The sequence below is a fragment of the Cnephaeus nilssonii genome, assembly GCF_951640355.1.
Source record: "Cnephaeus nilssonii genome assembly, chromosome: 4".
Taxonomy (NCBI): Eukaryota; Metazoa; Chordata; class Mammalia; order Chiroptera; family Vespertilionidae; genus Cnephaeus; species Cnephaeus nilssonii.
In genome coordinates, this window is record NC_137075.1 from 99276396 (window position 1) to 99419663 (window position 143268).

At 46.8% G+C, this 143268-nt stretch overlaps 3 protein-coding genes and 1 long non-coding RNA gene across 7 annotated transcripts; 2 read left to right on the forward strand and 2 right to left on the reverse strand.

Moving 5' to 3' along the window:
- Positions 1-921: 921 nt before the first annotated feature.
- PSMC1 (proteasome 26S subunit, ATPase 1) lies at positions 922-13278 on the forward strand. The gene is made up of 11 exons (XM_079769197.1): positions 922-972; positions 4444-4497; positions 5094-5190; positions 6738-6862; positions 7609-7794; positions 7954-8082; positions 8902-8998; positions 10635-10824; positions 11279-11430; positions 12025-12179; positions 13132-13278. Exons 1-11 carry the CDS (start codon positions 970-972, stop codon positions 13264-13266), a joined length of 1323 nt encoding a protein of 440 aa, XP_079625323.1. The 5' UTR covers positions 922-969; the 3' UTR covers positions 13267-13278.
- Positions 13279-14942: 1664 nt separating this feature from the next.
- On the reverse strand, positions 14943-52823 carry NRDE2 (NRDE-2, necessary for RNA interference, domain containing). 3 transcript variants are annotated; one of them, XR_013813436.1, is made up of 15 exons: positions 52685-52823; positions 42576-42684; positions 40922-41155; positions 37550-37693; positions 33574-34024; positions 32351-32756; positions 30464-30597; positions 26876-26996; positions 24600-24775; positions 22471-22857; positions 18491-19419; positions 17715-17853; positions 15544-15615; positions 15217-15288; positions 14951-15076 (listed from the first exon to the last, which is right to left on the reverse strand). XR_013813436.1 is itself a non-coding variant. In XM_079769185.1 (14 exons), exons 1-14 carry the CDS (start codon positions 52746-52748, stop codon positions 14951-14953), a joined length of 3492 nt encoding a protein of 1163 aa, XP_079625311.1. In that variant the 5' UTR covers positions 52749-52823; the 3' UTR covers positions 14943-14950. The 3 variants fall into 3 exon arrangements, 1 of the variants encoding a protein (XP_079625311.1); XM_079769185.1 differs by lacking the exon at positions 15217-15288 and having other exon boundaries at positions 14943-15076; XR_013813437.1 differs by lacking the exons at positions 14951-15076; positions 15217-15288 and having other exon boundaries at positions 15546-15615; positions 17715-17848.
- A 14550-nt stretch (positions 52824-67373) lies between these two features.
- Positions 67374-91356, reverse strand: LOC307097492. 2 transcript variants are annotated; one of them, XR_013813356.1, is made up of 3 exons: positions 91200-91356; positions 72461-72577; positions 67374-69396 (listed from the first exon to the last, which is right to left on the reverse strand). It is a non-coding gene; the product is annotated as an uncharacterized lncRNA (long non-coding RNA). The 2 variants fall into 2 exon arrangements; XR_013813357.1 differs by lacking the exon at positions 91200-91356 and adding an exon at positions 79292-79377.
- A 13388-nt stretch (positions 91357-104744) lies between these two features.
- Positions 104745-115796, forward strand: CALM1 (calmodulin 1). Its single transcript, XM_079769939.1, has 6 exons — positions 104745-104972; positions 107843-107873; positions 108807-108950; positions 111307-111413; positions 111848-111983; positions 112151-115796. The coding sequence occupies exons 1-6, from the start codon at positions 104970-104972 to the stop codon at positions 112177-112179; spliced, it is 450 nt and encodes a 149-aa protein (XP_079626065.1). The 5' UTR covers positions 104745-104969; the 3' UTR covers positions 112180-115796.
- The last annotated feature ends 27472 nt before the right edge of the window (positions 115797-143268 follow it).

A 143268-nucleotide genomic window follows, 5' to 3' on the forward strand; every position in this document is an offset into this window, starting at 1 on the left:
AGCCTGGGCAGGCGACAAAAGGTGGCCACAGAGATGCCAGCAAGTAGATTCCAGAAGCAATGCTTGAGGCTTTGAACCGGAAAGAGGCTTCCTGGGCAAAGGGCTCAAGGGCCACGGTGAGAAAGAGGATGGGTAACCCAGAGGTGGATGAGCAAGGAGTGTGAAAGCCATTTGGGAGCGAGGAGCAGGGAGGGACCAGCTCCACAGGAACTTCTAACAGGGCCACTGCACAGTATTTGGCTGTGGCTCCCTCTGCTGGTGAGTGCGTGAACTGCACGTGCCCGTCAGCCACCAGGAAAACTGGCCACCATTCATTCATTCATTCCTCCTTGATCTCCAAGCATAGGAGACACACGGACGGCCAAAGGGATGCTTGCCGTCTTTCCGAGGTCCTGGTGGGAATGCTAAATGACGAACTTAACCAGCGAGGTGCAAGATGAGGCCTTTATTGGCGTCATCGCAAGACACAAGTCATCAGAGAGGAAAAAAAAAGATTTAGGTTATTCACGAGACAAAAAAATATTCTCAGGTGAGCGGGTTAATGCCAGAGACCAAATAATAACTTAAATGTTGATGCAAAAGTATACGTCAACCTCGCAGTTCCGAATGCCAGTCCAGTTCTTGGAGCAATAAGGAAAAGTTCTTCCCGCTTATGGTTTTTGCACGATTTAAATAATTTATATTCTCACAATTATCTTCGTTCTCTGACAGTCGAGGCCATTCTCTTCCGTTGTTGAGACAGCCTACAAACTGCGATTTAGACTTTTTTTTTTTTCCCAAGAAAAATATAAGGTTCACGTGTTATAAGATACCGCTGCCCCAACCCTCCCGCGCGAAGCCTTGGCGCGCGACTGGATCCCGCGGGGTTTGGCTCCTACCGGCCGCCGTAGCGTCCCGGGTTACTTCCGTTTCTGACGCCAGCCGTGCGAGTGCACTTCCGGCGGCGGCGGCTTCTGCAGCCGAGGCAAGATGGTGAGTGACTAAGGCTTTTGGCCGGGGGTCGCGGTGTGACGGGGTCCGAGCGGCCCACCCGCTGCCCTGCCCGCCGGCCCGATCTCCTTGGGGGACGGAGGCTCCGGGCGACGGTGCTCGGGTGCGCCGCGGGCCGTGCCGACCTGCGGGCCTGGCTCGGGGAGCTGGGGCCGCGGCTCGGCGCGAAGGGTCCCCCAGGTCCGGGAGAACCAGTAGGACTGCGGGGCGGGTCCGGTCGCCCGGCTTGGGGGCTCTGCTGACCGGCCGGGGAGCCTCCTTAAGCACCTGGGATGAGGGATTTTGAGCCGCCCAGGTGGCGGGATGTTCGCCCGGCGGAAGGGAGGGCTTCGGTCCCGCCGAGCAGGGCAGAGTGGGGTCGTGGGAGGCCGCTCCGAGCGGGGCATTTGAAGGCGGCCTTGAAGGCTGACAGTTTTAGGACGGGTGGACGTCGGAGGGAAAGGCCCCGGGGTGCGTTCTTAACAAAACACACAGTTCGCTTTGCTATTTATTGAGCACCTGCACTTTTGGGGGCGCGGGGCAGGCAGGCTCTCTTCGAGGCACTTGGGATGTAGGGGTTGAGCATGATTGACCGTCTCTGCCTTCGTGGGGCTTACGTTCCAGGAAAGGCAGCCAAACTTGGAGAAAGAAAGATGTAAGGGGATGCCAGAGAGCAGGATAGAGAGGGTTCAGGGAGTGGCCATGGTTCTATGGCTGTTTTACAGGGCGGCCTGGGGTGGGAGGGACCTCTGGAGCTGAGGTTTGAGCTTAGCGCTAAATGAAGCGGGAGAGGAGCCTGTGCACAGAGGGAAGCGCGGTCCAGGCGCAGGGGCAGCAAGTGCAAAGGGCCTGCGGCGGGACGGTGCAGCCTGCGTCGTGAACAGCACGAAGGCGGCCCACAGAGCCTTGCAGGTCTTCTGGGACTTGGGGTGCTGTCGAAGCGTATGCCAGGTACTTTCCCAGCATTTTCTCCTGTTCCTCGCAACCGTCCCTTGAGGCAGTTCTTATCCTGACTTTACCAAGGAGGAAACAGACACCGTTAGGGGCTGTGCTAGAGCACAAACCCTGCCAGTCTTTCCTTGAGCCCCTTCTGTGCTGGACTAGTTGTCCATGTGGTGGAGACACACAGAGACTGGGGACCTGCGTGTGGTTCCCGGCTACGACTCTGACACACTTTGTCGCAATACGCGTTACTTCTCTGGGCCTCGGTTGTTTTGTGTGTAAATTCGAGGGAATGGTAGTACAAGCTCATGGTGTCTGTGAGAATTGAGGTGATACCCTGAGGCCGTTTAGCGCATGGTTTGGCATATAGTATGTCTGTTAACTGAGACTGAGACGCATGTAAAATGCCCCCGACATGAAGTGTGGGATCTGTTCAGGAAAGTGTCCTCCGGTGGGGCAGGACGGGCAGGGTCATGAGGAAGGTGGATGAACCTGGAAAGTTTATCTGAAAAGTAGAGGAACCTGCAGCCACGTTGTCAAGGGTCCGGCATGCTCAGCTGAAGAGTTGGATGTTACACTGCAAATGCTAGGGAGCAGCTGCAGGCGTTTAAGAATGAAAGGATCAGCTGATGGTTTTCGAAGGTTGTAGCTGGATAGGGGAGGGGAGGGGAGGAACTGGAGGCGGGAATCTCAGTGGAGAGGCTGAGTCCAAATAAGACACAGTGGCCTGGACAGAAACAGAGATAAGGGACAGACAAGAGAGAGTGAGCTGGAGCAGGTGGAGTTCAGTGTCCGGATTTGTGACCAGACCAACAATTAAAATGCTGACCCTGGCATTTCTGACTCACCAATACTGTATTGGTGAGTAGTTCCTGAGTAAATACTCAGTGGTTTATTATGTTACTTCATTTTCAGCAACAGTTAGGAGCTAGAGTCATCCAGGCTTTCCCGTTAAGGATCCCAAGGCTCTGGTAGGTGACCTGACTTACCTGAGGTCACTAGCCTATTGGTGATGGAGTCGGAATTCAAGCCTGGATGCATCTAATTCCATGTTCTTAGGCTTGTCGTAGTTCCTCATCTAGAAAGGGGGAATAATGAACCCTGCCTTGAAGGATTGTGTGGAATTAATGAGATAGTGAAGGAAAATGTCTGTACAGACCGGCACATAGTAAGCACCCCACACACGAGCTGCCCCAGCCAACAGCAGATTTCCTTATTATAAGTGATTGTTAAAGACCTATCATTTGGGCAGCCTGTTGCGGTATAGCTGTTTCCCAAAATTTCTCAGAGCCCTTAGTTACCTTCTTCGGAATAAAACATGGAGTTTTAAAAAGGCTGCACATGGGATATATATTTGACCTTAATTCCTTTGGGTAACCCATGATACGGTAGTTTTGTTTGGCAGTGTCTTTAGAGGTTCCGATGTAGAAGTGATTTGAGGGGATTGAGAGTGGGGGCGGGGGGGGGGGGGAGTTAAGTAAGTTCACTATTACTTGTTTAAAATGCAGTCTTTTCCGAGACATTGCTCTGTGTTATGCATTGTCCTGTAACTGAAGGATCTTTTAAAATCAGAAATCCCGCTGAAGCTTATTATTAATACACTTAAGTTCTTGATACCTTAAGGTGCTTCAGCTTTTCAGGCTTTAGGGATGGTAGGTGTGTAAGCTGCTGTTAAAAGGAAGCCTCCTGGATCTGGTGGGTTGTGTTTTTTTTTTTTTGGATCTGGTGTTATCTTAGTAAGGAGTAAATTATTAATACATCTACACTAATAAAAGAGAAATATGCAAATTGACCGTCACTTCACGACACCCACCAGCCATTCAGGAGTGAGCATGCAAATTAACCCAACAAAGATGGCGGCAGCCCCGCCTCCCCACCCCCCCACCCCCCAGCTGCTCAGGGCCTCTGGGCAGCATGCATGCAGGCTCAGAACGGCCAGGTGGGACGGGACGCTTGCTATGAGGGGGAGGGAGGGGGCGGGGGGAACTACAGGAGCGGTGCTCTGGCTGGAGCAAAGACAGAAGGCCTGGGTCCCAGGTGCCGGAGGAAAACCGGTGCCAGCAGCCAGAGGAAGGAAGGCCTATTGCATGAATCTTCGTGCAACGGGCTTCTAGTCATTGTTGAAAAGGAAAAATGATTTCGTTTTCATGGCCTAATTTCACAAAATACACTCTTGGTGGTAGTTCTATATTAAAGAATACTGTACCAAACTCTATACCTTCTCCTCAAGAAGGGTGTGTGTCTAGAATCTTAGCCTCATTATGATACATTAATTATGTCTGTCTGTTGATGGAATTGTCCTTGATTTATGCAATCAGTTACAAGGTGTACCACTGTGCTAACAGCTTTTCGGGAAAATAAATTGTGCCCTGACAAATGTGCTCATTGACTGCAAGTGCATCTCGAGTTCAGAAATGTTAAAATGCGGCGGGAAATGCTGCCAGTGTCTTAGAACTCCAGGAAAAAAAGAAGGGTGTTCTTTTGAAATGATCATATTCTGAATTTGTACCTCTTCCCACCCCTCACCCCCAGGGTCAAAGTCAGAGTGGTGGTCATGGTCCTGGAGGTGGCAAGAAGGATGACAAGGTAAATATGCAGCCAGATATGTTCGTGATGTGAACAACTAGTGGAAACTGTCATAGGTCTTAGCTGCGTTCTTTGGGGATTCATGAATCTTAAAACGCAAAATAAATAATCTTGTAGTTATTTAACCCAGCCTGGCCTACAGATACTGGACCCTTTACATGATTTCGGAAAGGTTATCAACCTGTCACATATGTATTTATGAATTAATGACTTTTAAATGTGTAAAAGTAACTTGCACATTAGAGGAGTGTTAAAATAAATTGCTTCTAATTTTAGTGTTTAATTTCCTGAGATGTGAAGAATTGTCTCAAGTTATATCAACTCAAACTTTTGGAATATAACTCTGAATTCTAACCTCTATTCCTTACTGAATAATCTATCATTGTGTGTTATAAAAAGAAAGACCAATTACATTCACATATTAAAACTGCAGAAATATAAAACCTAGTGTGTTATTTTAAAGAACAGTTTTTAGTAGTATCCTAAAAGATAAGGACAATTATATCACCTGGAAATAGACAATGATCCTACAAAAATGTTTGTGTTTTAATATGATTTGTGTGATTCTTTTCCCCCTGCTGTTCTGAAAACTCAAGGACAAGAAGAAGAAATATGAACCTCCCGTACCAACTAGAGTGGGGAAAAAGAAGAAGAAGACAAAGGGACCAGATGCTGCCAGCAAACTGCCACTGGGTAATGACCTGGTTCTTCCTTGCTGTCTTTCCCATCCCTAGGGGAATGGACTGTGCATGTAGCTTAGACAGGAAACGGGCGTGGTTGAAGCTCCAGCTCTGGGACTGTATTCTAACTCTTGTGTGCGGCATGCCTCTAGGTTGGAATAAAAGCTATATTTTGGGTTTAACAGTTATATGACTATCTCACTTTAGGAATCTTTAACCAGTTCCTCTAATCTATTAAAAGTAGCTTTAGAGTAGAAAGCTCAGGCTGAGCTTGAGTAACTGAGAAACACATTTACTTTATGAAGCAAAGGAATGCCCTGTGTTAGAATTCACATCCTATGGTGCCTGAACATAGAAGTTTTCCATGGCTTCCTATACAACATAGAAAAAAACTCAAACCAGGCGGCCCAGCCCATGTGTCCATTCTTAGCCCCATCACTCCCTTTGCTGGTGATTCATGGAGCCTTGTGCTCTTTGGCTCTTTTACACGCCAAGGCCTTGCCCTCTGCTTCAGAATGTTCTTCCCCAGGCCTTCCTCTGGCTGCCTGCTTCACCCCGTTAGGCCTGAGCTCAATACCTCCCCTGCCTCTATCTAAACCAGTCCCTTCCTGCTTAGATGAAAAAATTTTTAAAATATTGCTTGGTTAAGAAAGGAGTCAGACAGTAAAAAATGTGCCATCAGTCTGCTGTAATGAATCAATATGGTATTGATAAAGAATAGATCATCAGGTCACCAGAAAAGCATAGAAAGTCAGGTTACATGGATAATTAATATACGGTGAAAGTGACATTTTAGTTCTATGGAAAGATGCTGGGTTATTTATTGGCTATTGAGAAAAATAGATTTTTGCCAGATGGATTATAGATATACATATGAAAATAAGTAAATAAATGAAAATTCCAGGAATAAATTAATTAACCTTAGGGGAGGAGAGACCTTTTGAAGAAGTCAGGAAACCCGACACCACAAAATAAAAGGTTTGTTTATATAAATATTAAGAATTAGCGAAGCCAAGAGAAACAGCACAAAAGAGTGTGGGGAAAAAATGTTTAGCGCATGTTAATATCACTAGTATTTCACAACCCTGTAACGGGAGGGTGTGTCACATTAGTGTGCAACACGGTGGACGGACTGCACAGCATGTGCACCCGTTAGCACTGTGAGAAACAATAAGCCAAAGCAAACTTACCTTCTGCATCTGTGACTTTCTTATATACACACACAGTTCACTTAGTGATTTCATTATGTATTAGCTTGTTGGTCACAGTCCTCATCCCCATTTTTACCGGCTTGCCTATAACTGCCAAAATCCCTGTCCCCTTTGCATTTAGGCACCTGCTTAATTAGGGTCATCAAACTTAACTTTTCAGAGTCTGTCCAACTAAAGTAAACTTAGTCTTTTTTTCTCTCTCTCTCAATAAACTGAGGGGGGAAGGCTGGGTGGAGGTGGGCAAAGGTGGGGAATGAGGACATCTGTAATAGTGCCAACAATTTTAAAGAGTAAACAATTGCTAACTTCAAGCTTCAAGTATAATAAAACTTTATTTTTTTAATTACAGTGACACCTCACACTCAGTGCCGGTTAAAATTATTGAAGTTAGAAAGAATTAAAGACTATCTTCTCATGGAGGAAGAATTCATTAGAAATCAGGAACAAATGAAGCCTTTAGAAGAAAAGCAAGAGGTAAATTGAGAAATTACTGTAGCTTTCATTTTTACAAATTAAATTCTATTTAAACCCTAAAACTGTCCGTGGATAAATGAAATTCAAGTAGTTGAATCTTTTAGGCTTTTATGATGATTCATTATTAGCTGCCTTTTAAAAGCACCAACTGCACCCTGGCTGGTGTGGTTCAGTGGTTAGACTGTTGGCTCGTAGTTAAGGGCCTGTACCAATCGATGTGACTCTCATATTCATGTTTCTCCATCCTCCCTGCCTCCGCCCTCCCCACCACCCAATCAATGGGAAAAATATCCTTGAGTGAGGATTAAGAAAGTAATCTCTATATATAAAAGCCTAAATGACCGTCCAACTGGTAGCTATGATGCATAATAACCATCAGGGGGCAGACACTCCGAGCAGTAGAGGAGGGAGCCTGATTCCTCGTGGAATCGGCCATGGGTTAGGTTGCTGCTGGGACAGTGTCAGCCCCCAATCTGCTTTATCCGCACCCTGGACCCAGAGAGGAGGGAGGAGGGTCCCTCAGCCTGGCCTATGGGGATCGGGCCAAAACCAGCCTGGTACACAGATTCGTGTACTGGTGGGGTCCCTGGGCCTGGCCTGTGGGGATCAGGCCAAAACCAGCTCTCCGACATCCCCCGAGGGGTCCCATATTGCGAGAGGGCATGAATCCGTGCACTGGGCCTCTAGTAAATAAATCTGCTTTTTAGGCCTAATCTACTTTTCCTTCTTGGCATACTCTTCCATAGGAGGAAAGGTCAAAGGTGGATGACCTGAGGGGGACCCCAATGTCAGTGGGGACCTTGGAAGAGATCATTGATGATAATCACGCCATCGTGTCTACATCTGTGGGCTCAGAACACTACGTCAGCATTCTTTCCTTTGTGGACAAGGACCTGCTGGAACCAGGCTGCTCCGTCCTGCTCAACCACAAGGTGAGTTGAGTCTCAGAGAAAGCTTTCTCCTTCCTCTTAGATCTGCCCACCCATCCCATGTAAGTATGTCTTCCACAATCAAATTCTGTGATCAGCATTGCTTGGTTGTAATGAACGTATGAGCCTCACATCCTGTATTGAAGCGTACTGTTCCGTTAGGTGCATGCTGTGATAGGGGTGCTGATGGATGACACGGACCCCTTGGTCACGGTGATGAAGGTGGAAAAGGCCCCACAGGAGACCTATGCCGACATCGGGGGGTTGGACAACCAAATCCAGGAAATTAAGGTATGGCTAGGAGCCAGCGCTGCGTCTTTAGACTTCTGGTTTCTCGTTTAGGATACTTGGAGTTGTTTTGCATGTTTTGTTTTCTTTATTGATCAGACCAATAACTGACTCAGAGCTTACCAGCTGTGGTGTTTTGTACTTGTGAATACTGAGTTAGGTAATAGAAGTAACTAATTCTGTGATAGTTCTTGCAGCAGCTGCAGCTTAATACTTTTTACATGTAATGTTTAATGATTCTCTGTGTGAGTATATAATGGTCCCATTGTGTTGACTTCAGCCAGTGATGTGTGGGGTAGGGTGAGTGGCACACACTTACACAGTGGTGGGGTCTGGAACATATTCCCTGCCCTGGTCGTGGGGTTGGGGGAAGAGACCATCCGGGATGGCTGTGGGCCAGTCCTTTGCAGATTCTTTCATCTGTGGAGGAGTCCCTCAGAGCTGTCACAGATCTCACTGGTGACCTCTCGACAGCTGGTAACAGCAATCAGAAAGCCTTGCCCGTTGCTATCTGTGAATTTTAAGTTTCATTTGCTGAGGAAGTTTTAGATGTTATTCAAGGCTGACTTCTACAAAGAAGTGAAGGGGAAATCGGGTGCCATTAGGAAGAGAGGGGATGGGTGCTGGGAGCTCCAGTAGGACAGGTGTCTTCAGTGTGTCCTTGCTACTAGTGACGTCAAGCACGTGTCTCCAACAAGAGTAATTGAAATTTTAGCTTATTTTTTGTTGAAAGTGAGACATGCTCGTGATGCCAGTTCATGAATATCGTGGTGATTTCAGTAAGAAAGCTTTTCACTTTTACGTAGTATTTGTTTCCTATAGGAATCTGTGGAACTTCCTCTCACTCATCCTGAGTATTACGAAGAGATGGGTATAAAGCCCCCTAAGGGGGTCATTCTCTATGGGCCACCTGGCACAGGTATGTGTGCTGTGGGTTTGACACTTCCAGGCACTCAGCTCAACTTGAGCAGCAGCGTTTGTTGAGTGGGGATGCCATAGTCCTTAGTTTAAAGCAGGGTGTTCTAAGCAATATTTTGGAATTTTGGGATAAGCAGCTTCTATGGAAAAACACCTGTTACATAAGAAAGTGTATTTATCTGTATAATAGATGCACTAAGAAACGGAGGACTTGAAATTATAGTCTGCACAGAGTCAGTGTGTTAAAAAAGAAAAAATTGTAGGAACTGCAACAATAAACCAGTAGGCACTCCTTCCAAAAATACCTGCTCAGTGTGATGTATTTACAGTTCCCAAAAACTCCTACACTCAAACACACTAGATGTAGATGCTATAAAATGTAATGCCTTCAAATATTTATAAAAGTAACGTGAGTCTTTTGAAGCTAGGTTGTAAGGAAAGGTAAACAAAACGGTGCTTCACCTTGGCTGTGCATTGGAATCACCTTGGGAGCTTTCAAAACACTGGTTGTCCGGGCCCCTCCCTGAAGATTCCATTGTGTTGTCTGGAGTATGGTCATGCACCTGAGCCGTGGCGGAGAGTCATGATTTAAAACCTACCCTGTGCTGTTCAGATTAGGTTCATTCTCCTGCTCCACTGGCACTAAATATTCATATTGGGATGACTAAATGCATGAAGGTAAAAAAAAATCCTATATAATAAAAGCCTAATATGCTGTGTCCAACTGCAGTGTGCATGATGCACACTGACCACCAGGGGGCAGACGTTCTGACCAGTAGGTTAGCTTGCTACTGGGGTCCGGCCAATTGGGACGGGGCGAGGTGGGCCGGACCTGCCCTGGAGCCCTCCCCGGCCCGATCGTGCACTGGTGGGTTCCCTCGGCCTGGCCTGTGCCCTCTCACAATCCAGGACCCCTCAGGGTATGTCGGAGATCTGGTTTCAGCCCGATCCCAGCAGGCCAGGCCAAGGGACCCACCAGTGCACGGTTTGTACACTAGGCCTCTAGTCCCGTGGTCAGCAAACTGCGGCTCACGAGCCACATGCAGCTCTTTGGCCCCTTGAGTGTGGCTCTTCCACAAAATATCACGGCCTGAGCGAGTCTACTTTGAAGAAGTGGCGTTAGAAGTTTGTTTAAAAAATTTGGCTCTCAAAAGAAATTTCAATCCTTATACTGTTGATATTTGGCTCTATTGACTAATGAGTTTGCCAACCACTGCTCTAGTCTGTATATATAAAAGGCTAATATGCAAAGTGTCCCCTCGGGAGTTTGATCACTCGCTATGACGTGTGCTGACCACCAGGGGGCAGTGCAAAACAAAGGAAAGCCCCAGCCAGCAGCCAGAAGGCCCCAATCGGTCCTGATCGCCAGCCAGGCCTAGGGACCCTACCTGTGCAAGAATTTCGTGCACCAGGCATGTAGTATATATATGACTTGTGTAAGTTGTGCAGTCCAGGACTTAGCATTTCATTGCTATGTAAATTACAAAGGAAGAAGGTTGATTGACTTAAAACCACGTACCCAAGAGGGTGGCATGCCTTTCATCATAGGAATCTGTCCATATTTAATATCCACTTAAGTTGGTAATGACAGAGTTTCTGAGGATTTTTTTCCCTTTATCTTTTTCAATATAAAATAGGTAAAACCTTATTGGCTAAAGCAGTAGCAAACCAAACCTCAGCCACTTTCTTGAGAGTGGTTGGCTCTGAACTTATTCAGAAGTACCTAGGTGATGGGCCCAAGCTCGTTCGGGAATTGTTTCGAGTTGCTGAAGAACATGCACCATCCATCGTGTTTATTGATGAAATTGATGCCATTGGGACAAAAAGGTAGACTTTCTTTTACCTATTTTGTAAACTTCAGAGGGAAAAACCATGTAGCTCTTCTCTGAGTGATCATTGGGCACTCCCTGTGTGGCCTTGCAGTGTTTGCCACAGTTCCTACTCTGGCTTTCCCTGATGCTGTAGGCTCTGCTCTCTGGTTGTGAACCTGAAGATTGGTCAGTCAGTAACCACATCCGGAGCATCTGCTCTGAGCGAGGCTCCATCTAGACTCTGGGGACACAGCCATGAATACAAGTCTCTGGCTTCAAGGAGCACTCAGCAGGTTGGGGGACACCAAACTTGGGAGATAAAACTTTGGCAATGAAAACTGCTACAAAGAAAATAATGAGATATGTACACTGGCTGTTGGGTTGAGACAAGAGTGTTGAGGTGTTTTGCTGTAATTTCCCGTTAGCAGGAGATCAGTTGGGTCTTCATTCCTTCTCCTTCTTTTCCAAAGATATGACTCAAACTCCGGTGGTGAGAGAGAAATTCAGCGAACAATGTTGGAACTGTTGAACCAGTTGGATGGATTTGATTCAAGGGGAGACGTAAAAGTCATCATGGCCACAAACCGAATAGAAACTCTGGATCCGGCACTAATCAGACCAGGTCACATTTGCTTTGGCTTCATTATGGAGAATAGCTGTCTTTATGTGTATTTGTGTTTCTTAAGCGTAGTTTGGGGAGCTAATGAGATTATAAAATGATACATGGAAAGGCAACATTGCACTGAAATTTGAATAACCTTGAGGTTATAGATAAGAACATGATACAGTCTGTGCAGCGTGGCTCTTTATTCCCTTTTAAGCCTCAGGGACTTTTTTCCTAAAGAAATGAAGTAATTCATATAATAATTTTGGTTCAGTTTTTACATTCATTTAGCAGTAAAAGCAGTGGTAGCTAATTTGTTTATTCTCTTCGTAACTTTTTTAACTGGACTGATCTGTCCTTTTGCACTATATGTGCCATTCAGAAACCATTCCTTTGATTTGCTGCTGGAGGTAGCAGAGAAAATAAGTGAATTCAAACATAGAAACAGACTAGAATGCTGAGTGTTCACTTTTTAAGACTTATACACGGAAATTTAGAGGCAACAGACAGTGTATGACCATGTCCTCCTTCCAGAGGACACTGAAACTGCACAGGAGACAGGCGCGGCTCAGCCGGGCTACAGAGCTGCCCCTGAAGCCTCTGTACTTACAGGCCGCATCGACAGGAAGATCGAGTTCCCCCTGCCTGATGAAAAGACCAAGAAGCGCATCTTTCAGATCCACACAAGCAGAATGACGCTGGCTGATGACGTGACACTGGACGACTTGATCATGGCTAAGGATGACCTCTCTGGTGCTGACATCAAGGTGAGAACTGCGCTGGCTGGAACTCTTGGTTTTACCACATCCGTTTATGAGCTAGGATGGTTCTTCCCAGGTGACCAGAATTTAGAACAAGGCCTGGCAGCATTGAATATGCTACATCCTGCTTTTTATGGGAAGATCCGGTTTCTGTCAGATTTAGGGAGGGGTGGGATGGCAGACCTGGCCTTTTCATGCTGCTGCCTGCTCTGTGTATCCTTGGATCTATAGACATTAGTGTCTCAGTTGGAAAGTAAAATCTCTCTTAAAACAGAAATTTGATTTTGAACCAACTTTTTTACTTTGAGATATTTTAAGCCTTCATAACAGTTGCAACAATAGTAAACACCCATTACTTCGATTTACCAAATGTTGCCATTTTACCAGTTTGTTTTATCTTTCTATGCACACATTTTTTCTGCTGAACCATAACCAAATAGGAACTTCATTGCTAGGATTACTTATATCATTTCATTGTTTATACCTTGTTTTGTAACAGGTAATTCTTAAAAAACTAAATATACATAGTATTCACTCTACTAAATGTTCTCTCATGCCTATCGGTAAATGAAATGGTCATACGCTGTCTGTCGCCTCTAAATCTCTGTGTATATCATCTATTACTTAGAAATATTACTCCCTTTAAAGTGGGGCTGTGAGAACTTACTGACCTGCCAGGCCACGCAGCTGGTTAGCACTGAGCCAGTACTAGACCCGGAACCTTACTTCCAGGCCAGTCCTCGTCCTTAGTTACTGCAGTCTGAGCCTCCTCAGATCCTTTGAGAAAACAATTACAATGCTTAACGCATTTTAAAGAAGCTAATCTTTTCCCAAATAAACTTGAGTAATTTGTGTTTAAAACAAGTGTCTTCCACCTTACTTCAAAATAGCTCTCTGAATTGTTAGAATAAAAAATAAAAAGTATTTCACTTTCCCAACATACCGTTCTTTCTTTCAGGCAATCTGTACAGAAGCTGGTCTCATGGCCTTGAGAGAACGCAGAATGAAAGTAACAAATGAAGACTTCAAAAAATCGAAAGAAAATGTTCTGTATAAAAAACAAGAAGGCACCCCTGAGGGGCTCTATCTCTAGGGAACCTCAGTTGCCTTCAAGGAAGCGGTCAGGAGTGCCGACCCCGGGGAGGGAGGTGGTGGGAAGTTGCCCAGAGGAGCCCGTTCCAGTTGCTCTTCATTAGCAACCCATTCTGTGCGCTGTGTACCTGTCTGAGCACCACGTGTAGGAGCCCGACGTGCAGCTCCATTCCCAATAAAGCGAGCTCTTTCTCAAGCATGTCGTCCTGTTTCTGGAGCAGCCACACCCGCCGCTCAGCAGGTGGACTGGGTGTCAGGGAAGCTTCTGTTCTGGGCGATCACAGTGCAGCCTTTAATACCTGTGCCCTCATGTCACACCCCAGAGCGGGTGGTGGCTGCACCACAGCAGCCAGCGGGGAAGACGTGACCATAGCCACATGCCAGCATCGCTGAGGCTCCAGCAACAAAGGCTGTGTTCCTGTGGCTGTGGGTTTCCAGCACGGGGGGGGGGGGGGGGGGGGGGCAGGAAAGAAGCATTGGTGCTGATAAGGGAAGTCTGCAAAGGTCAAGGATGAAGAATCTCATACCAGACCTGCCTTCCTTGTCCCTGGGTTCAGAAACCTCGTCCTCAAGAGCATCTAAAAGTGTCAGAGCTTCCCCCCCATTTCTCCATGTAATTCCTGCACTTCTTTTCCTCGCAACCGTTCAGTCTGAAAGCCAGTAAGTGGGGCAGCAAGTGTCCGCCTGGCTGGCCAACATCCTCGTGGGCTCTGAGATGCTGCCCTCCCCTTTTCCCAACCTAATGTCCATCTGTTTGTAGCCAAAGTTCTAGTCCACATACTGGCTTTCCTGGATGAGTTGCCACAGAAATTTTTCTTGCGTGATTCTAGAGATTGTGACTTTAAAAAGCCAGAGCAGCTGGGCAGCCCTCACAGAGCACCCCCACCTCGGCGGCGCTGGTGCACAGGACGCGTACCTCCGCACGTCTCACGGGCAGGGGTGGGTCTGGTGGAAGGAGCTGGCAGATGGTGCAGCCCGGCTCCCCTCAGCAGGACTGTCTCCCCGGGCAGTGCTTGCCCCACTGCACATGAGTCCCCGGGGGTCCTGTCTGAGCAGATGCTGACTCAGCAGAGCTGGGGTGGGCCTGGGCCCACATCTCTAACAGGCTGGTCCATGCTGGAGGCATCATCAAGAAGGCTGAGGAAATAACAGACTTTCTAAATACACCTGATACAGGCTGGAACTCCCAAGTTTTAATGACTCCCTACTGCCCTGATCTGAAGATAGGGCAAAATCTGCTCTACTAACCAGTCCAGGGGGAGGAGGTGCTGGTGTTGAGTAACCAGACCTTTCTAATCACGACTGCGAAACCCAAAAGACTTGGCAAGGACCATCATGGGTGCCAACTGGGAGGTCATTCACCCGTGGCGCTGGCTAGGCAGAGGAGGAGCGGAACAACTCGCACACACCAACCACAGTCGGTTTGGTTACCACGGCCCTGTCCTTGTCTATGTACATGTAAACACAAGAGTCACATATATAATATGCAAAACGAGGGCTTCTGTGTCATTGGCACAGCCAAAAAAATGTCCAAGAGATGAGAGACTGATAACCAGACACAAATTCTCTAGAAAACTTTAAAAGGGTTTGCTGGCACGCATGCTCGCACACCTGATCCCACCTCGTGCTCCCCCTGGCTCCCCAGGGCAGGGACAGGCCCTGAGGCGTGGCCCATCCCCAGGTCTCTAGTCCTCCAGCAACAGCTCCAGCTCCTCCAGGGGCAGGCGCACTCGGAGCTCCTTCTCGGTCATCAGGTCCAGGATCTCCTGCATCTCATCGGGGAAGTACTCCACGGCGTCCATGTACAACGCCTAGGGCGGAGAGCCACCGCCCTGGTCACCAGCCACTCCCTGTCCCAGCAGGCCTGCCCCCCGGCCCCTCCACAGCCCACAAGCCCCTCGCTGTCCTGCCTCCTCGGCAGCACCTCGGCACACGTCCGGAGGACACTGACCTCAGGGCAGTGAAAGAGGCAACTCCAGGTGGGACCAGTTGGCAGGCAGGTTTCTCAGTGTCTGACTGGACTCTGCAGGGCAGACGGCCATAGATCCCAACGCCTGCAGCCTCTGGGCAGACGCCGGGAAACCCACAGCCACACCCCTGAACCCCAGCTCCATGCAGACAGGAAACGTGCCCACCGGCTCAGGCTGCACTGGGCAGTTCCCCCAGAGGGGCCTGGATGGGCCCCGTCTCCCTGACAGGGACAGGCAGGCGGACAAGGGGACTGACTGGGCAGGAAGGTCCTCGGGGGTCAGGAGGTACCGTGGCCTTTAGAACTTACCTTTGCCCAAGGACAACTCTGAAGTGCTTTGTAGAACACACCTTTGCTTCTGTCCTTATTTCCTAACGAAACCTGCGGGGGGAGGAGGGGACACAAAAATGATGAATTGAAGACCCACGCTGTGTCCTCAGCTGCAGCCAGCCGTGGAGACATCCGCACAGCGGCTACTGGGTGTCCGCGTACCAGGGGACGCTAGCTATCGGGGCCTCTGCTGTGTGGGTCCATTCCTCCAGCAACAGGCCCAGAGTGCTGACCGATCACACTTCTGGCTGGCCTTCATCTCCTGTGGCCCGCAGCCTTTCACTCCTAACACTGCCTGGGACCCCGAGGCCCTGTGTGTGTGGTGAGGCTGATGGCTTTACACAGAGAAGACCTCTGCTTTAACATGTGCCATTTTCTGGAAACTATCTCCGAGAAAAGAGAGCCAGGACTGCTGAATGGGTAACACTGAACGTAAACTTCAGGCAGGCATTTCAGTCCGAGAGGGTGCCAGGGGTCCTCAAACTTTTTAAACGGGGCCAGTTCACTGTCCCTCAGACCGTTGGAGGGCCGGACTATAGTTTAAAAAAAACTATGAACAAATTCCTATGCACACTGCACATATCTTATTTTGAAGTAAAAAAACAAAACGGCAAAAACACCCGCATGTGGCCCGCGGGCTGTAGTTTGAGGACGCCTGGCATTCGGCAGGTCTCTCCAATATAACACCCTTAGTCTCAATTCAGACGCCCTCCATGCCCACTGTGGGAGCCGGAGCTGCAGGTGGCACACAATCCCCCCCCCCCCCCCCGGGGCCTCTCCCAGATCCAGGAAGGGACCTGTTGCTTGGCGGCTCCTCCAGGCACTCAGCCCACCGGGCAGCTCCCCAGGCTGCCAGGTGTCTGCAGCTGTTAGTGGGCACAAGCCAAGCTCACGGAGCTGAAGTCTGTTTCTGGACTTTGCACCCACCCACCCACCTCCTCCAGACTCATTCCCAGAACCTTCTGGGGACACCAGGTCTCTGCCAGGTGGCTGGTGCTTGGCATCCGGCATGGCTCCAGTGAGGGCTGCTGACCAACCTCCCCGGAAACCCTGGCAATGGCATCTAAAGACTCCAATCTGTGCCTCGGGAGCTCTGCCCACCACGGCCAGCTCACTTCCTTTTCCATTTTTTCAGGTTAACGCCCACCATCACCAAGACTGTAACTCTGGGCTGTACCCAGCATCTGTGCTAAAAGGTTCAAGCCTCCCCATGTCCCCCCAACAGAGCCTCCCGGCTGAACACTCCTGCTTCCCTCCCTGGCGTGAGCCTCGGCCGCTCTGAGGCTAGACCTCTGCATGGCACCCCAGGAGCCAGTGTGAGCTGTCCCTCCTTCGCTCCACAAAGTACTTCAATGTCCTCTCCACAAATACTGACAAACTTGAGATGTCTTTCCCTCGTTTTGGGAAGAAGATTGCACTACTGCAAGTTCTCACCCACCGTGTCTGTGAGACTCAGGTCCTGGACCCGCAAGCCCAGGTGCTTCCATGAGCGGGCCAGCCTCAAAGGAGACCCTCTCTCTGCGACTATCAACCGGCCACCAGACACTTCCGCTGGACTGTCCAGAAGGGTCTCGGCCAGGGGAAAGCCTGTGAGACCACTGGTTTTCTCTGTTCGGAATTTCCTATTCTACGACGGCCCTGGATGTAACTGCTCCTTCTCACTACAGCGCCCACCTTCTAAATTCCCTCATCCTAAACCCCGCCCCTTGTACAGTTCCCAAGTAGGGCTGAAATCTAACCAGTGAGTGACGCCCATGCACCCTGTGACCCCGCGGGGCTGTGACGGGAAAGTGTGTCTCCTCGGGCACCTGGGAACGTCTCGGGCTCTAACCAGGACCAGGCACGGGACTGAAGTCACAGCTACCGAAGGGGCAGAGCTGCAGGTATGGTCTCCACGTAAACGCCTCCGAGGCCACCAACACAGTCCCAAAATACTGACTAAGCCTCACACCAAAACGCCCAGCAACTCCTCCTTCCTGTCATTCCACCAAACACCCCAAGTAAAACTGCTACATGCAACCCCGAGAGCCCTGACATTATCCCCGCCCAGGGGCGAGGGACAAGGCAGCGCCTCCCCGCTTTCCCGCACAGGGCCCCTGGACACCTGCACTTTCCGCATAAAAAACCAAAAACTCCAAGTATTTTCTTACCAAAAAACTCAAGTACATCCTCCACAGTAAGGGGCACTGGCTGCCGTGCTCACTCCGGATCGCGTTTTCAAACAGGGCTCTGATCCGGTGCGTCAAGCCGGTCTCAGGAATTGTGGCGTAGATCTCTCTGCCATCTACCCTGCAAGACAAAGGCTCGTGAAGCCCCGGGACAAGTTCTCACACTGACATCACAAGAGGCAGAGGTGCATGTGTTCGTGACAACGAACGTCAGCAGCAACTGGACCACAGCTGTCAGAGGCAGGGCTGTCCCTCAGGTCTGGGGGTGCTGGGGGTGTGGAGCACAGATGTGATGCGCTCCTCCAAAGCCAGAGGAAGGCAGTGTCCAGGGTTCTGTGGTTTCTCACACACCAAGTCCTTGCTACTCGGGAACCTGTCAGAGAGGCGAAGTGGCTTGTCCAAGGTCACACAGCTGGTAAATGGAAGAGCTGGGATGTGCCCCCAGAGTCCAACTCCAGGGCCCGGCTCTTACCCATATGCTTTCACCACAGCGTCTGCGATACTGAAGGCCTGACCATTCCCACCCACAAACCATAAGCAAGGTGCAGGATCCCAGAAGGCATGGCCTAGGCAGACGGCCACAAAAGCCTCTAATGCAAGATGCTGCTCTTTGCAAGTCTCTTCTGTAAACCCTACACACCCACACCAGTGTGCCAAGCGCTGGCCGTGTTCATTTCTGCACCCTGAGGCTCAGAGGCTGGGGGACACGCACACATTCCATCAAGGTGTGGACATATGAACAAGACGGACGTAATTACCTCTGGACGGTCTCCACCAGTCTTTTCCTCATTTTCTCAGCTTCAATGGCAAACAGCCAAGGCTCCAAGGGTCTCGCAGACCTGGTGACTGCATCGAAGAATCTCCTGGTCTTGCTGGCGCTGTGGGACTTGTTCTGAACCTGAACGTAGGACCTCCAAAGAACCTGGTTGCCTGGATACAACTTTAAAGCCTCTGAGAGCGCCTGCCGCAGAGGAGCCAGAGGGTAAACGCTGACTTTCATGTGGAACCTGAGCAGGCTCGTGTGCATCAGTGTGACCGCCTCGAGGACGCTGCTCACACTCGGGGGGCAGGCACTGGCCTCCAGGCCCGGGCCTTCTGGGGAAAGAGAGCCCTTCAGTTTTGCAAACACCTGCTCGTGTATCTGCACAGCGGCATCGATCCCTATGGTCAAATACTGGAAGAGCATAAAGCATTTAACCACGCTAACTAGGCGGTTAAGGGAGGCGGTGGCAGCTGGATCGGAGACACAGCTCTCACCCAAACAGTCCTGCAGTGCATGTTCGTAAGCCTTCCGAGCTTTCAAAATGTGAACGGCCAGGACTTGCCCAGTGTAGGGCCCATAGGGACCACTCTCAGCCAGCCTGGTTAGTATGTGAACAGCTCGGGCCGCGGTGGCCACTCTGGTGTCTGGCGCCAGCTCCAGCTCCAGCTCAGCATAGAGCAGACTGAGCTCACAGACCTCAGGGTCCTTCAGCTCCCCGCTCCCTGCCGAGCTGAGTGCTGTATCGAAAACTTTTCTGGCGTCCTCTGTGTTGCCAAGCAACCATTCCAGATGTGCATACTGCTTCCAGAGGCAAACATTGTTGCGGTTTTCTGGCTCCTTAAGGAGATTCTTGGCTAGTTTTTTGCAGTTCTTTCCTCGTGATTTTAACCTCTTCTTGTTTTTAGTGTGCAGACACCAAATGACCTAGAGGTAGAGAGGAAAGATGACTCCATGTGCTCTGGATGTTAAAGCAATCCCGGGGTATTGTCAGCTTGAGAAAGCCACATGAGGCGTCTACACTTTCTTCCTCCACCACATGCTTGGTAAACACTTAGGCTCTCTGAGCTGGGAAACAAATCAGGATTTCTTTTTCCTCTATTGATTTTTAGAGGGAGTGGAAGGGAAAAGAGGGTTGGGGGAGAAAGAGAGACATAGATGTGAGAGACGCACATCAATTGGTTGCCTACCGCACACGCCCTGACTGGGGCCGGGATCGAACCTGCAAACCAGGTACATGCTATTAACTGGAAATCAAACCCAAGACTTTTCGGAGCATGACCTGATGCTCTAACCACTGAGCACACTAGCCAGGCACAAATCAGGATTTTTTACCAAAGCCACAGAAACCCCAAAATGAAACATCCAGGTTTCCATCTGAAACCTCTACAAACAAGGCTGACATACTCTAAATGTTCTTCTCCAAAGAGACAGCCTCCCAATTTTATACTTTAACTAGTGTCCCAGTGCACGGGTTTGTGCACATTAAAAGGAAATTAATTAGAAGAAATACTTTAATATTGCTATTAGCCCTTTCTTTATAATAGAAGTGTCAACCAAATTCATGATCGACAATGACAGATCGAAACACATGCGTGAGATTGGTACCAGCGAGAGCTTTATATGTACCGTGTATGTGCAAGTCAACTTAGCCTTTTATCCTATACTAGAGGCCTGTTGCACGAAATTCATGCACTGGAGTGGGTGTCCCTCAGCCCAGCCTGCACCCTCTCCAATCTGCAACCCCTCGAGGGATGTCCGACTGCCGGCAGATGGGACATCCCTCTCACAATCCGGGACCACTGGCTCCCAACTGCTTGCCTGCCTGCCTGATTGCCCCTAACCACTTCTGCCTGCCAGCCTGATCACCCCCTAACCACTCCCCTGCCAGCCTGATCGATGCCTAACTGCTCCCCTGCCGGCCCGGTCGCCCCCAACTGCCCTCCCCTGCCGGCCCGGTCACCCCTAACTGCCCTCCCCTGCCAGCCCAGTTGCCTCTAACTGCCCTCCCCTGCCATCCTGGTCGCCCCCAACTGCCCTCCCCTGCCAGCCTGGTCGCCCACAACTGCCCTCCCCTGCAGGCCCAGTTGCCCCCAACTGCCCTCCCCTGCCAGCCGGGTCACCCACAACTGCCTTTCCCTGCCGGCCATCTTGTGACCACCTGGGGGCGGCCATCTTGTGCAAGAGTGTAACAGTCAATTTGCATATTACCTATTTATTATATAGGATAATAAAAGGGTAATGTGCAAATTGACCCTAACAGCGGAACTACTGGGAACGACTGGTCGCTATGACATGCATTGACCACCAGGGGCAGACCGCTCAACACAGGAGCTGCCCCCTGGTGATCAGTGCACTCCCACAGGGGGAGCTGTGCTCAGCCACAAGCTGGGCTGACAGCTGTGAGTGCAGCGGCAGTGGGGGAGCCTCTCCCGCCTCCTTGGCAGCGCTAAGGATGTCCTACTACAGCTTAGGCCCGCTTCCCCTGGGGAGCGGGCCTAAGACATCAGTTGGACATTCCCCGAGGGCTCCCGGGCTGCCAGAGGGATGTCTAACTGCCAGCTTAGGCCTGATCCCCCAGGGAGCGGGCCTATGCTGGCAGGTGGACATCCCTGAGGGCTCCAGGACTGCAAGAGGGTGCAGGCCAGGCTGAGGGGCCGAATTTTCGTGCACCAGGCCTCTAGTATATATAGAATAAACTTGCTTAATTAGACCTGCTTTCTGATTTAGCTAAACTTTTTCCAGCCCAGTGAAGCACCCCAAATTCTCTTTCAGGTAATTGTCAACAACACAGCAGTAAATATCAAAACAAAGCAGATTATTACTGTAGATCACGCAGGCAGAACAAAGGGTAAAATATTTAACTGCAGCAGTGTTTGACTATATTCTATGCAGTGAGAAAACCTGAAGTCATTTTCAGGTTCCACCATTCCTTACTTCTTTTCAGTCAGGTCAAGTTTCTAAGCTTTCTAAATCTGTTTTCCGGCTAATGAAAAGAAAATAGAATTCTACTGAGTCTCCTATCTATCTATTCCAGGACTTCTGTGAGGATCAAATGAGATGAGGCACGTGAAAAAGCTTCTCAGACATTTGGTTAAACTGTAAAATGTATGCAACTCACTATAAAGCAAGTCGGGTTCCTGGCTGCAGAAACTCCAAGGAGGCTAGTTGTTAGGGAGAAGAAGCTGGGTGTTGCTATGTAACATCATTACCCGGCGCCCACAGCGACCGTTTCTGGGCTGGGCTGGGCTGGGCTGTGGGCTGCATTTTGTGCCATGGGGTCTTGGCAGCGTTGGTTGTGATTTGGTGGGGTGTCGCTCCCGGGTGGTGACGGGGCCTGTGTCCCACTTGGGGGAAGCCAAGTGTTGCTTTGTGGGCACTAGGTCTGTGGTACCATTTATTTTTAAATGGCCAGTGTGTGTCATGGCAGCTACTGCGTTGAACATCTGCCCCCTGGTGGTCAGTACGCATCATAGCAACTGGCCGGCCAGACACTTAGCCTTTTATATATATATATAGAAGGTAATACAACCTGGTGTGTGCAATCTGTAGTTAAAATGTTAGAACTTTGGGGGTTAAGATTCTATACTAACTTTGGCCAGCAGAGGGCGGAAGAGTCTATTCTGGACAAATTTCTAGCAGATACATAGATAAAAGAGCAGGGTAAGTAGCTTATTTTATCTATTTTAATAAGCCCCTAAACCCTCTTACCCTGCTTAAGCTTAAGCTTGGTTCTTAACACTAAGAGCTCACATAATCACAGGCATCTGGTGATACAAGAATCAACACAGATAGCCCAGTCACTCCTGCATTCCTCTTGGCTGTGGCCCCTCTGAAAGGGCAGCCACACACCAGGTGCCTTTACGGTCCCCGAAGAACAAGGTGCTGTGGCCCAGGACCCTGAAGAACACCAAGAGCCTTTATAAATACGGACACAAAGGGAAGTCCCCACGCAGGGGTAGAGGGGGCCGGAGTTACCTTTGCGATCTCGTACCGTAGCCAGGAGGAGCAGAGCTGGGACCTCTCCGGGCCTGAAAACAAAGGCATCACCAGGTGGAAGATGTTGCGGATGAACTCCTCGCCCTCTCGGCTGTGACCCCTGGTCCAGCGCCGACAGCCCAACTGGTCCGTGCGACCGACACAGCTGACGCCAGAAAATGAAAGGTTGAGAGAAGTCAATGGCTGTTCGTCATAAAGTCCGTTATCGAAGATGCTGTTCTCATCCATGGCCAGGTAGAGGCAGGAGGCTGGAGGGCTGAAGCCAGCAGGCACCCCCAAGAACTGCAGAAAGGCCACAATCAGCTGGAACTGAAGAGCGTGGCTGGAAAGCCGGATTAGAGATTGTCCAATATCATCAAACAGCACCTGCAATAAAGACAAAGGGACCTGTTCAGGGGCTCGGTTTGTTTGTTTATTGTAATGAACAAACAAAAACCATCACAATTCTCCCACAATTCTCTTCACATGAATGTATAATGATTCAACTTTATACAATTTTGAACATTATACAATTTTTCTGCAAGATGCAAAAAAGCTAGAGGCCTCTCAAGACAACCCGGAGCGCTGCAGGATAAGTTCCCACACTCCTGGGATTCTCGGAAGGAGGGAGGCCCATGGGCAGGCTGGAGCCAAAAATTTTCAAAGTATCCTGCTGGATTCATAGAAAATCTAGAATCACTCACTTCTGAAAGGACACACAATTGCTTTGTAGTTACAAGTGTAAATTTTTTTTTTTAAGATAGAAGAATAACTTTATTATTCTGTGGTTTTTTGGTACAAAACTGCTTTAGGAAATGAAAAATATGCTAAAAAATAGATAAACAGCAGGAAGGGAAGGGAAGAAGGAAACTACAGGAGCAAGGACCGTGTTGAGAGCAATTTTAAGAGCCTAATACCAACTGTGAGTGTTCGTAGCTGACTTCAGGTATAACTTTAAAATGTAAGGCTTTGTTCCAAGGTCCTGCGCATCTGATTGGTCTTTGTGGCTCTGAGCAAAGGACTACCTGGAGTCAACTCATCAAAACCATCAGTCAATCAGAAATCTCCAGGCTTGGCGTAGAGAAAAAGCTAAGTGACAAGAAACTGCTTGCAGCAGTGGTATGCTCCAGAAATGAGCTTCCAGGAAACTGCCCAGATTTTGAGCCTTGAGAACTGATTTCTGGAAGGATAATGAATTCTGCAAAACCCTCAACCACCACCGAAAGACCCCAGGTCCTCCCTGAACCTTCCAGCTACAGCCAGGAGAGGAAGCTCACGTGCACACTCGCCTCACGCCAGTCCCCGCACGGAGCACTGGTGGTTCAGCAGTGTAGAAAACAGGCAAACATCTTCACCCTCGAGGCATGTAACAGGTAGGGAGGGTCACAGACAACAAACCATTCCAAAGCTGACAAGCCTCCCTACTCTCAGTCCATACTATACCATGTTATATAATACATACTTATTATATTTTATTCCAAGCAATATAAAATGTATCTTGTGAAGCTGGGTCAATTCCAGGTATCAAAGAGGATCTTTTCCTTTATTTTAAAGGAAAGCTCCCAGAGCTGTGGCCACAAGACAGAGCAGCATGTACCGAGTCACGCGGCAACGGCGTTAACAGAGCTAACGTGAGTTCAATGCCTGGCACACAGCAGGCTGCAACTGCTAGTTCCCTCTCCAGCAAGACTAGCTGTACGCCGACTGTCCCCAAACGGCCCTACATCCAGTCCCCCTTGTCTTCTGGAGTCAAACCTATCTGCCATGTTTCTGAGGATATAAGGAGGGCGGGGAAAGTGAACACAGTTAAAGAATCTAGGACAGGGATTCTGTGTTTTTAAACCCTGAGCCCTCCAGCTTCCATGTGAAAAAGCTGGAAGACCATCGCTCCTATTCAGGGGCAGGAACTACCTGGTCAAGTGCCTCTCAGCTCCTACGTCACCAGCAGCCAATGAAATTCTACCCTGGTTTTCAATGAGAGGGAAGTTTCCAGATAGGAACAAGAGCCAGGCTAGCATCTCCTAAGTGCTCTGAGAGCCCAACACATTCTTTGGGTACCCAAACCCAATGGGAATGGGGAGAAGGCAAAGACCCGATGGCTGGGGTCCCTCCTGGGGTGGGGTACTTGCCTGTCTCTCTGGATCATCACAGTCTTCCTCCGTTTGCTTCTTGGTCTTATCAGGGCGCCACGGCCGCCAGTGCCTCTGGTCTCGGGATCGCTCAGCAGCAAGCCAGATCTGCCACCTGGGCAGAGTCTTATCTCTGATGTCTTGGTCATCCTCTTCTGGCTCATCATCATCATCATCTAGGCAAGAACAAAACTTCTAGCTCACCTAACCAGCAAATAAAACCATCACCACCAACACCCAAATCCACCTGGATGCCAGCCACTGTGGTGGCACCTGGAATGCCAAGATGAGTAAGAGCTACCTAGGCCCAGCCTTCCGGAAGGCTCAGTGGCCTTTACTGATGGCCTCTCCTGCAATCACAATCAAGGTCCCCCAAAAACGGTAGGTCAGCTGATGGAATCTAATGATTTTTAACGCTATCACACCAATGAAAATGAGGACACATATTCTAGAACAGCACTGACCAACACAGCTTTTTGTGGTGATTCAACGTTCTATATCTGTGCTGTCTGACAGAGTAGCCACCACCACAGGGGACTTACTGGCACTTGAAATGTAGCTGGTAGAAGAAGTGAGTTTTTAATTTTATTCCATTTTAATTAAAAGAGCCATATGTGGCTAGTGGCTACTACTAGACAACACCATTCTAGAATGCTAAATGACATTTAATGACAACATTGGTTTAGATTTTCTTAAGCCATCTGAATTTTTAGCCAGTGACCTTACGATTATGACCTATGTTCACTTCTTTTAAAAAATGTCAATTCAAGATATCCTTCAGTGATATCCTTTATCCTTTGGTGGTATCCTTTATTTCCCTGTTTCCTGACTCTGAGCATGCAGAATAGAAGAGAAGAGTCTGAATCACCTGTAAAGTTCCACATTTAAACAGAAACAAACAGGGCATGTAAAATGGTACCGCCACTTGGAAAAGTTTGGCAGTTTCTTGTAAAACTAAACATGCACTCACCATAAGGCCCAGCAATTGCACTTTTTGGTGCTGATGCCAGAAAAATGGAAACCTATGTTCACACAAAACCCTATCCACGAATGCCCACAGCAAAGCTTTATTCACAACAGCCCAAAGCTGGGAACAACATACACAAACTGGTACAGCTATGCCATGGAACACTACTGGGCAATAAATATGAATGAACTATTGACATACACAACAAATTGGCTGAATCTCAGGGGAACTATGCTAAGTGAAAAAAAAAAAATCTTCAAAGTTACACAGAAAACAAGTGCTGGCAAAGTTACCCCAAACACCTGCAGGGCCCCGCCTGAGAGGTGACAGACATGCCACCTGGCCTGCAGCTCTGCACTGCCAGGGAGATCACAGCCAATCCCAAGTTTTCATTTCTCAGATGAAAACTGGAAGGTGATACCTGTGAAAGGAGGCTGGCCGAGCCTGGTGAGTGCCCATCCACCGCGCTCTCCCTCACATGTGCAATGAAACCAGGCACTTCCTGACCAGCTAAGAGCTGCACTGGCCAAAACAGCAGCGTTAATATGTGGCTATCAAGCCCTTGAAAGTGGCTGGTCTGAGCTGAGATGTGCTACACATGGAAAACACACGCCAGGTTTCAGAGTTCGTATGGGGAAGCATGCAAAACACCTCATTAGTTTCTTACTACTGATTAAATGTTGAAATGTTAATGTTTTTACATACTAGGTTAAACAACACACATTACCAGAATTAATTTCACCTCTTTTCTTTTTGCTTGTTTTAGGTGGCTACTAGATAATGTGAAGTTACACATGTGCTTGAGTTATAGTTCTATTGGTCAGGGCTGTTTTAGAGGATAACTCTGGAAAGTACTTTGGGGTCATTTAGAATGACATTTATAGAAATGCTAGTTAATAATTTTATTTTTTTTGCTAGTTAATAATTTTATAGTATTCCTTAAAAGGCATGTATTTTCAAATTATCTGGACACTGCCAAGAAAACAAAAAGACTGCCTTAAATACACACTAAAATGGGGGTGGGGATTAGCAACAAGACCAGCTCTTCGGGAGCCTGAAAAGGAAAAATGAAGCATTTCAACTCGGAGAACTCAAAGCCTCCAAGCATGATGCAGAGAGGGGTCAACTGCTTCAAAGGCTCTAAGAGGAAAACAGTCTATTCTCCCGGGACATCTACTTAATGTACTTCTGACATTTGTACAATGTTCTTAAGCTACTGCTAATGGCTTATACATATAAACAAATAACCATGACGACGTGAAAACAAGTCCCAGAAGAAAAACTCACACGCGTGCTGCGAGGGCCTTACCTGGGTTGATGACCACCCAGCCGCCCCGCTCCTGCTGGTGCATCCACGCTCGCCAGCCTCGGGCGCCCTTCTCCCCAGCCCGGGGCTCTCCACTGTCCCAAAAGGGCTCAAAGAACTCTACCTGTTCAGATGTAAGACACGGAGGTTAGCCCAACTTGTACAAAACTGCTGAGTCACCAGGCAAATTAGGTGCGGGCTGGCATAAGAGAGGCTATGCTTCGTGAAACCTTGCCCGTCATCAGTCTCTGAAGTAGATATAACACACCCCCCAAAACAGAAAATGTAATTATCTAGTGGGGGGGGGGGGCAACCTCCACGGTAGCCCTCAGGGCTATGGGATTCACACCCTTGAGTATGGGCTGGACCAAGAATATGGCAAAAGTGATGGGATGACACGTCCAAGATTGGGTTTCAACGACTGGCCTAGGTTGTTGAGAAGGGCAGGAGCAGAATGGTTTCCCAGTTCTGACCCTGGTGGGCCAGTCTAACAGGAAGCACTGGCACTGCCAGGCCCCCTAACTGCTACCCGAAGTCATGCTGCTTTCGAGACCCTCAGAGGGGAAGGGGAGCCAAGGTTTCATCAGGACAGATGCGGAGGTCCTGAGGACATGGCCACATCTCCACTCTCTGCTCCTAGCACCTGGCACAGCGCCCAGCACCTAGTAGGGACTCATTAAACACTTGCTGGCACAGAGCTATACATGGCAGGCACCCAGTGAATAAAAAGCCTGCAAGCCTGGCCCCTCCCTCACTCATCTGGACGTTAGGTCTGCAGTGTGTGGTAACCAGTTCAGTGGCAATAATTCCACATGGAACAGAATGTGAACACAGCAAGGAACAGGAAAGCGATGTTGCTATCAACCAACAGCAAGGACTTTAAAAGAGAGCCAGTAACTGACTCAATGGGAGCTTTTGTGGGAAACCTTTGAGGAGGATACCAGGCTTCGAACGGGCACACCGTGGGCCAGGAGCCGCAGGATTATCCAGCCTGAGCCCCGGAAGTGCCTCGCACGCCAGGAGGAGGGCGGTGTCCAGGAGAGCCATGAAGGGCAGGGCGGACATCATGACATGGGCCCTGGATGCTGAGCCCACGTCAGCCACCTCAGGAAGGGAACTGGAGGACTACACTCCCTCTCTTTTTAAATTTATTTATTACTAGAGGCCCAGTGCATGATTAAATCATGCACGTGTAGAGTCCCCTAGGCCTAACCTGCCATCCAGGCCATATCCACTGCCCCGCAAAGCCTAGCACGCTCCGCGGACACTGCTGGCAGCCTGCTCCCCGCTTTCGATGGCAGGGGGCACCAGGCCTTTCGAAAGCCTCCGGCGGAGGCTTTTGGCCTGGTGCCGGAGCGGACAGACACCCAGCTCCCCCGCTTTCACTTTCGATCGTGGGGGAGCTGGGTGTCTGTCCGCTGGTGCCAGAGCGGACACCCAGCTCCCCGCTTTTGATGGTCGGCGGCGGGATGTGGGCTCGCTGCCCCAGAGGCCCCTTCTGTAATGCAGCACAGCCATGGCGCAGACGCTGAGCTCACGCCACCGCTGGCGACGCGAGCTCAGTGTCTTGCCGGCCCAATCAGCCACCCGGGCCACCCCGAGTCCCGCCCCCTTGTGCCTCCTGGCCAATCGTGGGCATAGCGAAGGTACGGTCAATTTGCATATTACTCTATTATTTTTATTTATTATTTGTAATTGATTTCAGAAAGGAAGGGAGAGGGAGAGAAAGTTAGAAACATTAATGATGAGAGAGAATGGGGATTGAGCCCATAACAGGGGCATATGCCCAGACCAGGAATTGAACTGTGACCTCCTGGTTCATAATAGGTCGATGCTCAACCACTGAGGCACACCAGCCTCGCTACACTCCCTCTTTACAGGTTTTATTTACTCAAAAAAAGGTGTTTTCTTTTTAAAGTGTGATAAAGGTTATAACCAATTTATTCATTCCACAGAAACACAGACCAGTAATACCAGACTCTGCCTGCTTATGGTGACAATTTACTCCTACATACAGAAAGTCATTAAATGAAAAGCTCTATTTCAAGGTTGTCATGTAAATGCTTTGTAATTACCTGTGCTGTTAACCCAAGAGCTTGGATCAGGCTCTGTTGACACATCAGAGGAGAGGCTGCCGATGCCCCAGTCCTGGGCAGGGCCCTCCCCCCGGCCCATGAGAAACTGCTCTCATCAGCAAAGGGGTGGCCATGAGCATGACCCTGACCCTGACCTTGCGCCCCAACCACACACCCCATGCTCTGCAGAGTTGGCTAAGAATCACTGCTGTAGCACAGCATACTCGTAAGTAGCAAAATATGTCTTAAAATAACTTATCTAGCTTACTATACGAATAATCAGTTATCCAAATATTCACCAATATTCTTTAACCCAACTTTTTCTGGGAAGAAAAATAGATAAAAATAATAATGATATTTCTCTTCTGAGGCCGACGCAATGTGGAGGACGGGAGCGTTGTGAGCGCATAACCACCGCCACCATGAGCCTTCTCCACAGCCCGAGTGAGATGACCCAGAGGAGCTGCAGAAGCGGAGCAGGGAGAGTCTAACACGGCCCACTCTCCGTACTCACGCAGCCGGTCAAGAACAACCCAGGTGCTCATCAACTGTCGCAACAAGAAGCAGCTCCTGGGCCGAGTGATGGCTTGACAGGCACTGCGACATGGGGCTGGAGAGGTGAAGGAGATGTGGCCCGAGGGCCCCGAGAGGCCAGGGCAAGAAGTCCAAGCCAGCCCACAAGGAACGGCTCCTGTGCAGGGACTCGGCCATTGTGGTCCTGCGGAGCCCACTCATCGCTGGCAAGCAGGGGTTCCTCCCTGCTTTCAAAATTCACACCCCCGTCCTGCAAAGACCTGCCCTTCGACAGGAGAACAATAAAATCCTGTGGTTTTTCTAGTGGGGAAAAAATGATGATAAAAACAGTCTTTATAGGCAATTCAAAAAAATTCTACAACATGGAGCCCTAACCAGTTTGGCTCAGTGGCTAGAGCTTCGGCCTGCGGACTCAAGGGTCCCAGGTTCGATTCCAGTCAAGGGCATGTACTTGGTTGCAGGCACATCCCCAGTAGGATGTGTGCAGGAGGCAGCTGATTGGTGTTTCTCTCTCATCAATGTTTCTAACTCTCTATCCTTCTCCCTTCCTCTCTGTAAAAAATCAATAAAATATATATATTTAAATATATATATATATATGGTATTTTAAAAATACTACCACCACCGCCATAGCTGGTTTGGCTGAGTGGATAGAGTGTCAACCTGCAGACGGAAGGGTCCCAGGTTCGATTCCAGTCAAGGGCATGTACCTCGGTTGCAGGCTCCCAGCCCTGGTAATGGGCATGCAGGAGGCAACCAATCAATGTGTCTCTCTCACATTGGTGTTTCTCTCTGTCTCTCCCTCTCCCTTCCACTCTCTCTAAAAATCAATGGGAAAATACCCTCAGGTGAGGATTAAAAAAAAAATAAATACCCACCACCACCTCCCATGATCCATCCCTCCCCCCAAAAGAGAGAGGAGCAGGGAAGGAAAGAGGGGGAGGGAGTAAAGGGCGGAGAGAAAGGAAAGCGGAGCTCCTACCTGTCCTCTGGTGGGCAGATCTTTGACGCTGTCGGGTTTGAAGAAGGTGAAGTCGACCATGGCCTGGAACAAGGAGACGGCCTTCTCCGCGTGCCCGGCCTGGCGCAGGAAGTGGCACTGCTGAAGAAAGAGCGCTGAAAGCAGGCAGAGAACTCTGGTTAACACCATCGAGGAAAAATAACCTGATTTCTAAGACACAGTAACACCGAGAACATCTTCTCTCTGAAATCAGTTACTGTTGTATTTTCAAAGCTGTGATACCTACATGTCCTGCTTTGATACCTACAACAGCTCTGTAATCAAAGTATATTCATTTAATTTTTATATAAAACCATCACAGAATACAAATATTAACAATAAAAACTACATATACATAAATGTAAGGCAAGAGGTTGGTCTGAATATTGGTTATCAAAAACTCAAAGGATTGTTTCTCAGATAGATGCTAGCAATCCAAGGAAACTTCCACGATGAAGGTGGTGAAACATGGAGAGAGAAAACAAGAGTCCCCACCTCCCCCCACCCAATATGAAGACTCACTTATGTCCCTTTTTCCCCTTACTTATGGCCCTTGTTTAAATGCTAGTTATGCCCACAAGAAAATTTCTAGAAAAGGATGGCATGGTACTTTTTTATTTCTTACCAGAACGCCAAGATCTGTCCTCAGTGGATCACTAGATGGCATTATTCACCAGCAATTTTCATTATATGCTCAGTCGGCTGTAACCAAATCAAGGTTCCATGCCTGAACATTTCAGTTTGCCTTAAATGTGGTGCAATTCCATTTACTAAGTAACGATTTGAGCACATCACAAATGATAGCAAACACACGGCTCGTTATGCCAGTGTGGTAAATGCTTGTTATCTCTAGAGCAATATATCTAGATCTTTAGAAGTTCATTGCAATAGCAGGGTTTTGACCCACTAACTGTCGGCGGTGTGCCAGACACTGAGCTAGACTCGCCATATATTTTCACCATATAACACTGTAAAGCAAGTAGCATACAATTGTTGCTGAGGGAGAAACAGGAGCTTAAACAGGTTAAGGAACTTATCCAAGGTCATACCAGAACCACTGAAGGGCAAACCCAGGATTCAAGTCAAGAGCGACATTCTCTAGCTCCTGCATACCATGCTGCCTCTGATATCTCACTACTGGACAAATTTATATTCTAGGCTCCTTTGGCACACACCAAAAATGCTAACCATATAATACCAGTAACCTCTATCCCTGTGCAAAGATTTCCAGTCAGTGAGGGCATCCCACAAGCATTACTGCCCGAAACCCTAGGACTGGAGGTGATGGGCAGCACAGGTACCTCAACAGACCAGGCCGCTGGCAGCCAAAGTGGTGATGAGTGTTGACTGTGCCTCCCTGGTTAGTAACCAGAGAAGCTGGAACTTCTAGGCCAGGCATACTTTCCTAACTCTACTGTCTCTACCGTACCCCCCTCCCCCAACACTAAGAAGCTGGAGGGGAAGAACCCATCATGGTCAAAAGGAGTCATAATAGTTTTTTTCTTGATTAATCCATTTTATCAATTTTTCGATAAGGTTTATCAACTTAGACTCTTCTAAAATAAATCAAAATAAATTTTCATTTTCAATTAAAGTCAAAAGCATTATTCCCTGCCCAGCAGGTGTGGCTCAGTGGTTGAGCACTGACCCATGAACCAGGAGGTCACAGTTCAATTCCCAGCCAGGGCACCTGCTCAGGTTGTGGGCTCAATCCCCAGGAGGGGGCATGCAGGAGGCAGCCGATCAATGATTCTCTCATCACTGATGTTTCTCTCTCTCTCACTCTCTCTCTCCTTTAATTAAAAAAAAAAAAAAAAAAAGGCAGCACCATTCCTCCCACGTCAATGGATCTGGTCACTGTGTCCTTACCAAACATGGCCTCTTCGGTGCCAGGCAGCTCAGGGTGAGATAAGATGCTGCCATCCTTCACAGCAGACAATGTACTCAAGCATTTCCCATAAAGGCTGTGAATTTTTGATATTGAAAAGGTGCTGAACTGGCTCTGGCAAAACAAAAGGTATTTCTGCCAAAGGGCTGTATTGTTGGGGTGTAGGAATATCAGTTTCTGCCACTCTTTGACCAGCGTGGAGGGCTCCCAGAACTCCGTGCAGAGCTTCAGCTTGGCGAGCTTCAGGTCCACGCTGCTCGGGTTGCTGTCGATGGCCCGCTCCAGAATGGCCAGCTTCTTCTCCAGGATGAGCTTCAGGGACCTCTTCCGCTTCTCCTGCTCGCCTTCCTCGATGGCATACAGGCCAGGGCTTCTCATGACCTCATCCTCAACAACAAAAACACCCATTTACACATGCACAGGGAACCGCATCCTCAGGATCCCAGCTGCTCAGGCAGCTACTTACAAGCCCCAGAGGGTTCCTCATCTCTCAAAATGAACTGCTATTTGGACTTTGTTGATAACCACTAGTTTATCACAATTTCTTCTAATGGCAGCTCAGTTCTTTGGGTCCTTGTGCCACCTAGTATACTGATCTTTTATTTATTTCACCTGACTGGCCTGTCATTTAAAACTTAGATTTATGTATCAATAACTAGCATGCAATGCCTTGAAAACCTTTTCTGGAATCAATTTGACCATTAAAACAGTCAAATGAGGGACAAAATATAATTGTATAAGTTGTTCAAAAAAACGTAAGTGGAACTAAGACAACCTGTGTATTTTAGAAAGGGCGCACGTAGCCCTAATGAGGTAACTCAACAAGCAGCCCTTCTCTTCCACATTCTGCGCTCTCCGCAGGGTCTGTCTGGACTTCCCCAAGGTCCCCCCTCCTGCTGAGCATCCAGTCCTCTTTCAAGATTCTGCTCAGACTTCACCTTCTCTTGGAAACCCTTTCTTACTCTCTATGGCAAGTCACTCCCTCATTCCACCCCCAAATTACACATTAAGGCATTCATCTCCCCAGATGCACAATTCTTCACACGCCAGTCTTCTCCCTGCACTCTGGGCAAGTGCTACAGTCTAATCATCTTTACATGCCCAGTGCCTGGGTTCCTCCTGGGAGCTCACCAAGCACATCACTTTGCCAAAATGAGGACTGCCATGCTACGTGAGGTAGGAGAGGTGGGACAGGGATGCTTACCTGAAAAGCAACGAACGCCATCCACAGCTGAGTATCCCGAGGATTCTCCCGCACCCTCCTGTTAAACTCCTCCACCCTGGCCTTGAGCAGCGCGTTCTCACGGTCTGGCTGTGAGTCCGGCTGCTTGGATTCCTGCTCTGCAGGACCTTGTCCTTGTAACCACTGGGTGGTGGATTGATCATAAATCCCCAGAGGGTTCAACCAGGTTGTAACAGGAGGAACCACATCGTCCGAGTCCTTCACTGGGATAAAGGAGACGGGTGCAGACGAGGGAGGGTCCGTTTTACTGCTAACGGCAACTCCGTCGGTGCTCATCAACCCCACGTTCTTCTTCGTGAAATAGCGCTCCACATGCTGGTGCGCACGCTTCTTTCCTGTGGGAGCCCCCTCCCAGGATATGCACTGCTTCTTAGGGTTAATGCCAAGGCAGGAGTCTCCTTTCCTCTTGTATCTTCAGTTTGAAAAAGAGAGAAAGTTATTGAGGAAATATGTGCACTAGCTCTGAATGGGTGAAGGCTCATCACACTCAAAACTCTTGTTATGCAAGTTAAATGCATATATTTAAATTCACCTTACCTTCAAACTGCCTCTATTGAGGAAAATAGGATTAGCAATGAACTTTTTCTGTCCATTTAACTTACTCCTCTAACACTTAAAGTCTTCGTTAAGGTCTCATGAGTTTAAGATCATGCCTGCCTCCTGGATGTTGGTAATTTACACTTTCCTGGAGCTTTGTAGTTCGAGTCCTGTCACCTACATCACGTCGTTTGATCACAATCACAGGCGACAGGCAAGGCAGGAGCCATCATCCCCTCCTCTACACTCTTCCTAAATAAGGACACTGAGACCTCAGGTGACACCAAGTCTTCTGTCTCCTTTCCCTCAGTATGGTCCTGTGTCCCTACTTAAAAAGATAACATATAGGTCTAAGATTCTTTTTTAATCCTGAAACTAAGTGTGTCAAATAAAATTACATCTGGCTATTTTCTACCCGAGAGGAAAAGAGGCTGGGTTCTGAAACGCTTTTATGGAACGTGTAGGCGTCCCCAGAGTTAGGAACACATGACTACCGACTAGCTGCACAAAAGCTCAGGAAAACTGTGCACTTCTCTGTATACATGTTATATAAACAACCCAATTTAAAAATGGGCAAAAGATCTGGACAGAAGTCATAAAAGAAGACATGAACGGCCAATAAGCACATGAAAAAAGTGTTGGACATCATGAGTCATCAAAGAAATGCAAATTAAAACCACAGAGATATGCCACATACCCATCAAAACAGCCAAAATTAAAAAGAATGACAATACCAAATGTTGGTGAGTAATCTGCAGGGTAACCAGGACCCCCATATGCTGTCGAAGGGAATACACACTGGTACAAGCACTTTGGGAAAAGGTCTGGCAGTTTCTTTGGAAAACTAAGTATAGACCTACCCTATGACCCAGTAATTCTATTCCTAGGTATTTACCCAAGAAAAAGGAAACCACATGTCTACACAAATACTTGGGCACAAATCTTCTCATAAGCTTTATTCACAACAGCCAAATACTGGAGGGAGTCCAGGTGTCTGCCAACTGAAGAATGAAGAAACCAATGGTGGTAAATGCCACAACACGGATGAAGCTCAAAACCATTTCGCTGAGTGAAAGAAGCCAGATACAAAGGAGTACACACTATCTGATTCCATTGAACATGAAATGCTAGAAGAGACCAAGCTGACTGATGATGAGAAACAATTAGAACAGTGACAGCCTCGGGGGAGGTGGGGTGTAGACTGACTGGGAAGGAGCATGAGGAAACTTTCTGGGGTCACAGTGTATTCTCCATTTTCACAGAGGTCTGGGTAATCCAGGTGCATCCCTCTGTCACACTCAGCAAATGAAGATCTGTGTATTACAATATATGTAAATTTTAAATCAAAAGAATAAAAATGAAACAAATCTTAGACTAATGATATCCATGCTGAAGTATTTAGGGGTAGTATATTGATGTTGGCAATTTACTTTGAACTGCATCAAAAACTAATATGGGTTGATAGATGAATGGACAGATATATTAGGCAAATATAATAAAACTAGAGGCCCGGTGCATGAAATTCGTGCACAGGTAGGGTCCCTAGGCCTGCCTGGCAATCAGGGCTGATCAGGTTCCCCACCTCCCCGCCTCCTTCCCTCATAGCCCATTCCACTACTCTCGCTCCCTCAGTGCCCCACCGCCACTGGTCACCCGCCATGTTCCACACCGCTCCCTGGTGGTCAGTGCACATCATAGCAAGCGACCGAACTCCTGGTCTCCCACTCGAACTCCCAAGGGGACAATTTGCATATTAGTCTTTTATTATATAGGATGGTAGAATGTAGGGGGCAGGTATATGAGTGTTCATTGTAAAATCCTTCCAACTTACGCTGTATTTTTTTACATTTTCATAATAAAGTGCCAAGGGGAGAAAAGGCAGGAGACCTGCTGCCATCTTCTGTAACTCCCCACTCCCGGGAGCTCTGCCCCCACCCCGTGGCTGAGCCAGCACCTCGTTGGCTTCCCACGGCCAACAGGTACCCACCCGAGAAGCTCTCTGCGTGCCTGTGCTCCCTCGCTGCCCAGGTGCAGTGAGTCCACTTTGGGGGAAGCGTGTCTCACACATACGTACGAGCTCTCTCAAACCCTTCTCTTCATCCTCTCTCCCAGCTTCGCCTAGATTATCTCCAGATTACCTCTCTCCGTCCCATTTATGAGTTAAAAACAACTTTAACAACAGGGTGAGGAGATAAAATAATGCTACAATTGCTCTAAATAAGCCTATCATTCCCCAAGGAACAAATTTAAAGTAAAAAACTAGTTTTGTTCTCCTTCGTTACTATTTTATTTTCACTAAAAATGAATATTTTAGAAATTCATATATCTAAAACAGGTTTACTGAGTTTTCTGAATTTAAAACTGCGTTTTGTAAAACTAATGTTAATAGCTGCATTTCATAACAAATTAGATGAAAATGATGAAGGAGAAAAAATAATATTACTGGTCCATATTTTTAAGCATCTTCTTTCAGATATGTGAGTATGTATAGATTTACATATATATACACACAACCCATATTAAAATAGTTATACAGCTTCAGACTTTTCTGCCTATTTTTTAAGTATTTTCCCACACCATTAGTCTTAAAATATGTAATTTTTATTGGCTTCAAACTGGTCCATTTGGGGATATGCCATAGTTTAACCATTTCCCTACTGTGGACATTTAGGTTGTAGCCAATTTATCATTTATCACAGAATCTTAATAACTGGACCTCTTGGCCTTATATCCCATGATTCTCTACGTTCACTTTTGATTACCTGTGAGCTGTTTGGGAACAGAGATTGTGTATTATTGTTCTTTATGTTCCCAACAGTGTCTCACAAAGCACTAAGTACCTAAAGGGTTTAATAAGTATTCAAATATATTTTATTAACAGATTAGAGGAGAAAAGCTTAAACTCATTACTGAAGCAAATACCATCACCTAGTTTTATGATTATCTAGTGATGTATGCTGAAAACATTTTGAAAAAGTCATTACCATTTAATGTCATTTTTTAAATAGGGGGGATAAATAAAAGGCTTTTGCAACTTTTTAAAATGGCATATAGATTAGATCAAATGGTTTCCAGACAGAATGTCATAATTATTTCACGGTATTTTTAGATTCATTCATGCAACAAATACTTACTGAACACCTATTATGCCAGGCACTGTTCCCCAAGCACCATGGATAAATAAGGTTAATCCGACCTGGATCCTGATCTCAAGGTTTAAGTTTTCATTTTGGAATGTAAGATAAGATACGCCTAAAGAACTTAGCAATGGATAAAAACCCAACAGAATCTACAAGAGGATGGATGAGTGAGGCCAGCCAGCCAGAGAGAGCGCTGAGAGAGTTCAGGAGAGAGATGTTACTTCCCACCAGAGAAAATCAGGGGAAGATAGGATGGGTACCTTGCTATATCTCCTCGGTAGAGAGACTTGTACTCCCAGTTTGCAGGATCTGGTTTCTTATCTGTTCTGAAGGTTTCTCCTGTCAGAGCCTGGATGTCCTCAAGCCAAACACAGCGGGGCCCAGCAGCAGCAGCATTTTCTTGGCTGTGGGACAAGGGAAGGTGAAGAAGAGAAAGGGAGAGGCACTTAACCTTCCAGTTAACATTTCACATTTGCAGCAACATGGAAGTTACACGTTTCAAACTCCACACAGCATCAAGGGAACGGGGTACCCAAAATGCGTACATGCCATACAGACGAGAAGAGGACGCCTGCTGCAAACACAGGTTTAAAATAGAAAGCAAAACCTGTCCACACCACGTGGCACTTCACCAGAAAACCACTTGCTCAGAAATTAACCTGAGGGATATGGGGTGCTCTTTTCCAAGTATCCCATTTAAACTACTGTAACCTGAATGTCAAATATATTCATAAACAAGCGATTTTCTTTAAAAAAAAGAAAAAAAGGTGGGCTGCTCTTACTTCCCCTTATTTGAAAGTGCTCAGGTTATTTATTCCAACCCCCAACTCAACAATGACAACAACAAAGGCCACAGTTGTGAATAGTTCCGCCTCAGATGTCACTTGGGTTAAGTCTAAGTCACGCTTTCCTGGCCTGGGCTCTGCACGGCTCTGACTGCATGGACGGACCTCCTACACGAAGGGCAGAGAGTGCCTGCTGTAAGCCAAGACCCTGATTTATCCCTCTGAACCAATCTGTGAGCTGGCAGACTTTCAGCTCAGATACGAATGGAACCACTTCCCTAGGAGTCAAGTGAGAGGGAAGGGAGGGTTTTCTGGCATCTAACACCTTTCCTCCTATAAAGAAAATCAGTTCATAATGCTGCTGACAGATGCTGCCAAAGGTCACAACAGCCATTAACTGTCGTCCCATCTGCTTTTTAGCTCTCCCGGATAGAAATGAAGATTCTGGAGGCTTCTAAATCATTCTTGGCTGGGAATACAAGAGAATGGTATTTCAGGGACACAAAGTAGCAATTCAATAAATATCTGTTAAATGACGTGTCTCCTGTTAACAGGGTAATGGTAACACTGTGGAGGGGTTTCTGTCAATGAAAACCTTAAGGGTCAGGTAAAGGGAGGGAAAGAGACGGATGCATTCCAGAAAGAAAGAGAAAGCCAACTGGGGGTAAAACAAACAATAAAAGGAAGGGCCAGCGGCAGACCATCCCTGGGGAGTAAACAAGCCCTTATCCCTCCCCCGTTGAGTATTCAGGTCAGGAAGCAGGATGTGGTCTGGGCTGCACGGAGGGAGGAATCTGCCTCCACCTGAAGGTGAAGAAGAAGTCATCCTAGAAAACGAAGGTCAATTCGAAGCTATAGCCTCTGGGGAAATTGGCCCTTGATCTGGAGACCCACATGGTGTATTACCCGTCATGAATCCACTTTATTGACTTCACAGAAAGACTCAGAACTCACTAATCAATATGGGAACAAACAATTCTTCCAGGTCACCGTCCCACAAAGAGACTACAGACATTAATACTAAGAAAGTAAAACAGAAGGACAAAAACATTTTATTTTTATCTTTTTGGGGATATTCTGCAAAACATCAACAAATTTAAAAATGCTGTCCGGGTCATAAAACTATCAGGAGGTTGCAAAGATCGCTGCTGCCGTGGTTAAGCACAGGCTGAAAACAACCATTTTTCAAGTTCGAATGGTGGCCCTGACTGGTTTGGCTCAGTGGATAGAGCGTCGGCCTGCGGACTGAAGGGTCCCGGGTTCAATTCTGGTCAAGGGCATGTACCTTGGTTGCGGGCACATCCCCAGTAGAGGGTGTGCAAGAGGCAGCTGATCGATGTCTCTCTCATCGATGTTTCTAACTCTCTATCCCTCTCCCTTCCTCTTTGTAAAAAAAAAAAAAATCAATAAAACATATTAAAAAAAAGTGGTTCCTGTGTGTGTTCAGGAAATCCTTTGGAGCTTTTTTGCCTCAGCTAAAAAAAGGGACAAGTAGCTAACAGTGAATTTTCAGAAGCTACAATGATTAACATACTTTTCTTTGAAGACATGCCAAAAAAGCAAGAATATCAATAATACACTCACTCATTCACATAACAAAAATGTATTCGGTGTCTGTATTACTATGGATCAAGCCCTGGGCCAAGGATGGGAGGTACAATGGTCAGCAGGGGGGCATGGCTCCTGCCCACATAAATTCAGACCTTTTTGCTTGACCCCTTTATTTATCCTCCTAGAGCAAGTTTGGGTTACAGGCAGAGCACCTGAAACACGAGGAGGGCTAAATACACCTGGGTCCTCTGAGCCAGGGGCCGGCATGTCCTCCAACACTCATCAGACAACAGAAGGGTCCTGGAAGACTGCGGCGTCCGCCTCTCCAATGGAAACTCTACAGGCCCCGTTCCAAACCTGCTCCACGCAGAGTTCTCACTGGCATCAGTGGGACGTCTAAGCACACAACAAAAGCAAATAACCCCTCAAGAATCGCAAAAATCTTATAGCACTAAACTTTTAGTATGCCGTGGACAGGTGCTTAACTTTTCTCTCTTCTCAACCGTGTGAACAAAGAAAAAAAAAGTTAAATAGGGATTAATTCAAGTATTTTCACCACATAGTCACTGCCCCACTCTGGGCAAAGGGCCTCCCGATGCAGGGGGATGTTAGACTAAGCAGAGAGGAACAGCGACAGTGAGGACCTACGCTGTGACCGCTCTGCAGAAGGACTTGAACAATGCCCGCGAGGTAGACAGCAGCCCAGAAGGCGCAGCAATGAAGCCCTAAGGAGAGGAAATACTGTGGTCCTGAGCTAGCTTACACCTCCAACTCGGTGGTTCTAAAAAATGTGAAATAAGAACAAAAGCGACTATTATTTTAAGGGCTATAATTAACCCTAACCAAAAAGTGTGAGAGGAGGGTGCACAGAGGGGTGAAAGTGACTAAAAGGAAGATACATCACAATGAGAAGATGTTTCTCTTATTCTTGATAAATGTGGAGGCCAACGGCCCGGCCCCTTCACGTGAACTAGTCCAGACGCCCACCGTGTGCACATTTGCCGTCTTTCAAAACTCCCAAGGATTTTTTTTTTTTGTCTAAATCAGATTTTTACATAATCATTACTGTGCCTAACTTTTCTCAAATAAAATCATGGCCCTAATTTGTTACAAAATTTTCTTTATGTTGACAAGGTGGTAGAACTCTATTTTTTCCCCAGCTTTGTTGAGATATTTATTGACTTTGTTTGACTGAGTCGAGTTAAATAATCATTTAGCTGCTTAAGTTATGGCAGCAATCGGGGGAGAAAAATTAAAGATTTAGAAGATTGCAGGTGTTGAGAGCAGGACACCTACCGCAGTGTCTCCGGTCCTCTGTTACCGCCTCTGAGGCCTCTGGGGGATTTGTCCTTTTCAGAGTCAGTGTCTGGCTCAGACCCACTGCTACCTGACTGCCCGCGTTTCCTCTTGGTTTTCTTGTGGTGCTGATGCTTCCTTTTCTTCCTTTTCTCTTTCTTCTTTTTCCTGCTTGCTTGTCGGAGGTTTCTGTTCGAGTCACTTTCATCTGACAGCTCTGATTTCAGAGGACTCCTGTTTGGGAAAATCCACATTAGACTTTTTAGAAGAGGATGAGGGAAAATAATATGTAAATAAGAAATCAAACAAATACATAAAAGGACATTCTAAAAGTGCTCACACAGACTTACTATTTGCCCATATATTATAAAATATCTTCCTGGATCACAACTCACCTTAAAATAAAAGTTGGATCTACAATAAAACCAGGTAAAGAAATTCTAATAGCCTCTGAAGCTATACTTTGATATCTATACATTTTTAAATGGAAGTAATCTACCAGTTATTTTATCAAATATAGTATTTTTAAAAGCAACATTAGAAAAGGTTTATTTTCTTCATCATTACTGAAATATCTACAAACAACTCCTTCTCATGTGTCAACTACTCTCAACTATCAAAGGCTTCTTCCGCTTTGAGAGAACTTGGCTTCTGGGGATTCATCATATTAATGGACCATCTAGTCTATATTGGCGGCTGAGTGAGCTCATTTCTCAATTCAATGATCTACAACAATATTCTTTCAAAGCTGGGTAGAAATGTGTACCATTTTGCTTTCCCCAAAGTTTTCATGAGATTTTTCCTATGCTATTGTGGAGTCTAGAACGAGCTACCCCCAAGAAGTGCCTCGGTGATATGCAGATTGCTTTGAGCTAAAGGCAATTTTAGCTTCAGGCTCAAGAGAAACTTCTCCTCCCTCCCCCCTTCCTTAACTACCTAGAAGAACTTGAATTAGAGACCCTTGCCCATAAGAGATTGTCATAGCTTCTTCTGAGCTACCTATAGGGCAGGAAACTTCTATTTTACTGAAGGTCTGCTCTTATTCTGCAATGACCTTCTGAAGGCACCTCCCCTCACCCCTCATTCAGGAGGTCTTATACACTCAATCTCCCTTTCTATCTCTGAACCTCCCATGCAGGCGGGGTCTCTTCTTCTCTCCCGTATGTGGGGTTCCCATGCATACGATATTAAATTCTATTTTCTCTTGTCAATCTACCTCCTGTTGAAATATCATTTTGCCAGCCAAAAAGAACCATAGGAGAGAAAGGAAAAATTTCCCCCTTCCCCACATTATATTACGCAAGCTCCTTCTATTTTTACAAAAATGTTGAAAACGCAACTAAAGAAATAGCTGAAATCTATGTTTATCAAATATTCTAAAGGTTACTAATGAGGTTGGTAAATAAGAATCCCAGTGATACCATTTCCCTCATGGGCTAATTACTGGCAGTAACTGTGTCACGCAGTTGCCACTGCAATGCAAAGGGGGGAAAGGAATAAGAGTGAGGTAAGGGAAAATAGTCAAAGGTCACCTCATTACTTTAGGTGAGAGTTTTACTTAGCTCTTCTATCACAGGGCTTTCTAAGGAGGCTCATTCAGGCTAAGCCACAGTGTCACCGACAAAGCCTCAAACTCCATCTACCAAAGTACTACCTCGTCAGCGGTGACCCTTCAGAAACAAGAGCTGCGGCCTCTTCAGTTTGTTGGCTCAGAGTTGTGACGGTTTCAACACAAAAGCTTGGGTTGCTCAGCCAATCTAATTCTGCACATGCAAAAGAGAGAAAAGACCAATGAAACGAGCTCAGTATGATTTCTAAAGCAGGAAATCCATCTGACCAGCTGGCATCCTCCTTCACAGCCAATGTCAGCCAGACATTCAGAATAGTCCACAGAGGCTGAAGGTAACCCATGAAATTTTTATTTCATGGGGCATGGGGCTTTGACACACTCTAAAACATTTCAGACTGAAATCCTCTGTGATACGAGGCTGTGGATTAAGCAAAAGCCATGTAACAAGTGTGGCCTAAAAGGCAACCAGGCTTTATGCATTCCCTCCACCCTCCTGAGCACGAAGGCTTCGTAAGCATTCGTTTTCAATGACCTCAAATTTGATCTAGGCAATTCCAAAAAGTTACAAAATCAAGTCATGCATAAAAGCCTGCCATGCTTACCATTATCACAAAAGAGTAAGGTATTTTCTTTAAAACAATATCTAATGTTCTATCTCAGTTAACATAAACCTGTCCTTATAACAAAAACTCCTCTGAAAATAAAAACACAAGGGTGGCTCAGTTGGCTGGAGTATCATCCATCCCATACACCAAAAAGTTGTGGGTTTGATCCCCAGTCAGGGTACATATGAGAGGCAACTGATCAGGTGAAGATTTAAAAACACACACACACACGAGGTGTCAATTTTTCTCACTAAAGTTAAAATTATGTAAACTACTAACAATGACTGCCCTGGCCAGCGTGGCTCAGTTGGTTGGAGTGTCATCCCATGCACCAAAAAGTGGCGAGTTCAATTCCCAGTAGGGCCATTGTAGGAGGCAGCCAACCGATTGATGTTTCTCTCTCTCCTTCCCTCCCTTCCTTTCTGTAAAATCAACAAATAAAAATAAATAAATAGTAACAATGATTATCTTATCTAATAAAAGAGTAATATGCAAATTGACCATCACTCCAACACAAGATGGCTGCCCCCGTGTGGTCAAAGATGGCTGCCCCCATGTGGACACAAGATGACCACCACAAGATGGCCAGCAGGGGAGGGTGGTTGTGGGCAATCAGGCCAGCAGGGGAGGGCAGTTGGGAGGGACCAGGCCTGCAGGAGAAGGCAGTTGGCGGTGACTAGGCCTGCAGGGGAGGGCAGTTAGGGGCAACCAGGCCTGCAGGGGAGGGCAGTTGGGGGGGACCAGGCCTGCAGGGAGGACAGTTGCGGGTGACTAGACCTGCAGGGGAGGATAGTTGGGGGTGACCATGCCTGCAGGGGAAGGCAGTTAGGGGTGATCGAGCCAGCAGGGGAGCAGTTAGGTGTCAATCAGGCTGGCAGGGGAGTGGTTAGGTGTCGATCAGGCTGCCAGGCAGAAGCAGTTAGGGACAATCAGGCAGGCAGGCAGGCGAGCAGTTGGGAGCCAGCAGTCCTGGATTGTGAGAGGGATGTCCGACTTCCCGTTTAGGCCCGATCCCACCATGATGGGGCCTAAACGGGCAGTTGGACATCCCTCTCAGGGTCCCAGATTGGAGAGGGTGCAGGCTGGGCTGAGGGACACCCCACCACCGTGCATGAATTTCATGCACCAGGCCTCTAGTTTATTAATAATAGATTAAATGTCTGAAACAATTTTTCTGCTTATCCATTAATTTCTAACTCTTCTACAATGAACTATTTATAAATTACTTATTTTCTAACTTTTAGGTGTCTCAGCTATGAAGGAAAGTAAAAAAATCACAGGTCGGGAGAAGGAAGGGGGAAGGAGGGGTTTCTATTTGTCCTACTTTGTTTTAGGATGATGGGTGGTCAGGGAATATTCATAGGCTGAGAAGATGGGTGCAGTTAAAATAGAAAAGGGTAATTAGATTTTTTAACAGCTGTACTGGAATATTATTTATATACCATAAGGTTTAATCATATAAAGTGTACAATTCAGTGGGATTTAGAATATGGTGTAAAATTATTTAGGACATCTTCATCATCCCAAAAGAAACCCCATACCTGTTAACAGTCACTCTCCACCGCCCACCTCCTACTCTCCCACCCCAACTCCAGTCTTAGGTAACCACTTATCATTTTTCTCTACATACTTGCCTATTTGGGACTTTTAATATAAACAAGATCATACAACACATGGTCTTTTGTAACTGGCTTCTCTAACTTGACATGTTTTCAAGATTCATCCATGCTATAGCATGTACCACTACTTTATTCCTTTTTATTGCCAAATAACATTTTATGGATTATACCACATTTTACCTATTCATCAGTTAATGGACACTTGGGTTGTTTCCACTTTGGGGCTATGATGAATAACGCTGCCATAAATATTCATGTGCAGGTTTTTATGTGAATGTATGTTTTCATTTCTCCTGGTTTGATGTCTAGGAGCAGAATTGCTAGGTAACTCATGCTTGGCATTATGAGGAACTGCCAAGCTGTTTTCCAAACTGGCTGCACCATTTTATATTCCCACTAACAATGTATGAGGATTCCAATTTCTCCACATCCTTGCCAACTTGCTACTGTCTACCTTTTATATTACAGTTGTCTGAGTGGTGTGATGTGTTTTCTCATTATAGCTTTGATTTCCATTTCCCTGATGATTACTGATATTGAGCAACTTTTCATGTGTTCATTGCCATTCATACTGGACTAGAAATAGCTATTCAAACCCTTTGCCCATTTCTTAATTATTTTTATTATTGAGTTATAAGAGTTCTTTATATATTTTGTATTCTAGTCCCTGGTGACAGGTACTTCGTTTTCTTCACTGCTATACCCCAGCACTGGACCCAGTGCCTGGCATACAGTAGGAGTTTAATAGATGTTTGAAAAACAGGAAAGGGAGGAAGGAAAATTCCTAAGGAGGAGAGGTACGTTAAAAAGCACAGGTAAAGGGGAAAGAAGAGAGGATTCTAAGTAAGTGCCTACAGTAGGCCAAGCACCAGGGTAAGCACTTTACATCCTTAGCTGTTAATCCTCTATGGGGTTATGATCACTATTATATAGCAACGGAAACTAAGGCTCAAAGGGAGTAAGAACTTTGTAAAGTCATACCCAGTAAGTGCTAAACAACCCTTCACACAATCTTTTTTCTACTGTCTCCTTTTTCCTTCTGAGGTTGGTTCCCTTCCCTTGGGCCTAATTCCTGGCAAGAGGCACGTGAAAACAGTTCCTGCTGCTCGCTGAGATGACAAGTATTTCCACAACAACTGGATTCTATAGTGAACAGAGGAAAAGAAAAGCGGGAAAGATGGAGCAAACAACATGCAAGGAGAGGTGCTCTCGAACAATTCCAGTGTGTTTTTACATGAAGATTCTGGATGGTGACAACAGCTGGAGGAAAGGTAAATAAATACAATGTCAAAAACACAGTGTGTGCCTCTCCAAAGTCCTTCACAAGGTACAAGAGGAGTTTTTAAGGGTGCAATTAAGGCATATCGGGTCATGGGGGTCGGGGGAGAGTGGGGAGAGAGAGAGTATAAAGAACTAAATACTCTTGGGTTTTGAACTCAAATAATCACTGGCCCTCTGTGTGACCTTCCTTTCAAATGATCTTTTGTCTGTAAACCAAGCATGTCAAACTTGCGGCCCACAACGAATATTTTTGCAGCCCAGCCAATATAACGGTATGTAAGAAACGTTTTAATAAAAATTTCGTAACTTAATTTTTACAACATCCTATTATACATAATTATTAATAACGAACTACAATGTTTGCTAATGACTGATTACTGGAATTGTGTTGCATTCATTTCCCTTCCGCGCCTTCTGCACAGGCGCACCATTTCTCTCCACTAATACTAGCAGCGGCCAAAACAGGTTTGGCTCAGTGGATAGAGCGTCAGTCTGCGGACTGAAAGGTCCCGGGTTCGATTCCGGTCAAGGGCATGTACGTTGGTTGCGGGCACATCACCGGTAGGGGGTGTGCAGGAGGCAGCTGGTCGATGTTTCTCTCTCATCAATGTTTCTGGCTCTCTGTCCCTCTCCCTTCCTCTCTGTAAAAAATCAATAAAATATGTTTTAAAAAAAAAAAGATCTAAAAAGAGACCCCTTGAATTAATACTAGCAGCGAATATTTTAGCAACCGATTGCCACATCATTGGTCTTAGACTGACTTGTTTGGTGTACGCAACAGGAAGTATTTTGTTTTTGGAGAACAAGAAAAATAGGTTTATTTGCATTACGTTTATTAATTTGTGCAGTTATTCAGTGTATGGTAAGTTAATGTTCAAGAAAAAATATTAATTTTTATTAAAATGTTCTATTATTTTACTTTAACGATTACTCATTTATTTCAGCCCTTTGTATTCAGCATGTCTCTATCGAAATAAACCTACATTCCCTGAAAATTGAAGCTTTTGTTTTTTGCGGCCCACATAAACTTAAACCTTGTTTATCTGTCCCGTGTCAGCCTTTGAGTTTGACATGCTTGTTCTAAACCAAAGGTCAACAACTCAAATCCCTACAGGGACCCAGTCCGTAACAATTACTGTGACACTACAGGGAATGACAATAGAAAGAAGAAAAAGACAAAACAAAAATATTTTTCCAGCCAAACAAATACACCAAATGGTTTCCAGCTTTTCCCGCTTCTTCCTCCAACTCCTTTCTTCCCAAACTAAAAGCAACATGAGTGCAGAAGCCATGACCACTCACTCCTGTAGTCCCAACTCCAAGCACAAAGTAAATGGACTCATAAATATTTGTCCCATAATTGAATGAATGAAGATCTGAACCATATCTTTGCATCTTTGTATCCCAGCACCTAATTTACTGAACAAATGGAAGAGATTTTCAAAAGTGTGCCATTAGGTAGGTATAAAGTACAACTATTATAATTCTTCTAGACCTCACTGTAAATAGAGATTTAATAAAGAATAGGGTATAGAATACTTACTACGTGCCAGGCACCGTTCTGGGCTTTGGGGGGTACAGTGGTGAACAAGATAGGCCAGGCCTCTGCTCCTATAGTGCTTATACTTAATCATAACCTTATACTCATCATAAATTCTGAATCACAATTGGATAAAGTATCCAATTCTATACCCATTCCCCATCCTATCTAATAATAGACAAATATGCAAATTGACCATACCTCCAACATACCCACAAGCCATGCCCACAAGCCACGCCCACCATCCAATCAGAGCGAGTATGCAAATTAACCCAAACCAAGATGGCTACAGCCACAGAGAGCAAGGTTTCCTAGGTAACAGAGGAAGCCAAGCTTTCCGCCTGCCCTTGCCAGGCCTAAGCCTCCACTCAAGCTACAAAGTTTCAATTATGGAAGGTAAACAAATTCAAACAAATGGCGGCAGAATGGAGCTTGAGAGAGCAGGCCAGGGTTGCCGCTGGCAACAGGGGAAGCAAAGCTTTCCGCACACCCTGGCCGGGCTCACCCGCTTAAGGCAACAAAGTTTCAATTATAACCCCAACACAAATGGCTGCCGGCCTCGGAGGGAGCCCCAGGCTTGGCTCCTCTCCAGGCTACAAAGTTTCAATTGTAGAAGGAAAATAAATTCCAGATACCAGGGCCTCCACTTGGGTTGCCAGGGAGCGTGGCCGGCCTGCAAACCACCACAGGCCCCTTGCTCAGGCCACCCCACACCCCAAGGGAACCCCCACCTGATCCGGGATGCCCTTCAGGGCAAACCAGCTGGCCCCCACCCCTGTACCAGGCCTCTATCCTATCTAATAAAAGAGTAATATGCAGATTGATCATCACTGCAACACACAATATAGCTGCCCTCATGTGGTCAAAGAACCTGCCCCCATGTGGACACAAGATGGCAACCACAAGATGGCCAGCAGGAGAGGGCAGTTGGGAGGCACCCGGCCTGCAAGGGAGGGCAGTTGGAGGTGATCAACCCTGAAGGAGACGGCAGTTAGAAGTGACCAGGCTGGCAGAGGAGGGAAGTTGGGGGCAAACAGGCTGGCAGCGGAGTGGTTAGGGGGTGATCAGGCTGGCAGGCAGAAGCGGTTAGGGGCAATCAGGAAGGCAGGCAAGCAAGCAGTTGGGAGCCAGCAGTCCTGGATTGTGAGAGGGATGTCCGACTGCCCGTTTAGGCCCGATCCCGGCCCGATCCCACTGATCGGGCCTAGACTGCCCATTTAGGCCCGATCCCAGTGTAGACTGCCCGTTTAGGCCCGATCCCAGTGTAGACTGCCCGTCTAAACGGGCAGTCGGACATCCCTTGAGGGGTCCCATATTGGAGAGGGTACAGGCTGGGCTGAGGGACAACCCCCCTCCATGCACGAATTTCGTGCACTGGGCTTCTAGTTCTATTATAACCAAATAGCACTGATGACTAGTTGTTTAAGTGAACTCAGGTGAAAGCCACACCTCCAGGGATGGTAATTCAAAAGACATTTCTAGGGCTCATTGCATCAATAAATTAGCATATGTATTAAGGATGGGGTTGTTACTTTAAAAAGAATGAGCCAAGCTCTTCATTTTGATCAAAACGCTTACTTTGTGACAAAGAATCTGACAGCACAAACATTCCTACAAAAAGCATCAGAAAATGTGGCTCAAAACTACACTTCAACATGTTGAGCCCTGGCTGGTTTGGCTAGAGCGTCAGCCTCTGCACTTATGGGTCTCAGGTTCGATTCCCATCAGGGGCGCATGCCCAGGTTGTGGGCTGGATCCCAGGTGGGGGGTGTGCAGGAGGCAGCCAATCAGTGATTCTCTTTCATCACTGATGTTTCTCTCTCTCTCTTCCACTCCCTTCCTCTCTGAAATCAATAAAAAATATATATATATTTTTAAAAATGGTGATTAAAGAGAACTTAAGCAAAGTCAGCTCTTGCACGAAGTACTAGTAAACCTACAATTTGAAAACACCCAGACCCCAAAGATAATGTATAAACAACCAAAACCAGAGCATTCTAATATCATAGTGTGGTTTCTAACACAAGTTCTCGAGTCAGAAGAACCTGTGTTCAAGTACTGGCTTTATTAGTTGAACAACACTGAATAAAATAATCTGAGTTTCTTTCTTTGATTCAGCACTTTTTTTTACTGAGAGCCAGGCACTGTTCTAGGTATGCAAAACCAGTAAGACAAACCCAACATGACCCTTGGGGAGCTGACACACTGGCAGTCATTGCATGCAATGGAACAAATGCCAAAACAGAGAAAATACTCAGCATATAATCAGAGCACATACTTAGGTCTCCTCATCCAAACTAGATATGGATCAGAGAAGGCTGCCTGGAAGAGCATCTCAGTTAAGACCTAAAGGATGAGAAGGACTTAGGCAAATATGCTCCCAAGAAACATCTAGGCAGAGGAAGCGGCTTATGCTATACTTCAGGGTGTCCCAATAGTGTTGAGGAAAGTTCTTTATAAAATAAATGAGCTAATCAATATGGGAGGAATGCTAAAATTAGAAAATAACCATTTTGTAACCCCAACAAAATAATAGATCTAAGCAATAATCATAAATGACTGCAAACATTATTAGGTGAAGGCTGACAGTGGAACGTTTATAAGGGGAGTGTTGCTCTTGTCATTTATCTTAGCCAGTATTTCTTGGACATTTCGGTATCCTGCATGGATAACGGTTGTAATGTCTGTAAAGTGCTGTTTGTAAAATACTGTATTTTAAAAATATAGTGGATGGACCCGGTTGTCCGGGAACCCACTGATGGATCTTCCCATCACTAAGGGAGAGAAAACTGGACAGCAGATCTTCTTGATCTGATTCAATACCAAGTGCAGAGCACCTCCAATGAGCTATTTTCAACTAAAAAAAAAATTATGCCTGAATCTAATTAACGCTCTAGATCTAATTACCAGTTTACAGGAAACACTGGGAGAAGCATATTAAATGACATCAGGAGGATCTGGTGGGAAATATGTATGGGACAAACAGTCCAGTTTCCACAACAAATAAACCACAGTGGAAAACGGAGGGGAGGAAGAAACCTTTATATTTAAAAGGCACCTTTTATATTTAAAAGAGACATACCCACAAAATGCAACGTTGCATCTTTTTTGGATCCCGACTTAAACAAACCAACTATAAAAGGCCACTTCTGAGACAAGTTGGGAAGTCTGAACATTGACTGACAATGAGACGATATTAAAGAATTATAATTAATTTCACTGAGTAATAACGTTGTTTAAATTTTTAAAAATACAGTACTTTACAAACAATACTTTTACAAACATTATCCATGCAGGATACCCAGATGTCCAATAAGTACTGGTTAAGATAAAAGACAAGAGCAACACTCCCCTTATGAACCTTCCACGTCACACTTCCAAAATAAAAGGATAAGCCCTTGGCCTGTTATTCAAGTCACTGCCTTCCCTCATCACCAGTCCCAACCCTATTTCCCAAGGCGCCTACGTTTCCAGACAAACTGGACTCTTTGCAGTTCTCTGCACAGGTCTCATGCTCCCCTTCTGCATGCCTCTGAAGGCCCTGGAATGCCCTTCCACTAACTCTATTTGTCTAAACCCCAACCTCTTGAAGACCCGCCTCTAAAGTTACCTCCTACATAAAGCCGTATATGAAGCTCCCATGAGAAGTCATTATTCCTATAGTTCATCTATCCCAGTGGTCGGCAAACTGCGGCTTGCAAGCCACATGCGGTTCGTGAGCTCCGGTTTGCCGCTTTGTTGACTAACGAGTTTGCCAACCACTGATCTATCCTATATAATAAAATCCTAATATGCAAATCGACCAAACTGAGGAAAGACGGGTCACTATGACACGCACTGACCACCAGGGGGCAGACGCTCAATGCAGGAGCTGCCCCTTGGTGGTCAGTGCCATCCACAGGGGGAGCACCGCTCAGCCAGAAGCCAGGCTCAAGGCTGGAGAGCACAGCAGCGGTGGCAGGAGCCTCTCCCATGTCCACTGCAGGCAGGCGGTAAGGAGCCAGGGGGCCCCGACTGTGAGAGGGTGCAGGCCAGGATGAGGGACCCCCGAGTGCACAAATTTCGTGCATCAGGCCTCTAGTGACATCTATAACATCCTGCCTTGTACTGCTATTTCTTTGTTAAGCACCTACTCTTGTTCTCTACATTCAGCAAATATTTAGTGAACATCTGCTCTATTTTTGACCTATGCTAGGGACTAAGTGTGCGACAGTGAATAGACACTGTCCTGACCACATGGAGATTATAGTCAGTAAAGGATGACCAAAATTACACCAATTATATAAGAAATTACAATTATTGTAAGCATTACCAAAATACAGATGTAAGAGCCATCTGAGAGGATATGTATGTAAAGCAGGTGTCAGATACAATTAGACTCCGCCACATGAAGTGCATGACTTAGAATTACTTTGTTACATTTCACTATACTTCCTATTACTGAGCTTCCCTTTCATGTGCTTCACAGGTGTTGAATTTTTTTTTACAAACGGAAGACCCTCCACCAACAAGATCACAACTCGCTTAACTGCGGGGTAGTCTGGAAGCAAACGCAACATCTCGGAGGTACGCCTGTCAGCGCCTCAATTTTTAAGAATGCAGACCTCCTGGGGACGATTAAGGCTTACCTAAAACACGTTATGCCATCACCTGGCACACAGGAGGCTCTCAAAAAAATAAATGTTAGTTCTATCCCCAGCAGCTGTGCCTGTCGAGAGAGAAACTGCTTGACTGGGCTTTGGGTCCCGATCCCCTAGCTCTCGGCCTAAAGATGTGAACCAACAAGCCTTTCAGAAATAAGTAAAACAGGAGGGAGGGCATTAGAACACCCCGCATTTGCGCCAAGAGTTTCCTTGACACGTGGGGCACCATTATCCCCACTTTATAGGCGAAGTAACTGAGGCTCAGAGAAAGCACGACTTCATCCAAGTCCCAGCTCCAGGGTCCCTCCTAGGTCTTTCTCCTTCCGTCACTCTAGGACTCGCGCCCCGAAGAGGCCGGGACAAGGCCAGGGGCCCTTCCCAGGAGGCTTTGCAGCGCCGCGGGGAACTCTGGGACACAGGTGGATCAACAAATCCAAAGCAAGGGGGCGGAGAAACTACGTCTTAAGCCCGCCGAGTGTCTTCTTCATCCCTTTCGTGCGCTTACCTTTCCTGGCGCTCCCGCTATCGGGAGCCTCACTAACGCCCGCAAAGGCCGGGAACAGCGCCATGGTCACAGGCCGCACCGCCGTTCCCGGCTACATAAATGGCGCCCGGCGAGCGGACGCCGGTAGTGAGGCCATCGTGGTCGCGGTGCACTCTGGGAAGTGTGGTTTTCCTGACGCTCCCTCCGGCGGGGCGGGGCGGGGCGGGGCTGGCAGGGCAGGGCCACGCCCAGTAATTTTGATACCAGCAAGTTTCCGTGAGAACCGTTAAAAAGGTGGAGATTGAGAGATGAAATTGTCCAGAGGGGGAAATGCTAGGAAGTTGGGATTACAATCCACCCCTGAACTCACGCCATCACTTACTAACGGGGTTAAGTTAATCAAACTCTCTAGCTCTAGTTTCCTTGTCAGCAAAAAGTTTAGAAAATTGAATGCGCATATAAGGTACTTAATTAGCATTGTGCCTGGTTCCTGGAAAGCACTTAAAAAGTAGCTATTGTGTGAGTTGTGACTGCAAGTCCCAGGGAAAGCCGTGGGGGGGTATCCAAATTTCAATAACTCTATCATGTTAAATATCTTAGAAATAGCAAAAAGAATGCAAGGTCCTATCAAGTTCAAGTCTTTGCTAGTTAGAAAATATAGTTACCCACCTATGAAGGATTCTTGACTAAAAAAACAAACAAAAACTAATCAAGCCTGCTAGAAATATAGGGGATTTTAAAAAAACAACAAACAACAATTTAAAGACATCATACCACCTAGACTCAATCAACCAAATCCAGAATATGGGAAATTATAGAAAACCCAGTTTCTTCAACAAATCAATGGCACAAGGGGATGGAAGATTGCAATAGATGAAGAGACGTTGGAGACCAAATGCAATAGAGTGTAGGGCCTCATTATGATTCTGATTGGACAAATTGTAAAAAGACCTTTTTTAGGCAAGTGGAGAAATAAGAGGTGAATAAGAGGAGTAGTAGATGACATCAAGTAATTCTTAATTCTAGATAAACTACTGGCATCAAGGTTACTTTTAAAAGTTTTAATATATTAGAGATACATACTCTATTATTTGCAGATGAAAATATATTTTTTGGATCCCTGAGAGTTCTGAGATCTTTAGAGTTAGGTAGGAAATGAATTAGGAACCAAAAGATGCAAATCTAATCAAGGGATGGGTAGACTCTTGCTGCCACCAAATGAGCACTGTGTGATCCCAAAAGGAGCACCCATCAAGCCTCAAAGGCCTCTCCATAGCATTTACCAAAAGGGACTTAGTATGGCAGTAGTGGTGGTAAACCCCTGCATGCCTGCAACTATAAAACTCAGGTCCTACCAAAATCTCTGCTGTTACCTCAGTTAATTGGGGCAGCATCTCCCTCCCTTAGCAGATCAGCTCTGGTTACTGGGATGGTAACAGTCTTCCCGAGGGCTTCATATCTTTCCACTCCAGGAAAATAATGAACAGGCAAGGTTTAGGAGAATCAAAACCATAGTTTCTATAGTAAGAAGAAATCTGGATACATTAGATACTTTCTGTACTACAAATGTGTACAAGAATTTGGCTTTGAGATACTCCCTTATGAGAACAATTTAAATTGGATAGTAGAGTAACTGATATAGACTCCTGATTTTAAGTTGAAAGATTATGAAGCCTAAGCAGAGTTTCAGAACATCTAAAAGAATGTAAAGTTTACCAAATTTAGGCCTCGCTTGTGTGGCTCAGTTGCTTGGGCATCATCCCATGCACCAAAAGGTTGTGGGTTCAATTCCCAGTCAGAGCACATGCCCAGGCTGTGCATTCGATCCCCAGTAAGGGGTGTGCAGCAGGCAACCAATTGATGTTCTGCTCTCACAACAATGTTTCTCTTTCTCCCTCTCTCTAAAAAATCAATAAAATTACTTTTTAAAAAATAATAAAGTTTACCTAATTTGTAAGTATAATTGGGACTTTATAAAAACTAATACTTGAAAAAGATTGATGTATCATCAGGTGGTAACTGAAGTACCTGAGAAGGAAAGAAAATGTATTCAATATATAGCTTTATATGAAATGTATAAATTCCAGCAGAGGTCAGCAAACATTTTCTTAAAGGGTCAGGTAGTAAATATGTTAAGCTTTGTGGGCCAGAGGCTCTCTATCACAACTATTCAGTTGTGCCATTTATTGGGAAAGCAGCCATCCTATATAATAAAAGCCTAATATGTTAAGTGTCTGATCATCCGGTCGGCCATTCAACCAATCAAAGCGTAATATGCTAATTATATGCTAAGGCCGCTCAACCACTTGTTATAATGTGCACTGACCACCAGGGGGCAGATAGTCGACCAGTGGACCAGTCGCTATGACGTGCACTGACCACAAGGGAGCAGACACTCTGACAAGCAGACACTTGCTGCCGGGATCTGGCCAATCGGGACTGAGCGAGATGGGCCGGACACGCCCTCGAGCCCTCCCGTGGTCCCTCCCCAGCTGATCAACCACCCAAGTCCCTCCCTGGCCCTGATCATGCACCAATGGGGTCCCTCAGACTGGCCTGCGCCCTCTCGCAATCCGGGCTGAGGGACCCCTCGCAAGTGTATGAATTTCGTGCTCTGGGCCTCTAGTAGATAATAAACAAATAAATGAGTGGACAGGGCTGTGTTCTAATAAAAAGTTATTTATAAAAACAAGTAGCAAGCCCTAGGCCATAGTTTGCCAACCCCAAAGGGCCTTCCATTAAACTGGGCAGCCTTTATAAGTTGAAATAAACAGTATTCAAGACCCCTTGAAATTATTGCTAAAATTTATAGACTTAAAATTTTAAGCTGAACTTGAACATTTAAGGACATTGTTCTTCAATCAAAACATTTATTATTATATATCCAACTAGTTTTGCTATTAAAATTTTATTTTTTATTGTTAAAATTTTATAGGCATTATAGTGGTGTTGTGGTTATATGTTTCTTAAAGACTCCATACTTTTTAGAAGTACATACTGAAATACTTGCAGGAGAAATGGTATGATGCCTAGGATTTGCTTCAAATACTGGAGGGAGTTCAAGGGTAGAGGTATGGTTGAAACAAGGTTGACCCTAAGTTGGTAATTGTTGAAGCTAGGTAATGTGTGTATGGGGGTTCATACACTATTTGGAACTTTTTCGTTAGGTATGTTTAAATGTTCCATAATACAGAAATTTTAAAGTTTTAAAGTTTTTTTAAGCATAACAATAAATAGGAACAAACTACTGATGTAACAACATGAAAGAATCTCAAAATCTGTATAATCTGGACCAAAAAAAAAAAAAAGCCAGACACAAAAGACTGCTTACTGTATGAATCTATTTCTATAAAATTCTAGAAAATGCAAATAAAAATGTAGTGACAGGAAGCAGATCAGTGGTTTCCTGGCTCCAGGAGCAGAGGCGGGGAGCCGCTCTTTGAGGTGATGGAAATGTTTGTTATCTTGATTGTGGTGGTTGTGGTTTCATGGCTGTGTAACCACCTGGTTTTTTAAAAGCTTAAAAACACATTAAGGTTTTGAATTTATTGTTTTAATAAACTGAACACCAATCTTTTAAACCAGGGGTCTGGAAAGGCTGACATAGTAAATATTTTAGACTTAGCAGGACATAAGGTCTCTGTGGCAACCACACTGATATTTGAATTTCATACGGTTTTCACCTTTCAAAATATCACTCTCTTGCTTCATTTTTTTTTTTTATATTTATAAATGTAAAAATGATTTTTAAATCATGGGCCATACAAATTGGAGTGGGCAGATTTGACCCAGGCCATAGTTTGCTGGACTCCTGCAAATTTTTTGCCATTAGACAAAACTAAAAGTAAACTTTTGAATAGTGTTTTCTGTATAGGAAAAACCACCCCAGAAGGCACAAAACAGCTCACTTTATTATTATTATTACTAGAGGCCCGGTGCATGAAATTCGTGCTTGGGTAGGATCCCTAGGCCTGGCCAGCGATCAGGGCCAATCTGTGGGGCGATTGGGGGACCCCACTGGCACCCGCCTTGGCCGGCTTGGCGCTGCCAGCTTGCAGGCCCCACCCCATGCGGCCGCTGGTTGCCTCCCTCTGTGGGGTGACCAGTGGGGCGATCAGGGGGCCCCCACTGGCACCCACCTTGGCTGGCCTGGGGCCTGAGGGCTGGGGGCAGCTCCTGCTTTGGGCATCTGTCCTCTGGTGGTTAGTGTGCATCGTAGCGACTGGTCATTCCACCGGTCGTTCTGCTGTTTGGTCAATTTGCATATTAGGCTTTTATTATATAGGATGATGATGATGATAATGATGATGATGATGATGATGATGATGATGATGATGATGATGATTTCACCACACAGACACCTTGGGTATTTTCAGTGGCTGTGGCATGGATTTCTTAGAATAAACCCAAAAATGGTTTCAAATTATGACTTGGCTTTGTACATGGCTTGACTAAAGGAAGAGAATGCACTACTCAACCACTTTTAAGTATTTCTATTCTTTGTGGCAGAGATTACTCATCTAAATTGGTAAGTTGCTATTCTAGCATCTACCTCACTTTCTAGTGTATTCTCATTTAGCTTGCATCTCTCTCACAGATCTTTATTGAGGAAAGAGAGATAGAGAAAGAGAAAGAAAGAGAGAGGTTTGTTGTTCACTTCTTTACGCATTCATGAGTTGTTTCTTATATGTGCTCTGACTGGGGATTGAACCCACAACCTTGGCATATCAGAATGATGCTCTAACCAACTGAGCTACCGGGCCAGGACCCTGTCTCAAAGATCTTGATTACCTCTAGACACTCACAAGAGTGATTCTTTTCCCTAAAGCTGGAGGAAGAAAACCTCTGTGAAGGAAAAGCAGGAAAGGAGAAATCATGCAGGAGAGATGTGTGACAAGGACCTTTATTTTAGTAGCAAAGGAGTTGGATGAGAGATGGTGAGGTACAGTCTTGATCTCAGTAAAGTAGACAGCCAGACTGACCATGGAGAATGCAAAAGAGGTAGGCATGATTAGGGGCTGAAAACTATAGGAAAAGGCCTTTAAATAATGTCATGGAGAATACAATATGAACAAAAGGATTGCCAAGAGGCAGTTAGACCCAAGATAGTTAGGTGCTCAGTACTTGTTTGTTGGCAAAATAGCACCTACATAATTGCCATTTACATTTGGAGGATATACAAAAGAGAATAGGTAGTGAACACTTTCTTTGGTTTGGTTAATTCACTTAATTTTTGCTTAATTAGCACCCTGTTTTCTGAATTTACAATGTGGTCATGTTAGTACAATGTGACCTCACTCTCCTGGCCCCATCTGATTGGTTGGTCAGGGTAACTATGTGACTCAACTCAGCCAAGTTTTCGGGTTGTAGGTGCTCAGTCTTGGCTCTGAGCCAAGCCAAGCCAAGCAAATTTTTCTTCCAGGAACTTTGAAACCAGAACTGAGGAAGAGAAGCTACACGGTGTCTCTTATTGTGTCTGGACTGCAAGATGTAATAGCCCAGGAGGTAGTGGAGGAGCAGAGGCAACCTGCCTGTGGAGGGAGAAGGATGAAAGCCGATGTCAGTTGGAGAAGAGGGTCCCAGAAATTCTGGAATGCTAATTCTAGTTGTCCCTGGGGCCTCATTCCTACGCTTGGATTCTGAGAAACGTCCCAACATCCTTGTGATACATTCCCCGTTTCAGTCGAACAGATTCAAGTTGACTTTCTGTCATTTATAACCAGGAGTCCCAAATAATACAGAATGACAAGGTGAGTGAGTAAATGACACCATCTCCACACTCAGAGGTCTGGATCCCAGTGTCTGGAGGTGTCCCAGCTAGTTTCAGGGAAGAATGGGACTCTTAAAACTGGTCTACCCAGAACATGTAAAAGCAAACTCCTTTCATCTTAAGAAGAAAAGAATCCTCACCCACCAACTGAGGCAACCTGGAGAAACTGGTCTATCAACTCATTCCATCTTAAGGAACTTTCTGGTAACCCCTATGAAATAAAAGAAAATGTGCTTTTGGAGACAGGAGATACCACAAGAAAATAAAAGAGCCCGAATCACTTCATTGGTATGATCTGCATTCCTTTTTATTTTATTGTATTTTATTTTATTTTGAGGTGGGTGGTAAGGAGGGTAGAAATGTCTTAGGTTGGAAATGCCTTACTATCCCAAGTGATAGTTCTTCAGCCATAGCTAAACTAGCCTATTGGTGCCTAATCACAATTCACATACTCAAGAATCTACCTGAAATATGTAAGGATTTGAGATACTGTATAGAAATGATCGTCAGCAACAACACCTGATAATGATGTTACCATTTAGAATCTTTAAAATCTTCAGGTGGTGCCCTGGCTGGCAAGCACAGTGGTTAGAGTGTTGGCTCCCACACCAAAGGGTCTCCGGTTTGAATCCCCGTTGAGGGCATGTATCTGGGTTGCAGGTTCAATCCCCGCCCTGGTTGGGGTATGTACAAGAGGCAACCAATCAATGTGTCTCTCTCTCCCACTCACCCCCTCCCTTCCAATCTCTCTAAGAATCAATGGAAAACATATCCTTGGGTAAGGATTAACCAAAAAATAAAATCTTCAGGAGGAAGCTCAATCAGGTTTGCTCTCCTCTAAGGAGGGTTATGTGGTCAGGCTGAGGGCATTTTTATTTTTATTTTTTAAATATATTTTATTGATTTTTTACAGAGAGGAAGGGAGAGGGATAGAGAGCTAGAAACATTGATCAGCTGCCTCCTGCACACCCCCTACTGGGGATGTGCCCGCAACCAAGGTACATGCCCTTGACTGGAATCGAACCTGGGACCTTTCAGTCTGCAGACCGACGCTCTATCCACTGACCCAAACCGGTTTGGGGGCATTTTTTTAAATGCTTTGGATCAAAGGGATTTTAACCAGAGTTTTAAAAGGTTAAATGCAGTCTCTTGGGTAGCTTACTCTGAAACTAACACTTCTTCCCAAAATGCCCAGCTTTTGTTGTGATTGCAGTTCTTCCAGAAAGGGATATATGTTTTATGAGTTATGTTGATAATGAAAGAGATCAATAAAACACCATAAATCCTTTATTTTTAAAAATAATTTTTAAATAAGTAAATAGTTAAATCCTCCCTATTCAAGCTGCCTTTCTTTGACGGGAAAGTGACAGTTTAAGAACTGATATGATTTTAGTCTCCATTTAAAAAACCCTTTTATCTGGTTAACTTTTGTCTTTCTGGCAGTTCTAAGTGTGGGGCGGGAGTGGCTGGTTTATTTCCTCCCCCTTCATTCCCATCTGCACCTCTCTTCTCACTGCCTCCTCTCATGGCCAAAAAAAGCAAACGTGTGAATCTTTTCACCTGTACACTTCCAGTTGCAGGTGGAAGTACCTAAGTTAAATTGATTTCACTTTTTGCCTACCTCTTTAGGAACACAGAGAGGAACTATCCTCTCCTTATTTTAAGCATGCAATACATGCTTGATACAGAAAAAGTTTTAAAAGCAGGAACATATAAAGAAGATGGGCAATAATCACCCAATTTCCATTACCCAAAGACGAATACTATTTTGGAGTATTTCTAACACAGGCCTTTCCTTTCTTTTATGCTTGTCGGGTGTCTTAGTTTATATTTTTTTCATCATGGTTGTGATTGCTTTTCTTCCAAGTATAATAAATACACAAGCATCTCTCTGTTTTAGTCCAAATCTCATAAACATGTTTTATATGTAAAATACTTCATCTAAGGGATGGGATCATGATATACTTAACCATTCCTTATTTCTAGATATTTAACAAACCTTACTTGTGTCATCTCATCAACGTTATCCACGAGTTCACCAAAACAGGAATGGCTAGGCAAGACTCTCAGCCACAGGATCTTCGATGGTCGCTTCGCTCATCCATCAGAAGCTACGGGGGATGTTTGTAATGATGAACAGCCACTGTGCCAGAGCATGAGGAGTGAGGTGCCGGGAAGGACAGCAAAGGAGGGCCAGAGGGCACGTTCTAAAACGACAACTTCCAATAATAAAGGCAAAGCCCCACAAAACACTTGCTCAGGAAAGTCACTACACTATGTACCAGCAGTACATACAGACATCTCAACAAACAATTCTGGCCCGAAGATGTAAGTGCAAAGATAATCTATAAATGAACCAGGGGTTCAGCCAGCACTGGGGAGGTGGGGATTAAGTGCCTGGGAGGGCTCCACAGAGGTGGAGCTGCTTACCTGGATCTTGACAGATAAGGAGGAATTCACTGGACAGACCAAGGAGAAAACAAATGTAGGCAGAGGGAATAGCACGTGCAGGGTCTACAACAGCAAGGTGTGTTCAAGGACGCTCAACCCGGGCACTGAAACGAGAGAGGATGGGGTGAGCTGGGAAGAATGGCTGGGGTAGGACCTGAATGCCATGTGTTGTACAACAGAGAATTTGTCTGTTCCTTGTCCCTGGTTCTTCAGAGGGAAACACCAAATCCTTGGAATTTCCTGAGTGATTCTTTGTTATTTATGGTGGGTCCCTGACCACACCTGAGTTTATGCTAACAATACCACTCAGGATGTGGTCTCCCCACGGACCATGTGATTAGAAGGTTGGGGCTTTGCACCAGCTGACCTCTAGGCAGTGGACGGGGGCTGGAGATGGCGTTCAATCATGCCCACATAATGAAACTCCCATAAAACTCGAGACACCAAGGCTCGGGTGAGCTTCCCGGTTGGTGAGCGCATCCGTGTGCGGGTGGGTGGTGCATCCTGATTCCACGGGGAAAGTGCACAGGAGCCCGACATCCAGGACGCTCCCCGACCTCGCCCTACGTGTCTCTTCCTTGTGGCTGGTCCTGATGTGTACCCTTTCTCATTAAACTATAATCATGAGTATGCCACTTTCCTGAGAGTTCTGTTTATCAAATGTTCTAGCAAAGGATCATACCTTAGGTAATTAAGGGAACCTCCGAATTTGTAGCCAGCTGGCCAGAAGTGGGCGTGGCCTGGGGATCTCTGAACTTGTGCCTGGCGTCTGAAGTGAGAGGTCTTATAAGGGACAGTTCCCTTAACCTGTAAGTCTGTGCCAACTCCAGGTCATCTGCAGAGGAGTCACACAGCAATTATTGCACCATTCTAAGGTGTTTGGATCTTATTTTGAAGGAGTTTAAATACGGGAATATCAACTATTTGTGTCTTAGAAAAATCACTCTGTGGAAGTATAAAGAATGGATTAGGTAGGAAGGAATATAAAGGAGGGGGTGTCATGGATTGCTGAAGATCAGGAGGGAACAATAAACGGGGCCGAAGTACAGCATCAAGAGCGAGGATGAACTGCCATCATCTCCTAAAGAAGTGTGTGAAGTGGCAGATCAAGGAGCAGCATCCCCATGGGTTGGTTCTGCCAGGGTGTGTCCAGCCTGTGGTGGGAGGAAGACAGCAGTTTATTGGAAACATCACTTTCAATTATCCAAAAGCTAAAAGATGTAGAAATTCTATAAAAAGGACTAACAAGATACATTTTCCTTTTGAGTCTCTGGGAAGAGTTTAAAGATATAGAGTAATACAACATATTATTGTGTGCTCACCCCTGCCCCCACTTTAGCACATATTAACGTTTTCTCCTTTTTCCTGAATTTATTCTATTTGTGCTTATTTGTTTTTTATTATAAATCAATGGTTCTCATTGGGGTGAGGGGAGTGGCAGTTTTCCTCTCCAGGGGACATTTGGCAATGTGTGGAAATATTTTTGGTTGTCATAACTGGGGAGTGGTACTGAAGCTAGTGGACAGAGGCCAGGGATGCTGCTAAACATTCTACAATGTATAGGTCAGCCCAAGAAAGAATTATCTGGCCCCAAATGTCAAGAGTGCCAAGCCTGAAAACCCCTGATTTAAAAGAAATAAAATATTATAGAAAAAATGGAAATCCCTGTGTACCCACTGAGAAAGGGAGAGGAGATTCAACTCTCCTCTCTTTACTCTCCTTTATCCACTGTGATAGAAAATAAGATCAGGAAAAACCATTTCCAGAAATAAAATTAGATACAGGGCTAGACATGTTTCAGCCCTGACCAAAACATAGTGTAACAAACTCCCTCTTTCATTCGGTCCCTTTAGACACAGCCACCGGGAATCCATCCTGCAAGATCTTCTACAGAATATAGTATGAGTTTAACATTTGTTGGAATAGAGTCACCAAAGGTAAGCTTATTAAACAAAGATGACCTATTTCAAATCATCTATATATACTGAGTGGTCAGATTATTATGATCTCTGAACACATAATAATCTGGCCACTCGGGGTGTGTGTGTGTGTGTGTGTGTGTGTGTGTGTGTGTGTGTGTGTGTGTATTAGAGGCCCGGTGCATGAATTCGTGCATGGGGTCCAGCCAGCCTGGCCAGGGGGAGGGGACATGGGTGTTTGGCCAGCCTGCCTGCTGGTCGAACTCCTGGTCAAGGGGACAATTTGCATATTAGCCTTTTATTATATAGAATGTACACTGAGTGGCCAGATTATTATGCGTTCAGAGATCATAATAATCTGGCCACTCAGTGTATATATAAAAGCCCAGCAACTGGAACAGTGGAACGACCAGAACAACTGGAACAACCGGTGGCTATGATGCACACTGCAGCACCCAACCTGCCTGATCCGGCCCCTGATCAGCCCCCAACACCCTGATCGTGGGCGGGGCCAGCCAGCCAACTGCCCGTGGCCCCTTCCCCCCCTGGCCTGGCCCGATGGGCCCCCATCGTGGCCAGCAGGCCAGACCCTACCCGTGCATGAATTCGTGCACCAGGCCTCTAGTAGTTTTATAAACAACTTATAAGAATTTTAGGTTAATTAACTCAAGAATTTGAGATACTGACATGATGCTTCAATGCAAAAAACATTTAATCAACTGAAATAAGGGAAAGTTACCAAAACAGATGGAAATTTTAAAAAGCTCCTTTTTTTTTATTTAAAAAAAACCAACCACTAATATTTTTCAACTACATGCTAAGTACTATCCTCTACACTGGTGATAAAATACCATCTCAGGTGAGGGAAACATCATTTAAGATGCCTTCAAGGATCTCATAATCCAGGATGAGAAGTGTACACATTAGCAGATAATGTTCATGAGATGATGTGGTGGGACCATTGAAGAGACATTTTTTCAGTATAATTGCAGCATCGATGAAATAAAAGACTCAACTGGTAATAGCAACACTCTTTTCATCACACCCGAACTATGGTTTATAACCGTGCTGCAATATGAGCTGAGAATGCCATTTAAATAGTCAAGTAAACTTGCCCTACCAGATTTAAAATATATTGCTGTAATAGTCCACAGTAATTTGAATGGTATGGAATTGGTTTAAAACAAGGTAGACATAATAGCCCAGAATACAGAGTACAGAGTATAGAAACAGAACGTACTCTATCATATGTATGACATTTCAAATCAGCGAAGAGGTAATAATGATCTCAAAATAAATTTTAATTCAGAGGGAAAATGTTATTGTAGCCCTAGTTCTCCTTAATACCAAGTAAATTCTAGTTGGGTCAAAGATTAAATATTTTAAAAACACATGCAAAAAATGAGAAAAATATAGGTATTTTTTACATCTTGGGACAAATAAGATCTTTCTAAACATGACACCAAAGCTAGAAATTCTGAAAAGAAAATGTTGATAGATTTTACTAAATTAAGATTTTAAACTTCCAAACTACAAAAATAAACCTGTCAAAAACAAATATAAAAAGTGAAGCAATAAAAAAAAGTTTAAAAACTACATCGTCTGAGTTAATATCTGAAAACATATAAAGATCTTATAAATAAATAAGAAAAATATGACTCTTACCCATAAAAATGGGAACATGAAATGAAATGCAATTCACAAACCAAGATATGCAAATAATAATGTGGAAAGATGTTCTTTTTAATGTCAAAGAAATGCAAATTCCATCACAATAAATGATAGTGAAGATTTAAAAGACTGAAAATTCCAGTATGTGCAGAAGACAGACATACACCAAGACTGGGAAGATACCTGGGTAGAAACCTTCTGGATGGGAATTTGGTAATATGTGCAAGAGAGTCAAAGGAGAAAATAATAAAGGCAGATGTAGGGGAAAAGGAGAAGATACAGGGAATACTTTTGAACTAACAAGTCCTTTTCTAGGAATTTACCTCAAATATGCATCTATTGTGTTTATAATGGTGTGTTAGTCTGCTATGGATGCCATAACTAAAAAACACAAATTGTGACTTAAACAACAGACATTTATTTTTTTGGAGGCTAGAAGTCCAAGATCAAGGTGTTGGCAGGGTTAGTTTCTGGTGAGACCTCTTCCTGGCTTGCAGATAGCCAGGTCTTTTCCCTGTGTCCTCACATGACCTTTGCTCTGGTGTCGCCTCCTCTTCATATAAAGATGCCAGTCATATTGGATTAAGGCCTCACCCTATGACCTCATTTAACCTTATAGTCACGCTGAGGTCTTCAACATATGAATTCTGGAGGAACATAATTCGGTCCATAACAAACAGTGAAAATTAAAAACAACCTAAAGGTCTATACAGTAAAATGTTATTCGGCCTTAAAAGTGATGAAATCACCCTGGCCAGTGTGGCTTAGTTGGTTGGGTGTTGTTCCAAGTATCAAAAGGTAGCTGGTTCGATTCCTGGTCAGGGCACATACCCAGGTTGCTGGCTTAATCCCCAGTAGGGGATGTGGAGGCAACTATCGATACCTATCAATGTTTCTCTCTCTCCCTCTGCTTTCCTCTCTCTAAAATCAATAAAAAACATATATTTTTTAAAAAGTGATGAAATCAATTTATACTTATTAATATGGAAAGCTGCTATTATATGACATGTTTCTTAAAGGTTTTAAAACAATAGGCTTAGTATGACCACACTTGTGGGGAAAATATATGTATATTTGAAAAATAAAGTTTATGCATCCCAAAGTAAACAAGGTAACATCTGGGCAGTGGAGTTGTGGAAAATATATGCATTTAACTTTATATTATAGTGCATAATATATAATGAATATTCTTACCTTTATAAAAAAGGAGAAAGAAGTTATTTACAAAAGGATAGTTCAGTCCCAAATTTATTTCTTCCAGGATTATTTAAATACTAGTAGCCCATTTGCAGGAAAAATCCTGCAAGCAGCTGCTGCGGCCGCATGCGCTGCCTCCGCTGCCGCTGTTGCGGCCGCCGCGCCTGCACCCGCGCGCCGCTGCCACCCGCCCCGCTCCGCACCACTCCGCCCTGCCCCGCCCCGCCCCGGCTTTCCCTCTGGCAGCCATCTTGCTTTCCGCTTTTCCTCCGTCTTCCTTCTAAGTTGTCTTCAGTCTTCACTCCTCCCTCCCTCCGCGTATACAAATTAACCGCCATCTTTGTTGGGTAATTTGCATACTCGCCCTGATTGGCTGGTGGGCGTGGCTTTGGCTGGTGGGCATGGCTTGGGCATAGCAAAGGTGTGGTCAATTTGCATATTACTATTTTATTAGGTAGGAAAGTTCAATTTCTGATTACTAATTTTTTGCATAAATAATTGCAAACTATGAGCCAAAGTGGCTCTACAGGGTGCACCAGCAAAGAGGCCACTGACATGAGGCAGATTATAAGCTTGAGTGCAAGTGATTCATTTGGGGGGAAATTATGAACCTAAATAAATATTAATTAACTAATAGAATTTATGGGTGTACTTAGTGGACACTTGGCAATCATTTTATTAATTTGATCATGCTAGCCTATCAAACTAGATAATTTAAGCCAAAAGGCCCTATTAGAGTAGACAAATACAAAATAATATACTGACGAATTTCAGAGACAATTCATTCTTTTTTCAGCAGCTCGGAATCCAGTGCTCAAATTCAACATCAACCACACGGAATTCTGTGAGTAAATACACTTTACAACTAGAAAAAAACCAACACAACAGTCTATGTTTGTTTAGCCCCTGATTGGTTTACCAACTAATCCAGTCCTCAGAGTGACAACTTTTTCCTTTTAGTGAAAAATCATCCCAATTTGCTCCTTAATTTGAGTTAGATTTTGTATTTAAAAAATAAAAATTCAGCCCTGGCGGGTAGCTCAGTTGATTAGAGCGTCGTCCCCATACACCGAGGTTGCAGGTTTGAACCCTGATCAGGGCACATACAAGAAGCAACCAGTGAATGCATAAATAATAGTGTTTCTCTCCCTCTCTCTCCCTCTCTCTCTCTCTCTCATCAATAAATTTAAAAAATTATTTAAAAATTAAAAAATATTTTTAAACCTAAATTCAAGTCAGGTCCCTCAAATTTGAAGAGCCCAGCAATGAAATGTCACAGAGTGGTGACAGTCATTCAGACTAAGCGACACTCCCAGTGTGGTCTGCCATTCTGCATCATTAGCGATGCCTATGTTATAGGCAGAACTCCATAACGCAGCTTGATTTGCCTAAACTCGAGAAACACCTCTCTCCCTGTTAGACGGGAAGGTGGCATCAAAGGTGGAATTCATCTCCTGATTTGTCACTATCTTCAGAAGTTTGGCTCACTGATTCATCAGAACAAGTGAAGGCATGATGTCTTCCAACCTCTCTTGAGCTGATCAGGCAGCTGATGGCAACCTTGCACGGTCCTTCAGCATATGGGTTGCATAATCTATGGGGGATTCTGCAGAATATGTTGATAATGACTTTCCTCTGACATTCCAGTTAATTATCACTATTGATTCTTTAATACTTAAAAAATACATGATGCTTAATTTGTTCATGAATCAGTGGTTTAATAAATGCCAGCATATATATTAAATTATGTTAATGTTTAATATCTTTTATGAGCAGTCAAGAGTACATTAAAAATTAAAATAAAATTAATTCCCACTTTCCCATTCTTACACTGTAGGTAATGTTAGTTTACACTGTACAAATTGACGTTCGGTACTTTGAATTAATGAACTTTGTGATTTGTTTACTGCCTGGGGTGTTATTCATTACTTTTTCAATTACTGTAAAACTTTATACATCGCAGCATGAGACCCTAAGCAATCAGATAAACAGTGCTAGGGAGTTTTTTCTTTTAAATAGGATCATGTAATAAAGGCAGAAGACTAAATTAACATCTCTACTATGCCAGCCAGAGACACTGGGCTTCGCATTGGTGGGCTTGTGAAGAACCTTCCAGAAGTGAATCTCTCAGAACCAGGATGCTCAGGAAAACTCGTCTCCTGCCCTTGAGCAACTGAAAAGTCATGGTGAACCATCGTCACCCACAGCACTCAAAAGCAAGATTCCCTAGGACCTAGTGTAATAGGTAGAAGCAGCTGAGATTTTGAAAGTACTGACATGTCCTATCACCCTACAAACTCTCAGAACTGCCAGGCCCTAAATGTGTCCATGCGTTTGATTTCTTTTTATATATTTTTTAGCAAGCACGGACAAGATTCCTACCACTGCCCTGGGCTCTAAGGGCTGAGGGAACATACAGAGATGACAACCCCCAGGGTTTTTGTTTTTTTTTTTCATCTCCTGGAAACCCTGTGTCATTCCCAGGAGGGGCACCCCATGTAGAACATCGCCCCTGCTGGAAAACTCACAGGGAGGCAAGGAAAGGTTAGAGGGGGCCTCACGGAGCTGCTCCCACAATCACATGAGAGGGAGGAGAGCAGTGGGGAGTGAGGAGAAGCCGTTGGCACGGTGACAGAAGCAGCAAATGGGCTCAGTGGGAGTCCAGGTTGCACACCAGCCAGCCAGCTGGAGGAGGTAAACACACAACCAGGAGGGCCCAGGCTTCCTCCAGCAGCTCAGCCCACTCTGCCTGTTGACCCTCCATGTGCCAATAGGAAGGGGAGCTTTTCGCTTGGCACGAGGGATCACTATTCAATGGCAAGAATGAAGGCAGGAAGGAAAGACCTCTCATCTCCACAAAAAAATAGACTTGATGACAAGTTGCTGCGTTACTAATGCCCCAGAGGCTGGGGAGCCTGTTGGCTACTGGAGCTGGGACCAGGCCTCACAAAACACCAGAAGGAAGCTGGTGGGAGCTGTGTAACTAATGAGCATTTATTAGTCCTTTGCAAAATTATACAAAATGCCCATCGCACAAGGAAATGTCAAACTCTAATTTTAGGCATTTTATTTCTGCATCAAAAATATAACCGAATCTCCGTTTTCTAGAATTTTCCTAATTAGTCTGTTCTGGCATATCTTAGTTAGCCATTCTGTGCTCACCCCTTCGGTCATCCTCAATTGGAACAGGTCCCCCCAGTGCCATGGCCTCCCCAGTCACAGGGATGGTCCCAGTTCACTCGTCTGTCGTACAAGCATCTATCTGGGCTGAGCCCTCACTTCTTACCCCCCAACCTGCTCCTTGCTTATAGCCTTTCCGAGACCCTTGGACCTCAGATGGCTTCTCTGGGTCGTAACCCTTCTACCTGCTTCCTCCCTGATTTAAGCCCATTCTGTTTATGAGGCCTGCAAGGGCTCCTCTAGGAGCTCCTTACCCAGGACAGGTCCCCGCAAGCCAGCCCAGCCCCTCCGACTGAGCTGACCACGGCAGTTGTGGATAATTTGCTTTTTGGAGCCAAGGAAACTATTTTCTTTCGCTTCAATCCTTCCAAAGACCCCATGGTTCTTCCTGGATGGTGAGGAAAGGTGTGGACCTCAGGATCTTCATTCCAAACGTCAGTGAAGGCTCCAGAGTTGCGGTTCACCCCAAAACGTGGCTCATCAGATAATAGGACTAGACACTGGACTCCTTGGCTTGCGTCACCTCTCTCGTCATTTGATGTTTTCTGATAAGAGACAATACTATAAAATTAAACAAGCAACAGTGTTCCAATAGTTGCAAGTTCTGGGGAGTGGAGTTCTTTTAGGCCTGTTATAACTATCTGAATGGGTCCCAAAAGCTATACAGCCCATGGGAAGTAAAGATGACTTCGGGCCTTTGAAACTGCCACAATTATTTTGTTAAATAAATCATGGTCTCCATTAGTACTTGTGTTTGACTAAAATAATTCAGGGATAATCTTTAGAACCTGGCTGTGGTGACCTCATTGTAGTGAATAGGATGTGGGTTCTGAGAAGTCAGGACTAGTGTTCAGTTCCAGGGTAGTTCGTGGCTATAGTGTCTTCAGTCCCAGCTGGACCCACGCACTCCAGTGACCACCAGACCCTGTGGGAAGGTGGCAACAGGCTGGGAAAGTGACCGAGGGAGGGTTCAGGGCTATGCCCCACCTCAGTCTCTGGAATAGGTGTGCCACTTGCCCCAGCTGGAAGAACTGGTGAATTCCCAAAGCTGAATGTCAGAGTGCTGATTTCTCGAAAATAGTGGGCAGCAGCCTGGATATTTTGGGAAAAACCCATATCATTTCCCTTCTCTCTCCTGGGAAAGCAGTCTACACATCGGTTCCCAGGAGATCAATCTCCAGAAAGCCCCAGTGAGTGCAGGTTACAGGGTCAAGGTCCTGCTGCTTCAGCTGCCAGCTCAGGGGATGCAGGCAGAGAGCCGGAATTACAGAGGCACCCTATGCGGACTTACACTGCTCCCACGGCAACACACAGTCACCATGAAAACGACGGTGAAAAGTTTAGCCATCTTGATGTATCTGTTCATCTTAAGCTTATTTCAACTGTCACACGACTGGTCAGCTTCTAACCCAGGCGTCCTCAAACTACGGCCCGCGGGCCACATGCGGGTGTTTTTGCCGTTTTGTTTTTTTTACTTCAAAATAAGATATGTGCAGTGTGCATAGGAATTTGTTCATAGTTTTTTTTTTAACTATAGTCCGGCCCTCCAACGGTCTGAGGGACAGTGAACTGGCCCCCTGTTTAAAAAGTTTGAGGACCCCTGTTCTAACCTGATCTGATTCTTACAACTTGCATTTGATTTTTAAGCTTTAAATATTAATGAAATGATTTACTTAGGAATTCACCTAGTGTCTATTTTTTTAGGTATGGTTTTTACAACAGCAATCCCAAACTCTTGTAGGACTGTTACCCATATATTTATGCTTCCATTATTTTTATTTGTAAAAAGTATGCTTTTTTATAATCTATTTTTATTGATTATAAAAATAAAAGGGAGAGATAGAAACATCAATGATGAGAATCATTGATCGGCTGTCTCCTGCATGCCCCCTACTGGGGATCGAGCCCGCAACCCGGGCATGTGCCCTTGACTGGAATTGAACCCCCACCTTTCAGTCCACAGGCCGACGCTCTATCCACTGAAACAAACCAGCTAGGACTACGCCTCCATTATTTATTGATCGCTTTCTGCTTTTTTTTTTTGTTAACCCAGGGAGCTCATTCATTCTCAAAATGTAAACTCCTGCAATTGAATCGAATGACTCAGATCTCCCCATCCAGCCATGCGGCCAGGTCTCTCCTCAGAGCTCCAGACACCTGTACAGCTGCCAAAAGCACATCTCTACGTGTCTACATGTCCTGTTCTATAAAACAAAACCTGTTCCCTTCTTTCCCAAATGACTTCGTTTTCCAAGTCTCCCATTGACTTCTATCAGCTACACTGTGCAAATATTCCTGTTTCCTTTGGGGATCCCAAATCTACTTATTTCATCACCCACTGGGTCCCATGAATTATACATAGTGTCATCACCTACTGGGTACATGAGTGCATTATTTTTCTGGGGAGAAGACCTCCAAGCTTTCATTCTATTCTCAAAGGGTTTATGATCCTCTCCTCCTCCAAAAGAATCAAAACAGTCTGTCATTTAATCAATGCTATCATTATGTTACACTTTATATTAAACAGCCCCTTAGCTGAACCCCTTGCTTGGTCTCCTTTCAATCCACCTGTACACGGACGCCACCCACCGTTTCTTCAGTCAAACACAAATGCTAACGGCTTCAGTTCTCTCTCCCTCCTCCCAGACTGAAGCGTCCCCAGGAGCTGGGCAGTGTCTCCCCCCCCCCGCCACACACACACACTTTTATTCCTAATTCTCTGTTGGCTGCTCTCCTACCTAGAACACGCCCTTGCCCCTCTCCCCACACCTAGCCACACCCCACATTTTAAGCAAAAGAAGCCTTCCAGACTAAGACCGGCCCAGAGATGAGAGTTTGGTTTCCGATAGAATACCCACGTGAGTGGGGATGTGGGCCTAGAGGGCTACAGGGCTGAAAACCTTGACTTGAGAGTTGTCTGCATAGAGTTTAAAATCTTGGAGAAAAAAAAGACGAGCTTTCGAAAGCTTCAACCTTGAGGATAAAAAGAGCTCTTAAAGGGAGATGAAAGCAGAAAGCACTCAAGTGCTTATTCTCAATTCTACAGCACTTCGGTGCCCGGCCCTGTGCTCGGCAAAGAGCGGCACTCCAACGCTTACAGAATGAATGTGGATGTTCCATTGAAAACATGTCTGATGGGTGGTACAGGGAGTTGCATAGGGTCAAATTTGCCTGCAAAATATTGTTGCGGGACAGGAGACCTGGCCCTGAGCAGTCTGCCCAGGGCCGGCCAGTAGTGTGTCGTTCCTTGATTTCGTGCAGGAAAGATTTCACAAGTCCAGGTGATTTTGAGGTGCTTATTAAAGCTAGGGACAGTCAGACAAGGAAGTGCTTAGCGCAGAGGAAGTAATAGGAAAGGACGAGGCAGGCTTTTTTGGCTTACTAGGAAGTCAGAGAAAAGGGGACCTTGGAGACAGGTTCAGGGGGTTATTGCTTCCCTGGCTCCAAGTCTTGTGGGGTCCCTGAGAGCCTGTGGGGGAAGGGGAAGGAGAAGAGAAAGACATTGTGTGTGCTCCCAGGAAGGGTCCTTTGTTTTGAGGGTTTTTACCTATCTCGTGCAGGCGGGAATCTTAGGGGAGGTCTCAGGGAGGGTTTCAGCAGAATACTCACCAGTTTTCCAGGTGTGCCCTTTCAGGGTCATGGTCTCTACTGATTGGTCAGCACCTTAGTCATTGCAACTGGTCCTGGTGTTGCCCACCTGGTTCTGCTGCTTTTCTGGGCCTGGATCTGAAATACAACAGAGGCCTAGATGTTATCTCTAGGGTGGTGACCTTCTCTAGCTGGCTGAAAGTTGCTTGGCCAGTTTGTTCAGCTATCTATCTATCTCAGTTTCCCCATTCCACTTGCCAAGGAATGTTTCTAGCTTTTTACTATCCTGACTCAGTATTTTGAACAGTGATTTGTAAAAAATAGGTGAATTATTTCCCTTGTCCTTGCATCAAAAATTGTTATTTATAAAAGCATTATAGTTGATAAACTGTTTAAAGTAGTGCATTAAGTCAAATGACATCCTTAATAGGTGCTCATTAAATATACATCTTTCTATTAACATTTTTCATAGATATGATAATAAAGTACATCTCAAGTGGAGAGAAAGAAAATAGACTTTGAATTAATAATTGGTAAATAATCATCTCAGGCATTTGCTTAATTACTGTTATTTATGCAACTACCCCAGGCATAATTTTTCAGGAAATTATTCATGTCTTCTTAGCAACACATTCAAACCAATATTATTGGTCTCTAAGTAGTAAATGCCTCCGCAGTTAAGTTAGGTATTTAATATTATGAGTAAGTATTAGTATTAAACTTGGAGCTGGTGCACAGACAGATGCATAAGGTCTGTTATTTTTGCAGGCAACTGAGTTGCCAAATTAGCTGTTACTGGGATGGAAGACCAAGCAGGAAGCTTGTGACTCCGGGGGCTGGACTCACTCTCTCTGCATCAGCAATGCTCACCAATATGACATTCCTGCAATGCTTCATCTTCCTCATTTGCAGAGGGTAGTGGATAATATCAAGGTCGAGCAAGTTCGGTTACTTGCACCAGCCTCTAGGCACACAGTTACCATGGAGCCAGGCCTCTACCTGACAATCTACTGCCTCCCAAATCTGCAGTCATTTTTGTGTAAGTTTCCCCCAGGGCTTACTCATGCCCTATGGACCTCCATGCACAAGGGCCCTTTAAAAAACCTTTCAACTAGGCTTCCTGAGAGCTCCTGGAACCTTCATCCCCAAAGCCGCTACCCACAGCGTTCCGCCAGCAATGGGACCACACAGCCCAATTGTGCCCCAAATCTAGCAGAGAATTTCCAAGTAGGAGAACCCTCAACGGTAACTGCTCCTCGCATTTTACACGTGACAAAACAGAAGCCTGGAAAAATCTAAGAGCTGGCCCAAAACTGTGCACTTGGCTATGGTGTGGCTGGGCCAGAACTCTGATCTTTTCCCCCCAGAGTTGGGGCCACTGTATCCCAGTTCTCCCAGCTGTTAGTGACGTTAGCTAAGTAGAGCTGGCTTTTCAGCAGGTGAAAGCGGGTCCCTTGGGAGTCCTGAGAAGCATCTGAGAATTTTGTTATTTATTAGAAAGACATTGCTCCAATTTACTGTAATTTTTTCCTTTTACAAATTGACTCCTGTCCTTGCCAAACCTTCCCATTGATTTCCTTTGGAAATGACCTACTTTGACACCCTTGACCTTGTTGCCCAGCTGTGGGCATGGAGATTGCTGCTCTCTAGACTCCCTTGTAAAAATAGTGAGCACTGGCAAAGAATGGGAGGAAAAGGCCGGAGATCCAGAGGTCTTATGATGCAGCCAGTAGCCAAGTCCTTGACCTGCAAGCAGCCTTGGGTGCCTATGCTGTCAGGAAAGGCTTGAAGGTGGCTCAATGCTAGCGTGGCTCAGAAATGCCCTTCAAAGGAAAAAGAAAGAAAAAATAAAGCCCTTCAGCTGGATAAACTTTGGGTAGTCCTTGTCCTGCCTTGTTTCCAATTTAAAGCTCCCTCACGCCTTTCACCCTTCCTCACTGGTTTAGGCAGTTGGCCCAATTTGTCAGCAACCAAAGCAAAGACGATGGGCTGAGCTGAGTCATTTAGGAACAGCAATTCCTTTCAGAGAAGAGTCCCCATTCGTTTAGGCACCAGAGCAATTATTTGCTGGCTGACAGTTCTAATTACTTTTTACTGCAGGTAGGTAACTGTTCCAGAAGCCACGCTAATAGGATTACTGGTTTCTGAAGGGCTTTTGGAACAGGTAATTTTCAAGTCGTCAGCTCAGCTTATTCAGTGAACTTTCCACTCGGGGTAAATTCCTTCCTCTGTGGCTCCTCACCGAAGGCAAGGTGTGGGTTCTTGGACGGGGCAGTTTGAAATGCAGGGGTATTTTTCTTCCATGCACCTTTGTTTGAAAAGGGGACCAGAGCAAATCATGCTTGAAGATTTTTCATGAGCTTGCACCAAATCATTCTTCTAATTTTCAACTGCTCTCGCAGTTGGTATTAAATTGTATCAGCCAGACCACCTTTTTAGCAGTAAAATCACCTTCCCGGTCATGGTATCCCATGGTAACTTCTCCCTCCATGCTACCCATTTTTGAAGGGAAGTTAAAGGAAACAATAAACCCAGAAGGCCTTTGAGTTGAGGTTCCTACCAAGATTACCAACTGTTTGATTGCAGATAATGATTTTGCAACACGGTTCTCTATTTGATAAGAAATAACCCTTCTGAATGCCTACCAACATTTGACTCTATCAGTTGGTTTGACATTTAACAGAGCTTAAAAAGCACACCCATGATCTGTTGGGACAATAGCGTCTTACTGAGAAGTCATTCAAGGTGTTTTTGCTGTTATTGTTATGACTACTTGAACATTCCCACCCTCTGCATTGCCATCCCCTAGTTAGCTGAACTAGGGTTTTGAGTGGGTCATAATTGTTCTGTGTCCCTGAGTTGGCCTATCCTGGCACCTGGCCCGAAGCAGAAAATACAAAGTTATATTATTGGGAGAAGACTGGGCCTAATTTGAATCTTAACAGCTCAAGAAGATGCAGTTCTGCTTTTAAGTAGATAAGAGCACTGAGTTCTTGGGAATCAAGAGAGGATGAACTATATAGACTATTTCTTTTTCTGCCTCATTGAAAGATAATTGACATGTAACAGTGTAAGTTTGAGGCATACAATGTGATAATTTGATATTGCGAAATGTTTACCACAGTAAGGTTAGCTAACACCTCCAGTCCCTCACATAATTACCATTTGTGTGTGTGGTAAGCAACTTCCAGGTATCCATATATATAAAAGGCTAAGCATCTGTCTGACCAGTAGGTATGATGCGCACTGACCACCAGGGGGCAGATGCTCTAACTGGTAGCTATGATACACACTGACCACCAGGGGGCAGACACTCAATGCAGGAACTGCTGAGCTGCGGTGACTTGGCAGTGGTAGTTCACGGGTGACACACCCCAGAACCAGAGAGGAGGGAGTCCGATTCCGGGGTGCATCACCCAAGAACCGCCCTCTCGCAATCCAGGGATGTTGGAGAGCCGGTTTTGAACAGATCCCCACAGGCCAGGCCAAGGAACCCCACCTGATGTCCTCCAAGCCATGGCACTGCTCCAGGTGTGGCCGGCCAGGGAGGGACCCCGGGAGGTTGGCTCCAGGGCATGTCCGGCCTGTCCTGCCCCGTCCCGCCCTGCCGGCCACCTTCTAATTAATTTCCTTTCAATGTGCATGAATCCATAGAATATAGTCACTGTGCTGTACATTAGCTCCAGAAATATACTACTTTATACTTAAATATTTGTGAACCTTTGTATTTCCTCTTTGATAAATTGCTTAATCATGACTTTTACCCATTTTCTTATTGGAGACTTTGTCATTTTCTTTATTTGTAAGAATTCTTCGTTAGATATGCATATACGATGTTACACACAGGTTGAGCGTTAACCCATAAACCAAGAGGTCCTTGGTTCGATTCCCAGTCAAGGCATGTGCCTAGGTTGTGGACTTGATCCCCAGTAGGGGGCGTGCAGGAGGCAGCCGATTGATGTTTCTCTCACATGGATGTTTCCATTTCTCTATCCTTCTCCCTTCCTCTCTCTCTAGAAAATCAATAAAAACATTTTTTTTAAAAAAAAAGGTTTGAAATGCACATATCCCTGAGAGAGATAAGACATTAACCTAAATTTCACTTTAGCATATTAATAACTCATCTTTTCCAGAAAGTGAGCTTTAGGAGAAGGTGTATTGTGGAGGATACTAAATCAAGACCCTGAATGTCCGAGAATGGAAGCCATGACTTGAAGACCAGGGAGGAGAAAGTGGAAACCAGGGTGAATGGTGTAAACCAGTGGTCGGCAAACTGCGACTCACGAGCCACATGTGGCTCTTTGGCCCCTTGAGTGTGGCTCTTCCACAAAATACCACGGCCCGGACGAGTCTATTTTGAAGAGTGGCGTTAGAAGAAGTTGAAGTTTAAAAAATTTGGCTCTCGAAAGAAATTTCAATCGTTGTACTGTTGATATTTGGCTCTGTTGGCTAATGAGTTTGCCGACCACAGGAGTAAACCATGTCATAGTTTTACTAAGGGTCAGTTTACCACTGGTCAGAAACCTCCGCATTACTGCTTCTCTGGGTCCATGAGACCTCTCCCTGGGGAATTCTGACAGTGCTTCTCCGACACTTCACAGGCACGGCAATGAGAAACTGTTTCCCCTTCAGTTAGACGTATCTTGGGGAAAGGTGAGAGGATGTGTAGCTGGTACCCAAAAGGGAAGAATCCTGCCCTTGGGTTCTGATCACAGCGTTTTTCTACTGAAAAGAGAATGGAAAAATCTCCACCATCGGTCAACACCCAGACCCTACAGCGTTCGTACCACCCCACATGGCCAGTTATCAAAGGATAGTTATCTTTTGGGGAAGATCAAACTCTAGAACCCAATAATAACAGAAAATGATCCACATGTTCTATTAAAAATGACTTGCTGAAGATCAGCAGAAATAGAAGAGAAACTTAAAATGAATTTTTCTCTACTGCCCCAACTTAGGATGTATTTCCAGAATAATTATTAAACACACTCCAAAATGCCTCCCATTCATAGTCTCCAAAACTGTTAAGAAGTTTTGGAGGAGGAGGAGGAAGAGTTGGAAGAGGTGGAAGAGTTGGAGTTTGGCTCAGCAGGAGGGGAGGTAGAAGAAGGAGGACCTCCACCCACCAGTGTGCCTCCAGATCTGCCTCCCGCCGAGTCCCCCAAGGTGCTGCCTGAGCCAGAGCCAGAGCCTGGGCTACTGTTAAGGTGAATTGCATACAGGATTTTTGAATTAGAAAGTTTCTCTGAGTGTATCTGGCCCAACCTCCCTTCTAGTGAAAAAATATAACCTACAAAATCCCCAACAGTGACCCCAACTTATGCTTGAGTTTTCACAGAAATAATGACCCAGTTTACTTCTTTTCTATCCAACTTATTCCATTATTAGGCATAACAAGCTTTTTAATTCTCTGTGTGTTTGGTGCTATTTCACATTTGCTTTTACTTTTATTTCACCCTTATAACAACCGATGAGATAGTTGATACTATTTCATCTATTTCACAGATAAGGAAAAATAGGTCAGAGGGGTTAAGTAATTTGCTCAAATTCACACAGGCTGTGAGTGACAGAATTTGAATCCAGATTTATGAGACTTTAAAGCCCTAATTCTTTATTTCTGTTTTGCAGTTTCTTACCAGGCTTTGAAGAATAAATGTTGACTTTGCTTTTAACAGTGGCTTCAATTAAAATGTTCACTGGCACCTTATTTTTCCAAAAGTAATTGCCTAAAGAAAAATATTGTGATTGCATATTTAAGTGAAAGCCACAGAATGGGCAATGATTTTATTTTTGGATTTATGTTCACTGGAATAGTCCACTGGCAGAACTGAAACTTTGAAATTTAATAGATAGCTATACACTAACTTTTTAACAAGTAAATTACGCATTTGCATTCCTTCCCCCAAAATCAGGTTTCAGCATTAGGATTATCTCAAACTTTACTTTTTTTCCTTGAAATTTGAACCTCAAAAAACACTTGAGAGATATTTTCCCTGTAGTGATTTATTTTTGTGAACAATTTCATTTCTATAAAATATATTGTTGGCACTTGATAGTCATTTAATTTTCTAACGACAGCATATTTTAACCCTTTGCACTCGCTAACCCTTTGCTACCGATGCTAACCGTGTCGAGTCACACTCGACATCCGAGTGCAAAAGGTTAAGAGTACAAGCAAATGTAGATGAGTTATAGACATTTTGAAACATGAATTGAACTGGAAGTAAAAACCAAAAGCTTTCTCAAATATGTTTTAAGTAAACTATTAGAGCCAGACTACAAAAGAATACTTTAAGTTTTGACCAGAATCTTAAATATTTGAAAAATATTAAAATATATGACCAAAATAAACAGAAAAATATGGAGGTCACAACCTTCTGATTTGGTTCAATGTGGAAATAATACTTTACATTGTTGCCTAAAGTCAATAATAACAACAGTCAAACCGAGATAAAATTCTAAAGAAAGGGGATCTGATAATTAAATCATGAGATGCATTAACCTTCCAGGAGGCAGCAGGAAGAAGGTAATCTCAGCCAACGTTTCTATTCAGCAAAAAAGGAAGCCCTGAGAAGTTAAATGATTTGGATGCAAGGCCCCTATAGTCCTCTATGATTGATAAGGTGATGTTTTTGGTTCAGTTGTAAGTATCCATACAGATGAAAATCAGTTACAGCAAATGCTTGCACTGTCAGCCATGTCCAAATGCTGCCTTCTACTGTACTATAATCATCACGTTTCCTCTTGAAAGGGATTAAAACCTCCACAAATGCTGAAGCAAATTGAAAACCAGTGGGAAATAGACTGCAGTTTAAAAAGCTTCATGAAATCAACAACCTTAAACAGAATTACCATTTTTGTCCTAGATAAAATTTCAGGACGCCCATCAAAAGCAATCCCTAGAATACTTCAATGTCTCCAATTGTATTAGTGCAAAGGGAGGCAAAACAATTCTATCTGGATCTGTTTTGAACAAAACAAAGTTTAATTAGAGACAAATTCCATAATTCGCTTTAGAATCAGTCTTTGTTCATCTTTTATTTGTAATATTTTAGTTGTAATTTTGAAATAGTTGAAAAATGTTTCCCACTATCTAACCTCCCCATATTCACTGTGAACCAAAGTGCTGTGGCTTGGATCCTTTATGTGACAAAAGATAAACGCTAAGGTACATCAGCAGGGGGTGGAAAGAGTGAATTCCACATATCCTAGTTGCAATGGGAAACCATCTAGCCTCATCACTTTCCAGCAATATAAAAAGAAAAAAGGAACACTGTTGTATTTCACAATGTGTGAGCAGCTGACCACAGCTTTCATAAAATATGCCTGCCAGTATTTGCACCCAATTACTTCAAAGACCCATTCTCTTGATCCAAACAATTTCAAAAGCAAAAAAATAAAATGGTGCCTAGAAAATATTTATTGGGATCAACAAACAATGAAAATTGGGGTGAGGGACTTCTTAGATTTCTGTGGATTCTTTCCTAGAGAGCTAAAATTAAGAAAATAAATTTCAAAATGCTGTATAAACTCCTTTGGAAATAAGCTACATATACATAAACAGGTATTCTCTTAATCTGTGCAAAAATCATGTCCTGACACTAACAGACATACTACCTGTGTTTTGGTAGTACCATTTAGGATCCATAAGATGGCACACCTAGTTTGACAGTGGGAAATACACAAGTATTTTCCACAAAATTGGTAATTTTCTAGTTATTTGAATAGATGGTGGGTTCACTTTAATATTTTGCTTAATAATTTACATTTACCATGTAATTTTATAGGTATAAATATTACACAATAAAGGTGTTTTAAAAGAACATAATAGCCTTGGCTGGGTGGCTCAGTTAGTTGGAATGTCATACCGCACACCAAAAAGGTTGTGGGTTTGATTTCTGGTCAGGGTACATATCTAAATTGTGGGGGGTTCAATCCCCAGTCAGAGTGCGTACAGGAGGCAACCAATCAATGTTTCTCTCTCTTCCTCTCTCTAAAAATCAATAAAAACATATTCTTGGGTGAGGATTAAAATAAAGAGAACATATTTTCCTTTTAAAAAGCTACATTGTAAAAGAGAAGCTTTCCTTTTTTCATTTAACTCCTCTTTTTCTCTCAATGGTTGATTCAAGTATTCAAGATATATTTATTTAGCAACTATTATGCGTCAGACATGGTTGTAAGGGCATAAGTAAATATAAATAACAAACCAGCATAAATAAAAAGACAGTTCCTGTCCTCATGCAGGTTACAGCTAGTTAGCTGTGAGCACTGAGCTATGGGGTAATTCTTTGCAAGCCTGGTACCTTTTAGAGTGCCTTGCTCAATGATGTTTCCTAGTGATTTTGATGACGTTTGTCCTGCCTATAGATATTTTTAGGGGCAGATTTTTTATGTTGTAATCAGCTCGTTTTACCATTTAAAATAGACTTCATCCAGCAACAAGGAAATCTGTCATACAGGATTCCTAAAGCCACTTGGAATCTCATCCTTTGGGGACTGTCAATAACCTTGCTTTACTGAAATAATAATCATTGCAACAAGTTTCCAGGTAGAGGTAAGGAGTTGTAGAAGTCTACAAATTTTGTTTTGTGTTCAGTTATCTCATCATTAACTATTCATATATAGAGGAAATTCTCAAATGACAGCCCCCCCCCCCTCTCTGTGCCCTTTAACAGACAGATTTTACACAAATTCAGAGATCACAGGTTCCAGATGACAGGGTTCCATCTTATCAGTCTTTCTGCAATAAAATTTAGCAAATGCTGGTGTTAATTAGGAAGAGCAGCACAAGGGAAGGAATACAAAGAAACCCATGATACACTGCTATGAAAATTACTCATGCAATCACTACGCATTCTCTCAGTGAAAATGTTTTCAAGATAATAAACAAACATTTATTGAAATATCAATTGTACTAAATCTCATGGGAAAATCTCATGAAAAATCTCATTTATGTACTCCAGATCAGAGTTGAATTTAATTATATGTTTCAGGTAGCACAAAATTTAAAACAAGAGACTAAAACTTCAAAATGTCAAAGACTAGGTTTGCCCATATGGCATATTATAATTTGAAAAATGCTGTTATCAGTGATTAATTAGAATGCTTACCTTAAAGAAAAAACAATGCTAAAATGTGTTTTGCCTTCCAAATTCTAGTAGCAGAAAGATGGCCAGTTTTTGCCTTAGAGTCTTATTTGATAAAATAAAAAACCAAACAGTTCAAGTACTGAAATAGTTCCCTTAATATTAGATGATCAATTACATATGAATGACTACATATGCACTTACCGATAGAGAGATCATTTGTGTTCACACAGTGGTAAACACTAACCACATCACACTGAAGAGGATCTTTTGGATTTAACGTTTTTTTGTTTTGGCCCTAGCCAGTTTTGCTCAGTGGATAGAGCACTGGCCTGCGGACCGAAGGGTCCCAGGTTCTACTCCAGTAAACAGGCTCCTCCCCAGCAACCAATCATGTGTTTCTCTCACATCAATATTTCTATCTTTCCCTCTCTTTTCCACTCTCTAAAAATCAATAGAAAAATATCCTCGGGTGAGGATTAAAAAAAATTTTTTTTGTTTGTTTTGGTTTTGAGAGAGTCAGAAAGTCGAGATTCTATGACGGGGTTCACATAATTATTTGATGTATATATGTTTTTCTGGGAGGTCTCCGTGGTTTTTATCAGACCCTCAAAGGTGTTGATGACCTTGTTTCTTCTCCCCCCTCTCCCCCGAAAAAACCCCCACTAAGAAGCATGACTCCAGGAGAGATTAATCAGTACTCACATTCTAAGGTACCTGCTATATAGAATTAATTCAATAAACATTGTTGAATGAATAAACTTTTTCTAGAATATCACTGAACTGCTGATGCTGTCATCAAAGATAAATGTTGAACAGGAAAGACAAATCAGGAAAATCAAGACTGACTACTATATGCAGGACAGGTGTTAGTCTTTTCTTGTTGTTAATTTGTTTTTAAGAAGCTAATCAGAATGATAAGATACACAGAACGATGTAAGAATATTAGCAAAGAAAATAGAGGAGTCAATGTGTTATAAAATGTATACTAGAAGTTTTGAAGGTGAAAGCCTTTCCTGGGTTTGAAGGAGTTTTGACATACAGTTCTTAATTTTCCATTTACAATCAGGAGAAGACCGAAAGTATAAATGGTAGGGAGAAGAGGAACAGAAGGAAGTGTTTTCAGTCTTCAGTTATTGGGAGGAGAGTAGCAAGGGGAATGCCGAGATCCAGAGGTTCCTGACGAGCACACTCACTAGCTCCTCTGTACGGCTGCCTTTGGGGGGCAGGGGGAGAAAGGGGGAACGTAGAGGTCGCTGACTTGACCAGAACATAGGAAAAGCACTCCTCCAGGGCCCTGAAACTATTAAACATCTTTAAACAGATACTAGGCCAAGAAAGAAGCAACTGCCTTGAAAATTCTAGTTCACACTTGGGGAACACTCCCAATAGGGATATTGGAAGCATTAACTTGGTACACATCCAAGCCAGTACTGTTGCCACTTCCTTGTGAGGTTTCTGAGGAGTCCCAATAGAAGGTCACGTCCAACTAGTATCTATATCCTTTCCTCATTTTGGCATTATGAGTTTTTGGAAAGTAAGGTACAACTGCTTACTGGTGTCTTATTTACTGTAGAAAAAGATGTAGGAGACACATGATGAAACCAGTACTGGAGAAGATAGTCCAGGAACTGAGCCCAACCATGGTGACATTTGTGGCATTTTTATTCTTCACCTCCAACGTAAAGCATGAAAATACTGTCACTTAAAGAGAGTATAAATTCTTGGATCTTCTCTAATTCCACTGCTAACACATTCAAATTATAACTAATTTGTGGACCAGCTACTGCAAACTGGTTCAACTTCTAGTTTTGTCTCCATGGGTGAGCCTGATAAGTTATTTATCCTCTCTAAGCTTAACTTCCCTTATTTGTGAAAAGGAGTGAAATAACAGGGTTTCTGTGTGCAATAAATGAGATACCGTAAGTAAGACACTGCATGGCACACCGTAAGTGCTCAGTAAATACTAGCCATTCTTCTTATAGTTATTGCCTTTATCAGTGTCCCTGTCCACAGTCTCTCCCTCTCTAAAATTCACCTCCCACTTTGCTGCCACACAATTATTCTTAAAGTAGTGGCCTGGTGCACGGATTCATGCACATTGAAAGGATGTTAATTAGAAGGTGGCTGGTGAGGCAAGACAGGGCGACACAGGCCAGACACGCCCTGGAGCCAACCTCCCGCGGTCCCTCCCCAGTGAGCCACACCTGGGGCGGCACCGCAGCTGGAAGGGCATCTGCGGAGTGAGCAGGGTCCTTCTGGCAGGTGGGGTCCCTTGGCCTGGTCTGCAGGGATTGGGCCAAAACCGGCTCTCTGACATCCCCTGAGGAGTCCCGGAGTGAGAGAGGGCACTCTGCAAAGTTGCTGTCGTACAGGGTGTGGAACGCAAACGCAAGTGTGCAGTAAACCAGATTCAAGGCTGACAGTGCCCAGCAACAACATAACCCACAGCCGAAAGTGGAATTGCGCAGCCCTGCAAGGAATTGGGCTCCCTCCTCTCTGGTTCTGGGGTGTGTCACCCAAGAACCGCCACTGCCAAATCACCGCAGCTCAGCAGTTCCTGCATTGAGTGTCTGCCCCCTGGTAGTCAGTGCACATCATATCTTTCGTCCAGTTGGACGGTCACTTAGCCTCATCTATACTAATAGAGGAATACGCAAATTATCCGTGACGCTGTAACGTCACGACCGCTCAGCAGGCTGCACACGCAGCATACCCCAGTAAGGCTGCTGAGGTTTTCATCTGTCCCTTTCTACACCGAAGATGACAGGGTTCAAGGAGGAAGGGCTCGTTTCGTTTTCTCAGCACCCAGCTAGAAGGCCTCCCTGGGGCGGCTCTCCCTCTGAGCCCTGCCAGGATGGGCGCTCTGGCCCGGGAGCCCCGAGGGGAGGCGGAACAAAGTGCTTTCCCTCCAGGACCCCGCTCTCCCTGGGAGTCCGGCGCGGAGGCCACTCTCCCTGGGAACCCAGAAATCCGCCTCTCAGGGCAACTGCACAGCAGCCGGGCCGGGCAGCAGCGGGGCTGGGCGAGCCGTGGAAAGGTCGACCTATCCATGCAGATGTGTACACTGGCGGAGGCCACACAGCTGCCATAGTTGAAGTCATCCTCAATGGAGGACGGGGGTAGCAGGGATCGGAGTTGGCCATGTCAGCAATGGAACCCCAGCTCCCTGCCAAATGACTCAGAGCACACGGACCTCATGGTCCGTGGTCACTTCCTGAGCATCAGTCAGCCCTGACCGGAGATCAAACCCGAAACCTAAGTAGGTGCCCTGACAGAATGGAACCCAAACCTTTGGTGTGGCAAAGGAGCTCCGGCCCACAGCAGGAGCCAGGGCACGCCGGAGGGATTCTGTTGAGGGGCCCTGACAGGCAGCGCGCAGCACAGTGGGTTAGAACTCCTCCTGATACAGCAAGGTTGCGGGCTGGATCCCTGGTCAGGGCACAGACAAGAAGCAACCAAAGAGTGCATAATAAGTGGAACAACACACTGGTGTTTCTCTCACTCCCTTCCTCTCCCGAAAACAATCAATCAATAAAAATTAAAATAAAAAACAAACCCTCTGGCTTGCAGAGTTGCTAAAACAGAAAGCAAAGTCCCATCCCTTCCCATTCATTCAACAAATACTTCATATACTCCTTCAATAATCGAACTGGGGATGGGTGTTTGTTTATTTGTTTTGGTTAATCCTCACCTGAGCACATTTTTCCATTGATTTTTTTTTTTTTTTTAGAGAGAGAGAGTGGAAGGGAGGGAGAAAGACAGAAACTAATGTGAGAGATAGCAATTGGTTGCCTCTTGCTGAATCCCCAACCAGGGCCCCAGATTGATCCTGCAACCCAGGAACGTGCCCTTGATCGGAATCCAATCCATTACCCTTCAGTCCGCCTGCAGAAGCACTATCCACTGAACCAAACCAGCATTTTTTTTCTTTTTAAGTCCTCCTCTAAGGATATGTGTTGTTTTTTTCATTGATTCTACAGAGAGAGGAAGGGAGAGGGAAAGAGAAAGAGAAACATCGATCAGTTGCCCAAGCAATCCAACAGGGATGGAATCCACAACCTGTGTATGTGCCCTCACCTGGAATCGAACCCATGACCCTTTGGTGTGTGGGAGGACACTCTAACTACTGATCCACACCGACTAGGGCTTGGAGTTACACTTAAAAATTTTTTTTACAGATCTTCCCTGGTCAGGTGGCTCAATTGGTTGGAGTCTCAACCTGTAAACCAGAGGATTTCCTGTTGGATTCTAGGTTAGGGCACATACTTAGGTTTAGGTTAGATCCCAGTGGGTCAGCAGGTGCAGAGGCAGCCTACCGGTATTTCTCTCTCTAAAAATCAATTTTAAAAACATCCTCAGGTGAGAATTAAAAAACATATATATATATTAAAAAATTTCAGATCCCCCTAACCGGTTTGGCTCAGTGGATAGAGCGTCGGCCTGCGGATTGAAGGTCCCAGGTTCGATTCCGGTCAAGGGCATGTACCTTGGTTGCAAGCACATACACAATAGGGAGTGTGTAAGAGGCAGCTGATCAATGTTTCTCTCTATCCTTCTCCCTTCCTCTCTGTAAAAAAATCAGTAAAATATATTTTAAAAAAATTTTCAGATCTAAAATTTTATTTGGTTCTTCTTTAAATTTTATTTTTCATTTACAGTTCAAATTCAATATTCTATCCTATTTAATAAAACCCTAATATGTAAATCGACCAAATGGTGGAATGACTGGTCGCTATGAACTGACCACCAGGGGGCAGACGCTGAATGCAGGAGCTGCCCCATGGTGGTCAGTGTGCTCCCACAGGGAGAGCACCGCTCAGCCAGAAGCCGGGCTCATGGCTGGCGAGTGCAGCGGCAGTGGCAGGAGCCTCCGTGGCAGCACTAAGGAGCAGCGAGCCGAGTGGTAGGGAGCAGCAAGCAGGCAGACGGTAAGGAGTGCGGGGTCCTGGGCTGTGAGAAGGATGTCTGCCTGCCGGCTTAGGCCCGCTCCCTGTGGCGGACATCCCCTGAGGGGTCCCAGACTGCAAGAGGGCACAGGCCAGGCTGAGGGACCACCCCAACCCCCAGTGCACAAATTGCATGCACCGGGCCTCTAGTCCTATATAATAAAAGGCTAAGGTGCAAATAGACCAAAAGGCAGAACCGAACATGACATGCGCTGACCACCAAGGGGCGTGTGTGGAACATGGCAGGCGTTGGCCATGGTGGGATGGTGGATCAGGTGAGCAGGGGCACTAGACCAAGGCCGGGTGCCAGTCGCTGTCATCGGGGTGAGCCTCTGGTGGTTATTGAAAATTCTTTGCTCCCATGCGCTGCGGTCCCGCCCGGCATTCGCACCTGCTGCCAGCACCAGCCCCACTCGCACCCTCTGCCAGCGCCGGAGCCACTGCTCGCACCCGCTGCTGGTGCCTGGCACCAGTCCCAATCACTCGGCGCCAGCAGTGGGTGCAAGTGGCAGCTGCCGGCCCTGATCACCCAAGGGCTTCTCCACCTCTCCCTGCTCCTGAGGGGCAATCGGGGCAGCAGCCACCACTCAACCGCTGACAGCGTCGGCCCCAATCACTCCACACCATCAGCGGGTGCGAGTGGCGCTGGTGGAAGCGGGGCTGTCAGCAGACTGGGGACTGGGGGCCGAGGCTGGAGGGGCTGGGTGGGGGCGTGGAGGGTGGGCCGAGACCTGACCCTATGCCTACCGCAGCCTTGCAGCCCACAGTTCCTTTCAAGGTGCACTCGGCCCCTCATGTATATATATATAGAAGATACCTTTGATTTTTGTCAATCTCTATTCAGTCTCTATTTGTCAATTTTGAATAGATTTCATGCAAACAGGATAGTTTTATCTTCCTGCCTGGCACGTGTGGCCATTCTCTAGCTAGCCTTAACTACCCTAAACCCACCCTGGTCTCCCCCCTTGGCCCCTAATAACAGAATAAACTTCTCCTTTCCCAACACACCCTGCTCTTTTCAGCCTCCTTGCTTTGTTCCTGGTATTCCATCTGCATGGAATGCCTTCCCTCTGTACATCCATATAAGTTGCTGACCCTCTAAGCTAGCTCAGGTGCCACCAGCTCCACAAAGCTTTCTCTCATTCCTCTAGAAAAGTGATTTTTCCCCTACAGATTCCTGAAATAGTTGTCATTTCTTCTACCTTCAAAAATTGTTACTTAGGTTCACATTATCTCCCAACCAAAATATAAGTCCTCCAAACCCAAGGTTCCCATCTGTTTCATTTTATATCCCTACTAGAGGCCCGATGCACAAAATTCATGCACGGGTAGGGTCCCTAGGCCTGGCTGGCGATCAGGGCCGGCCAGGGCCTCCCTTCCCCAGCTGTCAGCTGCCAGCCAGGGCCTTCCTTCATTCCCACCGCCCCCTGGTGGTCAGCGCACGTGATAGCGAGCAATTGAACTCGCAGTAGAACTCCTGAGGGGACAATTTGCATATTAGGCTTTTATATATATAGATGGTCCCTAACACAGGACCACACTTACAAAAGGTGCTTAACAAATATTTATGGAATCGAGTAACCATATACTATTACTAAAAGTAGAATGTGGTAACAGAAGAGGATGATATGAAGTGCTAAGGAAGCACAGTGGAGGGAGAGGTTATTTTAGCTGACTTTGCATTTGAAGAAAGCTTTACGGATATTAGAACTTTTTGGACAGAGAGCTAGGCCAAGAATGCAATGTGAATAAAGAATGAGTGGGGAAAGCCAAGACTTAAGAACAATTTATATGGCTGAAATTTACAAGATGGAAAGGGTACTAGGTTATTAGGAATGAATATGCCAGATTATTGAGGGACCTGAAGGAACTCCTAAGAAATCTGGACTTAATCCTAGAAGCAGGGGAAGCCATGGGAGGTTTGAGCAGGGAAATAATATAGTCAGAAGTTTGATTTAGAAAAGCTACTCCATCAGCTGGCCATAGATGGAACTAGGTATGGAAGACCAATAAAGACTTTTACAGGAGTTAGGAAAACAGCAACAGGGCCTTGAACTATGATGGTGACAGCAGAAATGTAAAGATGAAAGAATGTAAAAGGGGACAGAGTGGAAAGAGAACTGCAATGGGGCAGTGGAAGAACAGGGTTCCCCAAGAACAATTCAGGGAGTCCATGAACGTGGCTGGAAAAGTAGAACATCTTTATTTCCACTAAACCCCTAAGTGAAATGTAGCATACCTTCAATTATGGATATGGGCAACAAATCGTGGCAGCATTAGGCTTCATCAGACTGGCAAATAGTAACATGGCATAACAAAGAACTTCTTCACTCTGAAGTGACTAAAAGTTTGGTAAAGCCTTTACCAGAGATAAATATTAGAATTAGATAGAAAATTTTAAATATACACACACATATATATATTTTTTAAAGAACCCATTTGTGGGCATTGAGAGAAGGAAGAACAATAAAGATGAATAAAATTATCACTTTGATTTTGGATGTGCTGAGTTTCAGGTGTCAGCCCACACTTGTTTTATACAAGGACATCCATTTTCTTGTGTCCAGTAACCTCCAGCTGCAGGGAACCCTAATCACCTCTATACACTAAGAACCTTCACTTCCCATTCGGCTCATCCTCCCAGCTTGTGGCACTGCCAACAGTCCAAGGTTGACCAACTGTCCCAGTGTGCCTGGGACAAAGAGGCTTTCTAGGACATGGGCCTTTGAGGGCTAAAACCAGGAAATTCCAAGGCCAACTGTGATAAGCTAGTGACCCCACGGGCCCCAAATCTGGCAATATATGCTAATAAGACTGTATTACTATAATGCCTTCAATTAAGAAAAAAACAACTGTGATCCCTAAAGTTTACTTTGGATCCGAGTCTGTCCATCTGCTCTTCCCACAAAGTAGAAAATCCTGAAGGAAAAATCTTCCTCTCACAAAGTCAAGACAGTTAAGGGCACCCAATAAATGCCTCCGTCACCAAATAGCATTATGTCAGTAGGTTTTGCAATTCACATAGTGCGGGCAACATTCACATCTCATGCAGCCTTCACAAGAAGGCTGTGAGACAGAAGAAACCTAGGCTCCGGGGAAATTCGGTCCTTTGCTCTATCTACTGCACACAGCAGGCAAAGCGCCGGCTCCTAGCACCGTGGCTGCCAAAGAACACTGTGTGTTCCACAGAAGCACGAGCGGCTGTTGCTATATGGAGATTATGCAAAACCGCCGTTTTCTGTCTTTTGCAATGTCCTGTGGACTCAGTGCTCTGACAGTAGACTGATGCACAAAAACACGGAGTGTTCCTTTTAGGGTGCCAGTGGATGGTTTACCTATGGGAAAAGGCATAACAGGCAATCATGAAAATATTCAAAACTGGTGAGATTAGGTAAGAGGAGCAATAACTTACGAACCAAAAAAAGAAGGCAAGTGGTACGAAGGCTGTACTCTCCTACTCCGCATCTAATCAGAAAATCTACACAAGGCAATGAACGCGCCTGTATTAGTCAATAGGGGATTGAATCGACACGCCCATGTGTGCCTGTATTGATCAATCCAGGAATTTTTGGAAAGGGGAAAGCCAGGCTGCATAAACCAGGGAAGTCAACTACTACTAAGGCTTCCTAAGTCGGAGAGGTCTGGCCTTGCTGGGTTTATTGGCCCGCAATTCACCAAACTACCTCTCCCTGTAGCCATGGCAACACCCACGCCAAGGCAGCACCAGAGTTCACCTGTGGATAAGCCACCATCCACCGAACTTGCACCTACGCAGCTCAAATAAAACCAGCAAGGACGTCGCCTCCCGCCCAACCAAGGCAACCAGGGCTTTTCCGTGTTCCTCTCTCTAACCCATCCAGGGAACATATTCTTTCATTCTTTACAGCCATGTCCCCGGAGGAGAGGGCGAGTCCTGAGCGACCACCACTTTTGCTGCAGTCAAAGATAAGAGTTTTTTCTCTTTTGCGGGGGTGGACATCAGAGACGCATGAAACCCGGATGCACACACCGACGTAAGTTGCCTAAAAAGGCAAATGAGCTGATAGGATCAAAAGCCTCGTTTCAGCCAACATCTCGTAGCATGTCTGTCAGGCAAGCTCAGTTTTGCCCCTGCAGGCCACTGTTTCTGGAGCGATAAACAGCTTCCAGGACGGGCTGTTTCATTTACAGTTCTAAAAAAAAACAACAAAAGAAAACAAAACAGAAAACCGCATTCCGTGCGGGTGGGACCGCGCACCGCGAGCGCAACCATGACGTAAGCGGGAGAGCGTTCCAGAATCGGTTTCCAGCGCCAGCAAGATGCCCGGGAGGCAAGTCTCATGTTTGCTCCTAGAAATGAAGAGGAACCCATTCGCCCTCCCCGCGCACGGGGAGGGAAAGCGAACCGAGTGGTCTGATGGAAGCGGCAGCTAAAACCCCTGTGAGAACCACCCCCCCTCCTCCTGCTCCTCCCAGGGCGGCCACTCTGCTCCGAGCTCCCAGCCGCCAGCCCGCGAGTTCTCTCCCCGCCACACCCCTGGGACCTGCACAAAAACAACACCACCCCCCGCCAAGTACAAAAAGGGGAACCCCCCCACAAAACGTCTGTCGCGCAACCTCTTTTCTACCGCTCAGAGAGCGCCGTGAACAGGCCCTCGCTGCCACTAGTAAAGATGGCCGCCCTCGGCGCGGCCGCTCCCTCCCCGGCCGCCGCGGGCTGCCCCGCGAGCCTAGACCACTCACGCGCAGCCCTCGACGCCCGCCGCGGCTTGACGCATTGCAGGTGCGGAGCAGCCAATCAGAAGGCTCAGCTCTTTCCGGCCAACCACTGCAGGGGCGCGCTGGCCAATCAGAGCGTCCTTGCCGAACGGAGCGGGGCGAGCAGGCTCGGCAGCGCCAACTAAGCACTCGGAGGCACAGCGCGGTCTGGGGCGTGGATCGCGGCCGCCGGTGTGCTCCTCCGCCGGGAGATATAGTGCCCTCGCCCGCGCCGCGCCCCGCCCCGCCTGCCCGCGCGCGCGCGCTTGAAAAGCCTGGGTGCGAGGCTGGCTCCTCCTCTCCCTCTTGGGGACACACAGTTGCTTAGGAACCGTGCTAAACGCATTTGCCGTGGCCCTCCGAGGGGCGATCGCAAAGCACCCTCGCTCGGCTCCCCTGGCTCAATGAGGGCAGCGCTGGTTTGCTTTGCTTGCGGCACGTTTTGGGAAAGCAGTTGCCGCCCGAGAAATAAGAAAACCTTCCCTGATCTCGAAAACCGGACTCAGACTGCAATGGAGCCGACCCTTCCCGTGGACGAGCGCAGGCCCTGGCGCCCGAGGGCACCCTCGTGGGCACGGGCGTTTCAGAAGGGCCCGTTCCCATTCCCTCCCGTATCCCCTCGCGGGGCTGCAGTGTCCTGCCCGGTGCGAGCGGGAGGACCCGCCTGGGGGCCCGGGGAGGGGACGGGGGGTTTACCGGGCAGTGGCCTGACTCGTCTGGTCCTCCCCCATGGAAAGCTTGTTAACTTCTCCGAAAAACGCCCTGCTAGCTGGAGGATTAGCGAAATGACTGCAACGATGGGCCGGGTCTGGTACCCTTGTCTGTCTAAGTGCTGGAAGAGATCGCGAAGCCCCGATTCTACAGTGAAAAATCCGAGACCCAAGAGGGTCAACAGACACGCCTACAGTCACACAGCAATTTAGTGGCAGAGCCTACAGCGTGGAATCTAGGTTGTCCGTCCCCCGAGCCTGCGAGTTTCTCCTACAGTCACACCCCAGCTAGAGCTGACACTGTGGCTGTGAGATGGCTCAATTATTCGGGGAACCTTATTGTATAACCGAGGGAAGCTGTAGGAGCTAAGGGGATCTTTTTTTTTTTTTTTTTTTTCTTCCTGAACATGATTTTCAATCGTGCCCTACAGACAGAGTAGCAGAGAAGACGTGTTAACTTGGTTCTTCTCCCAACTCTAGGAATCGAGCTAAGAATATGAAATCTAGTGGATGTCTCAGAACTGCCATTTCAGTTAACATCCTCTGTCTGTGATTTTGGCACAATAGGGCTTGGATCATCTCATGATTTTTTTTTTTTTTTCGTGATTGCACTATATTCACATCCTGTTTCGAAGATTACGCCATGAATGGTCTTTTCTTGAGGTTTTACAACCAGTGGTGGTGACTGCACTGTACCGAGGTAAAGGTTGTTCTTTGATCTGAGGCCAGAGTTGCCACTTGCCATTTATTGCTGCTGCTTCAACTTTTGCTCAGAGCCTTGTTCAAAAGCTGTGGTTTTCTTTCTGTGGGCGGCGAGTCGTCATCCCCAAAGATGTTTGCCAAGTGAGCAAATATCTGAACTTCCAACGAGCTGCTCACCATATAAATACCTGCCCAAAGGAAAAAATACATCGCATTTCTTTTGCCACGCGTGTGGTATAGGAAATAGGTGCCGCAACATCTTTGTATCGAGTCAGATGGCGATGTGAGAAAGAGATCTGACTGTGTTACTAACAAATTGGGAATTCTTGGATGAGTTCCTTTGTGCTCAGTACCTCAGTTTTCTATTCTGTAGAATGAGACGATTGGATTAGTTGATTTCCATATTTCTTTCCAGCTCTAACATTTGATTCTGCTGTGAAGAATTTGGAATGTAACTTACTTATGTCATTACATTCAGCCTGATTATAATAGCACCTTTATATTTATTTTCATGTTTAATCTTCACAATTTTTCTAGAGGGAGAGTCCCCCCATTTACAAAGAAGTTAGGTTTGCTAAAAAGTTTGCCCCAGATTTATCTAAAACATGAATCCGTGGGCCGCAAAATATCCCTTTAGGCTTATTCCTTCAATCCTGGTACACACCAAATTTGCTGCTTTTTGGTGGTCAGCAAATTAGCTCACTAAATTGTGAGTTCCTTAAGGACAGGGCTCATCCAATTTATCTTTATATTCTTAGTGCTTAGTAAATTTCATTTTACATTCCAGGCACTTAATAGAGTTTTGTTGAAGGACTGAATGAACAATAATTACAACAGTGGTAGAAGAATTGGATGTAAAAGTGTTTTTGAGTTCCAATCAATACTTATTGAGAGTCTACAATGCAGAAGTGTTTTCTTTCAGCATCACAAATTTCTCTCTCTCTCTGTCTCCACTTTTTACTTCAAATTAAGGAAATATCATCATTATGGGACATTAATAATGACTTCTTAAGTAGTAGGGCTTATCGCCAAGCCTTCCTTTGTATGCATTCTATTACATTCTTTGAAGAAGACAAAGATTTAGAAGAAAAGGACTTCAAAAAAATCTGACTTACTCAAACAAAATTGCTCACTTTCCCCTTGTATTCTTGCTTTTCTCGTTGTAAAGAGATAATGTCTTGCACCTAGCTTTTGATCTTTTTTTGAGTTTTTTGAAATAAATGTCAGGATTGATCAGTCAGTTTGAGTAGGCACAGCTTAGTCTGTTCTAAGTATTTTAATTGCGTATCATTCAACAAAGTAGGAATTCTTTAATGATCTTAAGTTTTACCATTTATAAAAAGATGAAACTCGTGAGTCAAGTCCCCTATGACCGAAGCTCTATTTATAGCCACATCTCCAGGGGTCTCCTAGTTACTAGGGAGTTCTGTACAAATTCCTCACAGAATTCACAAGCAAAATATTAAGCATCATAAAATTCTAAGTCTGGGAAGAACAAGAGAAAAGTCCATCTGGTCCACCTTTTCCACTTTTCAGGTAAGTTCTGAGAAGTGATTAGCTAGGGACAGAGCAGGCTTTAGAATTATACTAGAATGATCTGGCCTTTGACCTTTGATTACATTTTAATCAAAGATTAATTATAATAAGAGCAGAGGAATGCTGCCATCCACAAGGCCTCCAAGGGACTGTGGAAAAATCTTGCAATGACTTCGCTTTGGACTTTGTTATTCCATTTGGGGTTTGGCTGTCTTGAATTGTTCTCTGTGCTGGGCCTTATCTATAAAGTTGTTTAAAATCTTTGACCTTCATTTAAATTGCTGACCCTTTCCTGTTAAGCGTTATCATGATTTCTTTACTTATGTCTTCCTAATTCTAGCCGTCTTTCCCTTTCTTATCCCCCAAAGCTAATGTTTTAAGGTGGGTAACAAACAAATGCAAAGGAATGTAGCTACACGATTATAATTCTTCTGTAACACTACAAAGTATTTTTTAGGGTATGGCAAAGTGCTAATGAAGAATAATCTTGGTGCCCTAACCGGTTTGGCTCGGTGGACAGAGCGTCGGCCTGCAGACTCAAGGGTCCCAGGTTCGATTCCGGTCAAGGGCATGTACCTTGGTTGCAGGCACATACCCAGTGGGGAGTGTGCAGGAGGCAGCTGATCGATGTTTCTCTCTCATCGATGTTTCTAACTCTCTATCCCTCTCCCTTCCTCTCTGTAAAAAATCAATAAAATATATATATTTTAAAAAAAGAATAATCATGGTTATAGCTTCATTTCTCATAATGAAACTTTTAGGCTGGTTCCTAAAAAAAACCACAAAAAAAATGGTCCTCTTCTTCAACTGATTAAAACAGGTATGGACTAGACTTGTTCAGAGACGGCGTTCTTTTGCAAAAAGAAAACCCTGTTCCATGGCTCCAGCAGCACCTAACCCTTAACCTAGCTGGCTGACTAGCAAATGTTCAGAAGCAAAACACTGTTTAGAAAATAACAATGGCTCGGTGGAAGCCTATGGTATCACCATACAAAACACAGGCTGAGAAATATGCTCCAACCTCAAGGTATTACAAAATACAAGTTCCCACGGCTACAGAGTGCTGAATAGCTCTCACGGGTTCTTCTCCTTTCTTTGGGATTTGAAAATCAGAAATGCCTCTGTTAGAACCACTGTTATGTATTTTGCTGCTATTCAGTTTTGAGGTCATTTCCTAGGTTTCAAACTTAGTGCGAGACAGGTGCAACGATGCCACTTTGCGCGGCAGGGAAGGGCCAGCGCAGTGAAACGTGAAACTATAAATCGGTTCTCTTGTCACCAATCTCTTCGGCTGCTCTACAAGAGGGTGCTGACTCGGCAGCATTCCGCTGGAGTGGTGAAGGGAGTGAGGCCTGGAAGGCTTGTTCCCCGGAGCCTGCCTGTGGAGGGCGCAGAATGATGGAAGACCTGGGATCTTCCCACTGCTCAAGACGTTAGACTATAGCCTCAGATCCCAACTGATTTTTCCTTGACTTCTGATCTGACTTTTGTCAATGGAACCGACATTTTAAATATTGTAAAGAACCACATCTGATATTTGTCTAGGGCCTAGACTCTAGGGCTTTATTGTCTACAAACTAATTTGATCTTTTTTTCTCCTCTCGTGTAATCCTCACACAAGCCTTTGAGGTATATTATTATTATGCCCATTTTACAAATGAGATAACTGAGTCTGTGTGGCTAAGCGGCGAAGGAAGCAACCATTTAACCTACCAAAGAATATTCCACAATATTGTAAAAGAGGTTTCTTGGGAAATAACTGTTTTCAAAACAAAATAACAACAACAACAACAACAAAAGGAACCTTTCATTGAAATAGGACAAAATTTCTGTCTAAACTCTTGGTTTGGGCAGCTGGTCGATGTTTCTCTCTCATCGATGTTTCTGGCTCTCTATCCCTCTCCCTTCCTCTCTGTAAAAAAAAAAACCAATAAAATATATTTTAAAAATAAATAAATAAACTCTTGGTTTGTGGAGGAGAATGTGAGGAGAGAGGGACATATTCATTTGTACAACGTGAAAATTCTCCAGAAGGAAATAATCAGGGAGCAAGTGATCCCATTATCCTGTTGTGATGCCTAAAATTGGTTTATTATCCAAGGACTGGGAGTCTTTACTTGGAATGAATAAGACTCAGGGAACATCTTCACTGGACTTAGAAAGAGACCCAGTTTTTCTGTTCAAGTACCACTTGCCTTTGGCCATATTTTCTCCATTGCAGGAAGCAGGGAATGGGTTCATTTAGGTGAAAGTAGGGAGAGAATTGCCGAAGCAGGAAGGCTCAGGCCAGGTATGTGCTTGCTCAGGGTCATACAGGGGGCGGGGCGGGATCCCAGCAGGAACAGTCCAGCGTTTTCCTGAGGAGGTGTGGCTTGCCACCAAATCTAGGAAGACTGGCTTGATTTTTGGATTAATAGAGAACGCACTGCTTCAGGAGGTTTAGCATTAGAGCAAAGGACTTTTTTTTTTTCTTCTTCTTCTTCCTTTTTTCTCTACTTTGGAAATTTCTCACCTAATGTCTTCTCTAGTTCCATGAGTGAATTGAGCTCAACATGAACTAATTAAATGATCTTTCGGTATTTATTGACTCAGCTACTATGGTGAGGCCAAAGAGTATATGATGGTAGCTTCTGCTACTATCTGGTTGAAGAGGTAAGATACAGAAAAGATATCAAGCAGAGTGGGTAAGAGGTATAGGAATTCAGGAGAGAAGTTCACAAGGAGCTATGATAATTAGGAATGTCTGAAAGCTGGGGCATTTAAACCGGGCTTGGAGAGAGGTGGTGAAGATATGGACAGGCATGTGGATCCTGGGAACAGCTCAGAAAAGGCAATGAGTTGGAAGGGCACAATATGTATTCAGGAGTTAGAGAGTAAACCAATTTGAAACAGAGAGTTCATATTTGTAGAATAACGGGGGAAAAAGTTGAAAAAGTAGATCAACAAACTGTTGAAGGGCTTTGAATGCTGGGCACAAGGACTTAGCATTAAATCCTGCCGGCACTGGGGAGCCAATGAAAGTTTTTGAACAGATGAGTGATATGGTGAAATTAATCTGGCAGCTGTGTATTAAATGGATCAGAAGAGGACAAGATCACTGGGATGATAAAGAATCATGGATGAGCCCTAACCGGTTTGGCTCAGTGGATAGAGAGCATTGGCCTACGGACTGAAGGGCCCCAGGTTCGATTCCGGTCAAGGCCATGTACCTTGGTTGCGGGCACATCCCCAATATGTGCAGAAGGCAGCTGATTGATGTTTCTAACTCTCTATCCCTCTCCCTTCCTCTCTGTAAAAAATCAATAAAGTATATTAAAAAAAAAGAATCATGGATGTGATATTAAAATTTTTAGGACCCTCAAGATTAATTTTTTCATTTTTTTAATTGAAGTTTTATATATGTCTCGTTTTTTTTTCCCTGATTGAGACCCTCAAGATTCTTGATCCAGGCAACATGGTAGTGCCGTCCAATAGAATTTTTGCGATGAGGAAATGTATGCTGTCCAATATGATAACCACTAGCCACGTGGGTCTACTGAGCACTTGAAATGTGGCGAGTGAAACTGAGGAATTGAGTGTTTTATTTTAATTTAAATAGCCACATGTGGCTGGTGGCTACCATATTGGACAGCACAGATCCAGAAGGTAGGACAAAGGTTTTTCATTATGATTCAAAACCAAACCACACCGTTACCAGAGTAGACCTTCCCTCTGTTGGAAGTGGTGAGGCTCATTCTTTGGTATAACCCACAATCAACATCAATTTACCTGATTTACCATTATGGGCCAGTTTTCTGCATGTCAAGCCCCCAGCGAAAGTATCAATTTGCGCCAATCACTGGGGCTGCTCTTCAGGCAAACCGAGTCATCCCCAAACCTGCCATTCCAGTTTACCGCGGTGGCCACACATCCCTCAACTGAATAGTCCTTGAATCATTTGTAAGCTGCTAAATGCCTGTTGTTGCAGGGATGTCTTAGATCTGCTCTCTGTAGGGTAGAAATGAGAAGTTGCTGGTTACTGTTTTATGTTGACTAAAGTTACTTTTGCACTTGATTTCTTTTTTATTAATAGGGAAATAGTGATTCAAGAACTTCCAAAATAGTATAATTTAGAAAACACACTGCTCAGTAGGTCAGCCGCATTTTTAAAAAGTCAGCGTGAATTTAGTGTAAACAATTAAAGCACAAAACCTATGATCTTATCCCATCGAGTATTTAAAATCTGAATTCATATACTTGGTCCCTAAGTCTGTCAGGGGTTTAATCACAAGGAACAACAACAGCCTGTAATTATTGGAATCGAGAGTCTAGGTCAGTGGTCGGCAAACTCATTAGTCAACAGAGCGGCAAACCGCAGCTCGCGAGCCACCTGCGGTTTGCCGCCCGGTTGACTAATGCAGTTTGCCGACCACTGGTCTAACCAGTGGCTGCTTGTGACTTAAGAGCTCAGCAGGTCAAAGCACAGAGCTAATGAGGCCCCGCGTCATTGGTCTGGTCTCATTAATGGCCCATTATTTTGCTCTGTTCTCTATCCTGACCCCTTGCTGTGTTGCATATTCATGACCTTGGTCACAAGGGTGGAACAGGCCAGAGAGGGACTAGTGCAAATCCATCACCACAGCTACTGGCAAAACAAGCTCTGTGAATGGAGGGCAAGAGGTGTCCTCTACTATTCAAAGGAAAGCATTTGAGAAAAAAAGAAAAACAGGAACAGGGCACACATGCCAGGTGAATGTGCTGTTTGGGAAGATTGCACTGTAGACCGTTAACTAAATACATCGATGAGCATTGCAAGCTGGAGCACACAGCAGGACATGTAGTCTGGTTATGACTCACTGAGATTATGGGACACTCAATAGACACCTCTGGGCTAACATTGATAATGTGTTTTTTTCTCTCACGGTATAAAGTCATGGTCTAACCTTTGCTTGTCATATTCTGATGGCAACGTCTATTCCAATTTAAATGTACTATTAGAATCCTTACTCTATTCTTTACCTATAGGAGTCATTCATAAATGATAATAGCAAAATGTTAAATGGGAGGATAATGAGGTATTTTGTTGTTGACAGAGAGAGTAAAGCTTTTAAAAATAATCCTGTATAACAATAAATGAAATGTACACACACAAAGAGCAAGAATCTGTTCTGGGTCTTGGAGATGACTAGTGAGGTAGAGAATCCCAAATGGTGGATAATTACCAAGGTGCCATTGGACTATGGGCAGAGAGGAGGGAACGGGGATGGTGGGGAGGCAGAAGACAAGATTTCTCTCCTGTGATTACAGATTTCTTGAGGAAAATACTCTAAATCGATAATCCATCCATGAAGACACAACTGACTGTAGTTATATGTAATGGATGAATTTAGACAGGTTACTTTGTAGAAACCATGAAATTCTCTCTCTCTTTCTCTCTTTTACACACACACACACACACACACACACACACACATTCATTTTCTCAAAAGAATTTAAGTTCCATAAAGGCAAGAAGATCTATCTATCATCTATCTATCTATCTATCTATCTATCTATCTATCTATCTATCTATCTATCATCTATCTATCTATCTATCTATCTATCTATCTATCTATCTATCTACCTATCTATCTTAGCTACTGTATTCATAGGGCCTAGAAGAGTGTGGGATATAATAATATTCAAATATAGCTTTGTTCTGAGGCAGATCTAGATATGTAAATATAGTCTCTGAATAGATATATAAATCAGGACTATACTTTGATTTGCATAAATTGATGTCTTTAAAATCAGGTTTGCTCCAAGACAATTTTGTAGAAGAGAAATTTAAAAGACCAAATCCTGTTTGGAACAGGACTAGGGTTAGGGCACACCCAGTCACCTCTTTTGATGAAAGCATAGAGACATCAACTGAATGTTTGACGGTGAGAAGGGCTCCTTGCCTCCTTAGGCCTCATCTGCACGGTGAGAAATGCCCTTCACCTAGAAAGCATCACAAAGGCAAGGTTTTGCTTGAGTTTTCCTTCACAGACACTCTACTCCTTGTGTGTCAGATAGAGCTATTATGACGTTCCTATGATCTTACTTTAATTTTAACTAAATGGGTTAGAAGTATCTCTTTAAAGTCAAAATTTAAACTTATTCTTTCCCCTCCCCCCACAAAAAATTACATAAAAAATAAATTCTATTAAATAATGGGAGATATAGTGTGATTCTTACATGCTTGGTTCTCTGAGCTAGATTCTTGGGTTCCACCGCTTAAATTAGGCAAATCACTGAATCTCTCAGTGCCTCAGTTTCCACATAAGGATAATTGTGATACCTGCCTCACAGAATTGGCAGAAGAATGAAATAACACATTTAACACAGGACCTAGCCATAGTCAATGCTCAGCAAATTCTTTTTTTAATTTTTAAACTATTTCCATTTCTCCATTTTTTCCACTTCATCTTCAATATCTGTATATGGGATATATGTATATTTTATAATCATATGTTATAATCTCAGGCACAGGGTTTTACAACTGGAAAGAACTTACAGATTAAATTCAAACTTCTTGTTTTCCCCAGGAGTATGTACAATAATTGCATTTGTATTCTTTCTGTTAGACTCAGAGGGGTGGAGTGATCTGGTTACTAACAGAAATGATATTCAAACTGGAGATTTCTGGTTTGGGGCTTCATTCTTTCTACTCTTGGTCTAGTTAACATTATTTTATTTAAATAACAATGATAACCATTTTCTCTCAATATCATGACATATTCCATAGACTTGGTTCTCAGTAAATTGATATATAATAATGTGGCTTATTTTCCTGATTGCTGATCTCTCCATAAATTAAGAAGTTTATCGCCCTAACCAGTTTGGCTCAGTGGATGGAGCGTCGGCCTGTGGACTGAAGGGTCCCGGGTTCGATTCCGGTCAAGGGCATGTGCCTTGGTTGTGGGCACATCCCCGGTAGGGGGTGTGCAGTAGGCAGCTGATCGGTGTTTCTCTCTCATTGATGTTTCTAACTCTTTCTCCCTCTCCCTTCCTCTCTGTAAAAAATCAATAAAAAATATTTTAAAAAAAAAGAAGTTTATCCACTTACAGGAGGCTACAGTAGTCCCCCCTTATCTGTGGGCATTATGTTCCAAGACCCCAGTGAACGCACGAAATCATGGATAGTACTGAACCCTATAATGTATGTTTTCTCCTATATATACATATTTTTTCACTAAAAGGAAACAATTTTAAACTTTTATTTATGTATTTAGTATTATAATTATTACTAGAGGCCTGGTGCACTGGTGGGGGGCATGGCCTGTGGGGATCAGCCCACTGTGGGACCGCTGCTCACCCTGATCAGCCGAGCTGTGCTCCCACTGTGGGAGCGCACTGACCCCCAGGGGGCAGCTCCTGCGTTGAGCGTTTGCCCCCTGGTGGTCAGTGCGCATCATAGTGACTGGTCGACAGGTTGTTTGGCTGTTCCACCATTTGGTCGCTAGGCTTTTATATATATAGATTTTTAAATTCTCATCCAAAGATATGTTTCTATTGACTTGAGAGAGTAAGGGAGAGAGAAAAAAAAAATGTGAGAGGGAAACATTGATTGGTTGCCTCCCATACACACCTCAATCAGGGATCGAACCCACAACCTGGGTATGGGCCCTGACTGGGAATTGAATCTGAGACCCTTCGGTGCAGGGTACAATGCTCCAACCAACTGAGCCACACTGGCCAGGGCAGGGAGGCACTTTATAGCTTCTCTTTGGGGTATCTGAATTGCCAGCATCACCACTCTTGCACTTCGGGGGCCATTATTAAGTTAAATAAGGGCTACTTGAACACAGCACTGTGATACAGCAACAGTCTATCTGATAACCCAGATAGCCACTACGTATAGAACAGGTGGGGAGCTTATTCAGCATGGATATGTTGGACAAAGGGATGATTCATGTCCCAGGCAGGATGAAGCGGGACTCGCAAGATTGCATCATGCTACTCAAAGTGGCATGAGATTTAAACCTTATGAATTGTTTATTTCTGGAATTTTTCATTTAATATTTTTGGGCCGCGGTTGACCGTGGGTAACTGAAACCTCCGAAAGTGTGGACCAGAGGAGCCTATTGTACAATTGACCCTTGAATAATGTGGGGGTTAAGGGTGCAGGCCCCCTGGGGAGTTGAAAACCCGAGTATAACTTTTGATGCATCCAAAACTTAAGTTGTCCCTTGGTATCTATGGGGGATTGGTTCCAGGGCCTCCTGCAGAAACCCAAATGCGAGGATGTTCAAATCACCAATATACGAATGGCGCAGGTCAATGCATTCAGTCGGCCTCTGCATCTGTGGACTCCCAACAGTGCAGGTATTTATTGAAAAAAATCCACCTATAGTAGACCCACAGAGTTCAAACTGTGATCTTTGTGTTGGTCAAGATGAAAACCCTGTAATCATCTAAGTTGTTAGAAGAATCTGCTTCATGAAGTAGGCAAATCCTTCACATTGCATGTTTAAAAATTTCAGATATTGATTTCAGCCATATATAATCTAAGATTAGAGCCCGAAACAAGGGCTCACGCTCTATTTTATGCTCCTTCCTGACTCATGGTAAGATCTTGGGCAAGTCACTTGACCTTCTTATATTTCAGTGTGGCAAACTAGCCATAAAACTGAATAAAGTATGACCTCATTATAAACCCACTAGACTTGAAAGCTAAGATGTGATTTGATACATTTAAAAATTACCAGAAGATAACTCTAGATGGTAAATATGAAGACTCAGAATAATGAATTTTCCTGTAATAAGTGGAATGATTCTATTGTTAGCAAGTAAAGTCATGAAAAGCTTTGTATTTGGGTGAAATAGGTTAAATGAGAGAGGGAGAAATATTATTTTATAAAATGCCTGGTTTTCAAAACCATGGATTGTAGCAATTTAACCAAAATGATGATAAGAAATGAAAGAATATTAGAAGCTAATGAATCCTTAATAATGAAATAATACATTTCATTTCTAGGCCATTATTTCCTCCTATTCATACATTATATCCCATGTTTTAAAATATATTAAATTAACTTCTATGTGAGAAACCTGACAAAAGAATACAAATTCCTTTCTCTCTCTCTCTCTCTCTCTCTCTCTCTCTCTCTCTCTCTCTCTCTCCCTCTCCCCCAGCCTCTTTCTATTGACAGCAGGTTCACCCTTTCTGTGGTATTCTAGAAGGAACATAAAAGTAAGAACAGCTCCACAGATGACTGTCTAGGTTACCTCAGCAGTCCTGTGGCACCTGCAATGTGCCCGAACATTTCCCATTCTTTTAAAATATCTTTCTGCAGATTTTGTTAAGGCCAGAAACAAACATAACCAAAGTCCTTCAGAGCAGAGCTTCTCAATCACACACTTTGCCACTTTCTCTGAAAGAATGAGCAAATGATAACGTGCGACCGCTGCCCAGGCCCTGTAAACAAAAGATCAAATTGTGTTCTGCCTTGGCGAGAAAAGAAACTGCAGCGTTTTTGTTTGGTCAAGATTTCTTTTTTCTTCTTTTTACAAGTTTTGGGTTTCAAATCAATAGCTGGAATTGTCCTTTTTTTTTTTCTAGTTTACAGAAAAATTGAAAACAGTAAATTTAAAAATTAAAATACCATTTAAAATGAATGTAATCAAGATTGTAGGTTAAAATCTAGTCTAGCTCCATAGCAGTGCCAATTAGCTGTGTCTTCCAACTGAAATCAGAGGGATTCTAAATATTCCTTCTTTCTTTGTTTCTCTGGATTTATGAATAAAGATCGGATCCCTCTCAGAATCAGTAAAATTAAGAAAACTAATCAAAGCATGGTTTTTAAGGTCTATAGGAGATGTACAGGTACCTAAGTTTTAATAAGACTGCAGTCAGGATGAATACTAGTATTTTCCATAGGAAAAAGAGAACAAAACAGTAGGGGAGAGATATTATCCAGGCATACAAAAAAAAATTAGAGGAAATGTAAGAACATTCCATTAAGAGTGGCTAAGCTTATCTGTGGGCATTATGTAGATTTCGCCATTGGGCTCCTAGAATTTGTCTCAGATATTGCTTCAAATTTTGGGAAGGAAAACGCCCAATTTCTTGCACGAGGAAAACTGCTTTGCCCCTTCTGCAGCTGACGGTGCCCGGTCAATGGTCAATTCCTCTGTCCTGTCCCCAGCTCCCCACGGCCGCCCCTGCCCCAGGACGGGGTGCCCAGCGCAGAGGTAGGAGATGTCAGCGCAGGGAGGTGTGAGTGTGGGGGGGTAGGGGGTGGTGGTAGTGGGGGGGGGGGGTCTCACAGGTGGGGTGGGGCTGGGGTGAGGGGCGGCCGGCTTCTGAAGCCCAGGGCCGCCTTAGGGCCGCACTATGCAGGCGCTCGGTCCTCGCCGCGGCCCGGAGCGGGCCCGCCCGGTAACTCCGCACCTCTCCCCGAGCCTGGGCCGGCGCGGGCGGGGGCGGGCGCGCAGAGGGCGGGGGCGGCCGGTCGCGCCGGGGGCGGGGCCAGGCGGGCAAGGCCCGGCCTTCGCAGCGGCGCTGAGCGAGACGGCGGCGCTGAGCGAGGCGGCGCGGCGGCGGCGGAGGGATACCGAGCGCCCTATATATCCCGCGAGCGCAGGGTCGCGCTTCGGCATTCGTGCTGGGAGTCTCGCGGCGCGGCGCCGTTACTCGCAGTCGGGCGGCGGCGCAGGCGGCGGCGGCAGCGGCTCAGCACAGCGCTCAGCGCACACCGCGCCTTAGCGGCAGCAGCAGCAGCAGCGGAGGCTCCCGCCGTCTCAGCCCCGCGCTGGTGCCACCTCCCTCGGTCCTTCTGCGCTTCCTCCCTCCGTTTGCACCATGGTAGGTCGGGGATGGCAAATGCCGGCGTAGCAGCTGCCTGCCCATGATTTCTAAACAAATTTTTAGGGTTTATTCTTTTTTTGCTGTTCGTTTGTCTCTTTTTTTTTTTTTTTTTGGGGGGGGTTCCCCCTCTCTTTCCCGGGCATTACGCAGCAGTTGCGGCTAAAACGGATACCTTTCGGATTTGCATGTCAGTTTCTTCGGCCAGGGATCCTCGTTTAAATTTTGGTCCTCCAGGGGCTCTGACTACCGCTGCGCGGGGCTTCCGCATCCCCTCCCCACCCCCAGCCCCGCACCACTGCATCCAGCGCGCCGCACCCGGGCTGCCCGCAGCGCCGCGCCTCGGCCGGGGCCCCGGGGGGGTGGGGGAGCCGGGCGGGGCCGGGCACTAGTCCCCTCCACCCTGCCGCCTTTCCCCAGGCTCGGAGGCGGCGGGTCCGGCGGGCCCGGGAGAATGAATGGGCCGGGGCGAGCGGGTGGCGCACATTGCTCCGGCCCGGGCGTGGGGGGCGCCGTCAGTGTAGCCCCCGCCCTCCCACCAGCCTACCCCGCTGGGCACCATCTCTCAGCCGCTGTTCCCTCCTACCTCCCGGGGGGCGCGGCGCGGGCGTGGGCTGGGAAGGAAGGAACCGGGGAAGGGTGGGGTGGGGGCAGGAAGGCGGGAGGGGGGGCGGAGGGCGGAAGCGGCGGGCCGGCCGCCCTGCGCCCGGGCGGGGCCCTGCGGTGTGGCCGGCACTCGCCTCTCCGTTTCGCACCCCAGCAGACCCCCCCCCCCGCACCCCACACCCCCGGGCGGCAGTAAAGGCGTGCGGGAGCCTCGGTACACCCGGAGGCCCCTTCCCGCGGGAGGCGCTGGGTTAGCGCTAATTGGGGCGGTGGAGGGGGGGGGGGATGGGGGAGGAGGGAGCTGGCGCGGGGCTCGGTTTCCATTAGAGACGCAAAGTTTCTGCTCCGGGAGGAGGCGGCGCGGCGGGCTCACCGCCTGGGGGAGCTGAAGCGGGTGGGAGGCGCGGGGCGGGCTTTGCGCTCCCCGCCGTGCAGTCCGGGCTTGGGAGTGGGAGGTCGCCCCGGCTGGTGAGGGGCGGCTCTCCCACTCCCTCGCGGGGGGCCATCCCCTTGCCCTCCCCCTCCTCGTCTGCCCTTGGGGCACGCACCCCTGCCGGGCCCCTCGCGTTGCGTTTCCCCGCTCGGCGCCACTTCCCAGTCCGCAGGGAGATGCCCTCGACATTTCCGCTTTCTCTGCAGCTTCTAGCTGGCCAGATGCGCCTGTGCGCCTCGCTGGGTGTGTTCTCACGGCCCCCTTCCTCCCTGCGCCGGGCTGACATCACCCACAGCCTTCTCGGCTTGGCTGGGTAGGGAGACGGCCCTCTGGCAGTTTCGGGGCACCCTTGTCCCTCAGGCCAGTGCCATTGGGCGATGTTTATTTTTTATTTATTTTTTATTTTTTTATTTTTGTCGAGGAAGGCTGATGCTCTCCATAACCCCTCTAACATGACAGTCCTGGCGCGTGGTGGGATTGTGCTCCCGGGTAAGGGTGACAGCTTCTCTTTCGAGGTGTGGCAGCCGTTTCCTGTTGTACAAGACAGACGCTGCTCTGGCGTTACATAAATCACCGTGTCTCCCTCGTTCGATAGAAAGAAAACCTATTAGGCAGTCAACTAGGGTAGAAAGGAAGAAGACTCCATTCGAATACGAAAAAAAAAAGTTTTCAATAATATTGGAACACCGTTCCTATTTGTGAAAGTTTTCCTTTAAGAGTTAGAATAAACTTAACACCGTCAGCTTTCTATTAGGACCTATTTTGTGGCTGGCTTCATTAGGTGCCCTTCATTAAAATAAAAATACATATTAGCTCTCCTTGAGCTCTCGAATGCCCCTGGCTGGAGATGCAGGTTTTATGTTGCCGTGAGAGTTACCTCCGTGCCCACTACCACCTCCAGTGAAATGTTCATTGTGAGCAGCTCTGTTGTCATCTCTAAGGTAGGTAAACGCCCTCCAGCAGAGTCCCTCCTCTCCAGAAAAGAGGGGGTCTAGTCTCATAATGGTGTAGTTTTCGGTGCACTTCGTATTTGCAGTTTTGTAACAGCTCACTTATCGGAGGTTCCATCCCCCGCCCCCCCCCTTCCTGGCTTCTGAGTCAGGATAATTTGACAGAGGGCATTAGCCATTGTGAATGTTGGACTTTTAGCGAATAACTGCCTAATATAAATGATTGAAAGCATTTACTACATGGAAATGAAGTTAGCGGGATAACCCATTGCGGTATATTTATTTCCCCCTCTTAATTGTATCTCATAAAATGGACATAAAAGCCCGTTAATCCAACCCAGTGCCATTATGTAACGCCAGTTTGGAGATTTGGAGTGCCCGCAGCAATGCGCAAGGTGCGCTAAAAGCCTGCCCCTGGACAGATCCGAGATCCTGGCTGCGGGGACAGCAACGTCAGGCTAGGTCCCTGCTGGGGCGGAAGCGGGGACCGCGGCGCCCTGGTGCAGTAGGTGGCGCCCTTCTTTCCCAGCGCCTGCTGCTGCTGCTGCAGCCTGTGCTGTGGGACCCTTTGCCGCTAGAGGTGCCATTTTTCAAGTTATGAGCTGACCCTTCCTAGTTATTCCTCACAGCGCACAGCCCAAGGCCCAGAAAGGAAAACCTGAAGGGAGCTGTCACTTCCTTGTCATCCTTTTTTTTTTTTTTTTTTAATAGCATCAAGAGTTTTCTTTATTTTTGTTTTCATTAAATAACCGTGCTAAAGTCTTCAGACGGTTGACATATTTTAAATATTGACAAAAGGTCACAATTAAAAGTGTAATTGGAGCAGCAGTGTTGATCTCAGTGTTGTAGATTGAATTACAACCTTTTCTTTCTCCATGTAGGCTGATCAACTGACTGAAGAACAGATTGCTGGTAAGTCCATGGCTTCAGGGAGTCCCTAGTAGGCCAGAGCTAGGCATCAGTCAGTCTCCTCTCCCCTATAATATGAACAGTTTCCTAAGAATCTATATAAATGAAAACAAGCAGAAATATTTAGGTGAGATGCTACTCCTCGCCAGTATTTTGGAGATAAAGTGAAAGGACGCAGAACTAAGAATATCCATTTGTTACACTCTGGGGTAGCCGACTATGTTTCACGGTGCGAGGTTTTGTATATAATGAGATTGTGCTGAGTTTACTACTCAGACGTGTAGTTTAGAATTTTTATGTCACAGGTCTTTTAGTAATCACCTTTGAAAACCTGTGCTTGCTATTCTAAAATCTATGGGAATGGGTGAAAATGAGTGTTAGGACCATTATAATAATTGGGAAGGGAGTTGTTTTAGTTTAGATTCCAATATTCCCTGGAGGACTTTTTGGGGATGGTTTCTCCTTAGGAAACCAGAAATGCCTTTGGAATATTCTGAGTACCCTGTAGAGAGAACACATTGGCTACCTGGAATGCACATTTTAGTAGCCGACAGGTTGCTAGGAAAACAAGGCGTTCTTATGGCTGTAGAAGTTTTAACAGGAAGGAAGGGGCCTTAAGGGAACACAGACCAATCTCCACTTGTCAGTTTGGATGTGGGGCTCATTTCAGTGCGTTGAAGCTTAGCCTTCTTTAAAAATGTGAGAATATTGTGGTTTTACAGAGCTGGTTAACAGGAGCAGTGTTTGCTCTGTGGTCTGCTGTATAGAGGCCAGTCCTACAGGACTGCTGTAGTCTTTATTTCAGTAGATAAAGCCAGGCAGTTTCGGATCGCTTGCACACCTTGGACCGCTTGCTTTGGCAAGCCCCAGGGTAGTGCGCGTGGTGGCTGGCTTGGGTGAAGACATTCGTTCTAAAAGGTAAACTTTTGTTTTCAGAATTCAAGGAAGCTTTCTCCCTATTTGACAAAGATGGCGATGGGACCATCACAACAAAGGAACTTGGCACCGTCATGAGGTCACTGGGTCAGAACCCAACAGAAGCCGAATTGCAGGATATGATCAATGAAGTGGATGCTGATGGTAAGGGCTTTAGAACTGTGAATGAGCACCAGTGTTCATTCAAGTTCAAACATGTTACGAGATCGTCTCTCAGGTCCCACAGCGAAACAAATGTGCAAAGATCTTTTCTGTGGTTACCTTCTGGCCACTGACAATGTAAATAGGAGATTATGGGCCTGCCTTTTGCCCTGCTCACTGGCTAGAATGTTTCCTGAATCGGATCACTGTATTGTTCTTTTCTACCTGCCGTGACCCACAGCTCGGTCTTTCATCAACTGGCCCATGAGTCTGCATCCAGTTCTGTGGGGAAGTAAAAGACAAATAGCCATAGACCTTTCTAAAAAGCTTGTTGTCTCTAAGAGGAGGAGAAAAATCCCTTAAGTGAAGTGGGTGAAGAGCATTGTTAGACGCTAACAGAATTGGATACCGTGTGAGCTGTAGATGTGTTTATTGAAGAGAATTTTTAAGTCCTTGTGAGGCTTGGAGGTGTGGGGTCATGATGGACTGTAGGGAATAGATCTGCAGAATCTAACAGAAGGAGAGGATGTATAAGGCATGGGGCAGGAAGGAACAAGCAAGAACCCCTGTAGCAGTTGTTCACCAATTGTTCATCGTCTTCTGAATTCTAGAACAGTGGGCAATAGATTTTTTATTGCTTGCTTCCATCAGTAAACGGTTTTTGAGACACGCCCTCCAAAAAACCATATATATATGTATACGTGTACAGTAAATGTACTACACAACATTGTAGAACATAGTACATTTTTAAAAGGTGATCTAAGAAGAATTTGGGTCTGGACTACTTGCTAGATGATTGACTTGATAGTAGTCATTTAAAAATGGGGTTTTGAAAGGTGATAAAGTTGAGTCAGACGTGCCCCATACATTTAGAAGCAGGGGTTTTGGTTAAACTCTTTAACAATGGTTTTAGCCCATTCAAACTACTTCCAAAGACTGTCTTCAGCCTTAATATTGTTTTGGAAAGAGAGGTTGTACATAGTTCTCTCCAGTTTGCTAAGGTGATCTAGTTTCTCCTGTAAACCCTGGGAAACTGAGCTTGGGGGCTGGCAGAGTATATTAGGCTCCCCGAGATTTGTATGGAACAAGGGGCGGGGGTGTGGTGTGAGGTCCTGGAGACAGAGTCTGGTATTCACAGTGAATAAACATGATGATGCCTAAGGACACGCATCTCTGCTTGGCTGTGAGCACGCTAAATACTTAATATTGACTTACATGAATATCAATAATGCTTTCCATTTTTGGAGGCCAAAAGAACTTGAAAGGATCTGTTGAATTACTGTTGATTTAAAGGTACTGGTGAAAATGAGTAGCTTGACCTAAAGTTTTTTTCTTTTAGTTTAACTTTATTTCCACTTAATTCAAGTTACATTGTTTTTTGTGTTTTTTTTTTAAATATATTTTATTGATTTTTTTTTTTTACAGAGAGGAAGGGAGAGGGATAGAGAGTTAGAAACATCGATCAGGTGCCTCCTGCACACTCCCTACTGGGTATGTGCCTGCAACCAAGGTACATGCCCTTGACTGGAATCGAACCTGGGACCCTTGAGTCTGCAGGCCGACGCTCTAGCCACTGAGCCAAACCGGTTAGGGCTCAAGTTACATTGTTAATCGAGTGGTTTGTCTCTGGCGTGTTCATCTGACTCTTCGTTTTCAGAGGCGTTATTTGGAATATTGGCCATAGAACAGATTCTTTTGACACAGTTTTCTAATGTTAATGGTCTGAGCTGTGAAAACACTTCTGAGTTTTGCCCTTAATGGGAAATAAAGATACCGAGTGGAGAGAAAGCGATTAGGTGACTTACCATAACGTGCCTGAGAAATGCCCCCGGAGAAGACTTTCTAACGCTTTATGGTCCATGGCATAATCAAGTCAGTCTGTCCCCCTCCTGATCCTTTTCATCCCTGGGGGCCCAAATCCAGGCCTGGACCAGCACCGCTAGCCAAGGCAGAGTTGGATCCCACTGATTGCCCTAACTTGGAGCGGGGGCGGGAGGGGAGTGCGGGAGAGACCATCTGGAATGCTTCCCTTGGGAGTGGAAAGAGTCAGCCGTCAGTGCTGTGTGCTTTTTTTCTCCTGAACCGAACAACCCCCTTCAGTGGTCAAGGTTCTGTATATGCAGTTTCCTTTGCATTCTTAAATGCTGTCCAGGGCATTGATCATTAATTTGAATCATGTGAAATCGCCCTGTGAAGTGTTGCAACAGTTTAGACCTATAAATGGTTCAACCAAATAAAATAATTCACCAGTTTGTCCTAGCAAGCGCTTACCAATTCCATAAAGTGGTTCTAAAATTATTACTGCAGGGGAGCATTGCTGGAGCACTTACTTTACACGAGCTTTTTGTTTTCATTTGAGGCAATGGCACCATTGACTTCCCAGAATTTTTGACTATGATGGCTAGAAAAATGAAAGATACAGACAGCGAAGAAGAAATCCGCGAGGCATTCCGAGTCTTTGACAAGGTAATCCTGCATCTGCATTGCAGATGGTACTTAAGTACTGCTTTTTTTCTCTCCTTGCTAAAAGCTTCAACAATCTGTCCTAGTTAAAAACACTTACCTAACTGCCTGAACCTCTGAAATCTCACTTTCAAATAATCCGACTTATTGCAGTAACCTTATCCAGTAAGGGAAAGCATAATAAGTACCTGAGAAAATTTGAACCAAGTTTCTTGATTGTTACTTTCAATTTCTATTAGTTTCTGAAACCCCCCTGTGTATTCTGCCCTCGCGGACTGCATGTACATGGTGGGTAGAGGAGGGGACTGGAGATCGGAGAATTGTCGACGAGAGCAGAGTCGGCAGTAACTTGAGAGGGCGTGATTAAGTCAAAGACCTGCTTGCCCACACTGACCCACTATCAGCCCCTCTTGCTAACAATTGCTGAATGTTCACAGGATGGCAATGGGTACATCAGTGCGGCAGAGCTACGTCATGTCATGACAAACTTAGGAGAAAAACTAACAGACGAAGAAGTAGATGAAATGATCAGAGAAGCAGATATTGATGGAGATGGACAAGTCAACTATGAAGGTAAAACACTGCGTTTCTTTAGCTTAGTTCTTAAGAGTCTTCCCTTCAGAATCTATAAACAAGTTAACTGTTTTGTGAGACATGCACTAATTTTTTTTTACGCAGAGATGGTGGGTTCATACAGCTGCTTTTGAAGATAACCGAGTTATGACTATTTGTCTTTTCAGAATTCGTACAGATGATGACTGCAAAATGAAGACCTACTTTCAACTTTTCCCCTCCTCTAGAAGAATCAAATTGAATCTTTTACTTACCTCTTGCAAAAAAAAAAAAAAATCATTTACTCATTCTGTTTCTATATAGCAAAACTGAATGTCAAAAGTACCTTCTGTCCACACACACAAAAAATCTGCATGTATTGGTTGGTGGTCCTGTCCCCTAAAGATCAAGCTACACATCCGTTTTACAGTATAAATCCTCGTACTACCTTAACGATAAGGAAGCACTTAGTGGACTCCTTGCAGTTCCATTTGCTAATGATTAATACACTGTTTGGGCTGGCCAGTTTTTCATGCATGCAGCTTGACAATTGAGCACAGTCAGGCATTTGTATTAAAAACGAAAAACGAAAAAACAAATTCAAAGCCTATTTAAATGGGTTCTAGTTCAGTTTGTTAGTAGAAATTGTCATAGTTGGTTTGCTGAAAGCAAACGCATTTCAAATTGGTTTACCTCAGGATGTTGGGTAGAAAAATGGGTGAAGGATAAACTGTCTAGACGTAGCCCCACGAGCAGGATGATGGTCCCTCTTGTCCTTCCATGTGCCCCGCCCCGTGGTGATGGTGAGGCATCCTGGTGGCATGCCCACGTGCGTTGGTTTAGCATGGTCTGCATTGTGCTAGAGCGAAATGGGTGTCAGGCTGTCACCATTCACACAAATTTTTAAAAAAGAAACTTTTACCAAGGGAGCATCTTTGGACTCTCTGTTTTTAAAACCTCCTGAACCGTGACTTGGAGCCAGCAGAGGTAGGCTGTGGCTGTGGACTTCAGCACAACCATCAACATTGCTGTTCAAGAAATTACAATTTAACGTCCATTCCAAGTTGTGTAAATGCTAGTCTTTTTATTTTATTTTTTTTTCCAATAAAAAGACCATTAACTTAAAGTGGTGTTAAATGCTTTGTAAAGCTGAGATCCAAACGGGGACAAGGCAGTTGGAGGGGGAGGCCCAGTGCACCTGTAACTGTCCCCAGCCCGGCATTGGGTTTCCCTCCCCCGCTCCCTCCCGGCATCCCAGCACCAACCTCCGAGCTGAGACCTCGCCTAAAACCAAGCAAATTCCGACTGCTGCATCATGTTTGTGGACATGTAGGTCTATTGTGTTTTCACCCGGGGGGGAGGGGGGAGAGTGACTCATGGTAACTTAATGATTATTCAGACAGTAGAGCTCTTAATGAAGGGAAAAAAACCCACTTTCTCTCAAGCATGTATTTAGGGGTTCGTCTCAGTTGTGCTGCTGATTACCTGTTTTATGTAACTAGAGACCATCTGTGCAAGAGACATGATTTAGTGTGTCTGTAACTCGATCCTCGCTGTGTGTGGTAGAAGCAGTAGTCACTTTTCTAAGCCAGTCTCTTCATGCCTAAAAGACACTACCAGTCGCCTTTTGATTCACGATTATTTTTAAGTTATGATTATCTCTATCCTCCTTTTACCTTTTTGAAAAAGTTGACTCTGCTTCCCCCCCCCCCCCCCCCCCCAAGTAGAACTAATGGTAGCCCTCAGCTTGAAAGTAAACCACCACCCCAGAGGGAATGTTGTGTCTAATTATAAACCTTTAACCAAAACGAAGATGCTGGTACTGGTCTTTGCCGTGGGATTGGTCCGCTTTTAAAAAGCCCCTTTGGAGGCATGTTGCATTTTGCAGAACTCTTTGAAGTGAAGGCTGGATGTGCATTTTTTCAGGGTGTTAACTGGCGGTGTCTTATTAGCCAGGAGGTTGGGGTTCTGAGTGTTGGCGTGGGAGGTTTTCCTTTGCCAGGGAACAGTGGCAGGCTGCGCGCGAGGCAGCGAGGAGCTCTTGGCAGCCACCCGGGTGCATTTCGGGGCTGATTTATACAGACCCTTGGCTTCTCCCTCTCCTACTCCCTGCCCCTCTGGCATTTTGCAGCTTGTTAGATTTCCTGCCAGAGGGGTGGGTCAGAGCCGTGGAGAGGAGCCCGCCCGTCCGTCCGCCCGCCTCTGCGACTGGTCCTGAGACTCCGTGGTTGGTGGAAGAGAGGTTGACATCACGAGCTAGGTGTGGCTTTCATCATTTCCTGCATCTGGAAGGGACACCTAAGAATACCTTGGGGGTTCTGATGAGCTAGGAGGACCGAGGGCTCCTGGTTCGCCTAAGTGACAGACCTGCGTGATTCTCGCAGGGAGTTCCAACAGCCTGACTGTTGGCCCAGTCTCAGGCCTGTGGCCGATGACCTGTTGGTAGTTCCAAAGAGGGTTGGGGGTGACTTGACTTCTTGGAAACTTTGCCTTCTGTCTTTCTAGAAGCTGGGTGGACTCCATTTCAGTGGTCCTACAGTCTTTCCTAAGAGATTGACTTTGGAACTAGATTCCGAAAGGGCCAGGATCCTGTGGGCACAGGAGCTTTCCCCAGGGAATGTGGAGTTGCAGCATGGTGCAGGGATGCAGCGGGTCCACGGTAGCCTTTTTCCTCTGGCGTTTGAGGGGACGGCCAGCCCGGGGGTGAGGTGTTTGCAGTCTGCGTGAGTTTGAGAGTGGCAAGAGCTGGATGTCGTGGCAGTCCTTCCTATAAGTGGGTTAGCACCTTCCTGTAAACTCTCGCCCCTAACTTCTAACTGCTCTTTAAATGTACACACATACATATATATTTATATATATACATATATATATATATAAGGTGACTAGTTTAACTGGCATCCCGCTTGAGCCTGAGACTTGCCGTAAAAATCTGCTGAGTACTTGGCAAACACTTTCCTGGTTTCGTTCTCCATCTGTTTGGGGTAGGTGTTGAGCAAGGCAAATGTAGCTTGATATTTCGGATGGGCTTTTAACGCACTGTTGCCAAGGAAGGCTTTTTTTTCTGATTTTTTGACAAAACGAATTTTTGCACACTTTAATTGGTATCTTTCAGCAACTTAAACACATTGAAAATTAGCTACTGTACATATTTTTATATTCTCTTTATAAATGCATGTCTGACTGTACCCGTAACCACATTGTAATGAGTGGCTGTCCAGTAGGCCTGGCATTGCTGTGGCCCGTCCCGAGTAGCAGCATATGATCAGCCCCTCAGCATCCTGGGAACTTCTTCCTAAACCAAGAATGTAAATTTGGTCCATCTGCTCTTTGTTCATTCGATTATTTTAAACATTGGAACTAATTATTGTATATCTTCAATAATCCTTTTATTGTATATCCTAAACTTACCCTTCTGGCAGTGACTAGATTCCACGAATGTGTCTTACTCTATCCCTTCAGCTAACCATGACTATTTCCTTTTTTTTTAATCCCTTGAAGTTGTCCTGTAGGAGACACGTGGCTGTCTGTATCCCTTGGGGTGAGAAGGTAGTGGCATGGGTGGAGTGTGTGTGCTCTCCAGCTCTATTATAATGTTCATTAAACACGTCTGTAGCCAAGGTGGTGGTAGTTCTTTCGGTACCGAAGCTTCCCTTCACCGTGGCGATTTGCAAAGGAGAAAATGTACTTGAAAGTTTCTGTAAATCTTGAGATAAATTGTTTGGAGATTTTACCACCTCTCTGATGGGGGACCAACTCTATGGAAACTGTAAATAAGTTTTATTTATAAACCTGGCACTGTATTCAATAAACATTTCTGCAGCCTTTCATCTCTAACTGCGAACTGTGTAGGTTTTTAGCTTGTGTGGCTTCCAATCCCTTTGCTCAGTGAGCGAGAGGTACCTGCCTACGGATGTAATCCCCCCTAACCTCTAGGTGAGGGGCCAGAAATAACAGCCGGCTACTGCAGCCTGGCTCCAGTTTTAGGTAGTTTGGGTGTTAGCTGACATTTTCAACACAATCTCTTGGCCCCGTAATGTATCCACGCTTGCTTTATGCAGAAAATGTACACCATAAAAAAGATTGATGTCCCTTTAACCTCCGCGTTCATCCAAGTCTCTTTAGGAATTGTGGGAAGAAATACACGTTAAGAAGAAGATGGGCATTTTAAATTACCTAAGCACCCGCTGCCGTGAGCAGGGTAGCTGAGGAAAAGGGGAGTGGCTACACCTCCATTCAGAGTCTTGGAGTTGAAACCTCCCCCTTCCTCAGTGCCATCCCAGGCCCTGGTTCCCAGACAAGCTTCTCAAGCAGAAAAGGCCACCTTCTGGCTGCCACCTATTTCCAGAAGGATCTCCCAGCTGCCTGGCCCGTGTCCTTTCCCACTCTGCACAGAAGCAGGGAGGGGGCTGAAAAGCAGCGGAATGGTCACAAGTTAAGTAAGCCCTGCTGTGGCCACAGAGCTGGAGACCTCTCCAGAGAGCATTGAGATGGCGCCCCCTGCATGCAGCAGCTGCGACTACCAGGATGTGGACACCGTCATGGGGACAGGCCTTGCCTGCTTTTGGTTCTGTCCCTCCGTAGCCATGGTCTCTTACCTTCTGTGGACCTGTCCCCCCTGCCCCCCACCTCCAACCCCTTGGTAAACAGATGATTACCTCCTACCTGTGGCTTTCTAGGATTCTGACCAACCCGGGTTGGCATCACTTGGTGTTTAAATGGAAACTGCAGCCTAAAGGGTGGGAGGCAAAATAGCGTGGGAGCGCCGTATGCTTTGAGATGACAAACGGGGTTTTTAAAAAGTCTCGGCAGCTCCACGGCGGGGGAGGCGCGCAGGGCAAGCTTGCTGTGGAGGCTGATGGACTATTGGGACACGGGTCAGAGAAGCTGACCACTCGGTGACATCCACCCTCCGCACGGGACGGAAATAGGAAGCTGCCACTCGGCCTGCACGGGATTCGGTTCAAGGGACAACAACACCTGCTTTTTCAGCGGCTTTGGCCCAGGTCTCTTTCCTGACACGTTTCCATGCACACACTTCCGATGTGAGCTGCACTTCTTTGGGCACCGGGGGCTGGGGCGCCCAGTGACTCAGGACGCCTTAGAAGGAAGTAAAACAAACGTTTTTTTATAGCTTGGTGCATCTCCTCTCCCGCTGCCCCCAGCCCTCTGCCAGCGGGTGGGAGGAGCTAGCTCACGCTCCTCACCCACCCCAGGCTGATGAGGAGTCTGCTGGCTCTCCTCTCCCATCTCATGGCTGACACTCCCTGGACTTGGGATAAAAAAAAAAGAGAAAAAGGTGGCAGTGTCCCTCATAAGACTTAGTTATGTTCTGCCTGTGTGTCAGCAACCTTTGGAGAGAGTGTGCTATTTACACAGAGAGTATTTCAAATGTCACACTTAAGATTTTTATTTTCACTTTTACAAAAAGGAAAGGGAAAACCCAAGTCTTCTCTAGTCAGATCATTTCTTAAATAGTTCAATGCAACATAATCTTTTTATTCCGGCTGCTTATAAGCATGTACAGTTTGCTTTTAAACTAATTTTCTTACCCTTTTTGAGTCTTAATATACCTTTCAAATTGTGATCAGTTTTTAGAAAACAAAAGTTGAATCCCACCGCCTACCCCCTACTCACAGACTGGTACCAGAGTCAAGATTTGAGATAATGGATTATTAAAAAAAGAAAAGAAAAGGATAATTATAAAATGATAATATTTCAGTTAGAAAAAGACTGGGCCATACACTGTAGGTCAAACTCCCAGTGCAAATATTCACATCTGTTGATTCTCAAACTTTGGGGAATATTTTCCATGACAAGAAGCTTGTTACCACAACAGGCAGCCCAGTCCCATCTTTACAAAAGTGTTTTTTGTGTTTTTTTTTTCTGATTCTAAAAGAGAAGCTGTTTATTATAAAATTTGTGACTCCAAATAACCCCATTACCCTACAAAACTAGCTAACTCTTTGTATTTCTTTCCAGAATTTTTTCTCACCATATGGATGCAGAGATATAGTTGACAAAATTGGGTTCTATATGTGTGGAAAAATTAAGCATACTATTCCTTATTATATACAATTACATATTGTATATATACATAAGTATTTCAGTTTTTATTCCTTATACTTATTTTCTTGATACAATTCATGTACTATAAAATTCACCCTTTAAAAGTAGAAAATTCATGGTTTTGATATATTCATAAGGTTGTATAACCATTGACACCATCTAATGCCAGAAATTCTCATCATCCATAAAGAAACCATGTGTGGGTTAGCAGTCACTCCCCACCCTCTCCTTCCTCCGCCCCGACAACCACTAATCTATTTTATATCTATGGGTTTGCTTATTCTGGACATACTAGTATATAAATAGAATCGTGTTTTCATAATTTTTCTCTCTTCTTTTAAAAACTTATGTTGAACATCCCCATAAACTTAAATTCTTGGAGATTATTTTTAGGAGCTGTATGTCAATATGGCATGATTTAGTTAATCCTTTAGTTAATAAAGGCCATTTGGCACATTCCATTTGGAGCAGTTCTAAGTGTGAAAACATTCTTAATAGGTTGACACCTGCTTCCTTGTGGCCTGCACCCACTGATTCTCCTCCGACTGTGATCCTCCTGCCTCCCCCTCATAAGGACCCACCTAGGTCTTCCTGGGCCCATCAGGATAATCCAGGTGACTCTTTTTACCTCCAGATCTTTAACGTCATCACCTTTACAAAGCCTCTTTTTACCACCTAAGGCAGTGGTCGGCAAACTCATTAGTCAACAGAGCCAAATATCAACAGTACAACGATTGAAATTTCTTCTGAGAGCCAAATTTTTTAAACTTCAACTTCTTCTAACGCCACTTCTTCAAAATAGACTCGCCCAGGCCGTGGTATTTTGTGGAAGAGCCACACTCAAGGGGCCAAAGAGCCTCATGTGGCTCGCGAGTTTGCTGACCACGGGTCCAGGGGAGAGTCCAGCCTCATTAACATGCTCTCCAAGGCCCTCCATGAGCTGCTCTGCCCACCTCTGTAGCGGCTTTCCCAGACATTTTATGCCCTGGCTAATCCAACTTGCTCATGAGGCCCCTCACTGACTGACTGCCCCCCCCCGCCCCCCATCCCCCCGACACACACTGAATGGGGTGAGAATAAAGACTGTCTTACTCATGTCTGAATCCTGAACCCACAGGGGCTGGTATGTAGATATGATACTCAAAAAATGTGTTAGGGATCAGCTTCCATATGGCGGGAGGTCGCTAGTGGATTGCCACTGGGCTCTGCCCTGGTCTACATTCCTACTTGGCCCGATGAAGACATAACACCCTGCGTGACAGAATCAGCATATGGGAAGTTCAGGCTGGCAGGACGGGCGCCCGGGAATTTAAGAGGCATTTAGGTAACATCTTGTGCTGAGGTTCCGGAATCACACCTGCGCATGGGGGAGACAGCATTTAGGGCGGCAAATGCAGGAGCCCTGTGAAGGTTTTGGAGATTCAGTGAGTGACTCAAGGCTAGGGAAGGGTCCGTGTTGAGTCCAGAGTTTGAAACTCCATTCCTGACGCTCTTTCTACATTCCAGCATCGCCTCCCCAGCGGCCGCTCTTTCTCTTGGATTTTGTTGTCTTTGATGAGTAGAGTGTGTCTTGTATTTCATGCCACCCTTCTTGGTGCAGACTATTCCTTCTAGCCACAATGCTTGTCCCTCAACTCTGGGATGGCCGGCTCCTCCTTAGCCCTTGGTTCTCAACTTAGATGTTTCCTCCTTGAGAGGCCTTCCCTGACCACCCCTCAACAAGACGCCCACCCATGCTTCACATCAGCATAACTCCCATGATCACTCCATTGTTTACTGTCCGTCTCCTGTGTAAGACAAAGCTCCTCAGGACAGGGACCAGGTTGGTCTGGTCCACCAATGTGTCCCCAGCCTCCAGCTCCACGGCAGCATGTATCAGTGCTTTGGTCCATGTTCTGGCTGAATAATATTCCATTGTACGGATAGGCCACAATTCATCCCTCAGTTGATGGGCATTTGGGTGACTCCCTAGTTGTGGTCAGTGATGCATGTATCTTAGCTGGTCCCAGTGTGTGTGATGCCCATCTCACCAGTGAGAAGACACAGCTGTGCCGCGGAGTCCCTTGCCCCCTTCAGGCTATCCTGAGGGGTAGTGCTGAGCCCAGCAGTTGGCCTCAGGATACTCGTATTTGAGTCCTAGCCCTGCCACATGGGTTCCCCGGATCTCACCTGCCTAATGGAGCCCGCGATCCTTGTGCTGTCTGGGAGTCTCCTGTGGATGCAAGAAAGAAGCCTTGTGAGCTGAGAAGCTTAGCAGATAGAAGGCTGATGCTGCTGGTTCCCAGACCCACGTGGAGTAGTAAGACTCTGGGACCCTGGGACCCAGACGGCTTGGGTCTAAGTCCTGGCTCCTCTATTTGCAGGCCGAGTGATCTAAGCAGGTGGTCAGCTTCTCTGAGCTACTAGTACTTTCCCCGCTTGAGCCAAGCCGGGCTGGAAACTTGGTTTGTGCCCCCCCCCGCCCCCCAAAACTTCAGATTCCTTCCTCTGAAATAAGGAAGGGGGACACCTTTTATCAAACTTTTATGGAAAAGGTGCGGTACGGGCTCTCTGTGAAACCAGCCCGTGTGAGCTGACAGGTACCAACCTTCAGCGCACACGAGCAGGGCGTCCTCAAGATAACGAACACCGAGGGGCAGGGCCCCCTTTCCCTCCACCAACCGCACCAGGAGTCAACCCCTGCGGAGGGGGGCTTGTGGGAGGCCCCGCGGGTCCAGGGCGGGGCTGGGGCAACAGAGAGGGCATTCAGTGTTTGGGGCAGTGACTTAAAAAAGTTATTGTTTTTCGATTGATTTCAGAGAGGAAGGGAGAGGGAAAGAGAGATAGAAACAACAATGATGAGAGAGAATCATTGATCGGCTGCCTCCTCCACGCCCCCTACTGGGGGGTCGAGCCCGAAACCCGGCACCTCCTGGTTCATAGTTCAACCCTCAACCACTGAACTATGCTGGCTGGGTGGGCAGGGGCTTTTTTATGGGCTGGTAAGGACGTTTTAAAATATTTAATTATTAGGGCCATGACGGGATGTATCAGACGTGCATCAGATGAGTGTCAATGTTGAACATTCACTTATCCATAGGCACACACCAGGGCGCAAGCGAGCGCACCTCCCCCGCCCCCCACCACACACACCCTGCCCCCACCCCGGCTCCCTGACCTCCTGCAGTTAGTTTTCCTCGAATGAGGCCAGAGCTGGGCTGACTCAGGCGGCACCCCGCCAGCTTGCTGATCTTCCCTCCTCTGGCCTGAGAAGCTTCAGGGAAAAAATCCACTCATATCCTGAACACTCACCTGCTCTGGGCGGGCCGAGGCCTCCTGGCGGGGGTTCCACCCTGCTCTCCCTCCTGCCAAACATGTTTGCAGGGAGAAAACACACCCCAGGCAGGGTTTCTCCGGCGTCCTTCTTGGCAAGAGGCCTGTGGGATGGGCTCTGGCTGGTTTTCCTAACACGTGGAGCTGGGAAGGCGGGCGGAGTCCATGCTCTCCACTTAGCAGGTGAAGAACCTGGTCCCAAATGAGGGAGGAGGAGCAACCCAAGTCACCTAGGGAGAGGGTGGTAAGGCCAGGGCAGACCATCAATGATTCCCTCTCATCACTGATGTTTCTATCTCTTTCTCCCGCTCTCTTAAAAAAAAAAAAAATTATATCCTATCTAATAAAAGAGTAATATGCAAATTGGCCATCACTCCAACACACAAGATGGCTGCCCCATGTGGTCAAAGATGGCTGCCCCCATGTGGACACAAGATAGCCACCACAAGATGGCCAGCAGGGGAGGGCAGTTAGGGGGGGACCAGGCCTGCAGGGGAGGGCAGTTAGGGGCAATTGGGCTGACAGGAGATCAGTAAGGTGTCGATCAGGCTGGCAGGGGAGTGTTTAGGGGGTGATCAGGCTGGCAGGCAGAAGCAGTTAGGGGCAATCAGGCAGGCAGGCAGGCAGGCGAGCGGTTGGGAGCCAGCAGTCCTGGATTGTGAGAGGGATGCCCGATTAAAGACAGTGCAGGCTGGGCTGAGGGATACCCGCCCCCCCCCCCCCCATGCACGAATTTCGTGTACCGGGCCTCTAGTATATATATATATGACTAGGGCAGAAGCCAGGCCCCCTGATGCGTTGGCACACCTTCTACTCCAGCAGGTCACGGGTGACCGGACCCCCCCACTCAGATTACCTCCAGGGAGGGTCCCCACAGTGTTCTCTTCAAGCTCCGCCCATGGCCATTCTGGAGGCCTGCCTTCCCACAGCTCCCATCCGATGGATAGATGGATGGATGGATGGTACCCATCCTGTGGCCTGGTCTCCCAGGTTCAGGAGTCAGATGGACCCACCTGATTGGCCAGCTGACAAGCGGGCTGGGAAATGGTGAGCAAGAAGGAGGCTCACCCCCAGAATAGGCTCTCCTGAGGAGCCACACTTCTGAGCACTACACCCCAGACTCAACTGAGGGCCCTGGGGCTGAGGTGAGAGAACCAGCTGAGCCCACAGACACAGGGAGGCCTGGCTCCCAGGAGGAAGAGCCCAAGATGGCCATCCTGAAGCCCAGGCAGTAGGGGGAGGGTGTCTGAGCATTCAGACAGGCACCCCAGGAAGGCCCCAGGGCAGCTGGGCAGGCCCCAGGGGAGCAGGGGAGGCGGAGGTAGGCCAATCCTCCCTATGCCCACTCCCCCACCCCCATGCCTCCTGCAGGAGATTGACCTCGGCTTCTAGCATGCACGCAGCCCTCTTGGACCTCGATGGGACCTGAACCTGGGGCAGATGTGGGAAGGGCAGTGGGGTCATAGTGAGGCTTGTTCTGGCTCCTGCCTTCCTACTAATCAGGGGTGGAGTCTCCGGGGGTGGGGGGGGCAGCTTCTTACCACTGGGGCTGCAGCCGGACCCCTCCCACACCAGGATGCTGGGACTTTGATCCAAACCTACATGGGAAGCTACCCAGAGCTATCTTGGCCTCTTTAGAAAATTGGAGAGAACAAAGCGGCAAACTTACCAGTTACCATGGAAACCACCCCAAATTTCAAAGACTAAAAACAACAGTTTAATATCTCAAAAACCCTTTCGTTGTTGTTTTTCCCTCTCTTAAAAACACACACTCACCTACAAATCCTCCTGTACCACATTAGTCTGATGAGATGGGAGACCAGGATGAGAAAGGATTCAGGGTCTGTGCGGAATCCCCAGAATTAGTTTTAGGGTTTTAAATTAAAACACGAATACACATTTGAAATGCAAAAGATCTAAATCCTCAGGCTCCACTGCAGATGAACTAAAAAGGTAAAAAGCTTTTTTGCTGGATTAAAAGGGAGAGAAGGTAGAAGGGTGGGGAGGGAGCTGATGGAGCCAACTGGGCACGGGGATCTAAGGCAAAGCTGGGGACCCCTAATCCTTCCAGAACCCCATCTCTTCCGTGGGCTCGACCATCACTCCAGCCCCACCTTGTCCGATCCCTCCCCTCCGCCACCTCCAGTGCAGGGTCTGAGAGGTGAGGCCCCAGAACAAGGCATCCCAGTACTGTGGGGGGCTGGGATGGGTAAGCAGGGATTGAGCGAATTCTCTGTTTCACGGGGGCCATAGCACCTCTGCCTACATGCTGGGTCCACTCCTGTGAATACAAGTCTCCTCTCCCAATGTGTCACGCTGGCCCGAGGGACGCTGCCTGGTGGGCCCCACTGCTGGCTGGGAGTGTTGGTAGCACATACTCGTTGCTCTCTCCTCTGGGAACTGTTCTTTGAGTGCCCATAGGAGACCACCATCCTTGAGTCTCAGGCACGTGCGTTGGGTGGAAGTAATCCCACCCCCAGTTCCAGGAAGGAGGCCTGCCTGGCCACGGAGCCCACGGTGGCACCTGTACCCTTAGAGCCTGGCCAGTGTTGTTCCTACGAGGACGCAGCATGCTGGTCACCAAGTGGCCGTGGATTCCGAGCAGCCAGAGGCAGGCCAGCCTCATCCTGACCATGTCAATTCTCAGAGGCCTCGCCGAGGGGTAGTGTCCCCCCAGATGAACGACATAAATTCATGGAAATGTTTTCACAAGGGCGGTTTTCCTCTGCTGCTCTCCACTTCCTTGAAAAACACAGACTTGGAGGTAAACAGTCTTTGCTGCTGCGAGGGAGCAAATTCAGACTTCCTTCCCCATCCCCGGCCCTGACAGCTCTGATTCCTCCCTTCCAGCACCATCCAGTGTCCTCAGGGAGGACGAAGATCCAAGGACGGAGGGAGTCCCACCGAGACAAGCCACGGGGACACCTGAAGTTCCGGATGCCTCTGTCTCCCTATCAGTGAGTGCACTTGGCCTCCTCCCTCGGGACTCTCCTTGCTCCCACCAGCCTGGCCTAAGGACCTCCGAAAAGCAGAAGGGGGCATATGCCTAAAAGAGGGGTGTTGTTCAGTTAAAATGGAGGCTTGATCCTAATGGAAAAAATAATCCGTGGGCTTGAACCATGCTTTCTTCTTACTGCCAGACCCTGGAATTGGCAGTGAACAACACATTGTCAGCTCCATCCCCAGCTTCTCGAAATTGAACACGCTGTTAGGAATGGTTTGTGGGAACCTCTCTACCTGCAGAGGGCAAAATGAGAGGAATTGCTCTTTGTGCTTTACTTCCTTACACTTGCAAAATGCTTCCAAATACGTTTCCTTCTTTGTCTGAGGTATTTTTCTCCCCAAGATGCTGGTGGGGATGCATCCTTCTAGTGGTTCCTGGGCAAAGACTGGGGGAAAGTGTGGTAGAGTGATCTGCCCTCAGTCACCTGCAGGTTAGAGACTGACTTGATGGGCCAGCACTGTGGCAGGTGGGATTCCTGGTTGCATTTTTTTTTCTTTTTTATTGATTTCAGAGAGGAAGGGAGAGGGAGAGAGAGAGATGGAAACATCAATGATGAGAGAGAATCATTGGTCAGCTGCCTCCTGCACGCCCCACCCTGGGGAGCTCACAACCTGGGCATATGCACTGACCTGGAGTTCAATCGTGATCTCCTGGTTCATAGATCAACGCTCAACCATTGAGCCACACCGGCCAGGCGGCAATTCTTTTCTTGGTGTGTGTTTTTTGTTGTTACTGGTTGCAATTCTTCACTGGGCTGTGCTAATGTAACATACCCACACCCTTGCAAGAACCTCACAGAGGCAGCGTAGATTTTCCCATCCTGAAAGACCTTGAGGCTGACCATGTGACTGGCATTGACCAATGGCAAGCGGAAAGAAGTGACAGAAATGACAGTGTGGCAGTTCTCAGCCTAGGCCACAAGAAACTGCATATTTCCACTTGTCCTCTGCCCTTCTGCTATCCCCACGAGGAAAGTCTCCCCTGGCTGCTGCTGCCCTTTATCCTGGGCCCCAGAGAGAACAGATGGGGGGCAGAGTTGCTCCAGTTGATTTGCAGACCCCTGAGTGAATAAAGGATGGCTGTTGTAATTCTCTGAATTTGGGGGTGGTTTGTTACACAGCATTTCAAGGCAATTGCTGACTGATACAAGTACTTAGTAGAAATTCTGTAGGTAATAGGCGATTAATAAATGGCCCCATCTCTCTGGCCTGTTTACTTCCTACAAATATACTGAGCATTTATGTTTTTACCAGGCATTGTAATATGGTGATGGGGATACAAATAATAAGAATAATTAATACAATAATTAGAATAACTAACATTTACAAAGATTTGCTAGGTTCTAGGTATTGAGCTCAGCTCTTTATATATATTCTTATTTAATTTTCCCATCATTCCTATAAAGAAAGTGAGGATCACATTGAGTCATGTAACTGTCTGGGATATAGAAGACTCCTGAGAAAGATCATCATCTTATTTAATGCATAATAATCATGTATTTACTTGGAAGAAGTTCAAGTTCTCCTCTCCAGATGAAATAATTCTAGGGCCATTTCCCAGCCCCACCCCCCATTTTTATTACGTTTTCATAATTACTTATTTTGCTCAATTCAGTTCAAACTACAGAATCATAGTCCATCAAAGCTCGAATCACCCAATATTTGCCAGTCCAGTTGATTTTACTCTTGTTTTGGGGAAGTCTAACCAGAGAACACCTTTTCTTTTTCTTTTCTTTTCTTTTATTATTATTTTTAAAAAATATATTTCATTGATTTTTTACAGAGAGGAAAAGAGAGGGATAGAGAGTTAGAAACATCGATGAGAGAGAAATATCGATCAGCTGCCTCTTGCACACCCCCTACTGGGGATGTGCCCGCAACCAAGGTACATGCCCTTGACCGGAATCGAAACTGGGACCCTTGAGTCCGCAGGCCGATGCTCTATCCACTGAGCCAAACCAGTTTCAGCACACCTTTTCTTTTTAAAAAAATATATTTTTATTGATTTCAGAGAGGAAGGGAGAGAGAAAGAGAGAGAGAGAGAGAGAGAGAGAGAGAGAGAGAGAGAGAAACATCAGTGATGAAAGAGAATCATTGATTGGCTGCCTCCTGCACGCTGCCTACTGGGGATCTCGCCCGCAACCCGGCATGTGCCCTTGACTGGAATCGAACCCAGGACCCTTCAGTCCTCAGGCCGATGCTCTATCCCCTGAGCCAAACCAGCTAGGGCAATAACACCTTTTCTTAGCTAAACCTCTTGGGGGAACCCAATGCCTAAACAGAGGAGCAGGGTTGTTTCAGTTGAGGCTGGAGGAGTGGGTGGTGCACGGCCCAAAGTCCTGCCTGATGGGGGTCTTTTCCCCCCAGAGTGGGGGATCCCCAGTGTCTCTGAGGACCCTTGCCCAGTGCTCTTCAAATTGCTGTTGAGACCCGCCGGTTGGAATCAATAACTGAATGCGTCGCACACCGTCAGGGTGAGTGTTGGTTTGTACCTGTTTTGTGTCAGTTACATGTTCACCGGACTCGATGTAAAAATCTATTTCTCACTGTGAGGTGCCATCAGCAGGTTGGAAAGCAGCTGCCATTCACTTCAAAGCTTTCGTTTCACATTTGGGGAAACAGCGCCTCAGGATGGACTAGTTTAAGAGCTACTGAGAAGCACTCCCTGGCTGCCCAGCGCCCCACGCACTGCTTTAGGCGATGTCATGTCATCCCCACCGCCCATGGTGGTCACGATAATAGTAACATTAGTATCCCCGTTGAGAGATGAGTAAACTGAGGCACAGAAAGGGGGAAGCCTCCAAGGTGCACAGGCAGGAAGGCAGAGCCTTATCCCAACCCAGGCATGTGGCCCACAAGCCTGCAGTCACATGGCAGCAGGGAGGGTTCCCAGGGAGCCCAAGGCTGGAGTGGGAGGTGCTTGGCCCGCCCGATGGTCGCGGTGGGCCAGCAGTGAGGGGGCTGAGCTCGGAGGCAGGGAATTCCATGGCCTAGGCCAGTGATGGGCAACCTTTTGAGCTTGGGGTGTCAAACTTCGCCAAAAAACTGAGCATAACTCGGGTAGTGTGTCACTTTGAGGAAAAAACATTATTTCGCAAATGTTTCATCCTCAGGAGCAGCAACTGTTTCATCCTTGGCATGCGGCCGCCTCAGCGGCCGCGTGTCATCAGAAATGGCTTCGCGTGTCAGTGCTGACACGCGTGTCATAGGTTCGCCATCACTGGCCTAGACCAATGGTCGGCAAACTGCGGCTCGCGAGCCACATGAGGCTCTTTGGCCCCTTGAGTGTGGCTCTTCCACAAAATACCACGGCCTGGGCGAGTCTATTTTGAAGAAGTGGTGTTAGAAGAAGTTGAAGTTTAAAAAATTTGGCTCTCAAAAGAAATCTCAATCGTTGTACTGTTGATATTTGGCTCTGTGGACTAATGAGTTTGCCGACCACTGGCCTAGACAGAAGGCTGGGACCCCCAAGCTGCCTGCTGCAGTCGCCTGTGGAACTGGAGGGGACTGAGGCCTTGGCCACAGACCTGAGTTCCACTCACTCCTTTCTTGCTTACTAGCTCTGGACCCGAATCCATGCCTCGCAGTGTCAGCTTTCTTGCATGTGAAATGAAGATGATAGTACAGTTGTATTCTAGTGTGAGGTTTACGTGGAATAAAGGCACGCTTATGGAGTACCCACCATGTCCCAGATCTGCTGAGCTCTTTTTTTAAATATATTTTATTGATTTTTTACAGAGAGGAAGAGAGAGGGATAGAGAGTTAGAAACATTGATGAGAGAGAAACATCGATCAGCTGCCTCTTGCACACCCCCTACTGGGGATGTGCCCGCAACCAAGGTACATGCCCTTGACTGGAATCGAACCTGGGACCCTTGAGTCCGCAGGCCGACGCTCTATCCACTGAGCCAAACCGGTTTCAGCAGATCTGCTGAGCTCTTGACTTCTGTCAGCCCATACGGCTGGTACCTGGCACAAAACCCCCGTTTGCGGAATGAATGCCTCCTCCTAGGGCCAGCTTCACAGGCATGCGACCTGGGCAGCCGCACAGGGCACCCCCCTTGGTTTCATTCTCAGCTGCTGGCATCTTGAAATGTCATACTTTCCGAGCCAGGGACCCTGCGGTTTTGATTTCTGCCTATTGTGAATGATGTGGTCAGCACTGCCTGCTCACGCCACCCTGTGGGACATACGTATGTCACATGGTCACACCTTACCTACAGATGCATAAATGGAGGCACGCAGAGGCTAAATGACCTGCACAAAGTTGCCATGCCTGTGAGTTCAGAGCCAGGCCCGGGCATGGATGTCCACTGAACGGAGTCCATTGCACGGGGGCGGGGGGAGAGGGTGGCCCCGTGGCTGCGCTGGGCTCGGCGGTGGACATTGGAGTGGCCTTTCCTTCCAGCTCTTGGAGGGCAGGGATGTGGAGGATCTCATCAGCCCTCGGAACAACTCCCTGTGTTTGACAAAGCAGTGAAAATGGCCCTGAGTCCGCCCACTCTGTTTGTTTCTTGTTCTGGAAGACGAGTGCCAGGGAAATGGGGGAGAAACAAAGAAGACCAACGAATGCCCTTGAAAGTCAGTTACACTTCCCCAGCTGCCTGCACGGGGCCAGGGCTCCGGCAAAGAGCAGCCCCCGCCTCAGGCCTGGGACCTCGGGGTGCCTGTGTCCACAGCTCTCACACATGCTGACCATTAAGCTGCGGGACAAGCGGTCCCCGTCCCCCAGAACAAAGCGAGGCCTGTGTAGCTTAGTCACCGGCCAATTACTGGCCTTGGGAGCAGGACTGCTTGTAGAGTTGCCGGCTGCTCCCAAGCTGGAGGCAATTTGTTCGGAGGGACATGCGGGCCCCATCTGCAGGGGCGATGGGGAGGCGAGGAAGCCTCTTGCAAGCTTGTCACGTCTGAGCCAGAATCTTAGATGCACCTGCAGCGGTTCGGCGCTCTCCCCCGCTCGGTTCTTACTCCTTTGTAGAAGGGTGCTCAGAAGATTTATGTGAGCTCGGGAGGGTATGTATGGGTTCTTTAAAAATATAATAAAGTTCCCTACTACTCCCGAGGCTGAGGCATCTGAGGGAAGTCGTGGGCGGGAGGAAATTGCGAACTTTTTTTTTTTTTTTCCAGCCTGAGACGGAGGGGTGTTGAAACAGGTTCCGAAGGAGAGGAAATGCCCGGGGCTCTGAGTTCTGTGGTGTCTGAATTCACACACATCATTCCAGCAGCTCAAGGGAAGGAGGGAGCCTTAGGTTCCAGGTGAGCTTGGGTCTCAGGGCTGGGAAGCTGGTGAGGGTAGGAGGGGAGGGAGCAGAGATAATGCCTGTGCCTTCTTGGGCCTCAGTTTGCCCTTCTGTATGATGGGGTCTGGGTGGTTGGACCAGGATGGTCCCTTCTAGCTTGAACATTCCGGATTATGGACCTAGAGGAAAAGCCAGGCAGGAGGAAGAGGTTATATGGGAGCCCTAATATGTGCACACACTTTTCAGTTTACAAGCCTCTTTAAAAACATTGTCCATTTCTTCTTCTGTATCATCATAGCAGCCACACGGAAAAGGACATACACAAATGTAAAGTGTCATGAATAATTGTAATAATTGTAAAGCAAACAGTCTGTGGGACAAACCTCCCGGCTCAAGATGGAATAAATGAGAGAATGCTTTTCCCATTCACATCCCCTCCCATCTCCCATAGCACTCCTGGCTTCGCTTTTATGAAGAACATTTTCATTTTTGGTTTAGTTTTGCCACCATGTATGTATCCCTAAATAATAAAGTGTTGCCTTGCCTGACTTTGAACCATATGCAAATGAGCTCATACAGTATATGTTGTGTCAGCTTCTCAAAATCATAACTAACATTTGTCCCTTTTTCCACATGAAAAAATGGAGCCTTGGAGAGGTTAAGTGACATGTCAAAGCTCACATGACTAGACATGGCAAAGCTGGGCACGAAGCCACACCCCCTGCTTAGTCCACTCCCCGGAGTCGGTGACTTCCATTTCCAGCAATGTGGCAGATGGGTGGCCAGGGACAGGAGAGATGGCTCTTGTGGCTGAGCTGAGGTCACAGGCCCCAGGGAAAGAGCATCTGTCCCCTGTACTCCTGTTTCGGGGTGCCAGGCCTGGATCATTTTCCATCGAGAGTCTGAGCAATGGAGGAGAGAGAATTCCCCCAAGGAGATGGGGCTGCTGTAGGGAGGGGGGTGGATGCTGGACAGCCAAAACACCACGTCTTCTCTTTCATCCTTTCCTAAATATGGGACAATCATTAAAAAAAAAAATTTAAATTGATTTCAGAGAGGAAGGGAGAGGCAAAGAGAGATTGAAGCATCAATGATGAGAATCATTGATTGGCTACCTCCTGCATGCCTCCTACTGGTGATTGAGCCCACAACCCGGCATGGACCAGAATCGAACCGTGACCTCCTGGTTCATAGGTCGACGCTCAAGCACTGAACAACACTGGCCGGGCTAGGACAATCATTTTTAATTTCTCCTGCTTCCCTTCTTAATACGAGTTAGAACAAGGGGCCAAAATACCCCCTAAGTACCAGTGGTCCATCCTCATCTCTTGGGTCAGCAGGGAGCAAACGAAGCTGATGGAAATGTTGTTTTTCTGAAAGCCTAGTATGTTCTCCTCAGAGGCTCTGGCTCCCGAGGCTGACACAAACATGGCATGGAGTCTCGGCATTTCCAGCCACTGATGCCTGAAGGACTCACTTTCCCAGCTCCTGCCCGGGGAATTGTTCTTTCATGGTAACCCCACCTTTCCTTGGCCCCTCAACTTCATGCCTGAGACCTCCAAAGTCTTAAAACCGCTCTCAAACAGTTTCCAACAGTGGCATCAAATGGTTTCCTCACATCGTTTTAAGTGGCTCTCAGCCAGTTATGTCCCAGCACCTGCCCCGGTTGCCGGCTAGGTCCTCAGGTTGCGGGGGGGGGGGGGGGGGGGGTGTGAGGGGGTGTGGGGGTGGTGGTGGCGGGAGGAGGGGGACGGGGAGAGGGGGAAGGAGCGTGTAGGAGGCAGCCAATCAATGACCCTCTCTCATCGTTGTTTCTATCTCTCTAGCTCTCTTTCTTCCTCTCTCTCTAAAAATCAATAAAAATCAATCACAGCGTGGGGATCACAGTGCTTGGGGAGGGGGCAGAGTGGTGAGGACAAGAGTTTGTCACAGCCCCTGGCCTTTGGGGTGCTTGTGACTACTCCTGTGGCCTCTTCCAGGAGGGCACAGAGCTCTCCCCAGGAGCCCCAGCCTTGGGCAGAGAAGGGAGCACTGGGCAGGAGTCGGGAGTCCTCAGAGGTGCCAGGCACTGCCCTCAGGAGGCCCGTGTATTAACTCATCTGAGACTCACAGGACCCTGCCCATTTTATTGGCATCCCATTACTTTATCTTAAAAGGGAACATCATGCCCTAACCGGTTTGGCTCAGTGGATAGAGCGTCGGCCTGCGGACTGAAGGGTCCCAGGTTCGATTCCGGTCAAGAACATGTACCTTGGTTGCGGGCACATCCCCAGTAGGGGGTGTGCAGGAGGCAGCTGATCGATGTTTCTCTCTCATCGATGTTTCTAACTCTCTATCCCTCTCCCTTCCTCTCTGGAAAAAAATCAATAAAATATATATTTTTAAAAAGGAACATCACTGTTTCCTTTTGGCAGATGGGGAAACCGAGGCACCGTGAGGTTAAATCACAGCATAAAGCCTTCCAGTGGTGGAACCAGGATATGAACCCTGGTGACTGACTTAAACTTTTTTTTAAGCTTACAAACATGAGGGGATGGGACCGGGTGCCGCCTGTGACTCGTCCCCGTTCTACCAGTAGAACAGCGGATGGTCTTTCCTGCTGGCTTTACTGCAGAGTCTGGGGTCACACAGGGCAAGAGAACAAACCTGCGGAAAACAAGCGGCTCTGTAAAAGATGAGCCTGTCAGGCTAACCCGATTTCCTTCCTTGAGATCATGAGATTACGAGAGAACAGCCAGGCTGGGCCACGTCCTGCTTGTGGTTTGTGGAGAGCGGCCGTGAGCCAGGGGTCCCTCAGAGCTCCCCTGCATTGCGTCTCTCTGGACTAATCACATTCAGTGGGATGCCTTACCTCCTCCCACCGCCCCGCCTGCTACCCCCGCACCTGCCGGACTTGTACAAGCAGTCCAGCCAAGGAGATTGGAGCCTGGCCTCTCCCTCATCCTCCCCGCGCCCACCCCCCGTGGGGGCAACGGTGGGTTGCCATAAAGCGGGGTCCACCTCCTCTACAGAGTTGGAAAGTCAATGCTTCCGTTGGCCTGACTTAACTCCGGAGTCTGCTTAAGTGGAACAGCACAGATAAGCCACACTGGGTGGCACTGAAGAGCTGCCTGGTCATTGTTGGAAACAAACAAGGCCCTGGGGTCAGAGGTGAAAGTGGGCTGCAGCTCCGAGTGGCAGGATCGGGGAGCTGCCTCAGCACCTGGAGCCCTCTACCTCCCCGTCCCTGGACAGATGATGAAACTGAGACACGGAGTAACCTGTCCAAGTTCAAAGTTCACACGGCAAGTGCTGACTCCAACGGGATCGCTCCAGGCCAGGCATGGGGACTGGTCCACTTCACCTTGCTGCCTCTGCCTTCTCACCTGGTCCCAGCTCGGGAAGCCATGTGCTCTGGGATATGGGCTTGGTACCCAGAAGGCCCCAGTGCAATGCCAGCAAACATGAGACTCAGAAACCTGAAAAGGAGCTGGTCCCGTTCTCTAAGAGAACCTCCCACTTTCAACTGCACCCGCTTTCTCGGAGTTATCGGAGCTCCTCAATCCCGAGACACAGCCCAGGAGGAGGCCAGCAGCACCCCACGTCTCTCTAGGCCAGGAGGGAACAGCCAATCTCCGGCCTCCGCTGGTCCCCTGGGGAGAGCTCTGCACTCTCTCTCCCAGGTCCCTGAGACCGTGATACAACAAGCCAACACGCACTGCACAGGAGAGTCCATTTACCCTTCACCATGACCCGAGGGGGCTGAGACATGCTTGCACCACAGCATCTTATCAGTGAGGAAACGGAGGCAGAGCAAGGTGAAGTACCGCTTGCACTTGTCCAGTACAGCTAGGGCCACAAACCCAGCCAGCCTGGCTCCCAAGTGTATGCGCCTCCTCCTTCCTGTGATCTTTTCTGTTTAAGAAGCCACCCTGCCCTGGGTCCGGGTGAAGCTGGATCCCTGGTCCGGGTGAGGCCGTGTGCCCCTGGATCCGGGTGAGGCTGGGTCCCGGGTCCGGGTGAGGCCGTGCGCCCCTGGATCCGGGTGAGGCCACGCGACCCTGGGTCTGGGAGATGCCACACGCCCCTGGGTCCGGGGGAAGCTAGATCCCGGGTCCGGGCGAGGCCGTGTGCCCCTGGATCCGGGTGAGGCTGGGTCCCGGGCCCGGGAGAGGCCACGCGCCCCTGGGTCTGGGAGAGGCCACGCGCCCCTGGGTCCGGGTGAGGCTATGCGCCCCTGGGTCTGGGTGAAGCTGGATCCCGGGTCCGGGTGAGGCCGTATGCCCCTGGATCTGGGTGAGGCTGGGTCCCGGGACCAGGTGAGGCCGCACACACCTAGGTCCGGGTGAGGCCACGCGCCCCTGGGTCTGGGAGAGGCCACGCGCTCCTGGGTCTGGGTGAGGCCATGCGCCCCTGGGTCCGGGTGAAGCTGGATCCCGGGTCCAGGTGAGGCCATGTGCCCCTGGATCTGGGTGAGGCTGGGTCCCGGGTCCGGGGGAAGCCGCGCACCTGGGTCCAGGTGAGGCCACGCACCCCCTGGGTCCGGGTGAGGCCACGTGCCCCTGGGTCCGGATGAAGCCGTGCCCCTGGGTCCGGCCGAGACCCAACCAGAGGGAATCGAACCTGCATTACCACCATTTGTCCACCATCCAGAGCTGAGGGGTCAGTGCCGACATGTACACATAAGGAACTGGTGGATATTCATATTGGGTCTCAAAAGAACTGTTGGTCCAGAAAGAAACTCACTACAGACTGATTCATTTGCCTGTCAGCATAACTATTATTGCTCATCTCACATTCAGTTCATATAAGTATATCTCTAGTGCCACATGATCTCGCTCATCTAGGGGAAATGATGAACAACATAGACTGATGAAAAAGAACAGAACCAGAAACAAGGAGGCATCGATCGGACTATCGGGCCTCAGAGGGAGGATAGGGGAGGGTGGGGGGAGGGGGGAGAGATCAACCAAAGGACTTGTGTGCATGCATATGAGCCTAACGAATGGTTAAGTTCAACAGGGGGTTGGGGCATCCGTGGGGAGGGGTGTGGGATGGGAATGGGGGGATGAGGACAAATATGTGACACCTTAATCAATAAAGAAATTAAAAAAATAAAAAAATAAAATAAAATTAAAAAAAAGCAAAAAAAAAGCAAAAAAAAAAGAAGCCACCCTGCCCCAATCCGTGCGTCCCAGGCCTGTCAGTCACCCTGCCCTGACCAATGGGCTGGTGCAGTGCTCAGGCTGGGCCAATCAGACTCTCCGGCATTCGACTTTTAGACTGAGTGACCCAGAGGCCCTGAGTCATCCTCAAAGAGGGGTCCCCCCCAAAGTCCATTTCTGGAATAGCCTTTGTTAAAGCTTTTCTCTTGCCACGGTGAGCTGTCCAGCTTCCTCCCAATAAATGCCCCCACCTCCGCTTGTTAGCCAGAATTAAGTGCTGCAATTCAAGGACCCTAGGATACAACCATTGCAGAAAGGATTTTCTTTTCACTTCTACACATTTACTAGGCACCAACCATGTGCCCACACAGGACTGGATTAAATGTGGGCGCTGCTACGTATTAGCTGTGTGATCCTGAGGAAGTGACTTTACTTCTCTGATCTGATCCTCATCCCTCTCATCTGAAGAATGAGGCTATTACCTTGTACTACAATGATAAGGATGATGTTCCAGGACGAGGAAAAAGCAGGTGCAAAGGGTTGGAAGTGAGTGTTTGTCTTTGACCACAGTGGCAGGTTGCATCAGTGCCCCCCAGTTCGTCACACCTCCCTATGTCCATGCTCATTGCCATGTGACTTTGCAGGGCCCTCCTTATTGTGGGTGGAAGGTACCTCCTTCCTCTTCACTCTGAGCTCACCCCTGTGCTTTGGCCAGGGGGATGATAGCCGGCATGGCTCAAGCAGACATTTGGAAAGGGTTTGCAGAGTTGAGTTTGCTCTCGCATGCTACTACTGTTGCCTTCAGACGGACATACCCAGGCTAGCCCACAGGTCCCAGGAGGAAGAGGGGAGACACCTGGAGCAGAGGTATTACCAATGGAGCCCAGCCTAGATCAGCTGATCCCCAGCCAACTGCAGGCTCATGGGTTAGCCCAGCTGAGACCCACATAGCCAGTCAAGTTCAGCTTGGGTCAGCCAACCCCCTCCTGACTCACGGACCTGTGAGAAATAATAAATTATTGTTGTCGCCTTTAAACGTTGAAATTTGGGATATTTTGTTATGTAGTAACTAGAGGCCTGATGCATGAAGGTTCGTGCAAGAATGGGCCTTCCTTCCCCTGGCTGCTGGCACTGCCTTCGCTCTGGACCAGAGCCACCTTTCTGCCTTTGCTCCAGCCCGGAGCTGCCTTCCCACCTTCCCACGCTGACCAGAGGCCTGGAGCGGCTGGGGCATCCCGCCCTGCCCCGCCCCCGGCAGCTCGAGTCTGTGTATGCAAATTAACCTGCCATATTTGTTGGGTTAATTTACATACTCACTCCTGATTGGCTGGTGGGCGCCACGAAGGTATGGTCAATTTGCATCTTTCTCTTTTATTAGTGTAGATAACTAACTGATACATAAACTGGTACCCAGAAGTGGGGTGCTATCATAAGCAAACCTAAAATATGTAGCATTGTTTTCGGGATTGGGTGGTGAGAATGAGTAAACGATTAGAGAAGGATGGAAAAATAGTAAGGAAACTGCTGCTGGAGGCTGGAAAAATGGCAACTCCATTCTGTAGGCTGAATCATTAGGTAAAACTGTTGTCTGTGGCAACTTGGGAAATAAAGTTTATCTAATAGACTCTTGGACTTGGACAAAGATTTCCAGGCCAAATACTGGGAGAGAGAGAATGTTCAAAATGTAAACAGACCTCACCGAGCCCTCCCAAGAACTTACAGGATGGTCACCGTTTTCATCCCCATTTTACAGATAAGGAAACCGAGGCTCAGAGTGCCTGACCAAAAGTCATACAGCAGGAAGTAAGGGAGCCAGGATACAGGCCCAGACTCCCGAGTGTAGCTGAAACCCAAACCATCAGTTCCTCTCCTGCTTGCCGCTGCCTTTCTCTGTACCAGCCCCGTTAATAAGTAACCGTGGCCACTCCGGGTACCAGGCATGGCTCTCAGCCCTTTACGTGAACTCAACCAGTTGCTAAGAGCTTTTTGTTTTAATTCACTGACTCTTCACAATAACCCTTGGAGGCAGGTACTATGACGATCCCTGTGTTAAGGACGAGGCACAGAGAGGGTAGGGTCACAGAGCTGCAAAGTGACGGATGCTTTGAATTCCAACTGTCTGACTCCAGCATTTCCACTCTTCAGCACGGAGCCCCACACCGCTGCACACTCCTCACTTTGTCATGATTTCACAGGCTCGGGGTTTGAAGGACCACACACCCTGGGGGGAGGGTTGGGGGACCCAGCGCTGCCTCGGAAATAGGAGACCCAGAAGCAGAAATAGAAACCGGGAGAGAGGGTGGGCAGCACAGCACCGTCTGGCCCAGCCTGAGACCCTCCTCTCCAAGTCACGATGTCACCCGGCAGCCCTGGCTGAGCGCCCGGTGCTGGCGAAGCTCTGGGAGTCAAGCAGGATGGGTACATATGGCAGTGCCGCCAGGGACCGCCCGCCGGGAGCCTCCCGCTGCCGCTGGGTTCCGCAGACATCCCCAGGGGAGGCCCTGATGGTCAGGCTGGGCATTTCTGCAGAGGCATCAGCGGGGCAGAGGTAAGGGGGGGTGGGAGGGAGCAGACAGGGTGAAGGGCATCTGGGCAGACTGGAGGAGAGCGGGCATGTGTGATTCCCAGTTAGCCAGGCTGTGTGTTCAAATGGGGACAAATGTGCATGAGTGGGCAATGAGCCTGTGCGGAGCCCAGCAGAACAGTGTGGAGGGGAGTCACGGCATGGTGTGCATCATGCAGGGAAGAACAGGGCAGAAGACGGGAAGGTGCCATGTGTCATGTCTGCTGCCGCTCCAAGGCTGACATCCACTGGCAGCCACCTTCTCTTCTAGCCACCTTGGGAGGTAGGAAGTACAGAGGCTCAGAGAAATGAGCCGATTTGCCCAAGGTCACACAGGTACGATTGGGAGGTGGGGATGTTTCAGATATTACCCTGCTGCACTTGGGCTGTTTAAGAGAATACCTTAGACCGAGTGGCTTGTAAACAAAACACATGTATTTCTCAGTTCTGGAGGCTGCAAGTCTGAGATCTGGGTGCCAGCATGGTTGGGTTCTGGTGAGGGTTGCAGACAGCCATTTTCCCACTGGAATCTCATATGGCAGAGAGGGTGAGAAGCTCTGTGGGGTGTCTTTTGTAAGGGCACTAATCCCATTCATTGGGGCTCCACCCTCATGACCTAATCACCTCCCGAAGGCTCCACCTCCTAACACCATCACATTGGGGTTTAGGATTTCACCGTATGAATTTACGGGGACACAAGCATTTAGTCCATAACAGAGGGCATGAGTGAGGTGCCGTAAGTCACCAGTGGGCAGAACTGAGGAGCAGTTTCCAGGAGTTTCTGGTAGTTCTTGCTCAACAATCAGGAACACACCACTCGAGGAGAGAAGCTTCTTCCACCAGGCTCCACCGGGAATGTGGAAGCAGCCCTTTGAGAGAACTTTCAAAAGCCTGGCCCCTGGCAAACAGGAAAAAAACAGGCGGAGGGAACATCCCAGCAGCCAGGCCTGATGGTCAGTGAGCCTGGCAGATGCCCAACCATCAGCTCATCAGAGAGCAGTCAGGCTGGTGGGCAGTCAACCGGGTGATCCGGCACTGGCGTAATCCATCATTCACCAGCTGTCCAGGCCAGCCTGCCCTGGAGGCTCCAGGGCCAATGGAGGGCACCTTGATTCCCCTTTTCAAACGGGAAATTCTGGACCCCTTCCCCATCCCCAAGCACCCCACTGAGTCTTTTTTCGTTCCCCTGCCTTTATTGAGCACTATATCAGTTCTCTAATGCTGCATAACAAAGCATAAAAACCCAGTGACTTAAGAGTACGCATTTCTTTAGCCTCTGAATCTGGGGGTCAGTCAGTGGGGCAGTTCTCATCTTGGCTGGTCTCACTCAGGGGTCTGTGTCTGCAGGCAGCTGGCAGATGAGCTGTGGGCTGGGCTCTCTCACATGCCAGGGCCTCAGCTTGGCCAACCGGGTGGCTTGCCTCTGCTCCACGTGGTGTCTCGTCCTCCAAGAAGCTGGCCCAGGCTGTTCACACTGAAGAGGCCAGGGTCTGAGAGAGTGAGTGGCAGCATGAAAAGCCCCTTAGGGCTTGGGCTGAGGACTAGCTCACTTCTGCTGCCTTCTGTCGGCCAAAGCAAGTACCCAGGGCATCCCAGGTTCAGGGGTGGAAGGACCTGCAAAGTGTCATTGCAAAGGTCGTGGCACAGGGAGGCCATTCACTAAGGCCATCGATGCAATCGGCAGCAGCAAACACCTTCTCGGCCCCTCTTCCCTCCACCTGCGGGCCCATTTCTTGTCCTTCTAGGCCAAGCATGTCAAACTCACGGCCCATGGGCCCGCATGCCTCATTTATTTGGCCCGTGTTAGCCTTTGAGTTTGACATGCTTGTCCTAGGCCCTTCTCACTTTAGTTCTTTGAAGCTTTGCCTGAATGCCCCTCTCCCCATCCACTCCGGACAAAATGAAGTGCTGGCTTCTCTTTGCCTAACATTGTTTTGGTGCCTGTCTTAAAGTCCCCAAGTCTGTCCCCAAGTCTGTGGGGTGACTTACCTAGCTGCCATTGCTGCTAGGCACACTCCAGGGCTCATGAGCTACACTAGAGTGCCCTCCGCACCTCAAAGCCAGGAATGACAGCAGAGGTGGGCGGGCTGCGAGCTGGGAGGCCACTCTGGGTCAGAAGCTCTGGGGCCGGGCAGCCCAATCCTCAGAGAAGAAAGAGAAGTCATTAAGGAGAGAGATAGGGCCCCTCCTCCTCCCTCCCCATTCTCTACCTACAGATAAGTGGTGCATCTCCACCCTTCTCCTCCCCTTCCAGCCTGTCCTGGCCCTTCCCTGACTCTTTGTTAAGGAGTCCCTGGCCACTGAGTCCACACCACAGTGACAGTGACAGGGGAGACCTATAGGCATGGAAGGGGCCGGAGCTGGGGGTCTGGAGAGCCCGCCCCAGTCCTGGCACTGCCTCAACAATCCCAGACCTCGGTAAGAACTTCCCACTGGGGCTCAGGATCCTCATTTGCAAAGCGACCGGTGAGGAGCCTAGGGGAGTTCCGGGATCCTGTCCTGGTCCTCAGCCTGCAGTTTTGGTGGGTTACCCCCTGAAGATGCGCATTTGAAACAGGCAGGAGGCTACCTGTGTAAGGTCCTTCGCATGCCAGGAGGCTTTGCACCTGCCTGTGTGGGTGGCAAACCCAGGAGCTGGAGGGAGGCCCAGAGAGACTCCAAGACCATGCCCATGTTCCCCAGTGGACAAGGCCAGATCGGAACTCAAGTCTTAGGGCTCGTGAGGGTGCTCTGTGCACACCCACCCCTGGCAAACGCCCAAGTAGAAAGTGGGCTAGTTCGGACCCAGGCTGGAGAGCCAGGGCCAGGGTTCTGAGAGGGGAGGGGCTGGGGGTTCTACTGCCTCTTTGCATCAGGAAATGCAATTGGGTGGGGGAAATGGGTGGTCCTGGCCTTGCCCTGGTTGCTGAGGAGGGTGAAGAGATACTCCTTCAGTCCCGACTCTGGGCTCTAGCTGGAAGTGGGTTTACAGACAGGGTCTCCCTTCCTCACCTTCCCCTATCCCCAGGATTCCCACTGCTGCTCCCCATGCTCCCGGCTGGAACCCTCCCTTCAGTCTGGGTCACTCTGGGGGCCACCTATGTGAGCTAAAGTGGACTTGGAGTTGGGCAGCCCTGAGTCAGGTCCTGGATTCCTGCCACTTCCCTTCTCCGTGCCTCAGTTTCCTCTTCTGTAAAATAGGGACCTACGGAGAGTGATTACCTCACAGGGCTGGGGGAGGGGCAGGGCCCTTGTTTGCCCTGCCTGTGGTTTGGGTTTATGGGGCAAAGGACAAGAAGGGAGGAGGGTCTTCCCAAGGGTGCTCCTTCTTCCAAGAAATAAAAGCTGCTTAGGTCCCCATCCCCCAACCCCACTTCCTTCCCCTCAGGCCATTTGAATGATCTTTTCTACAAAAAGCTAGTGATTTCCAAGGCAAAGACAAGTCCTGGCAGCTCCCGGCAGCAAACCCCACATTTTGGACTCAGACTTATAATTCGCCATATGTCTAGAGCAGGTCCTAGGTATCCGAATCTCATGCTTTCTTTCTGCTGAGCCCAGGTCCCCCGCATTCTCAGCCCAGCCCTCCTCCCTCGGGGCATCCAGCTGTCCCCCGGGCTGGCTGGGCTGGTGCCCAGGTCTCCTACTAATTCTCCAAGGACTTGCAGGACCGCAGACGTAAAAAAAAAAACAAAAAACGCTTGCGTGCCTCAGGAGGTGATGATGGAGTGAGGGTGTTTAGAACCCACTCCCCGCGCTTGCCCAGGAGCTTTGAGCTCGGTAACGGTATCAGCCAGCAGCTGCCAGTCCCCTGGTCTGCTCAGGGTGGGACTACGGCTCCTGGCTCAGTCCTCAGCCCCCCCTCAACCCCCCTCCTCCCCCTTCCCCTACTAACACCCGACCTAGGAGCCAGCCCTTCTGCGGATAAACCTCCTGCGGTGAAAAGGCACAGCCCCAGAGCAGGACCTAGAGTGACAGGCAGGGCAGCCAATGGCGGCGGAGTTAGAGCATTACATCATCACCATGTGCTCCCATTGGTTGGGAACACAGTCTCCCTGGCGCCGCATCCCTGCGCTGACGATGGGCCTCAGCTCCTCGGGCTCCCAAAGCTCCGTGCCAGGTTTGCAGAGAAGGCACCCGTGGGGCTGATCGCTGGGCCGGATGGAGCCGGAGGTCCAGGCTCTGCCACTAATGAGAGGAGAGGAGCGGTGCCACCAGGCGTCAGCTTCCTCACGTGCCAGAGGAGAAAGTCCCCGCGGTACATTCTCCCCACGGCCCACACGCTTCGGAACTCCAGGGCCCAGGTTCCGCCCGGTTCCTCCAGCACCACACATTCAGCCATTTGAGCGTCCTCCCCGCAGGGCCGCGGGCCCTCAGGGCACAGGGGTCTTGTCTTGCTCGCTCTCCTTTTCATCCAAAGCGCCCGCCAGGATGTGGACATGTGTAAAATAGGGCAGGCACTGTGCTAAGCCTTACATAGGATTCTACTCATGTTGTAAACATGAACTCCCATGGGCGTCGAGGCTGGGTGAGGATTGCCCCAGGTCCATAGCACTGGTGATGAGCACCCAGGCCTAGCGCTCCACCTGGAGCCCCGAATCCCAGTGCCACTGGAATGAGTAGCCAGCCCTCACTGTGTGCCTGCCTCAAGCTCCCCGGCCCGATGGGCAGCTTTTGTCAGGAGCCTTCCCTGGACTGGCTTGCCAGGGCCGGGCTATCCCGCAGCACTGTTGTCGGCGAGCCTGCATGGTGATGGGGAAAAGCTGTTGCTGGGGTTTGAGGAGTTCAGTTCTGAGGTGTCAGAAGGACTTCAGCTCTCCTGCCACCCCAGGGATGGGGGCCCCTATATCACAGTGATCTGGCTCATGTCAGGTCAACCGTGGCATTTGATGCTGACACATCGCTGCCTCTTCTCTTTGCTGTCCTCCCCCCCGCCGACCTCCCCCCCTCACCTTCCCCATCACTCTTGGCTCTAGATTCAGGTCTGCACAGATTCTCTGATTGATCCTGAGAAATCAATGCCTCCTCTCTAGGCCTTAGTGTCCCCTAATCTGCACCAGGAAAGAGTGGGATGGATATTCTCACACCCAGGAAACCTGTGGGCCCAACCTGTGCCTTCCTCTTGAGCTCCCTGACATCCATGCCTGCGCCCTACCATGTAGGTGCAGGCGTCTGTGTGCTTACTAGGACCAACACCTCTAACCTCAGGGAAGCTTCTGTGGAGGCAAGCTTTTAGAGACTTAGGACATGAATTCCTGACCCATTTCCCACTATTCCTTGGTAAGTGCTGTGTAGGGGAATGGAGAGAAATCCAACCCCAAAGGATGGTCCTGAGAAAGAGGCAGCTGGCTTGCTCAGTGTGGCACTGGCAGGATCCCAGGTAGAGGTTTCTGGTAGACAGAATTCAGCTGTGCATAAAGAGCTTTGAAGTTTCCCAGAATGAGCTGTCTTGTGAGAGTGAGCTCCCTGTCTCCAGAGGCATGCAAGCAGATCACTTTCACTCATGCATCCAAACTGACCTATGCAAGGTGCTGTGCTAAGTGCTGGGGGTACAGAGAAGAATGAGGCCCCGTGGGGAAACAGGCACTTTAACAGGTAACTGCAACACTGTGAGTGTCAGCACAGGGAGGGAGTGTCTGGGTCGGAGTCTGCCTGGGAGTCTGAAGGCTGCTTTGAGGATGAGGATGCAGCCCTTTGTTGAGCCTTAAGGAGGACAGAAGTGTGTCAGGCAGCATTCATTCATTCATTCAAGTTAATTTTCTGAATTATAGTTGGAAGGGCATGTTGCAGGAAAGATGCCAGTATCGGGGAGGATAGGACTGGGGACTTTCAACGTTCAGATTGGCTTTCACCATGGCTGGTCAGAATTAATCTCCACGTAGAGATGCATCTGGGGGAACATCTCCCCAGCTCCATGGAGCTCCAGGAGTGGCCGGGGGCTCCCCCTTCTTGGTAGGTTTGTCTGTTGGGTGCCACCCCTCCTTTTCCCTCCTCACTGCACA

Excerpts from the sequence above, each read along its gene's own strand:
- PSMC1 (XM_079769197.1), top strand. Across the intron at positions 8,083-8,901 it reads ACCAAATCCAGGAAATTAAG|GAATCTGTGGAACTTCCTCT; the intron begins GTATGGCTAGGA and ends TGTTTCCTATAG. Across the intron at positions 8,999-10,634 it reads CTATGGGCCACCTGGCACAG|GTAAAACCTTATTGGCTAAA; the intron begins GTATGTGTGCTG and ends AATATAAAATAG.
- NRDE2 (XM_079769185.1), bottom strand. The coding sequence starts at position 52,748 with ATGGCGCTGTTCCCGGCCTTTGCGGGCGTTAGTGAGGCTCCCGATAGC. Across the intron at positions 42,685-52,684 it reads TAGCGGGAGCGCCAGGAAAG|AATTAGATTGGCTGAGCAAC; the intron begins GTAAGCGCACGA and ends TTGCATGTGCAG. Across the intron at positions 41,156-42,575 it reads GAAGGGTCACCGCTGACGAG|GAGTCCTCTGAAATCAGAGC; the intron begins GTAGTACTTTGG and ends TTTCCCAAACAG.
- CALM1 (XM_079769939.1), top strand. Across the intron at positions 108,951-111,306 it reads CAATGAAGTGGATGCTGATG|GCAATGGCACCATTGACTTC; the intron begins GTAAGGGCTTTA and ends TTTTCATTTGAG. Across the intron at positions 111,414-111,847 it reads CATTCCGAGTCTTTGACAAG|GATGGCAATGGGTACATCAG; the intron begins GTAATCCTGCAT and ends GAATGTTCACAG.